At 43.9% G+C, this 109,176-nt stretch overlaps 3 protein-coding genes and 1 long non-coding RNA gene across 8 annotated transcripts in view; 2 read left to right on the top strand and 2 right to left on the bottom strand.

Moving 5' to 3' along the window:
- Window positions 1-10,713: 10,713 nt before the first annotated feature.
- On the top strand, window positions 10,714-57,113 carry VPS54 (VPS54 subunit of GARP complex). Of its 4 annotated transcripts, XM_058836884.1 has the most exons (24): window positions 10,714-10,832; window positions 11,167-11,250; window positions 19,507-19,668; window positions 20,510-20,751; window positions 22,176-22,254; window positions 24,916-24,950; window positions 26,250-26,381; window positions 28,811-29,196; window positions 33,089-33,215; window positions 34,274-34,381; window positions 36,677-36,732; window positions 38,231-38,327; window positions 38,800-39,137; window positions 40,991-41,120; window positions 41,557-41,738; window positions 42,452-42,564; window positions 43,877-43,940; window positions 45,881-45,986; window positions 49,324-49,411; window positions 50,306-50,427; window positions 50,532-50,612; window positions 53,841-53,948; window positions 54,789-54,883; window positions 56,654-57,113. In XM_058836884.1, the coding sequence occupies exons 3-24, from the start codon at window positions 19,533-19,535 to the stop codon at window positions 56,757-56,759; spliced, it is 2,931 nt and encodes a 976-aa protein (XP_058692867.1). In that variant the 5' UTR covers window positions 10,714-10,832; window positions 11,167-11,250; window positions 19,507-19,532; the 3' UTR covers window positions 56,760-57,113. The 4 variants fall into 4 exon arrangements, with proteins under 4 accessions (XP_058692867.1, XP_058692868.1, XP_058692870.1 ...); XM_058836885.1 differs by lacking the exon at window positions 50,532-50,612; XM_058836887.1 differs by lacking the exons at window positions 10,714-10,832; window positions 11,167-11,250 and having other exon boundaries at window positions 19,648-19,668; window positions 20,510-20,615; window positions 20,707-20,751.
- Window positions 57,114-57,847: 734 nt separating this feature from the next.
- UGP2 (UDP-glucose pyrophosphorylase 2) lies at window positions 57,848-78,147 on the bottom strand. Of its 2 annotated transcripts, none has more exons than XM_058836889.1 (10): window positions 78,127-78,147; window positions 71,914-72,041; window positions 71,280-71,387; window positions 64,296-64,481; window positions 62,672-62,805; window positions 61,743-62,040; window positions 60,567-60,764; window positions 60,136-60,378; window positions 59,647-59,751; window positions 57,848-58,929 (listed from the first exon to the last, which is right to left on the bottom strand). In XM_058836889.1, exons 2-10 carry the CDS (start codon window positions 72,025-72,027, stop codon window positions 58,822-58,824), a joined length of 1,494 nt encoding a protein of 497 aa, XP_058692872.1. In that variant the 5' UTR covers window positions 72,028-72,041; window positions 78,127-78,147; the 3' UTR covers window positions 57,848-58,821. The 2 variants fall into 2 exon arrangements, with proteins under 2 accessions (XP_058692872.1, XP_058692871.1); XM_058836888.1 differs by lacking the exon at window positions 78,127-78,147 and adding an exon at window positions 77,549-77,824.
- A 193-nt stretch (window positions 78,148-78,340) lies between these two features.
- Window positions 78,341-81,021, top strand: LOC131578287 (uncharacterized). The gene is made up of 3 exons (XR_009277427.1): window positions 78,341-78,541; window positions 79,183-79,348; window positions 79,726-81,021. It is a non-coding gene; the product is annotated as an uncharacterized LOC131578287 (long non-coding RNA).
- Window positions 81,022-106,526: 25,505 nt separating this feature from the next.
- The window catches only part of MDH1 (malate dehydrogenase 1), an 11,316-nt gene continuing 8,666 nt past the window's right edge, over window positions 106,527-109,176 (bottom strand). Inside the window, exons 6-9 of the mRNA XM_058834209.1 lie at window positions 108,990-109,166; window positions 107,828-107,941; window positions 107,528-107,617; window positions 106,527-107,168 (exon numbers count right to left, since the gene is read on the bottom strand). Coding sequence (XP_058690192.1) covers window positions 107,043-107,168; window positions 107,528-107,617; window positions 107,828-107,941; window positions 108,990-109,166 — 507 coding nt within the window. The 3' untranslated portion in view covers window positions 106,527-107,042. The remainder of the gene's footprint in view (window positions 107,169-107,527; window positions 107,618-107,827; window positions 107,942-108,989; window positions 109,167-109,176) is intronic.

Raw genomic sequence — 109,176 nt, 5'->3', positions numbered from 1 at the left:
CAGCTCTGGCAGTCATGAGCTCCCTGCCCACTCCCTGCCACTCTTGGGTTTGCTGCTATTGTGCCCAGCTCTCAGTCCTTGTCCTACAGCCCCTCTTGCAGGGCTGGCAGGAGGGGATGGGAACCAGCACCAACATCACTCTGCTGGGTGTGGTGTTTGCCTGGCTCTGCTGGTGAGGATGTGTTTGAGGCAGCAGCAAAGCATCATCAAATCCTGGGTTCTGCCAGCCCTGCTGAGAGCCCATTGCTCCAGTGCAGGGATATTTCATTGGAGTAAGAATCACCTCAGGATCAATTCAAAGAAGGACTTTCCTGTTACAAATGCAACTTCTCTGCAATTTGGCAATGCCTGCAATATTGTAATGTTTTTATTTTGAATACTTTTGCTGATTTAGTGTCGCTAAACAGCTCTGAGGCAGGAGTAAATTATTAATCTGTTCTGACTTCCTTCCTTTACCTCATCTACATCTGTAGTACCAATTCTATGCTGAGATCGCTACTGGAGATCTGCTGCCTTCCAGAAAAACAATGAACTTGGAGTTCTTTGGATTTAGAACTCATGCCAGAATGGTCTATTTTTCCTTTTTGTAGTGGAAAGGTCTCCTGAAAAGATTTCCCCTCTTCCAGCCCTGGCATGACACACGCCAGACTCCTGAGGATTCTCTGTGAACACTGCACGGAGTGTGAGCAGCACAGAGAGAGGAGGGAGGACATGGTAGCTCACATTGTCAGTCAGATTTAAGTGTGGTTAAATACAGTTAAACCAATGGGAAAAGCTTTTTTATCTGTGTTTTCTTTGCTACTCACTCCCAAGATTCTGTCTGCTTATTTATACAATTGTCTTGACCATGATATTTGTTTCTGCTTCAAAAACATCCCCCAAAGAAAAAAAAAATTAAATTCAGTTCTCTGTGCAAATGTTTTATATGAAAGTTTTTCAATAGTGTTTGCTGTGATTATGCCTTTCCTTAAGTGATGCTATTAAAATATGTGACTTTTAATGCATTTACCGATGTTGGCTGGACCCAGGCTCTGCAGAATGTATTTTGAGGTTTTTTTGGTCACCTAGTTTGCAGCCTAGGTAGCGTTTCCCTTCAGTCTGTCCTGGAAAATGCTGGAAAAGAAGCTGGTTAGGGGTGAGGGAAGAACAGTGGCTTTCCTGGGCTCTTGGGAAACAGCTCATGAAAGTTGAGTCTTGTGTAAAGCCTGTCTCTGGGCTGAAGGGATCCACTTCTTCCCCTGGATCATGCTCAGATTCCAAGCACCTCCCACTTCTCAGCTCTCTGTAAAATAACTTTTTAATACAACCACCTTACACTTGGGATCTACCACTGTCATTCCCTTTGGTTGGCTGCAATTTAGGAGCTGGATGAACACGAAGCCTTCAGTGCTTCCATATCTACATTTCTCCAAAACAATATTTTTAGCTGATCCCAGAAGATTTGAAACAAAACAAATGCATGCAGTGATATTCTAAACTTGCCTGGATGCAAAGCTAAAAACTGCAGCTTGCTGTCATGTGCTTGATGAAAGGAATTGAGTCAACTCATCCTTTCCAAAAATCCCATGCTTTTTTTTTTTTTTTTTTTTGTGCTGTTGTGTGGGAGGAGGAGAGAATTAGTTATTCAGTGGAATGAGGACAATTAAAAGCAAATGCAGCTTCCAGCGATGCCATCATCTGTTCAGTTTGCCCTGAGCAACACAGAGGCAGCCTGGCTTTTTAATTGGCCCTTTTCCCTCCTGTCCTGTGCTTCCCATTGGCACAGGGGCTGGCAGTTTCCATAGGACTGTGATGCAGGTGTACCCATTCTAGTTTTGCCAGGACAATCCCCTGAGTTGTGACCTCAGAGGGGCTGAAAGGCTCTGAAGTGCGGTGGATTGAGAGGTCACGGTCTCTCCTGCCCAGCTGGCCTTTCCCTGGAGTGCTGCTCTGTAATGGGGACATGTCCATGGGTGCCACCCCAGGATGAAGCCGTGCTGTCACCTGTGTCACCACCATTGCTGGAGGATAAATGTTGCCTGAGATGGGTCACAGGGATATGGCCTTCCCACAGTTCTGTGGTCACAGTGGCCCCCTGGACACAGCTGGGCCCAGGCTCTGCACAGCAAAGCTGTTGAAGCAGCTTGCTTTGCTTTTGAAGGGGAGCTAAAGCAAGCAACAGGCCTTTAAATGCCACATAACCACCTAGGCCTGGGATGTTTAATGCTTTTTTGCTTTTTCACAATAAAAGTGGATCCAGAGCAGCTTTCCTGAGGAGCCAGGATCAGCAGTGCCAACGATGTCGGCTCCACCATGGCTCCAGGGGCTTTCAGTGTTACTCAGCGTTTTTTGCCAGCGTCACTCGTTATCGCTTGGAAATCTCACTCCACCTGTTCTGGAGCAGGAGCAGCAGAAGGTGTGTTGAAGCACCTTTGGGCAATGATGAATCATGCTCATGACAAAGTCCTTGGCAGCTCCTGGCCGCTGCCTGCCAGGGAAAGCCGTCACCGGAGCAGGCTAAGTGCCTCTGCGGAATGGGGGTTTGCCTGGAGCCCGTGCCAGCCCTAAAGCAAAAGAACCCAAACAACAACCCATCCCCTCTGGCCCTACACCAATATTGCTAAATAAACATTATTTAAACAGTGTAGTGTTTTCCATATCATAGAGGCCGAGGAGTAGTGTTCTTCACAGCAGCATAAATATATTTATAGCCCGTGTGTGTCTGCATTTTGTTACACTTTTAACTTCATAGGCTAATGGTTAAAGCCAGGCTCTATTTATGCTTCTGCAGCAAAAAATATGTTGAATAGTATCATGCAAGAGGCTTAGGCTCTGCTGGCCCCAAACAATCTTTCAGACTGTAATTTAGTGGCTCATTCACAGAATAGAAGGATAAAAGTGGTATGTCTGAGGTTGGCTTCCCCAGCGTACAGCAAAGGAAGAGAAAAGCAACTCTGGGAGTCCCCAGGATGGGGCATATTTAACCCATCTTTGCTCTTGATACTCAAAAAAATCAGTGTGTCTGGAGTTCCTGTACTATTTTAAAAAAAAAACCAACAACCAAAAACCAACCAAACAACAACCACAAATAAAAGCTCACAGGTTGCATCAAACAAGTTTTTTGCAAGTTTGAGATGCAAGTTTCTTTGCACCAGCTGATTTAAAAATACGTTGTTCATTATGTAACCACAGATGCATGCAAGGTCCTCTCCTTCATTCATCTGCCCTGTGGTAGGGTCAGTTCTACCCAAATACTTCTTCCAAGTGTTTAACATGCTTAGTCTTTGAAAATCTGCAATAATGGACACCCCACCACATCTCCAGGCAGCCTGGTCCATGGTTCAGTTACAGAACTCATAAACTCAGATCTCGTATAAAATTGTAGAACTCATAAAGTTGTGTCTACTAAAGTAAACTGAGGAGCAAGTTTGGACCAAATATCTACCTGCTGTTTGGGGTTTGCTTTCTTAAGGAAAAAGAAGCAACTCAAAGCAGAAGCTTTTGTATTCCAGGCACTTCTGCAGAGTTTGGAAATAAAGAAAAGAAGCAACTTCCTGTAAAATGTCTCAATCGACACCTTCCCCTGTGTGATTCTGAATGAACTTTTCCAACAAATAGACCTGGAACAAAAAAAAATGGGAGGAAAGGTGCCTACAAAGCCCTACACCTCTGATATTCATTTTATTAAAATTTAACGAGGACCTATTAATAATGAATGCAGCCAGGAAGATGAGAGAACAGCAGTGGAATGGCCTGGAGATTCCTCGTTAGCCAGATTTCTCTACAGAGCTGGGAAAGAGGGCAGCTTTCAAAGGATGAGAGGGCTCCTGTGAGGGACAGCTGGAAGCAGCAGTCTGCAGCAGGGTCTGTGGGCTATGTACATTGGTGGGAGAGTATTTTAAGTGGTATTTTCATTAAAAGCTGAACTGGGGGTGAATTGTATGCATGTCCTGTAAGGAAAAGATGCTCCTGGATTCCAATGCCTTGAGTATAGCGTGGGGAATTGGGGTCATTTCCTCACTGATGGTGATTTCCTGTGTGAAGTTAACTCTGTCTCCCTGTGTCTCCTATCCCACACGGTATTATCTACCCAGAAATCCAGTCTCCTAGCTCTTCAGCCAGACTTTGGGAGCTGATGTTCCCATGGCAGTGGCTGATGAGACACACAGAGCTGGGGACATGATGGATGTTACACCTTGAGCATAAACAATTCCACTGCCTGTTCACTTCACAGCGATCCCGTCTGGACTGTTTCCTTTGGTGGCTGCCTTACCCAGCGTGATTCAAGGGGAGATGCAGCACATCCGTGACTTCCCTTTCCCAGTTGCCAGGCCAGCTGCCTTATCAAAGAGAGGAATGGAGCTGATTAGACACGGCCTGTTGGGTTTTTTTAAGTCCCTAGCAGTTGCTTTAAGGCTTATGTGGATCTTTAAGATTAATTAATGCTGTACTTGGACATCCTCCTAAATATTGCTAATAGGTTCTCTGGTCCTGTGGGACCTCTTCTGTTCCCTGGAGTTTATCGTGTCATTCATTTGACAACAGTTTGATTTGTTTCTTGAAGGTTCCAGAGTAAATTTTACTTGGCCTTGCTGAGTCTGGATTCCTCTCATCTCTCTTAGCTGTTGTTTAAGCTTTTCTCTTCCTCATCTGGCCTGTATTTCCTGTCTCTGGTTCTTACTAGGAAGCGTGTTAATAAGCATCTGGATGCCATTAACATGTTTTGTGAGAACAGAAGCAGGATAAAAAGTAGAAATTGAAAGCAGAACCTATGTAGAAGTAAATCTGTCTTCTTTAGTGTTTCCATCAGGAGCAGCCTCCCATAAGAAGATATCTTTGCATCTTTCTCATGCTTGTGAAACAGACCCCTAGGCCTGACTAATCCCAGTCATGTAGGTATAAAAACACAGTTTGTACAAGGGAGCTGCTATGTGGCAATGAGAAATGCTTCCAAAGATCCAGAAGGTGCTAGAAAGAGCTTGGCTGTGGTCATCTCAAAAAAAACCCTGTCCCAGTAAGCATTCCTCTTCTGGAACAAAAAGGGGCAGGACAGAAGAGTGCTGATCACTTTTCTCCTTACTTTTCAGGGCTGGGTGAATCCACAGAGCATATCTGAGTCTCTTTTGAAAAGTCACCAGCAGATGAAGTAATTTGAGGCCTCACCCACACCACAGTTTATTCAGCCAGCTGCGTAGGTCTCTTAACAGAGGTGCTTTTCAATACAGCATGTCAAGCACTGAGAAATGTCACTTTGATTTTGACATACTCCCCACCAAGAATGATGTGTTTTCTGTTGTGCGTTGTTGTCAAGGTGAAGAAATTAATTAGCATGGATTTTTAATTGCTTCATTGTTGAACTCTGATATAAGCTGGAAGGGAAACATCATCCTAGATGAATAAAGACGTGGTGCAAGAGCTGATCACCCTCTGGTGAGAAGCCAAGCTCTCCAAATGAAAGATGCAAGGAGGAGATTTCAATGTTGTTTCTGTCTCTAGCTGCATTGAATCAGTTGCTGGGCTCATACAGAGGCTTCTGCTGGATCCTAGCAGACGCCAGGGGACAAGAAAAGACACGATTGTCTGAAATCCAGGTACTCCTCATTTCTGGAAGTCTGGGGAAAGGCTGCCATCTGCTGTAATGCAAAGCGGTTGCTGGAAATACATTTGACTTAAATCCCAGCAGTCCCGTTGAAGCTGAGATGAGCTCAGGGTAGGAGCAAAGTAAAACAAATGAAGACAAACTGTGCACTTAAAGACCTGGTGATGCTTTTCACACAGATCCCTCTCCTAATAATGGCTGTTACCTAGCATGCCCTTAGAGGAAAAAGATTTCCCCTATGTTCTGCACCTGCTTTAATCCCTGGGATTTTCAGTCAAGGTCAAAGAGAGGACTGAGGCACCACTCAGAAAGCTGCTGGCTGGGCCAGCCTGCAGTGAGGGTGCTGCTTCCTCAGTTTAATCTAGGCACCCACGTCATTCCACAGCCTCTCAGCTGCAGAGTTCTAAAATGCAGAAAGGCGTGTGGTTTTCCTCTCAGCAGTGTGTGTGATACACTAGCTGCAAGTGAACTTGGCTGTACCCTCTACCTACAGGTCTTGCAGCCTAGAGCAGAACAAAGTCTAAAAACATCTACAATTCAGGGCTTTCATCTCTGATCTTTAAAATAAAACCTGTAGTGAACTCTGTGGTATCTAGGATCAAATTCTTCCCTTTCAAAGTCACTAAGATGCCAGCCCTGCTCCCTTGGTACCAACTTGGTTCACTTTTTCTGCACTTTTTTCATTTTTTTTCCAACCATCACTTGCTTTGAAACTGTTTTGACTCACATGTAACCTCAGAAACAGGGGCTTTTCGCTTGCCTGAGGTGCTGCTTGGACCAGACTGTTTCCCATTACACTTTCCTGAAAGCATCCCACTAGAATCCCTCCTTTTGTAATGTTGGAGTGGCTGTGGCCGGACTCAAAGGGAGCAGTGCACATAACAAAGCTAGCCTGGAAAGCTGACATAAAGAAAGCCAGAGCCCCTGATGACTCAGGTATTAATGTACTCCATCAGAATTAAGTGTTGTCTGATCAAATGGGCTCGCTCCAGATACAGAAGAAAGAGCTTTTAATTTTACACAGCCTCTTTACTGGAGACTGAGAGAACCAAGAACTGTGTGAAATGCAGCCACATCTGCAGCATGTCTAAGGTGCTGAGGAACGACTTGGAGCCAGGAGGACCTCTGCTACCCTTGCAGACATGGAAGAATGCATGCCAGGGCATTCAGGAGCAACAAGAGAGACTTGGCATCCCAGTTTTATGTGTTGTCCTTATGTTCTGACAGTGTCTTGATGGAATCTATTAAGAAACTGTCCTAGAAAGAGCCATGTGAGGTGGTGGCCCTTTAGATGGGCCAGTCATGACTTCTCTACAAAGGTCTGATTGTCATCTGTTTGAATTTTGAGAGACAGTAACATTGCCCTATAAAACTGCCATCCCATTCTATGTGTTCCTAAGCTCCTGTCTTGAAAGGTTTCTCGTGGCACTGAGCACCACGCTCCACTTAAACAAGGCCTGGAAATACGTTCCCTGCTACTGGCATGAAATATTCAGTTTTAATATCCCTTCACATCACTTGAGATAAGAAGAGCAGAAACTCTCCATCTGTCTTCTCTGCACTGTTCATTATTTTACATATTTCTTTTATATCCCTTGCTTCCTCCAAGGAGAGCTTTTCCTCGAAGTTTGGTTGTTCCTATCATTGTTTAATGCTGCTCTTTTAGAGACAAGATTACCCACTACACTCAGGGTTCCTGGGGGACCTGCCCCTCTAATTACATTTAATCACTCTTTTCCCTCACATTCCCTATGGATTGCAGTACCTTCTTCATTTTTTTACAAGCTGAGCAAAGGTTTTCTGTGGAAAACTGAAAGCTAGTGGTACCAGGATCCTGTAAGCAAGGACCTTCTAGAACACTATGACATCTCAAGAAAGGAGGCCAGGTGTTCCTAGAGATGACCCAGCTTTTACAATAGTTGGCTGCCACTGAAGAGTAATAAGCATTTCCTTATTTTTTTAATGTCTCTTGTATCTGAGAAAACATTGAGCTACTTTGTTCCTTTTACTGTTTATTTTCTACAGCACAAAACTCACTCTTTCCCATTTCTTTTCCAGGAAGACTCCACCGAAGACTCCTGAGCTGGCGTGAGTGTAGGAAAAAACCCTGTCATATTTCTGTTGTTTTGTAAGAATGCCAGTTTAACTCACACAGATGAAAAAGCAGCAGTAGAAAGATTTTCCTGGCTAAAGCTACTTGGGGTTGGAGTTTTTCCCTGGGAGAGTCTTTGTGGGACTATGTCCTGTGTGCCCAGGGTAAGGGTGTTTGTTGGGCTGAGTCACGCTGCCCTGCAGAGCTGACGTGGCCCTTGGCAATCAGAAGGAAGCACAGATATCTGAAATGCTCCCATAAAAGCAGACTTTGTGGACATAAGCTGTACGTGAGGAGGTAGACTGACAACAGCTCAAGTGAACTATGGTTGGCTGACTCAGAATTTCCTCACCTCACCAGCTCTGCTGGTGAAGCGATGGCTGTAAACACCACAGTTCACAAGCCCAGCCACGCCACGTGCCTTCAGGAGCTTTGCTATGCTTTAAACCAGCCTTTCTTCTCAAAGTTTCCACAAGTTACCCACTGAGTCTCCTACAATTTGGAGGAGAGGAGGCTTCTCAGGCTGGACTGGTGTTGTCACTGCCACCACAGGGTTTAGCAGAAAGGTGACAGTCAGAAAAGAAAGCAGCAGGAGGCAACCCCATGGCTGTCATCCTTTCCTTCTGATCCACAAAGATGATGCAGCTCTAGTTTATTTTTCCCAAGGGGAACAGAGGGCTTTGCTGTTAATACAAAATGAAGCAGAACAGTAACAACATTTAGCTCAGAGATAATGCCAATGAAGCATAAGGTAGAAAATCAAACAGTTTGTAACTTTCCCTGCATGAGCAGGTAACAAGACTCTTTTAATTGCAACTGGAAAACATTAAAGGTCATGGGAGGGTGCTTAAATGTCATTTTGAGGGTATGGCTTTCCCCTGCATCTCTGACACAATGAATCACTGACTTTGACAGTACCTCTCTGGTGCAAGAGAAACACAGGCCTGAGCTTTTCAGCTAGATCAGGGCTCCCTGGACAAGTGTCAACTGAGGGGTAAGCCAGCTCTATGTAAAGGTCACTTCATGCTAAGCAACTGATTCAAAATTCCTTCTTAAGGCTGCTCTGACAATTCACTGAGATGAACCCGGCAGGACAGCTCCCTGACTCAGTGAAGATGCTGCAAGAACGTTGTGAACCTCAGCAGCTGAGCACTGAGGTCAGTCCTGCACAGCCGGACTTGGCTCTGGCTCAGTTTGCTGACCAGGACTGGACACATTTCAACAGTGAGTGGATCAACCCATCATTCATACAAGGGAGGCATGGAAAATTGTATCCATGCTGCAGGACTCACCTTCAGCCTCAGGCTGACCCACAGGGCTAGAGAGGGAAAAATTGGTTTACCACTAAGTCTGTAGGAAGGGCTTTCCCCTCAAAACCAGCATCTGTAGTTAATAATCACATACAGCTGCTTCTCTTCTGGGGATTCCCTTTACTTTTGCCTTCCACTCTCTTTCCATTCCCTCCTATCTGTCTCTTTGCTAGTTGAAAGTGGCTATGTAGACACTCTCAGGTCCAATTCCAGAAGGTCAGACTACTGAAAGCAAACTGTGAAGTCCATTTGGGCAAATCCAAACTTTCCAACTCACTTGTGAGTAGCTGCAGGAGTCACGGAGACACCCCCAGCCAGCTGGCAGCAATGCTGAGGCAGGAATGCCATCCTCGACCCACACAGCCGAGGACTTTTGTCCGGGTCAACAGCAAGTAACATAAAGCAGAATTCCTGGGGAGGACAGGGCAAACACCACCTCCCTCCTACAGTCTCTCCTATTTCCCTACCTTTATCCACATGACTTAGTTCTGCAAACTCAGTCCTTCTGCAGTCTGGATCAATACACAGCAATCAGTTTTACACTATGTTTGTGATCTCCTTGCTCACTTTATTGCTGCTGTGTCATGTTTTAGGGATTAGGAGACAGACAGACTCCAACTAATGAGATCCCCAAGGGGAAAAAAAACCCGGAAAAACCCCAAGCCACCAGGTTTTGCCCATGTGGAGTGTCTGAGAACAGCGGAGGCTGTAAGGCACAAAGATATTTCTGCCAGGTAGGGGAAAATATGCTATGAAAATATTGTGAATGACATTTGCAGGTTGCTGGAGGGAAATCCCCACTGGCTTCCTAACAAGCATTTAATATTGAACATAGTTGTGGTTTTTGACTGCTTTTGCTGTTCTAGCTTCCAATGAAGTATGCTTGAGCTGTTCTGATATTATCGCCAGAAAGCCAAGGATGGAATTCTGAAGCATAAGAAGGTACATCTTTATTTTTTAAAGCACGTCTATGAAAGGTGTAATGGATGGCCACTGACACTGAAGCCCACAGTTATGAAGTAACAGTAATATTAAACTAGTCTTTCTTTCTGGTAGTGTCACGTTTTCTGCTCTTTAAACTGGTCAGGTCAGACACATCTCTCAAGGAAGTCACCAAGGAGTGATATCCCGGTGATACCTCATTTGGGATTTATTGTCTGAGTTTGCAAAACAAATTGTACCGAACAAACCTCTGCCAACCTTGACCACCAAGGAGCAGAACAACATCTTCAGCCCAGTCTGTCTGGGGCCAGCAGCAGACACAAACAGGAGTCAGTGAGCTGCAAGCCCAGGCATGAACCCATGCAACCCATGGATTTCCACACCCGTGCGTTCACGCAGCCCATAGCCACATGCTTATTAAACAGAGCCAGAATCTGCTGTTAATCAATCACAGCTTCCCTGTGTTTTGATCACTGGCACCGGGCTACGGCCGAGAATTAAAGCGTGTTTAAGGCCCGATCAGGCAGGAGGCTGCTACTACTTCAGTAGGACCTAACGCGTGCCTCTATTTCAGCAGCTTCTGTGGCCTGACGGAGAATTACAGCCTAAAATATAAATCCGAGTCAAACCGGCTGCGCAGCATCCGCGGGGGGGGGTTCGGTGTCGAGGGCTCCCACACGCCGGCCGCGGGCACTGCGGGCCCAGCCCCGGGACCGCACCGCGGGCGGGCGGCGGCAGCGCGGCCCCTTCCGCCGGCCTCGGCCGCGGCTCCTCCCCCGGGCGGTGGCGGAGGCGGGGCCTGGTTCCTCCCGCCGCCGCCCGGGCCCTTCCTGCGCCGCCCTGCGCGGGGGCACCGACGTGTCGCGGCGGAGGAGCCGCGCTAGGCCGCGCATCCCGCCCGGCGCCGCAGGTACAGCGCGGGGGGCCCGGCCCCGCCGCCTCCCGCCCCCGCCCGCCGCCGGGGCTGCCCCGGGGAGCGGCCGCCAAAGTTTAATTTCCCCGGGCGCCCTTTGTGTGGGCGGCCCGGGCGGCCTGGGCCGGGCGGCGGAGCGGAGGGACGCGAGGGGAGGTGGGCGGGGGGGGCCTGCCCGCGGCCCGGTTTCCCTCCTTCCCTGCAAATCCCCGGTGTGAATTTCCATGGTAACCCCGCGGTGGGCAGCGGGCGGTGCCCGCCGGGGGCGCGGGGAGGGCGCGGAGGTGTCGGCGTGAGGCCGGGCCTCCCTCATGCGGTCACTGTCCCGCAGGACCCCGGCAGCATTCCCGACGATGCCACGGGGAGAGATATGACGACGGCCTCCGGGAGATACTCCTGGCGTGTTCTCCATAAGGTATGGGCGGCTCGGGAGCTAACGTTTAGAGCAAGTATTTAGTGGTTTTCTCTGCCGCATGGCAGCCAGGATGGACTGGGATGTGGAGCGCTAAAGGGCTTGTTGGTTCCATAAGCCATGTAGGAATGCGATGGTTCCTGCGTTTGTAGAGGACCCTAAAATTGTGTGATGGGCAGATTAATTTCTTGCATTTCTTTTTTCAAATACCGTATGTGGGGTTGAGAGACGTACACTTGTGGGATTGTAACATACCAAGCTTCTGTAATCCCAACATGAACTTTTATCATCTGACTGCCCAGTTTGGGCCTTAGTATGTTTCTGAGTCCCTTTTTCTTCTCTGTTTTTCTTATATTCTCTAAATATTTAGGATTTCTGCTGCAGGACATAGAGTTATCACAATCCAGTATAAATAAGTATAAAACGTCTATTTTAAAGTCTGTCAAAGTAATTACTGGGCTACAGATTTGCATGTATTTGTTTTTTTTAGTTACTAGCATAGGCGGTATATTGACTTTACTGTCTTACCTGTACTGGTGAAATCCTGAATGAGAAGTCCTATGGACTCGTGCAGCTGTTGCTGTGCAACCCAGCGAGAAATTGCTCTCTTACTGAAAAACCCAACTGCAGTATGTTAATTGTTGTAGTGACTGCAGTAATTGCTGTTGTGACCTGAGAGTCAGTGTGACTCTTTGGAAAACTGTAGTGCAGACAAAAGGTCTTGAGATCCTTTGGGTATTAGGTTGGTGTAGGAGAACAGTGCATAAAATGGACTGACAGGAGATCCACCGCTGTTCATGCAAAAGTTACTGGGCAGACTCCCCAGTGAGGCCAGAAGGTTGCACAAGAGGCATCTCTACCTCTTCCATCGCATTTGCCAGTAACAGGATCTGTCCCAAGTGTCCCTCTGTCTTCAGCACCATCTTTCTCTGTAGTGGGAGTCTGGCATGTGTGCAGGAATCTTGCCTTATTGGCAAGCACAAACTTCATGGGTGGAGAAGGAGATGCGCATTTCCAATGTTGAAGGAAGATATTGTTTGCCTGGAAAATGTCAGGAATTGCTAGAAATGAGTGGAGAAAGCAGACTGCAGGCTTCTCTTTGGCAGTTCGAGCAGGAAGAGGTTGGGAAATGGAATCATGGTCATGTAGGTATTGTTTCTTCTTTTGGGGCAGCAACTCTGTGAAGAGGCCGCTTCTGCTTTCCTTCTACAGAGTTTGGGGAAAATGAGGAGCTGTGAGTCTGAAGAAGAGAGAAGGCCCATGAACATCATATCATCATTCCTGTTGAGAGGCTCACAGTTTTCTTTTGGTTTCCTTTCTCCTTTTTTTTCTATGCACTTTGTTTATTCCTTGTCTTGTTTTATGAATGGAACAGAAAGAGTGAGCAGGTGAGCATGAGTGTGGATATTGGACATAGATATTTCTGCGGCTTCATATGAGTAAGTCCAAGACATATTTACCAGCAAATCTAGGATTTGTCTTCCTATTTTTAGCTCTCTGCACCCACCTCACCTAGGTGCTAGATTTAAGAAAAGACACCTGAATATTCTCTGCAGAAGATAAAGAATTGTTAATGTGTTTCCCTCGTACTCAAAACTGACAGGTCCATGTACTGATCAGATGTTCCAAAGTACTCATGCCTAGTAGCTTAAATATCTCTTTCTCTATCAATCTGGTTCTTAAATTTAAAAAAAAAAGGTGCATTTTGGATGTGTGTGGGTGTGTGTTAGGGCTAGAATATTAGAATTGGAGTAGCATATCTGACACCTTGCAACATGTTAGAGAGTTTCCATCACTTTTATAGAGTCGCTGTAAGCAGCAGTATAAGACCTTCCTTTTGGTTTTTGGCATTCTAGGTGTAGCATGACCATTCTGGGTTTTATGCCATGGAATTATTCATTCTTTTTGTCAACAGAAGCTGTTTGAGGGATGAAAAGGAAGTGATGTGAATAGAGGTGATCAGTTTTGTTTATCTTCTATTGGGCAGGTATTAATTTTAATACAAGGACTATCAACAGACATGGGTGGCACACTGTTGGTCACCAAGTTAAAGTTTGGGTGGTCTTGTTTGCAGAGTACCTGGCCTGTAGAGAGACAGTGGACTGGCATCCTCTGTCAGGACTTGATGTGAAGTGCACTGGGCCTGCTTTTTGATAGTCTCTGGTTGCAGCTTTATGCATGATATCAAACTGTGAAATATTTCTATTTGGCTCCCTCATAGCCACTTGCAGTTCAGGACTTGGGTAAGGCTTCAGAAAGACACAATTCCCATGAAAATTCATATTTTTAGGAGGTTATTTTCTGAAGATAAGTGGAGCCTAGCCCTGCTGAAGATGGCAAGTGGAGGGGCTGTACATGGAATTGCGCTGTTGACGCAAATTGCCGTGAGCATCTGTCAGACTCCTTTTGTCACGTCAGGACCTCAGTGTTGCGATTTTTGCTGGGGCTGGTGCAGTTCTTCTGCCTTTTCTCCACATGTCACTGCTCTGCAGTCTGCCTTTGACAGACTCATAGCAGGAATGCCTACTGGGGCTCCTTGGTCTTTGTTCAGCTGTGTGGACCTCTCTGGAGCTCTGTAAGATGCTCATATTTCACTGTTTTCCAAGGGGTAATGCACACTCTAATGCTGATGCCTGGAAAAAAGAGTACAAAGAGACTTCACTCTCATCTTGTGTGTGATAGTGTGGGAAACTAACCACAAGGCCTTTTCTGATACATATTTTTACTGCTTTGATGATTGTTTCTGAATGATTCTGACACCTCTGGTGCAGAAGAACTGGGTTCGTAATGATCTAAATAGCTGTAGGTCATTATACTGTTTCTCCAGCACAGAATCTGCCTTTTGATTTCAAATTAGAGCTCAGCACTGGGAGGTTGGGTTTCCAGATGAGAGGAAGTACATTTGCTACAGTGGGTACATCACAAGTGTTTCATATAATTGTTTATTTGGTACCTGAACGAAAGTGAAATACTACTTTCCAGATAGTTTGGCTAAAAGGAGATAAATTTCTTTCCAGTTCTTGACAAAATGTTTACACTTGTGGATTATTTTAAGTAATAACACATTATTCAGTGATGGGACTTTTTGGAGTAATTATTTTCAGAGGATCTTATTCTTCTGTTTAAAGAAGTGAAGCTCAGCTACAGCTTTTTTTCTTATTTCTTTTTTTTTTTTCTCTTTAATCTGCTGTTCATGTGGCTACAGCTGGGAAGGGCAAACGAAACCAGTACAAAATGTAATAATATGAAAGTCACATGTTGTTTTATCCTGGCCTTGTAGGCTACCAATGGTGCTTTGCAGTTGGGATGCAAGTGTTCTGTTCTTTCTTTGGAGTCACTACCACTTTTTCTTGCCTGTTTCCCTGTTTGAGGAGAGTGTTTTGAGATGGCCTTGTGAAAGAGACAATTTAAGGGGAGGGTGGTGGCATTACTCTTTGGGCTATTCAAGTGCTCTTGCTTTTCCACAGTCCCCATTTTGCAGTTTGCTGGGAACGTAGCACAGTCTGAGGAGTTACAGAATCTGCTGGAGCATAACAGCATGTGTGGCTAAGCAGGGCTGATGGGAAATGCAGGTAACTCATACACTGCTTCCTTGTTGGGTTGATTTCATCCCAACAAGGCTAACCTGGGTGGTTGTCAGTCATGCTAACTTTGCAGAGAAGGTTCACCCTTCTTGTGTGAGAGCCCAAGATTTGGGATGCTGCTGGGGTGTGCAAAATGCACTCAAATACGTGCATGTTTGTGAATACAAATGTGTTTATTAGGCTCTCAGAAAGGCCAGGCTCATGTGGTCTCCTCTCTTAAGTTGTGTGAAGAGGTTTCATGTTGGAGTGTGCTTCAAATGTAGATGGCTTGCCATGGGGACAAGTCACAGCTCTCCTTGTCATTCCCCTGACAGTCATCATCTTTGTCCTCTGAAACTCCAGGGGGGAAGCAGGTGTTCAGAAAGGGCTTGGGTTAGCAGAACAGCTCCCGCAGCTTTAACCTCAGTCTCTGAAACTGCTTAAATGTTTCTGCTCCAAGCTAACCTTGGCTCCCCTGCTGCAGCAGAGATGTCTGTCTCAGGGCACCAGGATCAAGCATGGAAATTTCAGCCTGAGGAATTAGCTGGGTAAAAAAAAAGTGGAAGCTTGTGCTAGTGCAGTCTGGCTCACATTGCCTTACAAGGGTACAGTGGTGTACTTTACTCGTACCATGGTTGCCCTGTTACAGGGTGAAATCCTGCTGATTTAGCAAAAAGACCTGTGTAATAATACATAGGGAAAGTTCAACTTTTGAGGACTGAGTAAATATATAAGGCCAATAACAACATGCCATTTATTAGCTGTTGAGGTCCTGGAAGGAGGAGTCACTTGTGCATTTTTATTTTAGTTATGTTTCAGGTATGCTTTTCTTTAATAAGTGTCTTTGGTATTTATCATATATTCTAGAAATGGTGCAATATCTTGCTTTAGCTTGACTTGTGGGTGGCTTCTGATAGTTTTCTATTCCAAAGCATGTTGGGTATCCAGAAGAGTGCTTGAAATATTTTCATTTCATGTTGTTGCCAAAGCCATGACAAGCATCAGGGACTTTAGCATGCCATTTGTGTTCACAGAGAAACTTCTCCTGCTTTACCTTTGGGATGCAGAGCACACCCCTTGAAAAGTGCCTGCTGGTGTCCAAGTGTGGTTCCTTGTGGACAATGGGGAATACTTGAAGGAAAGCTTGCTCAGTGCTGCATGTTCACTTGGAACCCTGGGGGCTCTTTCCCCTGAGCACTGAGTGTCTTGTCTTAGGTGTCACTATTTTTGAAGCTAAAATAAAATTTAGAGAGCAGATTCTATGGATGATACTGAAGAAGCAAAGCATGTGAATAATTACACTCAGAATATGGGAAGACAGTTTCTGAAGAACTTTTTGTACAAGTCCTGACACTTAGAAAAATAAACATGTTCTCCAGAGTTACAACCACCCTGTGCAATTACTTCTGAGTAATACACTTGGTTGTTGTGCTCTCTTCCAACAGCTGAAACCTTGGGTGTGAAACTCAAGAGTCACAGCGTAGTCATCTCAGAAATAACCTCATGTGATTAATGCGTTGCTAGCTCACAGATCTGCTGTTTCGCTGACTGTGCAGTATCCAAATGTGTGGCTCTTACTCTTGTCACCACAGTATTTTGTTCCATGCTGTGTTGTACAGCTGTGTCATATTGTACTTGCTGAGCACGTTGCTGAACAAGAATGTTTTTAAAGAGGAGGCTGTAAGTTGAAATGCAACTCTGTATGCTTAAACTATAGGAATACTGTGAATTCAGATCATCAAAGCTATTTTCATTGTTGCCATGGCTGATTTGGTTTAACTTCAGCTGTATTAAGTCATTACAGTGACAGTGTAATTTAATATAATCTTTTTAAATGAGGAAATTAATACAGTGTGTACAAAATAGATGTAATATATTGAAGGCATATTGCAAATAGAGCCATAATCCTGGGTTCCAGGTTCCATAACTACTCTTATGTCTTACCTCAAAACGTTTTTTTTTAATTGCATTAGTTTAATACACATTTCTAGACAAAATGTGAGTAAATTATGGTGATTACTGGAGAGAACACAGTTGATCTAACCCATTTTAATTGTATATAATTTAAACAGTGATGTGAAGAAGTTACACGGTTGCATATTCTTACTACAGCCATATGTTGTTTTAAGTAAGAGACTCAGGGGACTCACCATTTCATAATTCACTCTGCACAGTTAATGCAGTTAACTGCATTCGCCTGCCTGTCATTCTGCACAGTTAGTGCAGTTAACTGCATTTACCTGCCTTTCACTTTCATGGAAAATTGAATGAGTTAAAATACTCTGCAGAAATTTTGTTCTGTGTTAACACTGAGTTTCATTTTTTTGGTATGTTTAAATCAGGAAATTTGTATATCGTGTATTTTGAAATGTTAATTTGGGGGCTAGTTATAGATTCATTTGTCTATAAAATGTTTAGTAATGGAGCGCAAGGAGCTGCTGTTCTGTTGGTGAATAAATTAAATTTTTTAGTTTTGGGTAAGGTTAGTGCACAGAGATGAGTGTAGGGCTTTTTGCCTTTATATGGGCTTGGCACATATTCCTTTGTAGCGTGGATTTAATTCAGGTACTATTGTCCAGTTTTCTCTGTCTTTCTGAAGTTATACTTTTTTGGGTAATTTAAGGACTGCATTTTGAGGAATGCCTGGTTTTGGGCAGTGCAGAGAATAGTTTTTTCCTGTGCAAATGTTGTTATCCATTGGGGTTAATTGTCCACAAGGTCTTGACTTATGAGGGTACTAGAATAGCTGCTAGCATGAATAATTTAGTACAGCATCAGATTGCATGCCAGTTAAGAAGGCCTCTGCCTATGAAGCCTTATATCTTGTTGAAATCCACTCAACAGTATGAAGGTTACTGCTTGCACTGGTATTTTATTGTACTCCTTTCATTTTATTTTGAGATTTGTCAGTGAATATTTCATGGTGATAAGTAATGAAAATATCTGTGCAAGAGTAGGTAGAGCTTGTTTGTGAAATGCTGAGGTGTTGAGCTACTCTCGAGTCTTAAATTTTCTTTTAAATTTTTGATTAACATCACACAGATAGCATTTTCTCCATTCAGATTTATGTAGTTGAGACAATTCATATCCTAGACAATTCTTTTAGACAGTACTTCATTGTGGGAACAGAGAAAGGCTTAATGAAAGGCTTGCAAAAGTTACAGGATTTCAGTGCTTTCTACAAATTGCCCTAGTTGCTTGTACATCTGACTAGAGCAGACTGTGACTCATATTACAGAGGCTTTTTCAGGAGAAAAACTGCAAATACAACACTTTGAAGCACTTCCAAGTGCAAAAAACTTTACTGTATGCCTTGAGGAGCAATACCAAGGAGACTTGGTCATGGCAACGTAGCACTGGATGTGTTTTTTAAGAATGCTAAAATAATAACGGTTTTGTCATCATATACTAGATTTTTCACAAAACCACCCTAAAACATTCATGAAGAACTTAATGAAGAAGTTATTTTGGAAATGTCAAGGGAATACATAAAAATATGAAAATGCAATAAAAGTATTGAAAAAGGATTTTGTGGGGCTTTTGTGGGAGAGAGATTAGTGCTTTATGGTATTTAAGGAAGACCTATCAGATATCTGGGAATGTTTTTTGTCTGACTGTTCCCATTCTCTGTCTGCTAGTAAGTTTTTCTTATGATGGGCCTCTTCATTGGGATGCTCTGTTATAGTTGAACATCTCTTTTAGAATTGTTTTGTAGGCCACTTTCAACCTCAGTTAGAAAGTAGAACCTTTTCTTTTTCTTTTCCAAATGAGATTTTTAATATGTGTGATGCTGCTGGAAGCTGACACGGTGAGATACAGCATCCCTTGGTGCCCACTTTAGCACTTGAAGATAAAATTGGCCTTTAATCTTCTTGTGCTCCTTCACAGGGTAGTGAGCAATTTGAGTGCCCATTATGGGTTATTAGTTAAGTGCTAAGATCTTGCTAGATGTGTTTAATTTCTCCTTAAAGGGGAGGATCCAGATGTGTCCCTTTGAACAGGCACTCCTTGAGCTGTACAGCTTTAATAAACTCTCAAACCTCTAATAGTTGTACTACTGTCTGATATTTTGATGGAGTTTTTGGAAAAACTGGAAAATTGCAGTTTTCTTTACAGGTGGAAAGAACTCATTAAGATCATCTCTGGTGTAAAATTTTTAAGGCTATTTATTTTCAAATTGGGATCTTGAAATTGAACTGAAAATTAGTGGGACTTTGCTTACTCTGAAGCTTTTTGATCTATGATTTAATTGTCTTCCTGTGCAAATACATTATGCTGGAATAAACTGCACTTTGCTAAGCAGCCATAGAAGTTGAATTGTCAGTTTTCCTGATTCAAATACAAGATTTCCTGATATTTGAGAGGAAATTCTATTGTGAATGTATGCAGTATGGCTGCAATAGTTATGGCAACAAAGGAGGAAGTGCCTGAAAGACTTGCTTTTTTTCCCTAATGTAACATTTTATTAGTGCTGTGCACAAGGACGGGCTGTCCTCCAAACCCACAGGTGTGTGAGGAACAGACTATGAAGTTACATTCTGCCATTTATTTTTATGCTTAAAATAAACTTTCTCCTGTTGTTGAAATGTGTCAGTTGAAGTATTGCAGTTAAAGACAATAGTGGAGTGTCATTGTTTTGATACAGCATGTCCCCAGAGCTTTATTAAAGCCTTGTTATCTCTTGTTTCCTATTTAGCTTTTATCAAGTGGTGATTTTATGCAATGGCATCAAGCCACAGTTCTTCACCAGTGCCTCAGTCAAACAGCAGTGATGCTTTCTTTAAAAAAGAAGTGGACGCCACAAAACGCTTTCACCCTGTGCAGTCCCTGCCGGATGTGTGTCCCAAGGAACCCACAGGTAATGCTGGTGTGCAGGGGGAGGGAGGAAGCAGCTCAATTTGCTGAACCATTGCCAGCTATCCAGTCAATATTTCTTGCATACTGGGTGTAGTGTACTAAGGCATAGTCTTATTTCCAAGCATGCTGTGATTCTTTTTTATACTACCCAGTGTCCCTTTGGAGCAATAGGAGAGACTATTTGCAGCTTGTTTAAGATGCCCCCATTTTAGGTGGGACTTTGCTTGCATGATTCCACATTACAGCTGTGAACCATATTCCATGTAAGAAGAGGGTGCAGTCTGACAGAGCTGGTAGCAGACGTGTCCTGTGTGCTTGGAGCCTGGCTGCATTCCTTCTGGGAGATATCCCAGCCCTTCTGCAGGAGGAAGCAAGTGACCTGTCTGTAGTACTAAGTCTCTGGTGCTGTTAAACCAGATTTTAGGTCACAATTCAGCTGTTGTGTTGCACTAAAGCTCGGTTTACACAAAGGAGTAGGTGGGATGGGATCTTAAGAATTATGACACATACTAAAGAATTACAGCTGTCATTCTGATCAAGATCAGATTATTAGAAATATGTTTGTGGTCGGAATCTTTTTCTCATCAGTAGAAGCTAATGTTGAACTGAATCTATTTAATGAGTGTCAATACACCACTTCTGTGTTCAAATTTGAATTGGTTAATCTCATAGAAGAAATGCAAGGTGAAATGTTGTAGAAGGAGAGTATCATCTGTCATTTGCATAGATAATTCTAATCTATATGTAATTGGTAAAATATGGTTTGCTTAAGAACCACGTTTTAGCAAAAGCTACATCTTTGTTTCTCACCCTAACAAACTGTCTTGTCTTTTGTGCTGCAGGCAATCCCAATAACTTACATGACAGCCCATCTCTAGTTGTGGATCAGCAAAGATGGACTATTTATCATTCCAAAGTCAATCTCCCAGCAGCACTAAATGATCCTAGGTTAGCAAAAAGGGAATCTGATTTCTTTACAAAAACATGGGGAGTGGACTTTGTGGACACTGAAGTCACGCCTTCATTCTACCTCCCACAGATCACCAAGGAACATTTTACATCATACCAACAGGAAATCACTCCGGTAAGAACCCCCAATTAGGTACACATAGTCCTAAGGACCAGAAAGAGATCCTTCTTCTAATCTGGTTGTCTCTGCTAGTAGCCTGTTGTATGGTTTGCTGATAATTAATTTGATTTTTCAGTGTTGGTTGGGTCTGTGTTATACATTTCTGGTTTTATAATCTCAGAACCCATCGTATGGAAAATACTCTCTGAATTGTCCTCAGGCAATTTCATGTTATTTTTAACTTCTCTTTCTGAGTACTGAGCTCTGCACCAGGACTTGCCATTCATATTTATTCTTTCTGGTCGTTAATCCTTTTTTTCTGTAAGGACTGTTTAAGGATTGGGCTCTACAGTGCAACATAATGTTCTCCATAGACCTGTGGATCAAATGACTAGATGCTGCGAGGGTTGGAGATATTTTTTAGGACTCTTCAGTCTAAACTTTGCAACATTTATACATGAACTTCTTAAACTATAAAGAGGCCTATTATCTTGATGATTTCTTTTGTAACAGGGAAGTGTAAGCTACATCTAAGGACACCAGGACCAGTAGGAGACTTCTACAATCTCTTAAAAATACAATTGTCAGTAAGTATGTAGTATTCTTTTTTTTTTTTTTTTGACTGAAAGAACATGTAGAAGTCTCCTGCTGTTTTCTGCTTCCTTGGTTTGTAACTTCCTTATTTTTATTTTTTTTTGCTGGTTCAGAATTAGCTGCAGGAAGTGTTACTTGTGTAATTATAGTTAAAGATTGTGGGAGGGAATTGTCTATAACTGAACTTATTGCCTTTAACATATTGAGCATTTAAAATGTTTTAAGATTTTATTCTTTAAAATTAGTACTTCACACAGTGACTTCTAAATGAAAAAAGATTTTGGAGCTGAGCTGTGATGTAGCTTCTAGCACAAATCTGTTGGTGTTCTTTAGAAACAATTTCTCACCGCTGTAATCCCTAGTGGTGTTGAAAATTCGAAGTTCAGCATGATGAAACAAGATATGTGGTTTCAGCAAGGTATTCATTAGTAATATGTGCAAGTAATTTCTACTTTCATCCAATTTGATTTAGCAATGAGAAAGGATTCTTTGTGTGTTAGTGTGATTTCTGGATTAGTCAGCAAATGAGTGTGTATGTAATTACAATTGATCTATGATAGTATATCATTATGTTATTACACCTCTTCAATAACTTCTGTGCTCATTTTCTCTTGAGATGTAAAGATACAGGAAAAAAACAACACATCCACTATAGGCTGAAGTTTTTGGTACCTTTCACCTGGACAAACTTTGTCTGAGCTTACAAGGGGAAGAAAATACTGAGAACTTGCAAAATTATTTTGCATAATTTTGTTGCGTTTCACTAAATGTTTTGCTTCAAATAAAAAAAAAAATCTGTGTTTTAAGCATCAGAATAACTCTTTAATATATTTTCTCTTCTACAGAGAGAGAAAGTTCATGAAAGGTGCAAGAATATTTGTACTCCTAAAGATACCTTTGACAGGACACTATTACATACTCACGGTACAGTCAAAGCCTTCTTTAGTCATGAAAAAGTGATGCCTTTTTGTATCAGTATGTTATAACATCAGTAGCAAGTGTTATGAATGTTACTCATCATTGATTCTATAATGTACTAATTGTCTCTGTTACTTGCTTGAGATCTTCATGTACAATAATAGCTGATGATTTCTTTGAAACAATAATTGAAAACTCAGACATGGTGGGCTTAGAAGTATTCATGCCCACTGCTGACATTTTATAGGTCAAAACATTAGTGATGCTTTTAAACTTTTTCTTGGTATGTTTGGATTCATGGCAGGTCATTGTGGCCCTGGCAGTGCTTTGTTTAACTGCTTTTTGTTTTACGATCCATTGAAACTGTTGCATCAAATTTGTATCACCTGTTGGCTTCTCAGTGAAGAGCTGCAGTGCCATTCCTGTATCCTGTATTCTCTGTATCTCTGCCGTGAGAGTCACATCATGGCTGAGGTGGGAAATTGTATCTCTACAAAAAGATGATCTAGTCTAGACCATCTGCTCAAACCAGGGCCACCTATGGAAGGACAATGGCCAGTTGGGTTGTGAATCTCACAGATGGAAATTACGTAATCTGTCTGGGCAACCTGTTTCAGTGTTTTACCACCCTCCCAGTAGAAATACTTCCTTGTGTTCAAAGGAAATCTTCCACATATCAGTTCCTGCCCGTTGCCTCCTGTCCTGGCACTGGGCACCACTGAGAAAAATCAGCTTTGTGTTCTTTGTGCACCCCCTCATCAGGTCTTTAAGCACACAGATCTCCCCTGGGCTTTTCCACCCTAAACAGTTTCTCCTCCTTGTTTCTTGATCATCTTTGTGGCTCTCGACACAATTCACTCCAGTATGTCTAGGTCTGCCTTGTGCTGGGGAGCTCAGACCTGCACATGAAGGCTGAATTTCAAGACTTCATGGAAGTAGTTCAACTAATTGAAAACTAGACAGGAGGGAAGGCAAGAGGCAAAATAAATTAAAAAAAAAAAAAAAAAAAAGACATGTAAAAGGAAAAGAAACACTCATAACTTGGAGACACGTTTTTATTATTTATTGTAATTTACTTTCTCAAAAAAGTTGGCATAAAAGGGTTCGTTTATCAATCCTTATTTGATAAGTCTTATCTATATCAATGTCTACAGGTTATACAGCAAAAAGGATTTGGTTGTTTACTCCTTCTGATCAAGTTATTTCAGTTGACTTTCTTCCTCCTCTTCTGTGCAAAAGGAAACCCTTCTGAGGGTTTTCTCTGTATTGGTGTTACTTTGGCATAACTGTTCCAGAATGAGTGTGTGCTGCATGCTGCAACATCAAAGTGCCTTCTTCAGTCATAGTTTAATCCATTTTAAATGAGTCTGGGTGTCTTTAAAAAGAGAAAATTACTGTCAGCAAAGTAACTGGGAGTTCCATGTGTAACTGGACAGTTCCTAGCAGAAGAATCATTTGGTAAACTGAAGCTTGTGATTTTCTATAAATTCTGCTGTTACTGTTTCCTGTCTTCCTCCAACTCCAACTCACAAGACTTGGCCTTTCACTTCTTTAAGAGTTGGTTTGTCCAAAGGCTCCAAAGGAGGACAACAGGATGATTCCAAGGTTGCCTTTTGTACTTCGATACAAATATATGAGAAACAAATTAAGTAAAAACCAAAGTGAGCAGTGTGGGAGCTGATGCTGAGGTAGCACTTGCCATGTTGGTCGGGGTTGAGCAGACTGCCCAGCAGAGATATGGACTTGTTGCTTTTAAATTCCTCAACTATTTTGTCCCCCAGTGTGCCCCCTGTTCATAGTGCCCTCTAAAGTAATTAATAAGGGTGGGACAGGGGATTTTGGCTGAAGCTCAAAAATCTGAATTTACCTTTTCTTCAAGTTCTGCTGGGATATAGTGAATTAACTCTTTTCCCAGCTCAACGCTCTCACCCTCTGCCACTGTCAGGTCAGCATACTCCATGGGAATTAGTGCTGCTGTGCTGCTTGCTCATTGCTTGGGACTGTGGCCCGAGCCCTTGTTCATCCTTCTAGACAGTCTTTGTGCACTCAGTCTCCAAGTGCTGTGCAAAAGTGATTATATGGGCAGCTTCAGTCCAAAGCATTAAAACTGGGGTGATGTTAGAAGGATCTTTTACTGGCCTTTGCCAGTGCACTAATGAATGTGAAGTGCTGAGTGGATTGCTTTGTATGACTAACACTGACATTGCCAAAGCAGCCAAGTGCAAGCTCCTTTGAGTAGTCTAAGCGTGAGACCTGAACTGCAAAGGACAAAAGAGCACTTCAAGGAATCAGAATATGTCAGGTTGGCAGGGACTTCAGAAGACCCTTACTGCAATTGCCATCTCAAAGCCAGTTCAGATATCAGGTCAGGCCAAGCCACGCAAAACTTTACCAAGAAAAATAGAAATAGCCAGAAAATATCTACAAATATATATCCAGAAAATCCCCAAAGTACCCAGCCCTTCTGGTCAGCCTGCTCCAATGCTTGATTGTCCTCATGTCATCAAGGTTCTCCTCGTGTTCAGTCAGAAAGTTTCATTTCAGTTTGTAAGCCTGTTCCCCCTCTGTGAATTGTCTTGAAAACTTCCTCATGGGATTCACTTGTTCAAGGGAATAGTTTCCCATTGTTTGCTCATGAATGACTACCTGTGTTTTGTTTAATTTTAGATAAATCCAGGACAGATCTGGAGCAAGTACCTAAGGTATGGCTTCTGTGCACTCTGAGCTGTTGTAAGGCTTTCTCACACAAAGTGTTGGATATATGCATGTTCTCTGTTCTTTGTAGAAATTTTGTCCTCGCTGATGACTTGGGTCGATTCTCAAGAAGATCTGTAGTGCTCAGAATTTAAAGACTGAGGATGATTTGCTTTGTCTTTTTGTTTTTTTCTTCTTGTTTCCATGGTGTCAGTTTTTCTCTTAAAATACAACACAAATACCATGATTTTTTAATCTTTAAATAAATTAAGTTTAGACCTTAGAGCTGAGCAGAGTCAGCCAGTCTAGGAGGAAAGGAAAACTGAAGAGTTTGAGAAAAGCTTAAATAATGCCTGGTGTACAACTCAGCATTAGGTTTGACTGCTTGAATCTTTGATCAAGGATATAAGCATGGAGCATACATGATGTGGGTTTTTGTGTCAGGTTGACAAAAGACACAGCTCCAGATTCCCTTTTAGTCTGAATAATTTTTTTATAGGTACAGTAAGAAGTCAGAGTATTAATATGGGTCAGCATCTCTGTGCCAGTTGTATAGGCTGCGACTTGAGTAGCTGTCACTGCAGTGTTTAAGGTGCAGGAAACAAGAATGCTTGAGTGTTGTGTGATGCTGCAGTCTGTGTTGAACCTTTTAAAATTACACTTCATAAATAAAAGGAAGAGGCTTCTACTGCCTCCTGTAAGCTCAAGGTATTCTCAAGTATAAATAATGTTATCAGAGAGAATTTTAGATTAATAGTTCTCCAGGAGGTGTGATTAATGTTACATGCTACTTACTGACTCTTCCTGTGCTAAGCATGCTTGCTACATCCTGGCTAAAGGGTGTCAGCTTGAGGCTCTGCTCCCTCCCAGGGAACACTTGTTGCACCCTGACAGCTGGCTGGATCATCAGCCTCGTAGGAGCCGTGGCCCCAGGAATGAGCAGATCTGCAGCAGGATGCCCTTGTTAGTGAAGAAGCTTTGCTCAGATCCTTGAGCGGTCCCACCTGCACTTCAAAGCTGCCTACATTTGCACACTCAAGGTGTTTAGATCATCTCCGGTGGTTGAATAAATACGTAATTTTGGAGTTTTGACTTTCAGGAAGACTTTGTGAGATCACACTAACTTTTAAAGTACATTGGTTGTAAGGTCTGAAATGAATCTGTTTGCCTGGATAAATTAAAGTCTGAATTCTGAAATCAACAAATGAGGTCTCTGTTAGCTTAAAGAGACAGGAGATATGTTTAACTGGGGCAAAAAATATAGGGGTGAGTGAGGCACATTTATTTCTTTTGTTTTTCTGTTTCAGATTTTTATGAAACCAGATTTTGCCTTGGAAGATTCCTTAACATTTAATGCCGTTTTACCATGGTCTCATTTTAGTACCGCTGGTGGAAAAGGAAATCGTGATGCAGCTTCCTCCAAGTTACTTCAAGAAAAGGTACAACTTTGACAAAAGTTGTGGTTATCCATCAGTGCTGGTGGATACTGCAAAGGACCTCCATGGCTCCTGCTGTGTAGTGTTTCTTGAGACATCATTGTGGGCTTTGCTGTCTCATTTTACATCAGGCTGCAGATTGTTAGTCAATCATGCAGGAAGCATCCTACTGAAAAAGAACTTTTATCCCTTCTCAGTAAATCTATCAAATCTGTAAAAAAAGAATTTGTATATGATGTGACAGCTGGCTCTTCACAGCAGCTGTATCTTACTGAAACAGCTATATATTGAGAACTTCAGGGGTGTGGAGTAGTTTTCTTAGGGAGGAAGAGCAGTTCTGTGAGAAGGGAAAGCTGGATTGCACAGGTTGTACACTGTGTAAGGCTGTTATATTCAAACATCTCAGGAAAATTTCAGATTCAATGCGCTGTGATTTCTGTACTAAAAGCAATACTAAATCTTATGCTGGCTGTGCTTTAGGAGATCCCTCCTACTTTTGTTGCTGTCTGCAGTGACCTGTTTTTGCATTTCACAAAGGAGAACATGAAAGCAGAGCTGTTTCTTTCATATTGGAAACAGAAGGCTCTTCTTAGTAATTTTTATCTTTTTTTGCTTGTTATGTAGTCATACTATAGAAAATCTCGTAAGTCATCTCTACAGTACAAATACCCATGAAATGCTTTTAGAAAATCTGAGTAATTTCGAAGTCTGTGAGGCACATTAGGAAAAAAATAACATGAGATTGTCTGGAAGGTGTTTCCAAATTTCTGGGAATTAGTCTTCCTGCTCTCCTGCCAGCTCAGGAAGAGACAGGCTCTGCTGGAGGGAACTCAAAGGTTCATTAGGTTGTCCTCAACACCTAAAGTTGGAGGAAGGCTTCTTTGGAGTTTTCTGGGGCAGTTGCTGTCTGAAGATGAAAAGCAATGTCTGGCATATGCTGTGAACTTCCCAAAATGTGCCTGGCAGCAGCAGGATGGACACTCAGAAGGTGCCACTGATGCAGAGGAGTGAAAACACTGCTTCATATGACTGAAATTAGCCCGAACGTTTTTTTCTTTTTTACTTTTTAAAGTCTCTGAACTGCACGAGGTTTACACTTATCATATGTAAATACACACCCTGCTGCCATAATTGTCCCTAGCTCCAGGCACCATTTTCCAACAGGATTTTGAAAACCTTGCCCTAAGCAGATCTGCTTACAGCCTTTTGGACTGCTGTTGATCTACTTCAAAAATTTCCTCATGATGTTTTCTTCTTCATCTCCTCCCACGTGTTGCCCTACATTGGGACTGTAAGCTCTCTGAGGCAGGTGCTGTTTTCTCTGTTTATTCTACCTTGTTTAGCATAGTGAAGGGACCTGGGGCATCTGGTTGGTACAATCACATAAATAATTATTTGTAATAGCCCTTTCTCTGATCCCTGTGTCAGAGTCTGTCTTGGCTTTCCCTGTGGCTAGGTGTGTCACAGCTGGTTGGTGGAGGAGGCTTCTGATTAAATTAGATGGGGAAAAAAAAAAAAAGGTGAGTTTGCATATTGTATAAATCCCTAGTGTATCCATAGGAAGCAGTATAAAAATAACTCCAAGAAGGAAACATTCTCAGCTGATTTCCTTTCCCTCTCTGGTTGGCCTTTTGGAATTCAGCAGGAGGTTTGAATTCTCGGCACCTCTGAGAAACCAGGTCATCTGAGTATTAACATTCAGATGAGCATCCTAAAGTCTCAGTCCTTTGAGTTTGCATATTCAGCATAAGCCAGAACACAGAGCTTTTACAATCAAAAAATCAGGCCAACACAGTGGTCTGGTAACTGTTGGACACAGAGAATTTGAATTTCAGGTTCTGAACATATAGGTGTACTTTGTCTCTGGGAATCCAACAGTGCCAGCACACAGGAAATAGGCTTAGTACTAATTCCAGCTGGCTGGCAAAAGTACAACTGCAGCCAGAGATACCCTGGAGATTTTTCTACAAAGAAGGTACTACAGCTTTTTAAATAAGCAGAGCCATCCATACCAGTGGTGTGTCCTCAGATATAGTGGCTGCATCTTTAGCAGTTTCAGTGACCCAAATTTCATAGCATATCTGCGTGTATATACTGTTGCTTCCAAGCCAGTATCCAGAGCTGTCTCCTGGTTATTGTCCATATTCTATGGCCAGTGTGCAACCATGTGGTACAAAACTTTGGATATTTTAAATCTATTTGCTTTTCTTTCTTTTTATTTTCAAGCAGGAAAGGCATCAAATCAGCCTTTCCACAGTGATTTTAAGTTAATTTAAAAAGAAGTTATTACAACGACAAAGGGATTTGACTTCTATTAGCAAAATTTCCTCATGATACAATGAGACAAGTACTCTGAAAATGTATTTATATGGTGATAAAGCTTCCAGGCCATAACAATAATGTTGGTTTTTCCTCTTCCTTCCTCTTCCCAGCTGAGCCATTATCTGGACATTGTGGAAGTCAATATTGCTCATCAGATTTCTCTCCGCTCAGAAGCATTTTTTCATGCAATGACCTCTCAGCATGAGTTGCAGGACTACCTCAGGAAAACCTCCCAGGCTGTAAAATTGCTTAGAGAGAAAATCTCTAAAATTGATAAAGTAATGTGTGAAGGATCGCTTCGAGTTTTAAGACTGTCACTCACCAGAAATAACTGTATAAAAGCATATAATAAACTGAAGTTAATGGCTACTGTACACCAAACACAGCCCACAGTACAGTTGCTGCTCTCCACTTCCGAGTATGTTGGAGCTTTGGACTTAATAGCAACAACACAAGAGGTGTTACAGCAAGAACTTCAAGGTATTCACAGTTTCCGGTAGGTAACCATGTAGGAAATACATGAAATGCAAGCAGAGCTGGAATGTGTTGAGCACATTATGTTGGCTGAAGGGATTTGTTCTACCTTTGTTCATTCATTCATTCTTAGAGGACTTAATACAGAAGGTATAAAATATAAGTGTGGCATAAGCAGTGTGACTAATGCCTTTGCCAGAGATGGTTTGGGGTTTTTTTGGAGCAGGATGAACTTTTGACGTATAAATGCTCTGTTCTGGTTTACAGATGTTTTAGGGGTGCAGAGATGAGAGCAAAGCTGTGGCTGGACTTTCATCTTGCATGGCTTCTAGCTGAGAGGTGTTTTCCACTTGGGGGTCTGCAATCCTCTGCAGGCAGCACCCAGGCATGGGTTCTTGGGCCCATGTGACTGACCTGGGCTGGAGTTGTTAAAGGAACATGCAGGAGTATTAATACAATAGAATCCTTATAGCTGATGTAGAAGAAGCTATCATAAGATACAGACAGTTTAAAAGTGGTGCATGCAAAGCTGCCAGTGTGGCATGATGCAGAAGCAGTGTGTGGTTAAATCAGATGCAAGGCTTGCATCAGCCAGCTGAGGAGCTGTGTGCTAAGTTTTCTAAGTCGGTGCTGGGTGAGGGCTGGTTTGTTTAGAAGTTATATGGTTCCTGCAGCCCAGTGGCCCACAGCTTGCATAATGGAAGCATGGTTGCTGCTCAGTAACTGCAGCATGAATGTTCAGAACTTTATGTAGCTATTGTTGTTGTCCATCTCTTCTGTTGAGTTCCTAACACCCTTTCTAGCTAGTCTGGAAACACACTCAAATTTTATGTAGAAAAGATCTCAGGAAAAAAGTACTAGAAAAAGTATTAAAAATGGAAAAAAAATTAAAAGAGCCAATAAATTATTGGGATAAAGTTGTTGTGTTTTTGTTAAAAAACCTAGAAACAGATCATCTAAAAAGTGTAACGTGTTTCTCTTCAGAGACTTCAGTGCAGTTTGTCCTCTTTAGTGTTCCTGCTGTCAACCACTTGATTCTGGTGCACCACCCTTGACTGAGTCACCTGTGTATTGACCTTGGTGACAAGTCAGTGCTGTTCTGCAGCCCTGTGACAGCATCACTCAGAATCAGCTGTGTTTTGGAGCTGGGTAACATATGTGCTCTGTCACCAGAGAGTGCTATTCTCCTGTCCTTATGTTTGATTGACGTGATGTCCCAAGAATGTGCCATTGTTTCAAAGTTACCCTCAGGTGTGGAACATATTTGCAGGTAGATAATCATCTTGTCTGTAAAGAGTAATTTCTATGAGTAAAGCTTAGCTGGTTGATTTGGTAGTTACAGACAGTGATGTGAGTGGGAACTGTCCTCTCTGCTTTGGACAGTAAAGGCTTGAGTTAAGGGCTGCCTAAGTCATGTACCCCACCAGAAATGCAAGTGCAGTTGAGAAGCCCAGCACAGTTTCCAAATCTCACAGTGGCCTGTGTATATAGCTTGTGTGAAGAAATAATGTGCAGTGGGAGGATGGAAGTCTTGATAAAACTTCTCAGTTGAATGTTGTGTTTCTAAAAATAATGAAAATTTTTAACCAATCTAAATAGCTGGTAAGCACATATTCTTCAACTTTTCCCAAGAAATACCAAAGGGATCTTCTTGCTTTATTCTGAGCGAGAATGATGCAGTTGTCAAGTAGTTGAATACCTGGTTTATTTTAACAAGAAACTTCTAAAGCAGTTACACATTTTTTAAATAATTACTATTTGTTTACTAAATATCTGATGGAAAAAACCTCCCCAACATCTTGTTTTAGTGTTGCCCTGGCAGCTTGTAGAATTTGGTGTTTTCAACTGAGTCATGTCAGAATCATTCAGTACCAAGCAGTAAGAAGACTACTCAAATCATAAATTAATTTTCCCTTGTCATACTGTATGCAGAGAAAAATGTAGTTTGTTTCTAGTTTTAGCAAAAAATTTAAAAACCATAAAGATTGTGTGAAATAACACATTGGTGTCTTTAGTCTGGGTTAATGTCACTAATGATGTATATCAGTTGTAACTGCTTGCTACTACTCTAGGATAGAATTAAAGGTTTAGAGTTCTAACCTTTTCAAGTTCACCCTTTTAATTGTACAGAAGAAAGCTAATGTGTTAACTAACTTAAAAATCTGTGAAAACACTTTCTGCATCGTTTTCACAATCCTTGTTGGGGTGATGGAGAGACAGTCATTTTATTTGTTTGTGTGGAGGAGTTCAGGTTTTTGTTTTGTTGTTTTTCTTTTTTCACAGGTATGCTGGCAAGCCACATTTGTATAGTATTTTATACAGTGAAACACAGACACATGGAAAAATAGTTCTCACTTGTGTGTTGTTACCCTGCAGTCATCATTTTACATGATAGAGTTGTCATATTCAGTATTCATTGAAGGGATCAGATGCATGAGTGGTACCTGTTAAGAGATAATTACCAAGGTGTTTTGCAGGAGTGTGAATTAAGGTTTGACTTGTTCCTGAATGTTTCAGGTTGGAGGCGTTTTTGTGGCTGCTGGGGACTAGAACCTCTTAGACAAAGTGGTGAGGGCAGGTGCTGAGTGGGAGCTGTTGTTGGATGTTTCCATAGCTGGGGTTTGAGAGGACAGGTTTTTGTGTTTCAGTGCAGTTCAGCGCAGGTACAGAAATAATGTACCAAGGAGCATCTTCACGCTTACCTCAGAAAGAGCCTTTGTGTTGTGTCTCATAGTCCTGCAGTCAATTTTGCAACTCCAGTTATAACAGTCTTTGGGATTGTTTTCCTGTTGTGTTTGTTCTGAAATGCCCATGATGCAACTGGCTTGGATTTTCTACAGGCTATTTTTGCTTAAATTAGATATTTGAAATATGTCTGCTTTGTCCATTCCAATGCCTTATTGAGCAGCAGTTTCAAAAGCAGGTACATCCCTGGTCATCTTGAAATTAAAGTAAATAAATTAATCTGCTTAACTCAGATCCAGTAAATTTCATGGACTTCAGCTCAGTGCTGGCCATGTGGATTTCTGCAAGGAGGAGGAGCCAAGAGTCATAAGCTATGACAGCAAAGGATCCAGCTACACCAGCACTGAATGAAGGCCATGTTCATCACCCCCCATTTTGTATCTAGACTTATCTAGAATATCACAGCTCCTCTTAATTCTCATTTGCAGAGTGTCTGTGTTTGTTTGTTTTTGTTCAAAGGCAGTCTGATTTTTACAGATACTTGTTCCCAGCTGTTAGTGGAAGTTGGAAAGCCTGGAGCGTTTGACATCTCTGAAGTTCTCACTTTTAAAGGGTGGTTGACATTTCTGATGTGAGAAATTCCCTTGTGGTTCTGTATGACAACAGTCTGCAAAATATGGTTTAAAATCTCCCATTCGTGGGAAAAACATTTTTCATTTAGAGTAGCATAAAAATTGGCAAGTTTAAAAACTCCTGTGTGTTCTCTGAAAGCCATCCTGTCATGTGAATTTAATCTGTGACCACATCAAAAGCTCAAATGTTTGAATTAGAAGAACTTGTGGACTGATTATCTGAGGAACTTGACAAGCAAAAGAAGTATTCCTTCTTTTTGCCACCTTTATACTGACAAGTACTGAGTATTCTTAGTTCTGGTTTACCTCATTGGGCAGAGAGGTACTTGGCACCTTCCAAAAAAAAAAAAAAAGCCCTACTTCCAAATTTTATCCTCCATCAATATTCAAGTCCATATGTTTTGGTGTAAGGTGACAGTGCCTCTGAAAAATGCATGATTTCAGCTGCTTTGAGGAGTGAAAGATTGGAGCCTCCCATTAAGCCAGCGTTGATTGCATGGAAATTTCCTGCTGGGTGGTTATTTTCTTCATCTGTGAACTAATGATTCATTTTCAGGTTGATTATTTAGCTCATATCTCAATGGCTGTTTTTCTTAGGCATCTTGGCTCACAGCTTTGTGAACTGGAAAAGCTGATAGATAAAATGATGATTGCAGAGTTTTCAACTTATGCTCGCAATGATTTAAATAGACCCCTAGAAGATGATTGCCAAATTCTAGAAGAGGTATGTCTGTTATTGAAATAAACTGTCTCATGAATATGTTTGCATCTTTAACATACTTAATTAGCACCAACTAATTCACTCAGGTCCCTAGTAGCAACACTGTAATTTTAGACTATTTATCTTCTTATCCACACTGCTCCCTGCCCATTTATTTTTGTGCTTGGTAAGATTGAATAATTCTAATTAAACTCTGAACTGAAATCCAGGCCCACTTTATTTTTTCAAAACAATCAGTTTTTTCTCTGATTAAATGTATACTGAGTTCACTTCATGAACCTAAGCCATGTAAGGCTGTGTGATGTCTTTTCCATGTAAGTGGAAAAAGAACATGGACTCTCAACAACTTGGCTGTAAAATTTCAGTTTTGCAATGAAAGCTGATATTTTCATGTTGGTCTCATTCTGTCTCCCCATGCTTTTTTGGTTTCTTATACCAAGCATATGCTTGCCCTGAATGCAAGCTCCATTCACAATATAGATATAGTTATATATTCTTCATTCCTCTGAAGATTATAAACATACAAATATTAAGCTATTGTGGTTGCTTTCTAGCCCAGAAAATGTTTTTCTGGGTTTTGCCTGTAGGGCTCTTCAGTAATTGCTAGAGCCTATGACCTGTTCAGCCTTGCTTAATCCATTTCATGAGATGTAGTGGTTGGCAGTAGCACTGCAGTGCTCCCATTTCTGCCCTGTGGTTTCTTGCCCTCTGTGCTGCAGCGTGCCAGCCTCTCACTCTTAGTGTCAGTCTTGCTCAGGATCAGGAAACTCACTCATGGTTAGAAATATCCACAGGTTTAAGAACTTGTGAATGAGCCCAGTTGAGGAATTGGCAGGAAAGGGGGTGGAAGAAAGAGGCTCAGCTGGTATTGCCACAGGGAACTTTTTTTGTATAGGCAAAGCTTGGCATTAGTCTGGAGGAATTGGATTGACTTAAATGCTGTTCACTGTGTGCTTGATATATGAACTTCCTTACTGCTGTGCAATTGCTTAAAATTGTTTCTTGTCTTCACCTTGATATTTTTCATGTGTGTTTTTTTTAATTTTCTTTTTTCTTGATAGGAGAGACTTGTATCTCTAGTGTTTGGACTTCTAAAACAAAGGAAGCTGAATTTTTATGAAATATATGGAGATGAAATGATTAATACTGCAAAGAATATAATTAAACAGGTAAGACAAACATTTCTAATGTATCTGATGAACTTTCCTCTACCCCTTGCATATATTATTTTAGTCATTAAGAACAGCTCTGATGAAATTTTTTGGTGTCTGATGGTCTCTCAGAGCAGCTGAGCTTGCAGATACTTAAGGGCTCCCTGAAGCACAGAGGTGTTTGCAGAATAACTTTTGGAAGGTGTAGGTAACATAAGCTCCCTGTTTTCTTTGTAAAATTAACATTATTGTGAACTTTCCTTTCTCTTAACATGTGACTCTCCAAAATAGTAGAGTTGTGTCATAACACTACATTTCATTAAAAACCCACAACAAAACATACACTTCAAAACCACACCAAAAACCTCTCCCTCCCAACACATTGTAAAGCGAAGCCCTCAAGTTCTTGGTGTAAACACCTAAAGGAGAATCAAAGAACTTGCCAGTTTAAACAAATGAATTCTCTGCAAATGGCACAGAAAATATTTCTTGCCTTAATGTTTAAGACAGACCTAGCACAGGCACATGATAAAATGTTGGAAAATATCCTTGGCTTTCTCTGAGATCGCAAGGTGAAGTAATGGAGAAGGTAGAAGTGCTTACCTTTAAAAAAAGATGAAATTAAGCCCCAAATCCTTTTTTACATTGGTGTGGTGGTTTGCCATTTAGGGCAGGGTATCTTTCAAGCCAAAAAACCTTATTGATAAAACCAGCTGAAACCAGTAATTGAATAAAATTCAGATTACTTCTTTGGGGGAAATACATTGGCTAATTTTGATAGTGACATGATGACTTTTGTTTGCAAAAAGATCTTAGGCTGAACTTAGGGTTTGTGCTTGGTACTTTCAGTTTTACTCACCTTGTTTGTCCCCATATTGTGTAAGTTTTTTTTTTCCTCTAGAGATAGGTGATTATTTAAGGAGTTATGCTCTGATATGCTATGAGCTCCCTCTGATTTGTTTCTCAAAGGCTGGGAAATAGGTGCTGAGTTGGGCATTTCCTGTCCTCATAGAATAGTCTACAGTTCACAGCTGGATTGTGAACTGGGTTGGGAACCCAGTTTTTAAAAGTTTGGATTTTTTTTTTAATACTGTTTGGAGGTTTTTGTTTTAAGCCCAGACTTGGCTGTTGCAGTCCCTTTCACATTTCAGCCCCATGGTTCTGTTGATCTGGTTGTACAAGGTGGAAAGGTCCGCATTGCTAGTAAATAATAATAAAAAAAAAAAGGAATTAATAACAGCAGGATAAAGCTGTTCACCTGCCTGGCAGTCTCCACTGGCTTTTCACTTGCCTGTATCAGCAGTCATAAGGAGACTTTTATTCCCTTCAGATTCTTTATTTGATCATAGAATAGACAGGTAGTGCTTCTATTTTTCTGCTCATTCTCAGTCTCAAAATGCTTTTCCCATTCTGCTGGGAAAATGTAGGTTGGATTTTTCAGCTTTCCCCTTTGCTTAATAATAGGCAATGTTTAATCAAATTTGAGTGTAAATTTCTTTCCACTAAAGAAAATAGGCAGGATTTGAGTATTCTTGTGTGGTTTGTGCAGTGCTTTTGTATGGTGGCCCATTGTCTCAACTCTTAGGGGTACTTTTCCTTAATAAAGGAAACTGTTTTCTTGCCACACCTCAAATGTGCTTCCTCTTCAAATGCGTTGCTGGGCTGTTTTGGTCTGTGAATTTTAGTAGGTTTTTGTTGCCAGGCAAGTGTAAGAGCAGAAGTTTGTAAGTACTGAGCACACTGCATAGTTTAAGAACAAGGTTCTGTTCTTCAGAAGCTTCTGTACTGACCACCATTATTCAGAACACAAGTAAAACCCATGTAGCTTGAGATGGAAGCCCTCAGTCACCACTGGGATTGTACAGACTTGCTTAAAGGCAGGATGAGTTCACACTCTACTACTCATTTGTTCAGTTTATTGACTGGCATTTGGGAGAAAAGCCCTTTTTCAGTCTGAGTGGAGTTGATTGGTACCTTGGGCTTACAAGTAATGGGAAAAGAGATCAGTGAAATGGCTGTAAAACTGTAGATGTGTTTGGAATGAAAATTGATTGTACTGGAGACCTGAAGAAGCTGGCCAGTTTTGTATGCACCAGCTACTTTGGGGGGTTTCTTTTTTTTGTTTTGTTTTGGTTTTTGTTTGTTTTTTTTTTAGAGAAACAAGTTGTTAAGTGATACAAGTATGTCTTTTCTTATTTTACTTTTCCTTATTTAACTTGAGGGTTAATGTATTTGTTATGAAACTCAGCAGTGGTTAGAAAGAAGCTAAGATCTTCTTTTGTTTTGTTTTTTTTTTCCCCTAAAATTTGACAGTGTGTGGTTAATACGGTATCGCAGATAGAAGAAATAGATACAGAAGTGGTTGTTAAGTAAGTATGCAGCCAGATTTTTTTTGTTTGGTTTTTTTTTTTTTGTGGTGGTGGGTGGGGATAGTATGTTTTTTAGCATAGATAAATTTACTGTTCTAATTTTTGCTTAAATTTCCCTATAATTAGGATTGTGCTTCTCTTGCATCTTAAGACTGCTTTTGTCCCCCTCTGGGAGTGTTTGACTTCTCATTCAGATTCTAATGTTACCTTAAATTTGCCTTTGAAATAAACACTAAAATTCTGTGAATCTCACTACATGAAGCATATATCTCTTGAATATATCTCCACTTGAAAGCATTCCCTGTTGCCATAATCTAGGACTTAGTATTAAAACATGTCGTTTAGTTTAAGTTCCTCCCCCATAATCAAGAACAGGAGCTATCCAGAGAGGAGACCAGACAACTTTAACTCTGGGAAGGGTCCATCAGGAACCTCACCAAGCCCAGCAAAGGCAAATGCCAGAGCAGAGATGAAGATGGAGCCAGGCTCCTCTCAGAGTTTGCACAAAGGGAAGTGGGCACAATGTGGAAGATGAAAAATGCCAGTTGAATTGTAGGGAGATTCTGTTCCCCATGAGGCTGGTCAAACACTGGAACACAAACCCAGAGAAGCTGTGGAATCTCTGTTCTGGGATATGGTCAGTCTTTGACTGACCCAGAGCTCAGGGTCCAGAGCAACCCAGCGTAGTTGGACCTGCCTTGAGCGGGGCTTGGCCAAGGCAGATCCAGAGGCACCAGCTCCAGGGGCCCCTGCCAGCTTCTGGTTTTTCTATGGCTTTATGATTCACTTGATTCAGCAAAGTGTTACCCCAAGATAATAAAAATAGTCCAGCTGATAAAGCAGAGTTGCAAAACCTGCATGGATTTCATACCCAGATTGGGAAATGACTGGGCACAGGGTCATATTTACACACTGGATATTTGGTCACTTTTCTCCAGTGTTTAGTCTTCTGTTCTTGGGTCCTAACTATGTATTACAAGGTTTAATTTTTGTTCTGTCAGTGATTTTTCTGCCCTTTTGCCACAAACAGCTGACTGGTGGAGTGGTCTCATTGCAATGCCTTGCAAATTGAGCCTTTGAATGGGCTTAATAACACAGCTTTTTAACACTTGAAAAGTATTTTCATGTCATTTTTTTTGTAATTTTTTTTTCCTCTCACCTGGTTTGTGAAAGTGTTATTAACCCCCTCCCTTGTTGGTAACACATACCTATACCAGGGAAGAGAACATTATGCCCAGGAAAGAACTGAAGGGTAAATGTGAACCTTTTATTTTCTTATAGTATGATCTAATTCTATACCCCTCCTTCCCCACTTCACTTACATTATGTTGATCATGACTGTTGTTTAGGTGGTGCCTGTTGCTTGCCAGGTAAAAGTATACACAGTTTTCCTTATATTTGCAATTCCATTTAAAGCATGTTTTCTTTCCCTTTATGTGCCAGTAGGCATCATGGCCAGCAAACAACTGCTGTTTGCTGAATACTGCTCTTTTTTTAGGCTTGCAGACCAGATGAGGATGATGAATTTTCCTCAGTGGTTTGATTTACTGAAGAATATTTTTTCTAAATTCACCATCTTCCTCAAGAGAGTAAAGGTAAGACATTCATTTACAAAGAACTTCATATAGTTCAGGCATGAAAGGGAATGAAGTTGCTTTTCCATTTGAAGTCTTAAGATGTTGGTTTTGCTTGTAGAGTTCAAACTTCTGATTGAAAGGAGATGTGAATATCGGCATCCAGAGCAAAAAGATTAGTGCTAACAAAGAGAGCAGTGACAAAGAGATAATACTTCTTTTGCTCGATTACTTCTAAGTTGCTAGGGATTAGGACAGGACTTCTGTACGTGTTAGATTGCTTCAAATGAGATTTCTTTCACCTATCTCAGAAACATCAGATATCAGTTGCCATCAGACAAATGGGTCTGCCTCTAAATACTAATTGCACAACTGAAAGAAAAGCCAGGATTTAGTTTAATTTTGTGGGCAAAAGAAAATCTCTTTCTAGCACAAGCTTGTGGTACTGGGTTTTGGGGTGTTTTTTGGTAATAAAAGTTATATTTCATTCTAGGCAACGTTAAATACTATCCGTAGCGTGGTTTTCTTGGTTCTAGACAAGAACCAAAAAACCAGAGACCTGGAGGACACGTTACAGAAGAACTCTGCTAAGGAGAGCATGGTGGACAGCGAGGTGGCCTACCTGACCCACGAGGGGATGTTCATCAGCGATGCCTTTGGCGATGGGGAGCTCCCGGCCGGAGCAGCCGACTCGGCCTCCCAAAGGAACACGTCCCCCAACAGCGAGCCCTGCAGCAGCGACTCCGTCTCGGAGCCCGAGTGCACCACCGACTCCTCGTCCAGCAAGGAGCACACGTCCTCTTCTGTTACTCCAGGAGGAGTAGAGATGATGTGAGTGAACACCCTGCCTGTCTCCACCTGGCAGCGTGGCCGGAACAAGGGGTGAGGTATAGGCGGTTGTTTCTGGTCACACAGTACAAAAATGACTTTGGAGGAGTGTGCTTTTTAGGTAGGTGAAGTGTAGTAGCTCTCCCCCTAGAGACTGCCATCAGAGTGCACTGTTATATTTGCCCTTTTTTTCACCTACATGTGAATTGGTACAGGGACTGATTTATATCACTTCTTCCAGAAAAGAGCCCCTTCTCTATTAGTTTTTCTGGGGAGACCGCTTGTGTAGAGAGCAGGAGAGATGTGAGTTCCTTGAAAACAGATTGTTTGTCATACCTTTAGCAGGCAGAAGCGTTTCTGTTCCCTGTCCAATTCCCTATGGTTAAAACCCTATGGGGTTTTTGTTTGTTTGTTTATTTTTTTAAGATGGCTTCATGGAATACACCTTGATAAATTCTAGGAAAATAATCTTCTGTTAGTCATCAACTGATTTCACTTGCATAAATAAATCCCTCTCAGTGCTTTGGTTACATAGGCAGTGCTGCCCTGTGGTGCTCCAGTCTCCTGAATTCCAATCTTCTGGCATCCTTTTATGTACCCCTTACTTGTGGCTGCAAGTAAGAGATATCTTTTGGAAAGAACCAGGCATAATGTGTGTGGGACTCGGGCATGAACCACTTCAAAAGCCAGCATGTCTGGATATAGAGTTGTATGAAGCAAAACTGAAATACCACTTGTTACCCTGCTGAGAGATGGAAGACAGCAAGCGGCCTGCTCTTGCTGCTTGGTCCTTGAGTATCTGTACTTATGTGTTGAAGCAGCTGTTAGTTTTGATAGAGACCTTCCCCACCAAATGACAATGCTGGCTGAAGGAGATGGATTTAAAATAAATATGCTGTGCGTAAAACACAGGCCTTTGTATGTCTGAACATCTGTCGTGTGCTGGAGGAGAAATGAAATGTGAAGAGGAGTCCAGGGTTACATGGAAGAGCAGGGAATGGGAAGAGGGTTGGATCCAAACTAGTCAGGAGCACTTTGCCAAGCTGGCTAAAAATACACCATCCAGCTAGAGCTTCTGAGGAGTAAAGTTGGTTTCTGAGGCTGGTTGCATAACTTTGTTCTAAAATCAGCTTACTTCATCACTCTTCTGGTTTTGTTTGCACCTTTGCTCTGTGTTTGGAGCAGGCTAATAAAAATACACAGAACAATGTTGTAGTGTCACAGGTTCTCTTCTGTCGTGCTGTCAGTCCTTGGGCTGGCCCAGAAAATTGTGATCTTCACTAATGGCATGAACCATGAACGGCAAAGCTAAGTGCTGGCCTCATAACACTAGACAAGTCATACAAGGTTTTTTAAAAAGCACTACCTTAAGATCCTGAAGTCTAAAAAGATAATAGAATGACAGCCTGTAGATTAACGCTGTGGGGAGTGCAGAGTATCTCTTTCAGGCCTTAGACTTGCACTGGAAGTTTATCTGTCTTATGCTGACATTGTGGTTTATCTCTCATATTCTTGTGAGGCTCAAGTCTCACAGGAGTTGGGTAAATTTTAACTCAGTAAATTGTTAATTACATTTATTGTATCAGAAATGGCTATATCATGTTTACTCTTAGGCCATTAATAGCAATTACAATGCAGAATCAAAAAAAAATAAAAGGATGTGCTGTTACACGTTTCCCTGCTACAAGGGGCTGACAGGACCTTGACAGCAGCTTAGAAGATCCCATCTGTATAAATTGACTTTGGTGATGAACTGACTGCATTTGACAGTTGCTGCAAGGCTCTTTCCTCCTGTGTGCAAAGATATGGTTTGCTCCATAAACTGATGCTCAGCCAACTGGTTTTGTCATTTGTAGGATCAGCGACGACATGAAACTGACTGACCTGGAGCTGGTCAGGCTGGCAAACAATATCCAAGAATTACTTTATAACGCCTCTGATATCTGCCACGATCGTTCAGTCAAGTTCCTCATGGCAAGAGCAAAGGTGAGGGGCTTGGGTCAGACTGCTGGTGGTGCCTCATGCTTGGTGAGCATTTGCTTCCAGATTTCTGCTTTAGTAAGGGTTCTGAAATGGCATCTGTGATGGGAGTATAGGAACTGTTCCTGCTGCCACAGGCTCTGCATGGTAATGCTCAGAGGACACCAGTGTTAACATAAATCATTGCAAGGCAGTGTTGGTTTCTTCTATCTATTTATTTCTCTTTTTAATATTCGGACTTGCTGTCTTTGATGCTTCATGTAGAGAATGTATGTCTCTGACAAGGTAGCTGCTTGCTCTGCAGTCTACCCTGTCTGTCACATGTACACAATGTGCCTCTTCAAACTGTAGTAACCCTCAGACATGCTGACTAGTTATTTCTGAATGTCTCTGAATTTTTGTGGTAGTGTTATCTCCTTACAGTGGTTTTCTTTGCATGCAGGATGGCTTCCTAGAGAAGCTGAATTCCAACGAGTTTGTTACTCTTTCTCGCCTGATGGAAGGCTTTATCTTGGATACTGAGCAGATCTGTGGCAGGAAAAGCATGTCCTTGAGAGGAGCTCTTCAGAGTCAAGCCAATAGATTTGTGAATAGGTTTCACGAGGAGAGGAAGACAAAACTAAGGTACCTCTGGGTAGACAATCTTTGTGTTCTTCCATGAAAAATTTTATGTATCGTATGCCAGCCGAACACAATTTTTCATTGCCTGGAACATCAGTAAGATTGTTATACTTAAAAGCAAAGGGTGGAAAAACTGTATTAAGCCCAAATTATTTCCAGTTGGTTTAGACTTCTACTGTTTTCATAACTTGCTTTCTTCAAATGAGATTGTTCTACAGTTACCTAAATAAGTACAGTAATGGCTAAAAAAAAAAAGTACACAAAAGTAACATTGAAGGACAGGATTGCTCTGCTTTACGGGTTTAAGAATAATTCACTTTCAGCTGTTTCCTAAAAAAAACAAACCCAAACCGCTCAGAGGAACAGCCTGGCCAGAAACATCCATCAAGTCTGATTGCTCTCATCCATCAAAAGCTGTTAAAATTCCAGTATTTATACATTACTTAATTGGCAACGATCTCATTAAGACCTTTATTGCCTGGTGTAGTTTTTGGTCCCCTGTAGCAGATTGAATGAACAAATTGTGAGACCTCTAGACCAGCACACTGTTCTGTTTTGCTGCTGACAATTGTTGGGCACTTCCTTCTCATGAAGATCACTGACATAACATTTTGGGCCAGCGTTTTTTTGTAAAAATGTTTTTCAGCCTTACAGGCAAGAGAAGTGTCAAGACAAGTTATTTCTTTCTCAGCTTCCTCTTTTGTGTTTATAACCAGCCTGCTTTTGGACAATGAGCGCTGGAAACAAGCTGAAGTTCCTGCTGAGTTCCAAGACCTCGTTGATTCAGTGTCAGATGGCAGAATTTCTCTCCCTGAAAAAAAAACAACAGGTGTGTGTCTTGCAGTCTTGCTGTGAAATGAATTTATTATCTGCAAATTCTGCTGTTGAATGTTGATGGACATATTCTGATGACATGCTGGATCTGTGTTTGTGTTTGCTCGCTGTCCTTTGAGGGGATGAGAAGAAAGTTGATAGCTGTTCTCTTTTCTTTTTCTTTGCTTTTTTTCTGTTACTGGTGTTGAGATGTCTTGTGCTGAAAGATTATCTGTTTATTTTTTGAAAACGCCCAGAAGTGTTACCACAGGGAGGGAGCTGCCTTTTTATACAAATATTCCCATTGCAGAGGCTTGCAGTCTCTGCACAAATTCAGTCTTTTTCCACAAGGTACTGCTAAGGAATTGCAAGGACTGAGTAGCATGTGCATGTGCTCAGCCCTCCTTGTATGACACAAAGCCTGCTCCTTCCCCCTTCTTCATCTGCCAGTTCAAATGAAAGGCAGCATGCCATGTGGCTGCTCATGGAAGGGAAACTTCACGTTCCTTCAATTATTTACCTTGCCACAGAAACCTCTTTTGACCTCAGAGAAGTCACTTTTTACTTCTCCTGTCCCACTTCCCCGTGTGCACAGTGGGAATGCTTAATGTCTTCTTACCTCATGGGGATATTCATCCAATATTGCAGTGATGGGGGTGGGGAAGTGACTATCCAGAAGAGGAAGAAAACAAGCAGAGAGGGGGAGAAAAATGGTAAGAGATTAGAAGGAAGAAAATACAGTGATGTCATGGTGGAGAAACCCTGACCTCCCAGAAGGAACACAGCAGATAACAGAGTGTATTAAAGCAATAATCACTCCAGTTATGGAACGTGACACCAAAATACGTTTGTCAACCATTGCTCATAAAAGAACCTCCCGCAGCCTTCTTCAAGCAGATAATTTAATGTGAAAAACTGCATCAGTAAGAGCTGTTATGAAGCCTGAGGAAAAAGTGACTTGAAGCTAAAATACTAATATACACAGCAAATCACTTGAGAATGTATAGTAGAAAACCTAGTGGCTTTTTCTGCCTTTCTTCTGTGTGTAATCTGTTGTATTTGGAGTTTTTAAGTCCATAATGACTGTGGGGCTATGAGATATTTTTGATCTAAAATTATAGCAGATAATGAAGTAACTTTGTGGGTCATCCAAAATTTTGGATCGGTGATCAGCTATTTAATAAATACTGTAAAAGAGAGAAGTGCCTGCTACAAAGGTTGTGGGTTTTTTCAAACCTTAGGAAGTGAACGCTGTATTTTTATAAGCAGAATTTTTTGCGCTTGTTTTTGTTCAACTCATCCTTTTCCTGTCTTACTAAAATATCTAGCTACTGAAGAAAGAAAGCCAGCTGAATTCCTTATTGTTGAAGGACAAAAATATGCAACAGTTGGGTAAGATGCACTCTTTTCTCTTAGTGGGTTAGTTGGCAAGAACTTTTGAGTAGAACTGTGATGAATTTAAACTTATTTAAATTATAAATCCCTCTCCTTTGACAGACTAGTTTCTCTTTGGTTCCCAGCAGTTATAAAACACTACAAGCTCTTTGCTACATTAAAATGCTATTTTTTCTCTGAGTGGCTAGGTTTTAATATATAATTTTATTTGAATATTTTTTCCAATTATTTAATGAAAACATGTGTCTGAAAATACAGGTTTGTCTTCTGAGCACACTGTTATTTCTTGCAATCTGGGTTATCTCTGGCAAAAATTGCAGACTCGAAATAGTTTGGGATGAGAGACTTCTAGAGATCATCTTGTCTACCCTGCCTGCAGTGAGCAGGGACACCTTGCACAAGGCCAGGTTGCTCAGAGCCCTGACCAACTTGACCTTGAATGTTTCCAGGGCTGGGGCATCCACTACCTCTGGGCAGTGTTCCACCATTCTCACTGTAAAAAATTGCTTCCTTTTGTTTTGTGTGAATCTACCCTCCTTTACTTTAAAACTGCTTGTGCTCCTTGTCCAGTCACCAGGAAACTAGAAAGATTGTCCCTATCTTTCCTATAAGCCCCTTTAAGTACTGGAAAGCTGCAATAAGGTCTCCCCAGAGCCCTCTTCTCTCCAGGCTGGACAGCACCAAAATACCTAAGTCCACTACTGAATGATTGCTTATTTTATTCAGAATAAGATATGGGCCATCTCTCAGAAGCTGAATATGCTATTTCTTATATTCTGGCTGATTTGAATTGGAAAGTGGTTTCTTAAAGCTGGTTATATCAGAGACATTTTAAAATGTATGATACTCATTTCTTTCATTTAAAAGCATGCTGTGTTTCCAGAGACTGAGGCTTTAACATTAATTATACATGAGAGTGTTTTTGGAGAGGGAGTAAAGCCTGGAAGATCTCACTCCCCAGAGTTCTAACATCAATTTGCACCAAAATTAAAAGGTGTGATGTACAGGATATCTTGGACCAGCTGTCATTTTATGAGTTGCTTCATGATGATGTGTCATTGTTCAGTTGGAAACAGAATCTGGTGGCTGAGAACTTCTGTGCCAGGCAGATGATATCACTGCTGAAGAGCATTTCAGGTCGAGTAGAAGCATTGCTCTAAAGGATGAAATTTGCTTAATATATGATGTGTTTGATAACATACCTCTGCTCACTTGAAACTTGTTATATTTAGCTCTGTGAAGCAGTTGAGAGCTTCGCGGTGCAAATACTTGTTTCATTTCTACACACTTCTACATCCAGTTTCGCTGCATCTAATCAAATAAAATGCATTCATCACAAATGCCTCATGTTCACAAAACATTCTCCAGGTGTTTATTTTCAGTTGACTTGTTATCATCTTTCTGCACTCTACTGCCTAAAGGAGGAAAAAGATTTAACTTTTTGAAATGTTAAAATATCTTCTCTGAATGTTTGATCTTGTGTCAATTTTCCTGACTTCTGTGTGTTTGAATTCAAAGGAGCAGGCTTTTGCTCTATGGAGAGCCTTAGTTCCATCCAGTAGCTCCCAAATTCTCCAATGCCTGCTGACTTCAGGAGAAATTACAGGTGTTGAGCATCTTGGAATATTTGGTGCTGTGTCTTCACAGCTGCCTTCTCTGTTTGTGACTCCTTAGCATTTATTTCATATTTTTCTGAGATTTTCTTTAATATAAAATACTTTCTACACACACCACCCTGTGGAATGGGTATTGGTTGTAACTATCTCTGTGTAAATCTCTTCTTATGTTTCACTTCTGCTCCGTATCAGTTAGTGGATTTATTCAATGCTATAATCTCAGCATTGGGTAGCTGTCTGTCAACATGATTGGCCTGTGTTTGATTTTTCAGCATCTTTTGTGCACTGGGATGACATATTTGGCTGTTTCCTCTCTTTCAGGACAGTATTGCTGCTAATTAGAATAATCTTGGAGTACTGCCAGTGTGTGGATAACATTCCTTCCATCACCACTGACATGCTGACCCGCCTGTCAGATTTACTGAAGGTATGGCTCCAAATGTGCCCCTGTGCCCAGCAGGGGCAGGCAGGGTGCAGAGAACATGTCTTACTCTCAGTAATGCTCATAAGTTTTTCTGATTTCATATAAATTATAAAAATTATCTAGAATCATTGTGTTTGCTACTGTGCCATAAGGAAACCTTTCAAGCCAAAGGCATTAAAGATGGCTGTTCACCTGAAATATGGGAAATCTCATCTAGTAGTATTTGACATAGCTGCCTGTCCTTCAGGCTGTGTGTAGGATTAATGCTGCTGAAGAAAAAGCAGTTTGATCCCAGATGCCACAGAAATACATACCTATACTGAGGAAGGAAACAAGTCCCTTGGTTTTTACAAATCAGTAGAGGTATAGTCAGTAGAAGCATGAAAAATAGTATGGGATGAAGGTTCTGTTGTAAAATGTGAAGATGATGAAACATCAGGACCTCTTTGTCATTTATTTCTCAGTAGAGAAAAGGAAAGCTGGTAAAGCCCAGACACTGCAAGGTAATACAAGTAATCAGTAATAAAAGGAGAACATTAATGCACCTTAAAACCGTTGTATTTACATATAGATACACACACACACACACATACACACATGTATCTGTATAGGCTCCAAAGCCTAGCAGTTAATTTATGTCAAGGTTTTCACTTGTATCTTTGCCCACAAAGGTCATTATCAGGTATTTGAGTTCTGAACATGAGCCTAATCAATGAAAAACAAACAGATTCAATCTCCAGAAGGATATTTTACATAAGGTAGGGGGTAGGGGAGGGGAAACAAACTCCAGGAGATGGACCTTTAAATAGTTGTCCTATTGGTAGTTCGTATTTGAATAACCAGATGCAGGAGGACTGCTCTCTGCAGTTGTCATTCAGATTCATACACAAATTTTCCCTTTTAAAAGCACTATCCAAGGCAAATCAGTCTATCTGAGCTAGCCCCTATTCAAGTCTCCTTCTCCAGCTGCTGCTTCCCTCAGGAATTGCAGCACCTTTTCACAGGTAGGATAGCAGTGAATGTGTCAAACTTGGCCAGATTTGCATAACTGTGTTACTTGCTTCTCCTTACCTTACGTCATTCTAGCTCTACCATTTGTGATTTACTTCTTGGTATTCAAACATCATGTGCAGTTTAATTACTGTATTTTTTATCTGTGAGCAAGGTGCTATCAATTGGACAGATGTCAAGAAGAGCTAGAAAAAACAAAAACTCATTTATTACACTTGGAACAAAATAGAGCCACTCCAGGTGTCCTGGCACTGTACTTTTTGTTTGACAGCTGTCAGAGCCAGCAAACTTTGAGAGTAGCAAGTGCTAGATTTGATTGTGATGGGAAATGGAAAGCATTTCCTGGTAATGAAATTCCTGGCAGTTATGGGCTGTGGCTGCGCCCTGAAGGAAAAGTGCAAATAGACCTGTGTATGAGAGGAATCATGGAATCCTTTAGATTGATCTTAGAGGTTTTTCCAATCAAGTCCAATCATTTATCCAACACTGCCAACACTAAACCATGTCCCCAGGGCTCCATCTACACATCTTTTAAATACTTTCCAGGGATGGTGACTCCAGCACTCTCCTGGGCAGCCTGTTCCAATGTTTGACAGCCTTTTCAGTGATTATCCCTAATATCCAAACCCTGGCGCAATTTGAGGCCATTTCCTCTTCTCCTGTTGCTTGTGGAAGAAGAGGCTGACCCTTACCTGGCTACACCCTGCTGTCAGGGAGTTGTAGAGAGCAGAAAGATCCCCCTGAGCCTCCTTTTTTCCAGGCTGAGCTCCCCTGGCTCCTTGAGCTGTTCCTCATCAGACGTGCTCCAGACCCTTCTCCAGCACCTCAGTGGTGTGAGGGGCTCATACTGAGCACACATGGCTGTAATTACTGGGGTTGTTCAGGTGGTGCAGACAAGGGAAGGCTCCTGGCCTTCCTGCTGGGTGCAGGAATGCTTTCCTCCCAGCAGGCACAAGGAGGAGGTGTTGCTCTGTTCCAGGCATTCTGCTCCTCACTGCTCTGCCTGACCAGGCCATCTGGGAGCAGTCATTCCCACAAAAGGCAGGGACAGTACATGTGTCCAGCACCCTTTACACAGACCAAGTGTTTGATGGTTTGCCTCACAGTTAATACTAACCTGAGCTAAATACCTCAGAGGAGCTTAGGCTGTGTGAGATACAGCTGCCTTTGGCTCAGTGATTCTACTTTAAGGTCCACATAGAGGTGTAAGAAAAGTTCTTGTTTTTCTGGAGAAGATGAAGTGAATGTGAGGCAGTTTCAGCCCCTGCCCTTTCTCTTGAGAGCAGTGTAAGTTATGCCTCTCTCTGATCAGGAGCCACAAGTAGCTCTGGTTCTTTTGTGGCATGAGGTCTGGGTTGCTTTTCTGGCTCTGATGCACCATTCTGACAGCCCAGAGTTGGCAGGGGCGGTTCATGGTGGCTCTGTGGACCTTCATTTTGTGACTGATACCAGGCAATAGCCAGGAAATTATTTCCCCTTTTTATATAAGAACAGTTGGAATTTTGGGTTTGTTCTTGCACTATCATGAAGAAAGACCTGAGGAGCAAAATAATGCCCCCTGCCCTCAAAAAGGAGGTCTTTGTGAGGACAGTCCTCTGTGTTGCAGACAAAAACTGCTGGGCAGTCTTGTCACAATTTCTTCTCCATCTTCAGGTGTATGAGAAAGGGCCAGGTTTCTCTAAGTTTTGCCTCTCAATGTCTAGAGGCAGTTCTGTTCAAATATGAGTCATGGGACTTCTGCTCTACATTTAGGGCAGGAGCTGGGGACAGCAGCAGTGGCTTTTCTGCTGCATCACCCAGTGAGTCTCAAGCTGGGTGAGGAAGCAGAACTCCAGTGTAAGACAGAACATGCTGACAGCAAATGTCTTACTGTCCAGAGGCTTTGTTGGCCTATGTGCTTTTAATGATAACTTTTTTTCTCCTGGGGGGTAAGTTGGGAAAGTCTAAACGTGAGTTGTCAGCTATACCTGGAATTCTTACAGGATTGGCTTTTCATCTCCTGTGCATCATTTCTTGAATCCACTATTTCATAATGTTACAAACATAGATTCAGCCACCTCAGCAGGAGGGAGTTTCAGCACTTTCAAGTTTCCTTTAACATCAGCAGTGGAGAAGGTCAAGAGCCTGAGCAGAAACCTTTTGTCTTGATGTTTTCCACTCTGATATTACATGGCTCCTCTACAGAGGAAAAGTAGTAAAACTCTGGAACTGGCCTTCATAATAACTTATTTAATCTTGCAAAATTCTATTGATGGTGTTTCTAAACTGAGGGGTTTTGTAGTTGATAAAGAGTTAACATGCATTTCCACTGTCCTTCTTTTCCTTACAGTATTTCAACTCTAGAAGTTGCCAATTAGTTCTTGGAGCCGGTGCATTACAAGTTGTTGGCTTGAAAACAATCACTACAAAAAACCTAGGTATGGATTTCTATATTTAAAATGTCAAAGCTTGTTCCTCTGCCTGTTAAAAGTGCAAGTGTAGAAAAGTTCTTAATATCTATGATAAGCTGTGTTTGAGCTGTGTACACACAGAGGGTGATAAGACCTTGCCAGTTACCTGCCTGGAGTATAGTTTTAAACTTTCTTCTGAAATTAAGAGCCTTTGATTGGTGGTTTGGAGCAGCTTTTTAAATTTAGAGTTCCCATGTTTCAGGGTGAGAAACTGGTGAGATTGCCAGTCTGCATTTTACTTCTGGAAAGGGAACAGCCTGATGAGAATGGGTTGAGAAGCTGTGGGCCACAGCTGGGTCAGGTTTTTGCTGCAGCAGGTTTGGCCAGTGTGGGGACCACACTGGCACCAGCGTGTGTCCTGCTGCTGGCTCAGGCCCTGTTGGAGTTGGGAGAAGCCTGGTGTTTTGGGATCCTGTTGGCACTGCAGCAGGAGCAGGTTCAGGGCAGGTCAGTGCTGGCAGGGCAGGGTGTTTTGTACAGCACTGCAGCAGAAACACTGCTGCCTTGAGAATGTGGTTGCTGAGGTTAAGTGGCTGATGAGTCAGGTCTTCAGAGATCTCTCCAATGTCTGTGTGTGCTCAGGGCCCAAAATGTTGAGTAAACACTCAAAGCCTGTTGTAAGATCTGTCCCTTATCCCATCTTAGCAAAGCTGGGTGTGGGCAGCTGGGTACCAGTCTAGCATCTTCACTGGGCAGGGGTTCCCAGGGAAAGAAACACATGCCTCTGTGCTTTTAGAACAGACAAAAGCCCACTGAATTAAATTGTGTCAGGTCTGTTACTTATGTCAAAGGAGACACAGTCCATACAGAAATGACTCTTCCTGTGTAATAACAATGTTATTTCTCTCCCTGGATTCACAGCCCTTTCTTCACGTTGCCTCCAGCTCATCGTACACTACATTCCCATTATCAGGGCTCATTTTGAGGCTCGGCTGCAGCCGAAGCAGTTCAGCATGCTCAGGCATTTTGACCACATCACAAAGGTAATTCTTCTGGCATTTCCTGGAGCAAAAAGTTCTGCTTTTCAACTGTACTCTGAAGAACATGAATGCCAGTAGAAAATGAAACCTGCTTTCTTCCCTTACAGGATTATCATGACCACATAGCTGAAATTTCAGCAAAGCTCGTTGCCATAATGGATAGCTTATTTGACAAACTATTATCCAAGGTAATGATTTATGGAAATACTTATACACTCTCTAAATTGCAACTGGAGGTCTCATTGTATACAGTCTAGATGTTTCAAATGGAGTCTTAAACTTTCCTAACCAGGACTTGTTGGAACTTCTTTTAACTATATACATGGAAAGGTCTGTGCTGTTCTCATGAATGTGTCTTGTGTTCACATTTGCCACCTGGGTGTCAGTCACCTGCACTCCCAGAAAAATGTTTCGTTGGCTGCTTCAGCAGGAAAAGCAGTGCTGTGCCTGGCACAGATGCTCGGGTGTTCAGGAGCTAAAGTGCTCTCTTACCACTGACAGCTCTTGTCTGCAGCCAGGCTCAGCAGGTCCTGTTTCCTGCTCTTTCCAGCAGTGAGGGCAGCATTTCCAGCAGCTGAGGAAACAGCAGGAAAGTGCTGAGGAGGAAGAGTTTTGGAGGGGAAGGACCAGCCCATCTGTTAGGCTGCAGTTCTGGGGACTGGAGGTCTGTGCTCAGCAGTTCCTGCTCCGGAGCAGCATTAGTGCTCCTGGTATGTTTTGGTGTTTGAGCAGTGCTGCAGTGTGGTCCTGGGCTGGATCTACTCTGACTCACCTCAGGGTAGAACACACTGAGAAACCTCTTTGGCCCACAGATACACAAAGTACATGACCTTTTAAAGCTCTTAGTTTTGTGCTTTGGATCTAAGGGTTTTGGGGGAAGAAAATGAGCTGTTTCATGACAGGAATAAATTAATTTTTTAGTGACAGATTTGACTGATTGGCCTGGGCCAATGTCTTCCTACAAGGAGCTCATGAGAAGCACGGGAACAGAGGCTGGTGACAGGCTGATGAGAGCTGTAGTGGGACAGTTGCAAGAAGCAGCATTTCTGTCTTCCTTGCTGTTTCTCTTATTTTTATTGTTGCTTTATGTTGTGCGTTTTCATTTCATCTGTTTCTTTGGTCTGTCAAGTAGTGCTGCCTAAACTTAGGGTGGAAAAAAAAAAAATAGCCAAAAGCATTTAAATTGGGATTTCCCTATCCTCCTATTGTGTTTACATTTTTTAAAAAAATGTTTTGGGGGGTTTTGTCCTTCATAAAAGTAGCTGTTATGTAAAGTAACATGGCTGTTTGGCTACTGTATCTCTTGAGAATAAAAGACAGATGCAAGAATTTATATTATTGATGCTAAACAAGTGTAGCCCACAACTGAGCAGGAGCAGAGTTTATGTTCTTGATGGCAGTTAGGGAGGACTGATCCTTTATTGTCCCTCCATCTTCACAGCCCAGTGTCCCTTTGGGAACTGGCACAGGATGTAAACTGGGACTGTTCCTGTCCTTTAGACTTCTTGAAGGCTGAATGACAGTGCTTGGCCCACATGAATGCAGCCCACGGAGTCCAGGACCAAAGGATGGTTGATTTTCTTCCATTCCTAGCACATACCATCCTTTGGCTCTTCTTGTTCCTAAAAAATGAAATCTTGGCACCGAAGGCTTTGAAGAGAATAAACCCAGGACATTTGCAAATAGGCATGTTAGTGTGTTCCTGAATTCAGGTGTTTTTCTGAGTTCAGCTATTTCAGTGTCCTGTGGATGAAGTGGTCACCTACTCTGAGCTGTGTGAATCCTCACGAGTGAGTTCCATTGCAGTGGGTGCCTGGCACACTTCAAACCCAGAAATTCCTGCTTTGTAGGAAATGAACAGTTGGTGCAGTGGACAGGATGCTGACCTGGCACTGGGTAATACAAGCAAGTTACTGCTGCATTTCCAGCCTCTGCTTCCCCTGGGAGCTCCATGGCATGGGAGCTGTCCTCACCCAGTGCCACTGAGACAAGGCAGTTCACAGCAGCACGGACACCTCCCCACAGCTGTCTTTGGCAGGGAAATACAACAGGAATGGGGTTTTTACAGGAACAGTGGAAATAATAAAATCAACAAATGGGAAGGGCTCATCTGTTACCATGAATGGAAAAAATCCAGTGCAAGTTCTGAGCTTCTCTTGGAACTTGCTGTCTTGTGACTGTTTGGACAGAAGAGCAGTGAGGTTCTTTCTGATCCCTTGTGGTATTAAAGGTGTTGACCTCAGCTGCAGATAAAAATGGCCGGGAGATCTGGGGCTTCTTCATGGGGCTGTTGCTTTTCCCCCTGACAGTGAAGAGTTGGGTGTGGCTGTAATCATGCGGGAGCCACTGCTGCAGCTTCCCAGTTCCCTCTGGCTTAACATTGTGCTGGGAAATTGGAAACAATTTCTTGTTTAACTTCCTTGTCTTGAGGCACGCTCGATCTCTCACTCTGGGTGGTTGTTCCCTGGAACAGAAAGTGTTATTTTTCTGCTGCTTCTGTCAGAATTAGGTCATTGGTTTGGATTTTCTGTAAAGACTTCCTCAAAATTCCCCATTTCTTTTTTCTCTTGTGCTCTGACAAGCTTTGTTCCCTTTCACAATTCAGGCCCACGTAAAAGCAGGCATCTCCTCCAATCTGTTTGTAAATGATGTAGTTACAACGATTCAGTTCTTTCCTGATTTGTGCAAGGCTCCATGGGGAAGTGTCACCCTCCCAAAGGTGACCTGCCAGTGTGTCACCCAGGCCTGTGATGGCACAGCCTCTCCAGCTGGAACTGCAGAGCTGTCTTTACTGGTCCTGGGACAGGTTTTCAGTGTTTCTGAAATCCTGTTCAGATCTTCCCTATCCAGAGTGGGGATGTAAGAATTTTGTTCCCTTTGTAGCAAATCCCTTGCCATTTGGTGATTTCCAGTGCCTTATTTCTTAGATTTCAGGCACTGGGAGAAGGGATGGGTTTTTTTACTTTGCTTTCCAAGAGATTTCTGCAATGTTCTTGTGAGGTTTTTTTTTGTACTGTGATATGGTTGGGGTTTTTGTTATGGCAGATAGATGAGATTTCAGGAGTCTCCATTTTTTTATGGTTTCCTTTCCTTGATTCTTCAGAAATTGGTATGTGCATGATCCTAGACAAGCAGAATTCTCTCAGGAAGTACTCAAGGGGCACATTTCTCAGAGGCACAAGTGCTTGTCTGTTATTGGCTCGTACCAGTCTGAAGGAGAGAGCCAGCTCGCAGCCACTGCATCTGCTGTTCCTGGCTGGATCAGATCATGCCCAGCCACCCTTTTAATTTGTGGTGTGCTAAGTGGATCTTGATTCCTGATGTTATTAGCAAAGCAGGTGGCTGTTGGGAGCTCTCCTACATAAACCATTTTAAAGTGGCAGAAAGGAGTTAACTGGTTGTGTGTTTATTTCCAGTATGAAGTGAAAGCCCCTGTTCCTTCAGCATGCTTCAGGAATATCTGCAAGCAAATGGCAAAGATGCATGAAGCTATATATGATCTCCTTCCTGAGGAGCAAACTCAGGTGAATGTTATTTTTGAGCTTCATCTCACAGCTCACTTGGAAATGCACATGGACTTGGGAACAAGAGAGACTTTATCTGGGGAGAGGGGAATTCTTTTTTGAGTCCTGGTGAAACCCACACGTTAAAGGCCTTGGCAGCAGTCACACGGACAGCTTGGGCTGAGCTGAAGGAAGCATTCCAGTGTGTAGGGAGAATGATGAGGCACACAAAAAGAATGGATTTCAGGATTTTGAGCTGCCTTTTTAATGTCTAGAGATGGCAATCCAGGAATTAGTGCTGAAATGCTATGCAAATGGCAACACTTCATGGCTTGAGTGCAGCCCTCTGAGAGGATTATTCTGTAACACTGCTAAGAATCAGTGGCTTCCAAAAGTCCCTAAATGTATTCTGCTCCTGAATTGTACCAGATGTGCTTTTGCAGGATTTTGCTGCAGTCATTGCTACTGTGGAGTTGCAAATCTTAAGGACGGGAAGGACCGATCCAGTCATTGAACACAAGTTGTCATTTCTCTTTCATATTAGGTTAAATGGTCCCTTCTAGCACAGGAACGAGATATGTTATCTTCTAGGCTTAGTACAAGTTGCTAGATACTTTAGACAGCAGAGGAGAAAAGTTCATGTTCCAAAGAAGGTGTCCTCTAAGTGCCACACATAACAAGTAGGTGATGCTGTCCTGTAAGTTACAGACTGTACGTGGCCAGAAAGGCAAGGCCGACGCACTGGCAGAAGGAAGAATCACATGAGTTGCAAAAACAAAACTGAAAGTCACTTTTTGAGGGTGTTGGCAGTGATGTGAGCATGGGCACAGTTCCTTACTCTGCTGCTGTGGTTTCTTCCAGATGTTGTTTTTACGAATTAACGCAAGCTACAAACTCCACCTGAAGAGGCAGCTGGCCCACCTCAATGTGGTCAATGATGGAGGACCTCTGAACGGGTGAGCTGGGGCTCTTCTCTTCTTTCAGTGTTTAAATAAGCAGGCATTGTCTTCTGCAAGGAAATCATGATTGCAGAATCACAGCTTCATGTTTTAGTATGTCCCATTTGGAGCTTTCTTACAGTAAAGGACATGACTTGTGCCACTCCACAGTAACTAAGAGTGCAGTCCACTTGATAGCAGACTGGGAACTGGACATTATCCAACTGGAAACCTGCTTGTAGGTGTCCTCAGCTCATGGAGTACTTTCTCTCCCTTTGTGTGACAGCAGCAGCCACAGTTTAATTAGCAGGAATTGTGTGATTCCTGAAACAGTTTTGAAACGCAGATGGTGACTCATGGTGCTGGCAAAGTAAAAATAGGAGAAGGCAGCATTTCATCTGTGTAGTGGGCAGCTCTGCAGGAATGGTTTTTAGAGCAGAACTAGATTTGAAACAGATTATGCTCAGAGAGCTTTTCCCCTTCCCTGCCACAGCCCACTCCATCCCCAAACAGGTCAGTGGTACCTGTTGTGAGAGAGGGTGGTGCCTGGCTGTGCCTGCTGTCCCCACCTCTCAGGAAAAGCTTCTTACAGGCTGAATTCTGTTGTCAGTTGGATTGTCCCCTGAAACAGTGGAGTTTTTAATTGTTCCTTATGACCTGGGGGCAGTGATGTGTTTGCAATGTAGCAAGGGTGAATAAAACTCATGGGCCTACCCACACACAAGAAAAGATTGTCTTAGGTTGCAGAAGTCAGAGAAGAAAGTTGAAAATGGAATTCAAATGGAATGAAAGCAGCCCCAGCTGAAGTGAGAGCCCTTAGATGTCCTTAGGCTGTCTCTCACTGAGATTTCCAGTCCCAAACACGGTGCTGTGTTGTCTTCATCCTGTTGGTTTTGTTCTGTCCTTGTGGCTGCGTGGCCTGCATCTCTCTTGGATAGGAGGATTAGGGCAGGTGTTCCTGGTGATGTGCTGGGAGCTCTCAGCTGGCCCAGGACTGTCTGATGGCAGCAGTTTTGGACTTCAGACACATCTCTTAGGGAGCTGGGGCTGTTTGAGAAGGGGAACATCAAACCCTGGATGGCACTTGCTGCTATTTCTACAGCCAGCCTTCACTGAGCAGGTTTTTAACATGGTTTTCTGATTGTGTTTAAGCTGCTTGTTTATGTAATAATAGTAAAAATCAAGGTCTGCGAATCCTGGTTAAAATTTTTACTATGTAAATGCAGCTTCTGTTCCTGCATCTTGCTAACAAGAAGTGTCATGATCCCTGACATGTTTCAACAGTATCTGAGAGATTCTAATTCTGTATAAACTGTTAGAAACAATACAGCTGTTGTGCTGTTCAGTTGCTTTTTACCTTAATCTTAGAATCATACAATCATTACGTTCCAGAATACAGAAATTAATGCTGCAATAATTAATATTCTTAGTTGGAATGGAATTGGGGGTTTAAGTCTAGATAAGCCTGGGATTGCAGCAAGAGAATAGAAGTTTTAAATGCCTAATTCCTGTTGAGTTTTCTGAACTCATGGTTTGATCCCCCTTCCCTAGAACTAGTTTTATACCCAGCAGTAATCCTGTTATGGATGATCACTGCTGTAAAATAAATCACATCCATAGCATTCAGTTTTGAACTGATACTTAAAATGTCTAATCCAGGCATAGAATTTGAACATGTATTGTAACAATTGTGTGCCAAAGTCCTCAACAAACCCTGTCTGCTTGCCCAGGCACTCCAGGTGGATGTGATGGGGTCACATTCTAATCTTGTTGTGTGTTTCACTGCAGGCTGGTTACTTCAGATGTGGCTTTTTACACTGGAAACCTTCAAGCTCTGAAAGGCCTTAACAACTTAGATCTAAACATGGCTGAAATCTGGGAGCAGAAGAGGTGATAATCCATTGGGAGCAGTCACTTGGCTCTGACAACAGACTGACTTTCTTCTAAGCAGCGTGGTGACAGTGAGGTGAATACTTGAGCCCAGAGCCCCAGAAGGGGCAGGACTGAGAGTCGGGGGAAGCTTAGACTCAGAGGGAGCTGCAGGGAGCGATCCTGCCAGTCTCCTTCAGCGAGAAACAAGTGATCAGCTGTCTGTGCAATGTTTTTTCATTCTCTCTGGAAACAGACTCAGGTTTCTTTGGACCAAATCCAAAAGAACACATAGCTGTAACACAGCTGTAGTTGTCTAGAATGCTCTGTATATCTTTATATTAAAAAGATGCTTTGCATTTCTTCTAGTGCAATGAAATTCACATGGTGTCCCACCTTATTTAATGATGGTACAATATAAAAATCTTGCAGTTGGAACTCTGTAGAAAATGTTTTTCTCTATGAAACTATACTGTTCTAAAATTTATTTTTTTACAGAACTTTATATAAATAAATGTCTTTTGATTGCTCGCATCTAGGATTCAGCTTTGTTAGGGAGCAGTCCTGTTCCAGGGGATTTCTCAGGACCTAAAATCCGGAGACAAGATTTTCTAAGCAAGGGCCAGTTCCTCAAAGTCATTCCCTGTGGGAGAGGAGTGACCTGACCCTCGTTAGCAGTGACAGGCTAGCAGTGGGGCTCCTGGGGGAACTGGAAGGTGGGAAAAAGGCTGGTGTAAGGATGGCCACCTCCAGCTGCCCATGGGCCCTGCCAGCAGGGAGAGACAGGGACACAAAGAACAGGGCAGGAAGAATTTAAGTTTCTAGGCTGCTTATAAAAGGCTGCACCATGCAGCTGCAATCAATGTATTTTGGAGTTTGTAATACTACCTTTAACAGACTGGAGGCTGCCAGTACTCAGTACAAGTGCCTGTGTTTCTCACCTCACCCCTCTGTACCTGACCCCAGTCGAGTGCCTAACCCTGAGATGATCATGTCTGATGGAATGGTCTCTGCTGCAGTGTGTGTGCCTGTGGTGCCCTCAGCCAGGCTTGCTGACCTGTAGCATAACACGTGTCATTCATTGTCAGTCAAAATAAAGCTCTAAAATCACGGTTGTTTTTAAAGACCAACTTCTTTAATGATACATACCAGTGTTATACTAAGCTTATAAAATAAAGTTGTCTGCATGTAAATACAAGAGAAACATTAAGAAATCAATAGTGATCAGGACAGGGATTTCGATTCCTGTACAAATTTAGAAACTCAAGAGAAGATAAATTAACATACATGGCTGTGACAATATGAACATAGGTGTAGTCAACGTGATCCATTTATTGAAAAAAGAGGGCAGATCAAAGATTAAGATATTAACAGGAGATCCAGTCTTAAATGGGATGTGAAAAAGCAAACACCACACGTGGCTACTGAGGCATTTTTCTCAAGTATTGGATTCTTTGGGCAAGTCTGGAACACGGATGATTCCCACTCTCACGATACGGAAATGGAGGTATTGACAGCCTTACCCCAGTACCTCGACATACAACTGGGATAGGACATCCCACTTGTAGTTTGGGGGGGTTGAAGAGGGCTACAGGTTGTGAGCACATGAAATACAGGGTTTTAAGAGCCTGTTTAGCAGTAGTGAAACTTTTGGTTTTCAACTGTGCCTTCCTAAAACGTCACAGGAGTTGCCAACCATGTTGTCCCACATGTATTGCTTCACAGCTTTATTTCTGCAGTTACAAGCAATTCAAAACTACTGAATGGTCGAGGCGAGCCTCTGAACTTCTTATCAAAGAAGATCTGTCCATCTTCCCGCAAGACAAACAGTATTGCACTTCAAGGTTATATTAACTGAGTTACAGAATCTCTTTAAGGACTGAAGCATTACTTACGCACATCCATGGCGCTTATGTGGCTGCTTAAAGATAAGCAAGAGAAAATTTTAAATTAATACTGCAGGGTACTGTGAAGATGACAAAGCATAGGCCCTCTGTGTACTTAGATTTCTAATGCTTAAAAGGTTCTTCCACGGCGAGGCTGGTTTGGCGCTGCAGCCCCAGCCCTGACCGTGCCCTCTCCTGGACTCAGTGGTCCAGGATCCGCAGGTTGCCAGATACGATTTTGTTCTCTAGTAGAGCTCCAGCTGGGATGTCAATCCTGTCACCGTGGTTTGCAATGATGATGACTGTTCCCTGGGGTTACAGAAAAGAAAACAAGGTTCAGAAACCTGTTACCTGTTGATGTGGAAGGAGGGAAGAGGTGGTCTGGAGGAGCAGTCAGGTGTCAGCTGTACCACAGCCAGCGCCTGAGTGCATTCAGTTGTATTTGGGGGTCTTTTGCCCCCAGAACAAGGTTTTACACAAGCATTACTGGGAACCTCTGGAATTACCATACTAGAGCCTGTCTGCCCACAAGCAGGAATGGTAACTTACTGAAGACATGGTTGCTCTAAGGGCTCTTATCATGTCTGCTTGCTTTGAAGTGGAAAAACGTTACTCCCACCCCTGGGTGTGTCCCAGGAAGGCTCCTGTTCCAACTGAACAGCAAAAGCATGGACAGAGGGACAGCTCAGAGCCCACAGCCTGTGCCAGGTGATGCAGCACCACCTTCCAGCCCTGTCACCTGCCAGACTGCCATAGAGAACTGCAGGTGCTGCCAGGACTGGCAAGATCTTAAGGAAGAATTTGAGAAACTAATTTGCTCAGCTCCTAATTTACCAATAAATTGAGAATCCCAAAGCGATGCAAAAAGGCCTGAAAAGGTGTGGGAAGGCCAGCCTGGGAAGGGAGGTGGGACTGAGTCCCAGGAATGCTCCTATGGACTCTATACAGGCACTGCCTCAGGATCAATTGCCAAGGAGCAGAGATCAGTCATGTTTATTGCAGCGGCATCCCCAACTGCACACTCACCTTTAATGAAACATTCTTCCCAAATGTAACATCACCTGAAACCGTGAGATGATCCAGCTCCAGCATATCTGGAATACTTTCAAACCTTCGCAGGTAATCTTGAACCTTTTGGAAAGCGGAAATAACAGAGACAGTTTTAAAGCCATCTGTGGATTAAGACGAGCGTGGGAGGAACCTCTTGAATACTCTTCAGGAACCTCCCTATAACCTACATCTGACTCAGTATAAAAGTTGCTACTTTGTAACTGTGATTTCCTCCAGAAATAAGCGTGAGGAAGGGTAGAGGGGCTGCCAGCTCACCTCCCATTGCTCAGCTGAGGGGTGCAGGAGCACCCAACATGCACAGGAAATATCTGTACTCTCACAGCCTTTACAAAGAGCAAAAGGGAAGGGCCAGGTGGGCAGAGGTAGGTAAGGCAAACCTCACTTTTCACTCTTTATTGCTATGAACTGTATCTTTATTCAAAGAGGCGAACACCAGGTGTTTACCTTTGTGAAGGAGCTTCCCAGTTTGACAAGAGGCACTGTTGGGAATTCGCGCTTCTCGCTCATCGTTAGAGACCCCGCGTTAAGGCTGTACAAATTGGACATCACGAGCAAGAGATCCGAGGTGGTCTTCACAGGCAGGAAACGACTACGAGGTACGTTTATCCCCAGAGAGTTCTCAAAACTCTTGATAGCAGCACCAACTGCGGTCTCCAGCTGGATAACATTCAAGCCTCCATCCAGAGTCTGGAAGAGAAAACTCACATGAACACATGGAGCAGGTCCTGGTGCTCAGAACTGGAGCCCAGCGTCAGCCAGAGCTCCACCCTCACCCCCAGTCTGGCTCTGAGACACAGCAGTGCCTGTTACCCACCCAGAAACTAAAGGTTTGTTTGAGTCAACATCCTGTAAACCCTTGCCAGCTGATTGATTACCTTTGGGTTAACAATGATCTCCATGTCAATGGCGTTTTTCTCTTGCAGCCTTTTAATTGCAGACAGAGCAATCCACAAATTGTTGGTATTGAATATTTTGAATTTCGACACAGACTTGAATTCATCCACATGTGCTTTAGGGACCTGAGCTATCTCCACCAGCCTCAGCTTATTCTCGTACTGTGTCAGCGTGCCACCCTGCAAGGGGCAAATGAGAAGGTTTAAGTCCTGTTCATGAGAATCCAGAGAAATCCTGCCCTCAACACAGGCAGATGCACTGGTCTGCTGGCATTTGAAGTTGAACCCCAGAGAAAACACGTTTCTTGTTTTTAGTAACCAGCTACCAGGTTACTAATTATAGAGCATGTTTAAAGTACAGTCAAGACTGTCCAACGATCATATTTCAGCACTCCAAGACAGTTAATTCCTTTAATGAAGGTTGTTGAGAATATTTTGCAAATGTTGCTGTTGTCAAAAATCACCCTCAGCAGTACTTTGTTAGATGATGGAGCAAAAGCTAAATTAAATCTAAGTACTCTTACAGTGCACTGCTGTGCTTTTATAGGGCTAAGTCAGAGCTTTCCCAGTGAGTACAGAGAAAATCCAAATCCTCATTCTCACATATGAAAGAAGAGAGGAAGAGCACAGTTGCAGGACAAATTACTGCAGGCTACAAGTATTTGATATACATCATAAACCTCTGAGAAATGTAACTCCTGGACTTTGTACAAAGCTGGGGTTAGGGCAGGAGCAGATGGGCAGCTGTGCCACACAGAGCTGTGCAATGCAGGGTTGGGAAGTGGCTCGGGCAGTTTTGTGAGACACAACTGCTGCATCCCAGCCCTCAGTGCTGTTTAAGCTTCTGCCCCTGTGTATGTGACAGGTCAGAGAAGGTGCAGAGGTTGTGACCTGCACCCTGCACAAATCACTTGTGCTTCCAGTCCAGCCCAGACTTGTCCTTGTCTGCTGCTGCCCAGAACACAGATGAAATCTGTTCCATGAATTAGAACTTCCTAAACTTGCTGATTTTGTGCATCTCAAATTAGATCCAAGTTGATGTGTTAAATGGTGCCTAAAATAGCTGTGAGGAGACTGGGTGTATGTCTGAATCCATGGATTCAGAGAAGGCTGGAGATGGCCACCAACACACTCAGACTCTCACCCATCTCCCTTTACCTTCACATCCGCCCGGGTTTTGTTTGTGACTTCCATGACAAATTCGCAGCGTTTTCCATTGGGTGGGTTCATGAGGTGGTTAAGAATGTAAAGGTCCACAGTGGCACCCAAATTATCTATATTGGACACAAAAATATATTCCTTCCCCTCTGCAATGAGGTTGTCCAGCAGCCCAGAGTTGTAGAAGCTGGCGTAGATGTCTCCATGGCCTGGAGGGTACCAGCACTCTGTGTTCTCTCCTGAGTAAGAGACATCCTTGGCTATTGGCAGCAGAGTTTCCTTGTTGATTCTGGGATACCTGTGAGGACAATGGCTCTTGTTACATTCTCACCAGTGTCAGACTAGCATAAAATAAAAATACTACTGTTAAGGTGCAGCTCCAAGGACTTCTGGAGGTGTGCTTTTCCTGGGTATTCTGAACTGGAAGATTCACCCAAATTCTGAGCTGTCACTGAGAAGCTACAGAATGCAATCTATCTACTCAAGGATTTACAGCTGCAGTTCTCAGGCCACACTGCAAACCAACTTTCCTCTGACAGGCAGGTTCAGAGCATATCAAACACACCTTTGACCCCAGCTGCCACCTGGATTAGAGTTTGTTCTTCGTAAGGAACCATGGTCTGTCTCCCTCCAGAGCCCAAGGCTACTAACAGCAAATTCAGGAATCAAGTGGCCAGCATCCAGTACACCACTATTTGTACATTTCTTGGAAACTGGGGCCCACACACCCCCCTCTCCCCAATTTTAGCACATTGCCCTTGACCCTGCCCAACCCCCTGATGTCTCCATGAGGCCCAAAAGAGACTGAACATGGGTACAGAAGACACCACTGCTGCCCCAGTACCTCTAACTCAAATCCCACCCCATTTGGAATATGGAGAAACAAGCTAGTTTTTCCTTCTACCCCAAGTGGAGAAGTCTTTTGATACCTGCTTTGATTAAAAGTGTATATCTTCACACGGCTGTGACTGTATTTCTGCAGGATTTTCTTTGTGTCGTCATCCGTGTTGAAGGAATTCATGAGAACCAGAGGAACATCGGTGTTGTAGGATTTGTTTAAATGCTGAGATGGGAAATAAATGGTAAATTCAGCATGTATTATTAGCTTTAACTCCTGACACCTGAGATTTTGGGAGAAAGAAATTAGGTGAAACAGACTGGAAATAATGAATGCATGGGAAAAAGAAAAGATGCACTTATGCTACAGAAAGGATAATAAATCAGGTAAAGGAAAATATATCCTTCTTAGTTGTAAAGATAAGACCCACACTAATTAATGCATCTTTAGTGAATCTTTGTTTTTAAACCTGCATTGAGTTTTAAAATTTGAAACCACAATGTCACAAAATTATCATTTTAAGTTTTAGCTACTGTTGATTACAAAAGGCATGTTTTCCATCAAATTGTTGCAGTTTGTCAAGGTGACATTTCCACACTGTCTCTGCACAGGAAGCACTTCCAAGGTTTCTTGGCAGACTGAGAGATAGACAATTGTATCAAGAGCACATAATAAATGAAACGTCACCATATTCATTATTTGGGAATCTATGGCATGGAGCTGAAATACATAAGAGCATTTCCACGTGCACAACAAAGGCAAAAAAATCAGAGATCATAGCAGTTCCACCAAAAATAGAAGGTGCAGGGTGGAAAAGAAAAAGACATTTGAGTGAGTTTTAAGCTTTCTGTATCAGCTCACCCTCCTCTGCTGAAGCATTTGGGATCATTACACTTTGGTGGAGTCAGAGACTTCCACAGTGATGCTTTGGAAGAAGGACTGCATCAGTGGGATGTAAATTTGAGTTTGCCATAGAACCATCTAACACACATGGGAGAGCCACTCCAAACATCACACTGAGGCAAAAACTGTTGTCACTCCAGAAACCATGGAGCAGGCACACCCCACCTCCTACTCTAGTAACTGTCTTTATTATCTGCTGGAAGAGGAATATTCAGCATTAAAAACATAAGCCAAAATGTCCTCTCCCAACACCAGCAGCTGTTATTTTCTTTTGCTCTTCTTAAATTATGGCCTGACTGGAGGGGGAGAGGGGCCATCCTATGGGACAGTGAGTTAGATGGAGAGGAAAATGCCAGCAACTTCTTCCAGCACAAGAGTTTAAATGCATCAAGGAACTTGGAGCTGGTGTGGAAAGCTTTGTTCTAATGCACATAAAAAACCCCATTTTTGAAAAGATAAACTTGCAGCTGGAGGAGTCGGAAACAAGCCCAGAGTTACCCAGGCCAGACAAGCTCTACAGTGTGACTGCCTGTGTTCCTGGACATGATCCCCCTGTCCAGGCTGGTGTGCACAGGCTGGATCACAGCTTGTGCTAACACAGGGGGGGCACTGAGTTCAATCCCTGACTGCACCGTCCCTTCCATATCTGCTCTTCCCAAAGGAATTCTCCCTTCACCCCAGCACCGTGACCAGGCCTCGTCTCCCTCTCCTCTTTCTTTTGGCAAACCTGATCCCTCTGAACAAGCCATGCAGGAGCAGCTCAGTGTGTGCTGCCTCCTCCAATGCAGCAAGCAAAGCTCATCCCACATTACCTCGATCTGCTGCACCGTCAGATCCAGGAAGGTGTTCTCGTTCCGCACCCCAATGAGGCTCTTGGGGCCTTTGCAGCCCATGCTTGTGCCCAAGCCACCATTGAGCTTCACCACCACCAGCTTGTTCAAGACAGAAGCAATGTTATCAGGCAGGCCTCTGGCCTTGATCTTCTCATAGGGCTGGATCTGGGAAAACAAATGAACAACAAAAAAAAAAAAAACAAAAAAACAGTAGTCAGACATTCAGAAAGAAACTGCTTTCTCCTAAAAACTTTCATAACTTACAATCTGGTGATAAAACCCACATTTATTCACATGCCTTATGACACTAAAGAACATCTGCAAAGTGAGTCTACAATAACTGATTTGTTATGATACAAATAACCTGGGTTTGTTACTACAATAACCTCTTTTCTCAAGAGGTTCTATAGACTTTGTGACACCAGGCACCACCAACTTCATTCAGATGAGAAGAAGTCAGGCCAGTTATGCCACTTGTCACAACCCTGTTCCTGCCCTGTAGAAGGGGAGGGGGTTTCCTTGGAACCATCTAACACTGCCCCTCTGCCCTTTCAGTCAGGCCACAATTTAAGAACCAGGCTCAACATGCAAGGCATATAACCTTCCTTCCCTGAGCAGCTTAGACTCATAGATTTTTTTTTTTTGGCACTCTGAGGTTGTCAAAGGCAAGATTCTTGGGAAAATGTTGGTTCTTTAACTCAGTCTAAACTGATTCTTATTCCAGACACTACTCTGATACAATTAATTTCTCCCGACAGCATGATACAAAGTGAAAGAGTTTCCAGTTCTTATTCTGCTGTTTTCAGAATGTGTTCATCCAGCCCACAATACACCTTACAGGAGTCCTCTACCTCACTGACAGCTGTTTCCTACAGGTTTAAGAACAGTCTGGGCTACATTTGGGGCTCATGAGGAAAGCAAAATCAGGCTCATGATGACAGTATGCCTCACATTAAGTACTGCTGGCCCCTAATTCAAAGCACCTAAGTCAAAGAAATAATGGTAACAATGCCACAGTAAGAATCATGCCAAAACTGTTAGAGCAGAATAAATACAATTATCCTTTAGCCTACCCTTCTAGAGATTTTCTTTTGATGAAAAGCCCTGGTGTTCCAGTGCTGTAGCATTCTAGCTGCTAGAAAATTACTTTAATTCTGATAAGGGGTGTGTAAGATCCACAACTGGTTTCCAAAAACAAATACCTACAGAGTAGTTTTCAGAGCTGTGTTTGCTTTGGGCAAGGGCTGGGGTTCAAATGGAAATTCACGCTGCCCTGGAACAAGAGCCGTATTTCTTACTGGGATATGCGGGGGTAGAGAGGAGGCTTGCACAATTCCTGCATTCCGGGACACCACCGGCAGCAGATCAGGGCAGATCCCTCACATTAGGGAAATTCTGCCTGATGGGATCTGGAAAGCCTCTAGGATTGTACTGCAAGATAAGAGAACTCCACGTGGAGGCCAGAAAGCAGCACCACAATCACTGCCCTCTCATGGGGACACAGGCAGGAGCTTCCTTCCAAACTGCCAAGAACTTTTCAGGAACAGAAGTGCACAAAATACAGACTCTTGCTGTGCTTTGTCAACAACAGAGATTATGTTCAGACTGAAACACCCTGAAAAACAACTGCTCATTAACAACAGGATGATAAATCCTGGGTTTAATGGCTTGGAGGTACATCAGGAAGCTCGATGAATATTCTGCCACCAGCAGGACCTAGACAGATTTACTGCTTCCCATCCACTCCAAGGGCAGTAACACCCTGCATTAGACTTGTACATGGATTAAAAACATTTCATCTTGAACTTTAGCTGGGTGGGATGTGAGTCACATCCATGATGTTTTGACACTGTCTGAACATCCAAAAAATTATCTCAACTTTCAAGTCTCACTATGTTCTTCTTGCATCACTCACAAAAAGCAGAAAGTCTGACACCCAGTTCAGGGCCAGACTGCCTCAAAAATCATTTGCTTTTGCTAAAGCGCCAACTACCTTTTGATGCTTTTGCTATCATGCCTGAAACCAACTTGTGCATTCAGAGTAAAAGTCGTGAAGAAGGTAGCAGCTCCATCAAGGACTCAGTTCACTGGATGCTGCACCAGTTACAACACAAAATTTATGACTCAGCCTCACTAAATGTTTCAGTTTCCTCTGGCACAGGCATTGGAAACGTCAACTTGGCAACAAAGCCCTGGATCTTGAAGGGTCTTTAATTCAGAGAATAACAAGAAGTCAAGTTCCAGCAGGAATGTTGCAGCACCAGGACTGCTGGATGGGAGCGCTATCAATCCAACAGTTCCAGCCATGTGCAGGCACCAATATGCACAACCACCTCATCACCCACAAGCTTATACACAACTGGAGAAGCACTCCACAGCAATAAAAATCAATTCTTGCTCTAAGGGCTCAGAACAGTGTGCTTGACAAGTGTGTGCTGCTGGGGAAATTCTTCAGGAAAAGCCAGGGGCAGGAGTGACATGTCTTACAGTGCACGGCTGCAGTGTTACTCGCTTGGGACACGTCTGGCAGCCCAGCTTTGGGACTGCTCTAAGATGACATATGCAGCTTCTTTTGTTTTGCAGCCAATGTCACAGAAGTGATTTCTTGGAACAGCCTGGATGAGGCAACGTTGGGAGTTTGACTAACAGATTCCAGCAGCCCACTCCTACTGCAAGGAGGCTTGCAAGAGTTTGTCAGAGACAGACAAAATGAGCATCGGGGCTGTCATCGTGGGCAGAGCGGAAAGGAGGACGCCCCTGTGAGTGAATATGTACTTACAGTTCGAGGAAACATTTACTCAGCACCGAGGGACAGTTCTAGAAATAGCACCAAATGAAGAGGTCTCTGCCCTCATGAGACCCCACCTGCAGGGCTGCACCCAGGTCTGGAGTCCTCAGCACAGGAAATCTGTGGGCCTGTTAGAGCAGTGCAGAGGGGAGCCACAAAGGTGATCAGAGAGAGAACAGCCCTCCTGCAAAGTCAGGGTGAGAGAGCTGGGGTGGTCAGCCTGGAGAAGAAGAGGCTGTGGGAGACCCTACAGCAGCCTTCCAGCACCTGGAGGGGGCTTACAGAGGAAGAGAGATTTCTTACACAGGCTGATATGGATAGAAGGCGAATGGTTTCCAACTACAAGAGGAGAGATTTATATCAGATCTTAAGAAGAAGTTCCAGAGGAACAGGTCAGCCAGAGAAGCTGTGGCTGCCCCATACCTGGACGTGTTCCAGGCCAGGTTGGATAAGGCTTGGAGCAATCTGGTCTAGTGGAAAGTGTTCCTGCCCATGGCAGGGGGGGTGGGACAAGACGACTTTTAAGCTCCCTTCCAAACTATTACATGATTCTATGAACCCTCAAAACCTGTTTCCAAACTGGAAGATTAAGAAGATATTTAGCTTTTGAGTAAGGGCATAACATTCATTCTTTTCCTTCATGATATAGCTCACTGAGGTGACAACCTGAGCTGCAGACAAGAATCCAACCACTGGGGAAGAAAAAAAACAAAGGCTCTAATAGACAAGCTCCTTTCACACTCACATTGCTTCAGATGCTCTCTTTACATCCCAGATGAGGTTTTGCATTGCTGTTCTGAGGTTAACTTGATCACTGCAGTTCTCTCAGAGGCCTCCCAGCAGGACTTTGCTATTGCTTCCAATTCAAACAAACAGATCGCTGTAATCTACATGGAGGGGATTAAGTTACACTTGCCATGTCCACATTCTTTACCTCCTCTCCCTGTTAACTGGCACTCTCAGTGTACTTTCTTCTCTGGAGACTGTAACAGTTATGGGTCCTAACTATGCGAGCTAGCACTGCAAGCCTTTGGACATATTGAAAGCAAAGCATCTGGAAGGAAAAAACAAGTCAGAGGTTTACCAATATAGTGTGAAATGGGTTCAATCTTCTCTTACTGTCATCAGTATAAGTTGTTACACTGTGAAAATGTGGAGGTCAGGGATGAAATCCCCCACTGCAGAGAAAAACAGGAATACTACAAAGCAATAATTTCTGTTCTGTTTTACTGACAGGAGCCTTTACTTGTCTTCAGGAAGAAGCAGAAGCTTCATTCAGAGAACAAATACAACACATAATACACTAGATCAGGAATTCTGCACAACAGGATCCCTTGGCACTGGGCAAAAGCCTGAAACACCCTTCCCCACCTAAAAGACAAAGCCCATAAATCCAATAAACTATTCATGAACTTTTTTTAAGCTGCTAAATAAATAAAAAAAAATCAACAAACCCACACTGGCAGATTTTTGGTGTGCCTCTGTTTACAGATACACACGTATGTCTGTGTGTTTATACACACAGAGGCACATCGATGCATCAACATATGCTTTTTGCTCTACTAGGGATTAGCTGAAGATTATACTTGCCAGAATTCCCAGCAGCAAAGCAATTCTCCAAAACAATCACAGGCAAATAAATTCACACTGCAGAGAATTTGGTGCTTTCTAGGCCATGATCCTTGCAGTGTGAGATTCTCCAAGCAGCCAAGCATCCCACCACCTCATGAAACAAGGTCATCCCTTCAGGCAATTATAAATCACTTGCAATTATAAATCACTTGCAAGATTAGCAGCAAACACTTCTATACACCAAGCCCTGTGCTGTTCTAACAGGAGCGGAGGATATGCTCTGAGGTTTTATAGCTAGGAAAAGAAAACTCAACTGGAACTGAACAGAAGCACTCAGACAAAATATACTGAGTGAAATATCCATTCACAGATGGATACCTGTCCCAAAGAGCTCTGTACTGCAGCCCTTCAAAAGTTATCCCTCTTTACCCCTTTCAAAAGCTCATACTGTTCTTACCCATACCAACTAGACTAGTAATTCTGAAATTCTGGTCTTCAGGAAATCAACTTTTATTTAGTAATTCCACAAGTCATATTCCTCAGCAAAGAAAGATCTGGGAGCAGGTCCCTTGGAATGTGTCTTATGAGGAACCCTTTTCACTTTCCACAGAATGTCCCTGACAAAAGGAGGGAGTGGATACAGCAGGGAGAGAGATATAAATCTTATGGGCAGTAAAAAGGAGAAAAACAAAATAAATAAATTTCACTTTGCTCTCAGTTTTCCTAAGCACTCAAACCCACCTCCTGTCAGATCAGGAAATCCAAGTATCCCTAAAGAAAGGGGTATTTACTATGAAGTGAAGAAGGCATGGGAGGAAGTCTGTTTGCAGGTATTTTGCCCTAACTCTCTTCTGTGGCACTTATCAAGCATGATCACTTGACTTAAAGAGTTCATGCCAGGAAGCAAAATTTCATTTACCATCATGCAAGCATCTCATCAGACCAGAAGTGATCTGATTTTGCAGAATTCTTACCTTTCTCTCTCATCAAAAGTTGCTACAGGGACACATTTGAGAACGAGCAGCACAGGCCATAAGGAAAAAGAGAGATACTCTTTCTAATCCTGCCCTTCTCCACTCAGCCCTCTGACCTTAAGCTAGACCTTTCTCTCAGTTCTTTTTTAGCAGTTTGCCATGCCTGGGAATATGGCCTCAGTCTACTTCAGAGCCTTACCACAACCTCCAGTTTGACATCTGCTCCAGATGTCCTACCTGGGTACTTCCAGACCTTTACAGAACTTCTAAGTTTTTCCACTGAAGGTGTGCAAAACTTGAAAAATAGACAACGGCTCTTCCTCTCCACAAAGCTGCCATTCACCTGCATCAAATTTCTGTAATTTAATCCCAGGCCTTCTCTTGGCACAGGGAACAGTTTATCCCTTTGATTGTCCTAACTACCTTCTTACATATTTAAAAGACCTATCTCCCCTCCCCAGAGTCTCAGCCCCCCTACACTGAAAGAAATCCCCTTTTCTTCAGCCTTCCTTGTAAGTCATCTTATCTAGAACTCCAATTTCCCACCCTGGCCTCTTCATTGAGGGCAGACTTCTCTCCCCAGAGCAACACTCCATTCAGTGTTACAGTACAGAAAAGAGAGACATCACATGTTTTTGAAGTTAAAAGAAAACACTCAACCTTGGAAAAACCCTAGACTTGCTCTAAAACAGCATCATTCTTCAACGCTTTATAGAGCGGCCCTGCATCTGTTCTGGAAGTAACTGGACAGCCTGCCTTTCATGGGAAACAGAGCCTTGATTGAGGCACACAGAGAGCCTCAGAGAAACCACAGGCCTGGGAGCACACAGAACTCCTGCAATATGCCAAGATAGCTACGCTGGGAAAAGCAAGGATTTGTAGCACAGCTACACCATTCGTTACACAAGAGTCAAAGGACAGCCTAAGGCCACTGATTAATCAATAAAATGAGGTTAGGTTTAATAGGAAGTATTTATTTCAATACTAAACAGTGCTGAAAAAATACATAGTGCTTTTTCACAGCAGTGGCTCAAATTGCATGTTATAAGTTACAATAACATGACAACATTAGAAAATCAGGCTCCAAACCCCTCCACAGTCAACTCCTTGTTTCAGATCCCTCACTTCTGCTGAACGGCTGCAGGTTACAGAAGTTGCTAAATGAGCTCTATTACCCAGCCCACTTGCCATATGTCCCTTTCAAATTATTAAACATAAAGGATTGCTGGAAACAGTCTCATCTGAGACGTGCAACCTTCTCCTACAGGCAGGAGGGAAATGGGAACAACAACAGTCCTCCCTGCTTCCCCTCTAACACAAGTTTACTCCAGAGGAGGTACCAAATGGTGAGGTGGCATCTGTCCCATTTTGTTCCCCTGCTCCCAGAGCAGCTAACAAAATAATACCAAAGAACTTGACACATATGTTAAGCAGAACCTGATGTTCAGGAAGACATACAACATATGTCAACAAATAATTATTTCTCAGTTAGAACCCCAAGTGTTGTCCTCCGTGGTTTTATAGAACCATGGCAGAGGGACCCCATTTGATGGGTGAATACATCATTTATCTTAACTAGCAATGATCAGTTTTATTTTCGTTACAAACTGTCACTTAATCACAACTTACAGAATCTTCTGGAGGTCTCTGAATCTTCCCCCAGTCTACAGATGGTCCCTTTTCTTGTAGGAATCTATGAAATAGCTTCTTAAATCCTTCCAGGTCCTTTTTAGTATGCTACAAAGAAGACATGCATTACTTAATGCTGGTATTCAGTGCACACCTACTCAATCACAGAAGCATTTCTACAAATTGTTGTACAGTCTGTTCACGAGAGTAATTTCATTAGCACTGAAGTACACATGCTGAACTTTAGGTACAATTCCAGAAGTTACCAAAATCTCATTTTCAGTAAAACTCAGAATACAAAATCAACTTGGATACCTACACAAGTCTTTTGTCAAAATCATAACCATTACAATTTGGCCCAACATTTAAGATGACAGCTTTACCCTCCCTTTCTGTAATCCACTGAAGATTACACACAACCTTTAATAACTAAAGATGATTAAACACTTAATAACTCTGTCACCCAGTCTAGAGGGAACTGAAAGTCTCCTACTGACATTGTATCCTGGCTACTCTTCCACACAGGATCAGAGCACGTCCTAAAAATAAGGATTTATCTCCTTTCTGAGATTTGCCTCAATGTCCTGCATCCCATTCCTCATGCTCTGAGCAGCATCCACCCCGTGCTCCTTACCTCTATCTCATTTGAGTGTGCAGTTGCAAGTATCTTATCGAGTTCCACTTTCATTGAATACTCCAGCTCCTGCCGAATGACTTCCTGAAACTGTGAGGAGCCAGCTTGAGACATTGCTTTGCTGAAATCTTGAATAAAAATAAAATAAAATTAATTCTTAAAAAAAATAGCTTATTTAGATTACAAATAGCCTCCTATTTTATTTTAAAAGACGGATAAACTCATAAAATCTAGTCTTGTTTTGTCACTGTGCTAGCATTCCAGGAATCTAAAGCTTCTGTTCCTAGTTACTTGGGGAACAGATCTTAAACTGGGCCCGAAGAACAATGACCCTTCTTGCAAAACTCAAAAGTACACCAAAGAGCCAATGGTCCATCTCAAGAAGTATCCAAAAATCTGCAACAGCGCACTTTTTTGCTAGAGAAGTCACATCCTACCACATCAATACACTTTAGCAAGTAGAAATGTGAAAAAGAATAGTTTTCTTAGTGAAAAGTTACGTAGAACATTGTGATTGAAGGTATGCCTCTGTTCCATGAGCAAATAAAAACATATGCTTTAATTATTTATACAGTGCACTTTCACAGGATCTTCTGTTTGTTCCAGTAAACATTCCCTTACTTTGTCATGAGTATTTTCACACGACAGCATGCACTTCAGTTACTAAGCAACCTAGAAAATTGGGCTGTCTATCACTTCAGCATTTGTTTTGTTTTTGAAAGTGATAAACTCCACAAACGTGAAAAAGAGTAAATACACAAATATTTTATCATGTCCACCCTGCAGAAAGAACTGGGAGAGAACACGACTTTATTTTCCAACAGAAAGCATTGGAAGCGAGTGTATTCTCAAAAGACATTCTGAGTATGTTCTCTAAAGACCTCAGTTAATTTAATTACTGCCAAATCCCTTGAGTGATCACTTCCCTGTAACAGAGGGAGTGATGTATTGCCAAATATAGCTGGATTTTAGAAACACCCTGAATACTAGTGCAGAAAAGGGACAGAAGAGAACTTTACAAGTGAACAGAGCGACACTGACAGAAAACATTGTTAGAAGAGGAACCTGCATTTAAAGTCTACTTATTGAGAACATGCATTAAAAGGCTCTTCTATTGAGAATGTCTAAGAAAGCCAAAGATGGCTCATTTTAATGCAATTTTGATTTTATTTTCTTTTTCTAAGCAAAGTATTCCACAGCCTCAGCCTCAGTGACAGTATCTAATCCTTGCTTTGAAGCCCACAGAAGCCATTTTCCTGACTGCACTGTTTTGCAGGTAGGGGAGGGAGAAAAAAAAAGACAGACAAGTGCTGCAGTGCACATAGTATGTGTGGTGCAACACGGGAAAACGCCAGCTCAAGATGAACAGTACACTGAACAATAGGTCCTTTTTTTAATCAAATGCTTTATTTAGTAGTAAAAGCAGGTAAGAGTTGAAAGCCTGTTAGGCATATCCTTCCAGGTCAAATGTGTAAAAACACAGGCAGCTCTCCACCAGGAAACACTTTTTCCTACAGAAAAACAAGGAGGTCTGTACCAGCTTCATGCTTAACAACAAACTGCGACAACTACTCCCTTCACTCCTGCCCTTTGGGGTGATGCCCACCGAAACAACCACCAGGAGATGCTTTCATATGTTTCTAACCCTCCCTGCAACATGTTATAATACAGCACTTCTGCTACAGCAACAACAGTGGCCATTTCTCACCGGCCTGGAGAACATCTGAAGCTCCCAGTGTGATGTAACTCATCTCCTAAGGAGCTCTGCACATCCCGAGTCTCAGCAGAGACCTTCGGTGGTGCCGTGGGACGCACTGAGGCTGAGGGAGGCACAGCCAGCCTCCCCAGGCTTCCATGTAAGTAGGAAAAGCTTGTTCTGCTCCTATTAGCCAAAAGATTTGTGTCTCCAGGAAAAAGCAGTTAAGAGACTAAGCAACATCACAAACAAATCGAGATTAAAAGGCATCATAAAAGTAAATATTTAACAATGTCCTAGTTTAGGGGTCTCTTCTTTTTTCTGTCATATTCTAAGCTCTTCACAAACTGAATGAGCAAACGCTAAACACATTTGATCACCAACATCCTCGCAGGAAAGCAAAGCAGACCTGTTGCTTTTTCCAACACCAGGCATCAGGCACACAGAGCAGCAGCTGGATGGGACAGCTCTTACAGAACCCCAGGCTGCCAGTGCCGTACCCTTCAGCAGCACTGGGGGACATTCAGGCTTTACATTTAACATTTATCAACTGCTGGGACCCCACGGCCTCGTCCAGACCCAATGTGTCAGGACACAGTGGCTAGGGCAGAGCATTGCTAGTGCTGTTAGTCCAATTATTATTATTGCAGGGAAAGAGAGAGGAAGGATATGGCTGGAGTCCATAAAAACATGTGCTTGCCTGGTGCAAGAAAAGTATCTATTCTGCATAGGTAAGAATGTGAATACTGTAACTAAGAGCCAGGAGAAACAGCAAGCGACAGCTCTTCTGCTCTTAACATGCCACTGTCAGGCAGAGGATTTGAGCATTTATCTTGGAATGACCACCAGGACTTGGGCTGCACGCTCTAAAGGCTCCCCAAAGCAGTACTGGTGCACGATATCAGCAAACTTGGCTCTAGTTGTTCCTCAGAGTTTTTGGGAAGGAGCTGGTACTCACACATCTCAGCCTACAGCCAGCAGAAAGACAACGGCAGTCCTTTAACACAAACTACAGCTGAATTTAACAGCCTAGGTGAAGATTGATTTCCCTTTTCACCCAGCAGCAACAAGGAAGTTGAAAGGCCAGTGCAACTGCATATCTGAAAGCAGTTCTTTCCCGCAGGCAGCTAAAATTTCCTAAGGCCATAATAAAAAGTAGTTACTGTGCCTCTAAAAATCAGATAGGAGGCTGGGGTGACGGATAATTGCAGAAAGGGATTTCCAAGGATACATGTGGCCATAAAATCCCAAATTATGTTAAAAAAGAAATGTCTCTTCCAAGCTATTTCGCAACCAATGCCTCATATTTCAGCCTAAGCCCACTTTTATGAAACCAGTGCTCTTGAACACTCATCAGACGTAAGAAAAGGGTGGGATAAGGTAGTGGAAGACTCCTGGGGGACCTGCCCACACAGGAAATAAGCACAGACCAGAAGAGCATGACTAAATAGTTGAGACTTCAGAGAACACTGGGCTTTGCAAAGACAACCACACAGGCTATCTCATTTTAATGCTTTTGGTAGAAAGTGTTCCCCTGAGCAGCAGAGACAGGAGGGCACCTCAGTCAAGTTCATGGTGGTGTTTGACGCATGGAGAACTTCACTCCAACCCTCCTGCCCCCACCCACTGTTATTTCTAGCAGGCTTTTGTGCTCTGCTCTGACTCCTAACCTGGCCCCTGCCCTCACAGCACGAGCTACAGCACACAGAAGAGCACTGGCAGGTTTATGATGCCTTATTTTATAACTGACGTATGAGAAAACAAATCATGGCGTATCAGAGCAAGCTAATAGAAAGGAGGACTTTGTACACTGCCAGAAAGAATATAAGGGGCAGATCTCTTCAGGAAAACTGCACAAGAACAGAACAGCAGTCACCTCTTACTGAGGGGCTTACACATACTTCCTTTCTGCTGTCCTTCCTCTTATACTGCATTAAAAACAGAGAAAATGTTAAGATTGATTAATTTCGTTCATCAATCCACTCAGAAGAGAACTTCACTGCCTTGGTACAACATGTACAAGGAGGTGGCACAGGAGGGGCTTGTGGGACAAGTCAAGCAAGAACTTCTCTCACGAAAAAGCAGGGAATCTCTTGGGCTGAGGGTTATAAATTGTGATTACTTTTACAATCCAAGTAAGTATACAGAAAGTATACCTACATCAGAAAATTACTGAGGTCTCCCTGAAGCCAAACTAATGCATAAAAACCAAGAAGGGTGGCCAGTAAGTTACAACACTCAGCTAAACTTTAAAGGTTCTATCCTTGAACTCTGTGCTCAGGGTACAGAGTGAATGCCTTAACTTCCAACAATTCCGCTTAAAGTTCAAGGCAATTTTTATCTCTGGCAGGGATAAAAGTCTCTTTAAATACCCACACTCTAGCGTGCCATGCTAACGAATACTACTAGGAATTTTAGAACTGAACATACCCACTCAGCCTCTACAAACATTTTCCTACTACTAGAGGCAAAATTTGCCAACACACTCTGGACTGAAGCATACGTGAAGTGAAACCTTTATGCTCTGACTCTTCTTGACGGATGAGCACATTAGCCTGAGCTAACTCAGAAATCTGCAACCCAGGAAGCTGTTCTTGCCAGCTGCACACACCAAGAGTTTAGGTGTTACAGTCAGACACTGCTAAATTTCCCAGTTTAGCAGATGATCCTCATGCTAAAAATATCACTTGACATGACAATATGTTTTAGTACTATTGACGTGACAAAAGAGTACCTAAACAGTGGATGGTTTTGGGGTTTTTTTAGAAGGCTTTCAGGATCGTCAAATCTCTGGTAATATTTTAAAAACCAGTTATGTAGAAACCTTTACATAGGTTTCTACAGCATTCCGTTTCAGAAATATCAGCACTTCCCTGCAAGATGGCTACCTTCAGCAGTAGTCTGAGATAAGCCAATTCCATTTAAAAAGAACAATTAGCAATATATTTTCCTCATCAACTTCACAAGGTCTTATCAAGATAACTTTCAGAGTGGCCAGTTGAGCAACATGCTGGAAACACTTTCCTCCTCCAGCTGCCAGCTTTCTGCCCAGGTGTCACAGGATACTTGTAGACAGGTGATGCCTTCACACAACCAGCATTGTCCAGCCCCGGACATCCACCGTGTGAGGGACAGTGATTTCCCAGAGCCTCAGTTGCCTGCAACACCCAAGTCTGTACAGCAAACGATCTACTCGTGCTCCTTCTGCAGGCAGCATTACATCTGTGGACAGGCCTGTGAGGATTTATATTAAGGAACCCTACAGGCACGTATTTCATTACAAAAAAGCACACCCGCACCATGAGGAATACAGGAAAACAGGGAAAGAAAACTGCAACGGCAATGCACCAAAGTAATTTTTCTTCCCAAAATGACCTCTTGTGGGCTGGTTCCCTGCTTCACAGGGAATCCGAAACTCAGACCACGTACACACAAACGCTCACACATGCCGAGAGGAGTAAAGGAGAGCGCCTGAGCCTACCGGCATCAAAAAACACCAAAACACACTCAAGCCTCAAAAAAAAAAAAAAAAACCCAAGCAAAAAAACAAGCAAAAAACTAGGAAAATAAAGAAAAAAAGAGAAATAGCAAAGACGTTCAACCTCGGCATCCATCCTCCCGCAACTTTACCAGACGGCTTAGCGGAGAGGGGTGATCTGCGCTGGCGAGGTCCCGCAGGATGCCCCAGCCCCTGGCCGTGCACAGCCCCGCCACCCGGTCCCGCCGTGCGCCCGCAGAGCCGAACCGAGCCGGGCCGGGCCGGGCAGAGCCCAGCCGGGCCGGCCCCGCCGCCAGATCACGGACAGGGCTCCGGGGCAGCCCGGGCACATCGCAGCCCGGCTGCTGCCCCCGAGCCACCGGGAGCGCGGACCCGAAACACGGCGCAGCCCCGCGTACGCACGGCGGAGGAGCCGAGAAAAACAAAGCGCGTCAGCTTACCTTTCACGAGAGCCGACATTTTCGCGCTTTGACCAACACACAAACACTTGGGCAAACACGGAGCGCCTCGCTCGGGGGGTTCCGCCCCGCGGCGGGCAGCGAAGGGCCGGAGCGCGGCTGCCGCCCCTGCGGAGGCTGCGGCGGGAGAGGCGGCGACCCCGGCCTCGCTGGGAGCTCCCGCCCGCCCGCCGCGCTGCCCCTCGGCCGAGCAGTCCCTCCCGGGCCGGCGGGCGGGCGGCGAACCCCGAGCAATTTAAATTTCATCAATGGAAGAGGCGGACCCGCCGCGCCCCGGGTTTCGCCACCCCCGACCCTCCCCTCCCCTCCCCGCCGGGCCGGGCCGCCCGCCTCCCCGGGGAGCTCCCGGCGCGGCTCCTCCCCGCTCCGGGACGCGATGGGACGGGACAGGCCGGGCCGGGCCGGGCCGGCGCGGCCGCCCCGCGCTCCGCCCGCCCCGCGCGGCCGCCAGGCCGGGGGCGGCCCCGCCCCGCCCCGCCCCACCGCCGCCCCGGGCCGGGCCGCGCCGCGGGGCCCCCGCCCGGGCCGGGCGGTGCCGGCGGCGGCCGCGCCGAACCCACCTCGTCCTGCGGCACCGCGGGCGGGGGGCGGGGACCCGCGTGCCGCGCGCGCCCCCGCCCACCCCCTCCCCCCGCGGCGGGGGCGGGGCCCGCGCCCATCCCGGCGGGCCCCTCGCGCGCCGCCGCCGGAAGTGGGCGGGGCCCGGGAGCCGCTCCCCGGCCCCGAGCGGCGGCGGCCGCGGGAAGCGGGGAGGGAGCGGCGGGACCGGGGAGCGGCGGGCCCGGGAGCGCTGCACCCGCTGGAAAGGGGCCGCGGGGGAGCCTCCTCGGCCCGCAGCTCCCTGGCAGGAGGCTGCAACCGGGGGGGCCCGGGCTCTGCTCCCGGGCAGGCGGCGGCAGGAGGAGAGGACACGGCCTCGAGCTGCGCCAGAGGAGGTTTAGGGTGGGCAGTGAGAAGAATTCCTTCACAGAAAGGGTGATCAGACATTGGAACGGGCTGCCCAGGGAGGTGGTGGTGGAGTCACCGTCCCTGGAGGTGTTTTAGGGAAGGCTGGACGTGGCACTCGGTGTCTGAATGACACCGTGGTGTTCGGTCATGGGTTGGACCCGATGACCCCAGAGGTCTTTCCCAACCCGGTTGATTCGGTGATTCTGTTAAGTATTTCTGATTTATTGAAGTATTTCTGATTTATGGAGTGTACCGTGAGCTAGAGCATCTCCACCCATGGCTTTCCATCCCGGGTTCATGGCCACATTCAGGGCCGGGGAGCTGCCGTGCTGGTGCAGCAGCCCTGGGAAGCACACAGGTGCCAGAGGCCAAGCCTTGCTCCTGAGCTGGGCTGTGGTTTCCCTCTTTGTCAGATATTTCCCCTATTTTTGCCTGAAGACGCTTCCCAGTAGTGCTTGGGCTTCCCTGTGCCCTGTGGTGACACCCAGTTGTGGTAGAAACCCCTGTGACCCTGCCTGCCATAAATCCCCCCCAGCACCCTGCAGGTAGATCACCACCCTGGTTTTTACTTTCTCTTTTTTTTTTTAATCAACTCTATATGGCCTTGCGATATATTCTTTTATATCAAATCATATGTAATACATCACTGAATCCTTGCATCCACACAGAGTCAAACTGCAGACCAGTGCCCTGTTAGCATGAGGAGAGGGTGTGGGAATTGTCAGGGTGCTGCTGAATTCCGGTTTGAAGAGGTGGATCCCTTTCCTGGGATGGGCAGGGTGGTTTTCATCCCTTCTGGCTGAAGCTCCCTGTAAGTTCTCTGGGATAAACCGGGTAACCACCAGGATGAGCCAGTCCATTTGGGGGTGGGATGGCTCACCTCTGCATCTGCCTGTTTCTTTGCTTTTCAGAAAACAAAAAAGGAAAAACCCTGCGAATTTTACATCCCAATCTGCTGAACCTGGGAGCATCCCTTTTCATTTTGTACTGTACAGGGCTCACTGCATGCTGCCTTCTTGACATCAGGGAAGATGCTCCTGGATCCACCAGGAAAAAAGTCCTGGGTTCTCTCCAGTACTTCAGCAAAATCCTGATCCTTTTCTCTAGGCATTGATGGGAGCTTGCTGCTATCTTAAATGCAAGATCAGCCCCAGTCCTGTCCTCTGTTAATTAAAATGCATTGATTTAAACCCGTTGCTCTCTTTCTACAGCTCAGCTCTGCTATGATCCCACATCCAACACCTGCAAGCCAAACACAGCCTAGATCATCTCTGGATAGGACTGGGGCAACTTTTGTACAGCTGTCATTTTAAAGGATAATTACAAGCATGAATTACAGGATAATAAGCAGAGATACCTTTTTATCTGCCAGCAATAAAACTAATTCCAGTAACCCATCTCACTGTGGTGGAACCAGGGAAAAGAACTCCTTTGCTGCGCTTTATGGGAGGAAGGGAACAGTGGAGACTGAGCACTGGTGCTGTCAGTCGGTGTCACTGAGGAGGCAACTAGAACCAGTCTGTCCAAAACCAGCAAAGTTTGGTAAAGCTTTTGAGCTAGGTTAAACTCAGGGAGAGGTTTATCTGCTTGTGCAGCCTCCCAAATCACCAGCTGGGGATGCGCAGGGAGCGGCGGCATCCTGGCAGCCCATCTGCCTGCACCAACATTTCGGGTTGAGTAGACAGAGGAACGTCAAAGAGAGGTCTAAATGCCCCAAATGACAAAGAACCTTTTGCTCCCCCAGTGCCTGATGTCACCATCTCAGCCAGGGCATTCAGCATCTTCCAGGAACCCAGGGCTGCATCACAAAGGAACAACGGGATAGAGGCACCGAACCCAAACCCCTGCCTGGTTTTATGCCTCATAAACAAACTGCCTCGTAAATATGCCTTGTAAATAAAATAAATAAATACAGTAGTAGTGATTTCCTTTTGTTTCATCAGCTGAGAAGCTTACACCAATGTGAGATGCTGCCAAAAGTACTGGTCCTGTCCCTGCCCTTACTCCAGCCTTTCTCCCCATCCTGGTTTTGGCTCAGCACTGTCAGTTTTTGGCTGGGCTTATTCCAGCTTGCAGGTCAGTGGTGACAAGGGGAGGTGGAAAAGCTCTTCTGGAGCCCCAGCATCACCCTTTCATCCCACTCATTTATTTCTTCCTTAGCCCTCCTTACGAAATTTCCCACTGAGGACATTTATTTTCCCTCTCACCTTATTTTTATCAGCCACTTCATTTATTGCCAATGAACTGATTTGTTCAAGCTGAGAAGGGTCAGCAGATAATGGAAATATGTGTTTATGGGGAAAAGACAGTGCAAATGCCAAGGAAATATGGCTGGGAGGCAGCTGGAAAGCCAAGGTGTAAACATTTTAATTTACTGACTAGGGAAGAATAGAAAAATCTTTGTTGCTGTTATTGTCCAAATAATAAAAATGGTAACAGAGCTGCTTTATAGCCATTTCTTTGTTAGTTATATATATTTAATAGTAATATAGATTTAGAGATGTATGTATAATATATATATGATATCAATACATAATACAAATACATAATATATAATATTGTAACATGTATATATGTAATGATATGCATATATGTAGTAATGCATATATTATTTCTATATCTTATGCATATTATACACATATATTTTTCTATATTATAGAAATATATATTTACAACTTCACCTACAATATAAATCCAGGAATTTATATTATATACATATAATTCCAGGTGCATCCAGGCATCCAGCAACGTAGACATGATACACACAGGGATTCCCAAATATGTGTGTGTGTGTGTATGTAATATAAACATTTGTTACTTAAATGTTTCTATATATTTAATCTTTATACACTTATATTATGGATGTGCTAGAAATTATACAATATTATACAACATAGATATAGTATATATATTATATACAATGTTATACAATACAATATATTATACAGATCTAGAAAACCTGTATAATACGTATAGTTATATATTGAATTTTTTCTTTTTATTTTTTTTTTTTTTTATTTTTTAAATCTGAATCTTGGCCCAAAAGGACAGTGAGTGACTGGCAGCAGTACAGGGCCACCTCTGGGCCCCCTTGGGTGGGGCACACGGGGCACGGTTGCACCTGAGCTCTGCCGGCTCCTGTTTATCCAGCAGCCGCCCGACACATTCCCGGTTGCTCCGGAGCTTTGTTTCCTGACCAACACCCATTTGCAGTATTTCCCAAACAAGCGGAGCCTCATCAGCGAGCACCATCGCTCCCACTCCCTCTTCCAATTGTCCCTGCGGGCTGGGGAGCAGCCGAGTTCAAGCAGTCCGCGCTCGGGCATCAGCCGGGGAGGACGTAAAGCATTAACGAGTTTAATAGCACCCAACAGATCAAAGGTTTCAAAGTGCAGCATTGAAAAATGTCCCTGTGGCACCGGTCTGTGATACCCCAGGGCTTCAACATGAGGTGCAGAAACCTGTCATTGCCTTCTTCTGAAATCCTTGCTATTTAAAAAGGGATAAAAATTCATATTTCATTTCATTTTAGTTTACGAAACGGGGTTCTCCCTACCCATGCCGTGCTCACATAGCCATTGTTCAACTCCACCTGGTTCAATGCTGGAACAAAATAAAATATTAAATTAAATTAAGATAATCTTTTTAATCCTATGCCTTTCTCTCTATCTCTTTTCCATGTTTAAAGCAAGGACACACAGCACACCTTTGCAGCAACAGCTGAAAGCCACTGAATCAGAAATAAGCCTGGTTGCACCTAAAAATCTCCTGTTAACAGCCTCAGCAGGGACCATCTACAGGTTTTAGGTGCTCCCCCTTGGAGCAGCAGCATTCTTGAAAAGTAATTTATCCAAAGAGGAATGGAACAGAGGCTTTGAGGGCAGGCTCTCCGGGTTTGGTGGGGGTTCGGTGGTGCTGGGAATGGCCGGAGCTGCTCAGGCCTCACAAGAGAATGGGGGTTATTTCACCCACAGATAGGCTGGACAAAGGTCTGGAATAATTCAGGGTCTATTTTTACCTCTCTTCTTGCAGGAATTTTGTGGTGGCTGGCGCCTGGTGGCATGCCGGCACGCAAAATGCGCTCCCGGCGCGGGGCTGGGAGGGGGTGTTGGGAACAACTCAGCCCTCTCTGGTCTGGAGGTGCTGGGAGAAGACAGACAGAGGGGAAAGCAGGGTTCCTATAGGTCCTGTCCTGCCAGCTGCTTCTCTGCGTGCTGCTGGAAGCCTTTTTACTGGTTTTTCACAGAAAACAAAACCCTCCCGACAAGCCCTTATGACAAATGACAGATGAGTCTTGTCCTTATCGCCACCCGGTTGTCACCCCTTCACATTTGCCCCTGGACCTATTCCCACCGCTATAATTAACAGCAAATCAGGTGTCAGCTTGCTCTGTTGGACACAGCCGTGGAAATTCTTGGCACGGTTCTCTTCCTTTCAGGGCTGGAAGCCAAGTGCTGGAGACATGGGAGAAAAAAGGCTCATTACGCCTGCAGCGGGGTGAGAGCCTTCCCCTTCCTCCCCTGCGTGCCCAGGACTGGATCCAGGACCTAGTTCAGACCCATCTGTGTGCCCACCCAGCAATCCCAGGGGGGGAGAGCCTTGCAGGGCCACGCCAGGCTCATCCACCTCCCAAGGCTTGCAGGGTGGTCAGGCAGGCTCCCTGCAGCCTGGGGCACGGTGGTGGACCTTGGAATGCTGGTGCTGAGGGCCTGCCCTGGAGGTCTGCAAGGAATGGGGCTCAGCCACTGGGTGATGAGCCTCCCTTGCTGCCCCACTGAGGGTGACCGGTGACATCAACACTTCCTAGCCCAGAGGATTAGGGACTAACACTGCTGGTGACTCCTCCTGTGGGTTCAGTGAAACATCTCAGCAGGATTTTGGTGCCTGCCTGGCAGCTGGAGGCAAGGGGAGAGAGATGGTTTCCAGGTCACTCCCTTTGGCCAAGTGGAGCATGAGGAGGTGTTTGACCAGCCAGTAATTTGGTCTGAAGTGTTGGACATGCAGGAAGAAAGGACATGCACTGGGGCATGGTGAACCTGGCTATGAAAAGCACCAAACAGGTGAGTTAAGAATAAGACTGAAGGAGTTACTCTAATTTTTCAGGTTTCTCTACCAATAGACCATGGGGTTTTTCTAATGAGTCATAGATCTGCAGAAAAACAGAGGCCAGGAAGGAGTTCTAGATCTGGGACCTCTGGAGCTCTGGACCTTCAACTCCTGCTGGATCAGGTTGCTCAGGGCCAAGGTTATCATATCCCAAGACAGATATTCCACCTCCTCGTTGGGCTCCATTGTTGGATCACTCTCATGGAAAACACATTTGTTCCTGATATCCTACTAAAATTTAACTTCTTCCACCTTGTGCCCACTGCCCCTTGCATAAATCTGAGAAGAGCCTGGCTCCAACTCTGTCTCTGCTCTGGCATTCACCTTTGCTGGGCTTGCTGAGGTTCCTGATGGACCCTTTCTATGGCTGAAGTTGTCTGGTTATCATCTCTGGGTTGCTTCTGTTCTCGATCACATGGGAGAAACTTAAACTACTGACACGTCTTAATACAAAAATCTCAGCTTAAGAAAACAGGAAATATCTTCAAGCAGTTAAGAGACACATGCCTAAACACACTAGTTTATGCTTCATCCAACAAGATGCAGAGAACTCTAATTTTTATTTTGAAGTTTAATAGTAATTTTTAAAGCAAGGTTAATTTAAGGTAACATTAGAATCTGGATGAGAAGGGAAATATGTAATATTCTCACAGAGCTGAGCAGCAGCAGAGGCTTAAGGTGGAAGAGAAGGCCAACCCTTAGTTATGGGGTGATTTAACCACAAATTAGAACAGCAGGTTTATCTGTACTAAAAATGCCCATCTCCTATCCCCAACTATCCCAAAAAATAATTTGGCTGCATACTTACTCAACAACTACCTCCATATCTATTTCTTCCATGTGCAGTTCTGTATTAACCATGTGCTATCAAATACGAAGAGGCACAAACAAGAGCAAAACAAAATCTAAGCTTCCTTCTAACTGCTACTGAGTTTATTAACCTGCACACACACATTAATCCCTGAGGCAAACAGGGAGCAGAAATGCACAGGAAAGACCTACTGGCACTGCTCAATGCTCTGTTTGTCCAGCAGCCCTTCCCTCCCATGTGCTGGGATTGTGCCCAGGCTTCTGCAGCAAGCCCAAGCTTTGCAAAACTCTCTTTCCACCAATGTTCCCTCCAGAGAGATTACTTTTTTTTTCCCAATTCACCACATTTCTGAATATTTTCTCTTGTGAAACAATACAACAGAGTTTGTCCCAGAGAAGGAATGGTGCTCTTCAGCCAACTCCTAGTCCTGCAACACGGCAAAACCAAGCAGAAGACCAGCCCCAGTGTGTCCACGTGATCCTTTTTTCTCCTTGAAATGCATAAAATATATTAATTTTGGTTTTATTTCTTGCAATGGTTGTGCCTTTTATTGGTAGATCACCAGCCTCCTTCCCTGGCACGTGCAGGATTATAGGAGCCACTGCCAGAGTAAGGAACAAAATGTCACCTGTTTTCAAGCATATAAAAACCTCTCAAGGCCACCAGATCTTTTCTGGGCCCATGGTTCAAGTGGCAGAAGCCTATCCCTTGATGGTGGTGCTGCCAAGCACCCTGAGGGTGGAGCAGCCCAAAGGGCCAGTGGCGACCTCCCGCTTTCCACCTGTGCCACATCCTCGGCGCCGCTGCTGAGGGAGCAGGAGGAACAATCAGGACTCGCTGCTTTGCTTTGTGTTAGCTGCAGGCTGGGGTGGCAGGATTAGGAAAATCCGATGGAAAGCCACAACCAGAGCTGCTGCATCCCAAAATTCCACCAGTGACCTGGGGCTTCCCAACAGCCGAATGCCTCTCCACAGCTGCCCCTCACGGACACACCACGTGGTGTGAGTGTCACCTTCTCGAGGTCACGCTGCAGCAATTCCACAGAGCAGGGATGAAGTGTCCTTGTGGGATTTGGCAGGCTCGTGCTGGACCAAATTCAGGATGGCCTCAAGCCTGGAGCCATGGCTCCATGGGGCTGTCCTGCTCCCGGGGGAAAACTGCAAAGAACACGTGGTCTTGTCGAGCCCCTGCATGTCCCTTCAGGTGCTCATATTTAGGGAGATTTAGGAGGAAGGCAGGGAGTCCCAGCTGCTAACCCATTTCAGATCAGAGAGTTGTTATTAATGACTTGTTGCCTTAATTTTGGTTTGATTTTAGACTTGCTCATTTTGGGAGCATTCTCCAAAAACACAGTTTACAATAGAAAGGAAAAGATGATGGATTTATTGCTACAAATAGACATGTTTTTAACCTCTTCCATGTTCTGCCCAAGTCATCCACTGCCAGGCAAGCTCCCTGGAGCCCCTTGGAAATGATCTCAAGGACTTTTGTGGTAGGACAGTGACTCTTCACAAAGCCTGCCCTGCTTTTTTACCCCTTCTTCAATGGAAATGGGTGGATTTCATCCCTTTAGTTCTGCCTGTTCCACACTGGACTTCCCAGCCCCATCTCAGAAACAACCTTTTTCACAGTTTCTCCCACATAGTAAATCCTTTTATTTAAGGCCACATTTCCTTCCCTTCCTTAGTTAGAGACAAAAGGCTTCAGCTGGAACCTCTGCTAAAATGTTTTCTTAATGCTACTAAATAGTCATGGGGAAGCCAGATGAAACATCAGGAAACAATTTATTTACAGTGTCCACACCAGTGCACATCAGTGTCCCTGCCCAGTGAGGGGGGCTTTTGGAACTTTAAGGTCACTTCCCATGCCAACCATTCTGGGATTCTATGATATTACCACCATAAACCCTCTATGATGGTGAAGTCAGAATCTCAGATGCTTTTGGATGACTTGACAGCTGTTCAGGCTTTGCTGGTGGCAGCACAAATCCTCTCAGAGCACTATCAGCTGCCATCCTTTCCAACCAAGCTCGGGGTGGAGGGGGTTGAAGTTTGCCCTCATCACTGTTCTTTGAATGTTGGATGATAAATCTACCTGTTAATTGTGAAACATGTTTAATGTTTTATCCATTTCCAAGGACATGCTTACCAAAGTGCAACCCATGTAGTGAAATTGTGCTTCAAGTGCTGCCATGAGGGATGAAACATCACAAATATGAAGCCAGACCCTTCCACCCTGTGTACATTTTCACAGAGGTGTCCTAAAATTTTCACTCCTGATTAAGTTTCCACTGGGGTTGGGATGCAATGAGCCCCGAAGATTCCTGCCCAAAAAATCCTTGTCAAGGGAAACACAGTGAGTGATTCCTAAGGATCATTGCTCAGCACCTCAGAAATAGAGGTCAGGATAGGAAACCAGGTGTCTGAATGACAGGATGAGGCCAGTGAGGAGCCTGAGCAAACAGCCTCATTCCAGACAGACAGACAGACAGACAGACAGAGCCACAGCTACTGAGGGACAGGAGACCTGGGGTGCCTCCACTGCCTTGGGCTATGCTCACTGCCAGGAGCATGTAATGCCAGGTGCTCCAGGAGCTGCAGTTTGCCCCATCAACAGCTCCTGAAAGCCAACAGCGCTTCCCATTCTGCAAATGGATCCTGATCAAATTCCTTCAAAAAATATTTAATGTTTGGACATAATGACCTTAGGGACTCAATGATCTTTTCCAATTTGTGGTTCTGTGATTCTGTATGAGGGTGACTGCTTCAAAGTCAGGCTTTTCTCCACAGCTAAACCACACCTGACCTGTTCAAGAGCACTTTCCCCTTTTTTTCCCCTAGTTTTGTTAAGCTCTGAGGTAAAACACAAGCGAGTTTAATCTTCTGCTACTTGTCTTTGCTGGAGAAATCCAGAAACAGCCAGAATTGTTTTACAAGCTTATCAAAGGCAATAAATGTTCTCTGCTTGAGTGAGGAGGCTTTCACAGGAGTTTGGCCCTACTGATGGGGAACCAGCTCCACAGTAGAGGCAGGGTCCCCAAGCTTTATCCATAGCTGTGGGAAGCGCTCTCCAGCGCTGCCAAGTTCAGGCTGTGCAGAGACGGCGACGGCACCAGGGTGCGAGGAGCCGGCGGGAGCGGGGGGCTCTCACTCGATACAAATGCTACTGAGAAGCCAAACCCTGCAGCTTTCAGCAGAAAACTTCGGGAAACGATTTGTTAGGAAGGGCACGCCACGGGAGCTGCAGTGCTGCCAGCTGGAAGCCTCAAATAAGGCAAGCAACAAGTTGATTTACTGTGGTGGCCCGTGTGCTGGGCCACATTCCGGTGTGTGGCAGTGAGGGGATGATGCTGTTGGCTTTGTCAGCCACACAGATTTGACCCAGGGCTGGGCCAGGCAGCAGCTGAAAATGCCCTGCATGTGAATGTATATACAGCTGTATGTATAATATGACCAAGCCAGCCCGAGCTTTGGCATCTCTCATCCACGTTCCACCACATCGGGCTTAGAGACAGGGATTGTCTTTCTGCCCCTTTGGGAAGGTGGGGACTAAGAAGGAAGCTTAAAAAAAATTTAAAATAAAATTTAAAAAAAAGGCTTTTTTTTTTTTTTTTTTTTTTTTTTTTCACGCAAAGAGAAATAGGCTGAAAGAAATGAAGACCAGAAAGTCAAATGGCCATGCAAAAGGTTAAGCTGAGCTGGCAGGTGCTACACCTCCAGGAGACGTGGCATTTTTGCTTGGTGCTGTTCCTGCTCAGCCTGGAGCTCAAGGGGCTGGTCCTCAGCTCTGCCCAGCCCAGCACAGGTGCCAGCTGTCCTCCTTGCCCTCTGTCCCCGTGTCGGTGCTGAGGTGGCCGTGCTCCAGCAGCTGCTCGGCCAAACCCTGCCTCCAGCTGCAGGGCCACCACCCTCCCTCCTCACAGCCACCTCTCCCTGCCCCCAGGTGGCTCCAACCTCCCGGGAATGCCGTGGGGTGCTGGGGGGAATCCACCCGCCAGACCCTTTGGAGAGCTCATCCCTGAGGGAGAGACGTCCCCAAAGCAGCCATGGCAAAGCAAGAGCTGTGTGAGGCAGCCTGCAGGGCTGTGGGAGCATCACCCCGCGCTCCCGCCTGCCCAGGATCCCTCTTTTAGGGGCCTCCCATGAGGAATGCAGTTACCACATCCAGTATTTATGGGCAGAAGGGGGCTGCAGCCCCCGCCGCCCCCCAGCAGCCCCTCACAGCCCTACATGCTCCAAAGCTGCAGTGTCTGCACTGCAGGGCTGGGCACAGCAGCACCCTTGCTGCTACAGACCATTTTTTACCTGCCCAGCAGCACAGAACCTTGCAACAGGCATTAAAATCCTGAATTCTCAAGTGAATGACGCCTCCGGGATTGGGCTGAACCTTCTTGGGTCTCCCCTACCCCGTGCTGGCTGCAGCCCCATGGGACAGGAGATTTCATCTGACTGTCTGGGAAGTGGGAACACAAAGCCACCGAGCTGGAAACACAACAGCTTGTCAGGAAATAAGCACAGGGCTTTTTTTTCCAGAGATGGAAGTTTGATGAGATCAGCTCACGAATTCATGTGAAGGCACAGAGCAACTTCTGCATTTTTTAGAGTCCTGGAAGATTAGAAGCTCCCATAAACTTTAATGAGGTACTTCTGCAAAACCATTAGAAGAAGCTGTTGAAAAGCAAATTATAGCCATTTATGGGGACCCAAGAAACTCCAGCAGCTATTCACTCCACGAGAGCCAGCAAAGCAGCTTTCCTTTCAAATTTCATAGTCCCTTTTGTCAAGAACTTCCTCCATTCTCTTGTCAGGCTTTAATTAAATTTGTGCAGAATGGACACATTTCTCCTCCCAAGCCACTTCTCTGTGGACCAGCCTGGAGCTGGATCCAGCCAGGCAGATCACCCACTGCACTCCAGGTGCCACAATTCGCTGGGGAAAACCATGGTCCTGAATAAACCCGGGCCTTACCTGATGGATCTGAAAAAATGATGCAACAGGTGGCCTCCAGGAAGCCCAAATAATAATGGACAATTGTATCTTTTAAAGCTAATTTGGAGAGACTCCCGATCTGAGCAGAAGAGAGGTGGATATGGCTTTTGAACATATCAAATGGCTTTTAATGCCTTTAGTGAAACCTGGGGAGAGGGTAAATGTCTTCGCTGCTCAATTCTCCTTTTAAAAAAGGCACAGCCTTTCCCAGATAAGAGAGCAACTCCAGCATGTCACCCTTCACCTTCAAGATTTGTCTGCAGGGCTGAGTCATTAATGCAGCTAATTAGAGATTTCAAGCTGATTATAAGAATTGCAGTAAGTGGAGTTACAAAATCCCTGGGCCTGATACTCCCTAATACAAAAGCCACTTTACACTGACCCAGCCTTAAAATACCCTGGGATGATGTAAAATGCTCTTTAAGCAAATGGGATCTCCATATGCATTTGGAGGGACTGGCACACATCACAGACCACCAGCAGATGTGCTCTCAAAGGCCCCATCTGCCCCCAGGTGAAATGAAAGCATCTTTCTGGTCCAAGAGAGTCAGGTTGTTCACCAAGAATAAAAACAAAACAAAATATATTCAGGCAACTACCTGCAGAGCTGACTGATATTGATTCAATAAAAGCAGAATAAAAATGTTGCTCAGTCCATTTGCAGGTGCCTCCAGGGGTGTCTTGACCTTAACAAGCCAGTAAAACTCCCCTCAGCATTGACTCTGACAAACTTCCATCACTGAACGCTCCCTGAACTTCAGACCTATTTTGAACTGGATACAAACCTGAAAAGAAGAGCTCAGCTTTTCCATTTTAGTAGTACTGAGAAAGGAAATAATCTTCCTATATTGTTTCCAAATAACTCATAGCAATAGATTGTCCACAGAGCTAACCTTTTGAAACCAAAGTGCCAGGGATGCACTTGTGGCCTGGAAGTGACCATTTGGGTACAAGGTGACAATGCTTGACCTTTTAAGAGGGAAGAGGCACCCTCTCCACAACAGAGAGGATCCTACCAGCCCCAGCAGCCCAAGAGCTGCCCCATCCTCACACCTTGGGAGCCTCCCAGAAGCTGCCAGTGGTGTGTCCCAGTGGCCATGATCTTTGCAGATAAAGGAAGTTGCAAGGGAAGCCTTATCTCAGGGCCAAGCACAGCTCAAAAATATGACAGCAGTCATGAGACCCACGACTCCAACACCTGATGTAAGGTTACAGCTCTGGTGACATTTGGATTACAGCTATCACAGCTTTGAGTCAGCAAATAAGTGCAGCCAGTGGTTTACATTTCCATCCCTGCCAATTAAATGTCGGAAAAGCGTTTTGCTGGCAAGTGTGCACCATCCCACCCCAGCCTCCCTGAGCCTGAGGTGAGGGAGGGAGCTGGGGTCCCTGAACACATGGGAATGACAGCTCTACTCACCCCAGGCACCTCGAGGTCCTGGGCAGCAGCCTTGGGGTGGCACAGGAGCTCAGACAGAGGAGCCAAAACACTGCATTCCCTCCCACTCACTTCCCAGGGCAGATCAGCCCTGTCCTGTGCAGAGGCAGCGCTGCTGCTCGGAAATAACCTGTGACACGTAAAGGAATGTGAAAATCCAGCTAAACCAGTATGCCCAGCTGGCAGTATCGGGGACCTCAACCCTGGAGGAATAGCTGGTGGAAACTGGGACTCCATCTCCTCCACAGCAGTGCTTCGGGCAAAGGGAAAACTCTGTGGTCACCTTTGCTCAACAGCAGGTTAGAGACCTTGGGAAGGACTTTTCTCCTGAGGAGGGAGGTTTTGCTGGGGAACAGGTACGAGCTGTGGGATAACACAGTGCCAGCCCCACACCCAATGGGTTAGTGGAGGGATGGGATCAGCCTCATTCCCCCCATGGGCAGAGGGAGAGCTCCATAGAGCTTTGTTGCTGCCAGAGCTTTCAAAGGAAAAATTATGGTTAAGTGGGACAAAGAGCTGAGAAACAACCTGTTTCTGCATGGAGGGAAGAGATGCTTGTACATAAACACATTTAGGTATGTGTATGAGCATTTTCCAGTTTAAATAAATATACATGTTTACATGGTTTAACAATCTCAAATTAAAACAAATAAAAAGAAGCAAAGATTTCTTCAAGTCCTGAAACCCTCCTGTTACCCTCACCTGCCCAAATATTTGATCCAGAAGAAGGGCTGTTCCAGGACAGAGAGGCAGAGTAGGCCAAAGGACAGGCACAGCTGGATCTTGGAACATTTTTGGTTCATCTCCTGATCACAGCCAATACAAAAGAAGCACATTTACAGACCTTCCTGCAATCACTTTGGTGACCTGTGGTTTCCTGTATTTCACATTCATCCCTCACTTTTCTTCCTAGGACTTCTATCTGCAGATGTTTCCCACTCTAAACCTAATTTTTCCCTAACCACTCTCTTCTGCCATGATGCTTTCCCCTCACTTTCCTTCTGTTTCCCCCAGGTACCTTAAACTTTCTCCATCTTTTCCAGCTGCTGTGCCTCTTCTCTCTCTGCTCTGGACCAGCTAGAAGGACAAGAGTCCTGAACCCCTTCCTTGTCCCAGATGCAAGAGGATCATTTTGGACCATGAGCAGCTCAGGGAACACTTCCAGGTGTGCTGTACCTTTGCAGGAAGGCTGTCCCTTCCTGCAAGCTGGACCTCAGCTCACCTGTCCGCCTCTCTCCTTTATGACAAGCAGCGTGTCTAAATTCAGATTCATGTTTCTCCCATATATGAAGTGCTCAGAGCCTGATCTGGGGCTTCTTCTAAAATAAGGACCCAGCTGCTTCTTTCTGATCCAGCTCCTCTGAAGCTCAGGAGGGCTTAGGCGGAGACTCCAACCAAAACAAACCCAGAGAGATCCAGCAAGCAGAGAATGTGGAAACAGAATTTAAGTTATCAGGGCTGTATTTCCCACTGTTGTGAATGCTGCAGTTCTGCTGTGATTACATCAGCAGCACAGGGTGTGGGTCACTCATGACTTCAGCACAGCCTTTCAAGGCATCCCAGCCCACAGCTTGCCTGGTGACCTTCCTCCAAAGCAGCTGGGATGTGGCTGGGGGGTAAGGAGTGAATGTGTTTTACAACTTTGCTCTTTGCCACTTGGCCCCCTGTACCAAAAAACATCTCAAATGCATGTTCCCAGCTTGGACAGGATAATTGTGGAGCTGTGTCTAACAAAAGCATGTATCAAAGGAGCTGCAGAAGTATTCTGCAGCTTCAGGTTTCCCAAGGCGAGGAGGTGCAAGCTGCCAGCTCCCCTTGACAAGAAAATGTCTTTGCAGGAGGAACCGCTCCATCAACCCAGACTGGACCCAAAATCCTGAGAGGAAAAAGTCCAGAACCTCTACCCTGGACCCATAGGCTGTTTTCACACCAGCATATACTAACTCACACTGCAGAGGTGGCCAGGGATATTCTCAAACTACCATCTCTGTGGTAATATTGTACTACAACAGTTTCGGCCAAGCCAACCTACCCTGTCCCAAACCATTCCTAGACCCTCTTCTAGCTCTGTGTGGGAAAAGGGGTGTGTGAGTAGAGAGGGCATCAAGACATCCCTGGTGCCTTGGGTGGGGGCACCTGAAGAGAAAGGCAGATGTGACTGGAACTGCCACAGAGAGAAATGTGCTTTGAAAATAGTCATCTGCAAGTGTCAAGGTGGAGCAGAAGCAAAGTGAAAACAGGCATTTTTCTCTCTGGCTCTATTGTACCTACGCATTTGCTCCCACAAGTGCACCAGCACCCAGCTGAGCTGCCATGGAGGAGCCAGCATGGAGGAAAACCCAGCAAATCTCTTCCCCAATAAACCTTGTACATAGCAGAGCTGCCAGTGTGAATGCACATAAATAATAGTAAACCAGCATGGGAAAAATATCCATGGTTGCCAGGCAAATTAATGTCCCAGCATAAACAGCAAATATAAATTAGGCTCATAACAGCCTCTGTGGGGGCACTGGATGCTTCAGAGCTAAACACTAGACAGGGCAGCAATGCTTGTTGTTAGGAAAACCAGGCTGGGAAGGAGGGGTGCTGGCATGGGAGGAGTTTGGCAGTGCATGGCTCCCGTTAAATCTTTCCCACATGTGTTTTGGGTGGAGCTGTAGCTAGTTGGGTTTCTCTGTACCTTTTTTTCAAGCACGTAATAAAGTAATGGCTTGTAATTCTTCACGCACAGCTTTCCACGTCTTCCAGGTTAATCCAGCACTCCCATTTTGCTCTCCTGGAGCAGGGTCTGGCTGTGGCCCCTGTGGTGTTTTGAAGCCAGGCTGGTCCCACGAGGAGATTGTTAAAAAATCAGGAATAGCAGGGGCTGTTGAAAAGGCAGCTCTGTGCCGGGAAGGCTGCAGAGGGACCTCGGGAAGGGAGGGAAAGCTGCATTACAATCCTGGCATTGATGGCCCCTCCTGCTGAGAGCGCCTTTCATCGCTGGCTGCTGCGAGGGGAGACAGGGAAGGCTCTCGGAGCCATTCCACATCCCAGTCCCACCGGCTCCTGTGGCGTTGGTCTTCTTGTACCCCTTTCAGATGGGGAGGAGAAGACAATTCTGCTTTTTTTCCCCCTTAAAAATACACACTTGTTGGACTCAGCAGCACACTAGGACTTCAGTGGAATATTTTCAGTGGCTGTGAGTTGTCCTGTGGTTAAATAACAAACACAGCAGTAAAACACCAGTACATTTTCCTAGTGCAGGAGACAGAGCATCTATTGTCATCAGTCCTTAAGAAGTGCTATTCCTATTTGCAGTCCCTGACTTCCTTTTTTATCCAATTGTCTGTTCCTCAAATGCTTTATTGGGAGCAGATGCCAAATATGTGTCATTAATTCTTACCATATATTGTTCCTTTGATATTCTGCAGTTGCTGTCAATGAAATGAGAAGTGGAAATTAGATACCCAGTGCTATTCAGTTAAAGAGATTTCGTTTCCTAATCCTCTGAAGAAGGGTATAAGCAAGCAAGTGTACTCATATGAGCAACACTTGGACTGAACCTGTAAAAGTCCATCCTTCATAGTTAATTCTGTGCCTAAGCATTAACTGGCAAAACACAAGGAAAAAACTTGAACATCAAGAGGAATTTAAGCTTTAAAATGGTGCAATGATTAAAACTCTACATTGCCTCTGAATTGAGCAGTCATAGAAGACCCTGTGTTGGAAGGAACACACAAGGGTCATAGTCCAATGCTTCCTTCCAATCATTCTAACAGGATTTTTTCCTCTCAAATACAATTTTTTTTTCGAGGCTGACTTGTAAATTCAAACTATAATGAGACCCACTAAGAGATCCACCATTTTAATGGGAAATAGTGGGGCTAAGCATGTCTGGACTTGAAAGTACCCAGAGAAAACTGCGAGGGACACTAACCAAAATCTGCTCCACAGGGGCTCACATGCAGCTGGTATTAAACAACTGTGTGCTACTACCTAGGGGCAGCAATTTCTGATGAAGTAAATCCATCTGCAGTGTCCTGGGTCCCAGTTCAATGACAGCACGTGTTTGACTACGCAGAGACAGAATTTGGCCTTTCACTACCATCATACGCAAAACGACTTCAGTATGATAAACGTGTTGATGCCAAATCCAGACAGAGGGTGACTTGTGTTTAATTTTCCCAGTATAACTCAGCAAACTTCTATCCACGAGGCTCCACATGACTTTTTTCATTAAGCTGTACAGCATGTACCAAGCCCCCTGTCTTTAAGGTGACATTTCAAACCCCCGTGGAGGAGGGACAGTTGTCAGGGCTGTGATTAAAATAGATCCTTGTTTATTGGCGTGACTTCTCCCCAGCTCCCGGGAGATGTGGCAGTGAGCCCTGCCACCTCTCCCAAAATGAGAGATGACCCAGATGGAGGCACATACAACACCCTGCTGGATGCTCTCTTCCAACCTGCCCTTGTTTGAACTCCCTGTTTGGGCTGGCAATCCCCTGCAGCCACCTTTCCACCTTCTCATTCCACAGGCTACAGACGGGTTGGCACGGCCCTTCCACCCGCCAGGGGCAAACATAAAGACCTGCTGGCACCCAAGGCCAAGTGCAGTGGTTTTGTGGGAGAGCCAAGAGCAATAATTTGAGGTCCTAAGGGTGCATTTGTTTGTGCTTACGCACTTCAACACCTTTTGAGGGACTGCAAGGATTTGTGAGGACCCTCAGAGGATGACGTCCCACAGCGTGTCCATTACTTGGCACAGCCCTGGTGGTGAACTCGGATATAAATAGAGCTGAGCCTCTGAGGCTGAGCCCACTTAAGCAGCTCTAATGCAACAGCTGCTAATCACTGGCCCTGGGGTGAGACAGGCATGTGGAGCTGCCCTGCCACAGTGGCTTCCCAGAGCTGAGGCTGGAAGACAAACCATTTTCCAACGTCACTTTTTCAAATGGAATGAAGGGGATGAGGCAGAGCAGCTGTGGCATTTGTCACGCTGGACACTGAGACCTTGGAGATGCTCACATGCTGGCAGAGGCCAGGCAGGGAAGACAGGAGTTTTGCAGGGGAAAATGAGACAAAATGATTTAGTGACTCTTATAATCTTCTTGAAAAAGCTCTCTAAGAAACTCCAGCTATTTTCATACTGAATTAGAGATGGAAAAACAACATAAATTCTCTAAAAGCAACAATCCAGGATGTGTTCCACACTGTAGGGGGTTTTGTTCCTGGCTGTAAACTCAAAAGACAGACTTCATTGCCACTCTTCTCCATAGATGCCTTTCCACCAAATCTCACTCTGACCTGGGCAGGCTTCTGACAGGGATGTGACATCTACAATTGTCCAATCTCATCAGCCTGAAGTTGTCCAAGTATCTCAAATCTCCTCTTTTTTATCTTGTCATGTAGTCCCATTGGGTCAACAGCTTCCTTGGAGAACAAGTTATAAAAATATCATCTCCTTTCTAACGCTATGTCCTCCACCTGTCATCCACTCCTTCTCTAAATCCTCAGAAGTCAGGACCAGTATTTTTGGCTGACGTGGCAGCAGAGAAGATCCGTGACTCTGTCCCAAGTCTCTTCTGAAGGTGAGAGCTGACGAGGGCTGGGCAAATGCCAAAGCTGGAAAGCAAGGTTGGCTTGACCCCAGCTGATCCTCCCCTCCCAGATGGCCATGGATGACCACATTTGCCCATCACCTGGCAGCCCTGAAGAGCGGAAGACTAGGTGAAATATTGCTTTAGAAATTCATTAGGTAGTTAGGAAGAGTGAGTTTTTGCTCTTTGTAACCAGGGAAATCCCTGTTTTTTCTTCAAATCCAGCTCATTATCAAGTGGGACAACTGCAAAGAAAGCAGAACCAACTTATATTAAGGTGTTTTGTTGTTTTTTTTTTAACCTGGGAACAACAGCTCCTCAGTTGGCTGAGTTTATCTTATCAAAGGGACTTTGAGAAGTCTGAGGTTCCATCCTCAGCGCCACCAGGGCAATGCGTGTTCACTGTGAACAGAGGATGTGCTCCCAAGCTCCTGCTTGTGCCAGAGGGCTGGAAAGCTCTTGGTGATTAAATATTAACAGTTATTGCAGTGCCTCCACTTTGTTCTAGATCTAACACAAGCTCTTTCTCGCAGGAACGTGGTGGTTTTGGTGAGCTGAGTGATGTGGGAGCTCAGTTATTATGCACAGTACTGAGAGCGAATAAAGCCTTCAGCAGAGCTGAATCCATGCTGCCATTTTGGGTAGGGTGAATAGCTACATAAATAACAGCAACATCTAATCTACCCTTCCAGCTCTGATTTAACCTTGAGATTGATTTGTAAGCTCTTTTTAATTACAGTTCTTTTCTGTCTGCTCCACGACTGCTTGGGAAAAGTTGTTTGAATGAAACTCTCCAGAGAGAGAGACCCAAACTGATCCTTTCTCCCAAGCTGGCATGATTTCCCTTACAACTCTTACAAAGTGCTTCATTGCAGTGTCACATCCAGTTTTATGTACAGCAAATAAATCTGGATTCACCTGTGAAATGGTCACCTCTTAAATGATGCAAATATGGAATAAAATCATAAAAAACAAGAGAAAAACATATAAAAGGAAGGGCTGGTAATAGTGGATGCAATCATAGTTAAGGCCTTTCTATCTTATGATCTTCTTCTCATTCCTCTGCTTGGATGACAATTGATGGCGACTTGAAGTGCTCCGAAGTAGTGGCAATTATACAGCTATAAAGAGAGAGGATGTTAAAATAGTTATTGTAGGAGAACAATCAGAGCAGGATTGTGGAAATTCCTCTCACAACCCCATCATATCCTCCATCAACTGATAAGTGAGAGGTGGGAATGGTTTGGATTAATAATTTGCTTTTTCCTTCTCCCCCTCATATAAATGTAATAAAACTTTGAAAAACCTGTCCCCGTGTCTAAAATCTAACACAAACGTGCTCACCCCAGGGAGTCTGGAAGGGAAACAGTGGTTTGGCAAAATAGTTTGTCTTTAAAATATTGATTCTGTCAAAGAAACATAAATGGAAGAGAAGCCTTTAAGTCTGAGTAGCAAAGTGCAGCCTCCATTTGGTATAATGAGCACTTGTTTTCTGGAACTGTGGTACCCTGGGAGCCGCCTCCTTCCCAGTCTTCTGGCAGGTGAGCTCATGGGCTCAGACGAGCCTGACTCAAGGATGGTGGCCTGAAAGGCATCACAGCCTTCTGCTTCTGTGTACCCAGTGTACCACAGCAGGATATGAGTCAGGAGAAAAGGTGAGGCATGTCCTGGTTGCTCCATGTTAGTTGGGTGCTCAAAGCATGGTCTGCCTTAGAAAAGCAAGGGTTGAGAATCACATGGGAACAGTTTGAATGGCTCGATGCCACTTTCTCCATCTCAGACTCTTGCCTCTTCTTACAATGTCTTTTTGCTGCAGACGGGGGTTTGGCTGATTTCCAAGCAAGCCACAGCCCCAGGGTTGCTGCAGGACACACCAGGCATTCACATCTTGGAGATGGAGCCAGCTGGCATCCGCTCAGCTCCAGCACCTCTGTACACCTGGGTGGAACTGGCCATTAGATACGGCCGGCTGCCTGCTGGAACTGTGGCCAAAAATGGAAGAAATGCCTGTCCTCTTCCCCTCCAGACTCTCACCTTGAGCTGTGCTGGACCCCTGCTGGGTCCAGAGGAGGATCCCGCTGCAGAAAGGGATGGGTGGGAATAAGGACAAGAGCCTTCTTCATCACAGAGGGTCCTTACAGACCCCACGTGCTCCTTACTGAACCAAAAGAGCTGGCTTAGTGGGGATGACAAGAACATTCTCTTTCATGGAATTTCGGGAAAATTTCATAAGCCCTGCCCCAACTCTGTACCTAGGGACATTTCCAAGTGCAGGCTCTCCTGCTGTCACTGCCTCGGTCCTGCTTTTTAACCTGCACCATTTCCTCCTCAGCCTTCCCTGAAGCTTCTGTTGCTGGCTTTTGCCCAGGCTTCTCCCTGGGAGTGTCGATTGGAGTTGTCCAAGCAGCACTTTTCCCTCTGTCTCTGCTCTCATGCTGTGACTCCAGTGAGGCAAGACACCACCACCCACCCCCCAGCCATGCTGGCTGCCATCTGCCCTCTGCTTCTTTCCTGGCTGATCTCGTTTGTCTTGCCAACGCCAAAGCAAACACAGCAGAGGCACCGCATGGCAGGGACGCTTCCCCTGCCACGAGCTCCCACTGCTGTGTCCTTGTGGCCTTTGCTGGGGCTTGGTGGCTGCCAGCCTCCCTCAGAGACATGCTGGGTGTGACACTGCTGCTGCTCAGTGTGACACTCACACCTGCCCAGGCAGTGGGCCAGGTCATGAGAGGGACATCATCCACCTGACATCTCCACATTCTGACCTCTTGTCTGTCCTACTTCCACCTCCCACCAGCACCTTCTGTCCTGTCTCATTGTCTGCTTTCTCCTTACCACAGGGATGATTCGTCCTCCTCCTCATTTCCAGATAATTCTCTATTTCTGTCCATGTTCCCCTTCTCCTAGATTCAGTAGCTTTTAGGATTATCCCTCAAGACCAGCCTGGCTCTCTTCCCACTCCTCTCATTTCCACTTAATCGGCTCCTCCTAAGTTGAAGTGATGTCCTTATCTTCCTGGACAGGCTTCTAACAGCATCACACATCTCTTTTTTTGTGTCACCTCTTTTTGGGACTCAGCCAGTGTTTCTGTGTACTTCAGTCACAGTTTCTTTGTATACATCTACTTGTTTTCTCCCATCTCTTGAAATCCACACTTAATTGCTGTTTCTGACTAGCTTCCTTCATTTTGCTTTCAAAAGGCTTTTTAACCTGTGCTAGAACCAAAAACATACCTTCTGTGGGACAAAAACAAGGGAATTCATAAATTCACACACACAAGGGCATTCTCAACACGTTCTAAAATGGGGAACAGAAGAACAGACCTCTTATCTGGAGTAAATGGAAGATGATGGTTGCAAAAAGACATGATGAAAAAAGAAAAGGGGGGATGTTACAACTGAAAATGAGGGATGTCATTACAGATAAGTTGTTTGGAGAGTACTGTGTTTCCCTCTGGAAAGGCAAAAAGTATCTTAAGACAAAGCTCATGAACTAACCAGGGGAAGATAAAAACTTGTCATAATGAAAAATACCAGGTGCTATCAATAGCATATAATGGACTGAAAAACACATGTGAAAAGCAGCATTGATTTTGTGTCTGGCCCCGCTTTTACCAAGGTCCATAACCAAACCCAGTCAAAATCAATAGCAAAAGTGGCTGGGAAACCACAGGGCAGCTTTGATCAGGCTGCATCTCTGTGGCTTTGATTTTCAGGTTGAAGTCACTCAAACTGCATTTCTTGACCTTTTTCAGTCTGACATTCTTAAAAATATATATCAAGGAGTTCATTTGTGGCATGACACCCCAGTGTTTGCCTTGCCAGTGAAATAAAACAAAAGCAAGAAAAAAAAAAAAGCCAAGATAAACATTGAGTAATCTTTTACTATTTTTTTACCACTCTTTTTTCCTTTAGTTGTTTGCCTAAGGATATACGTGATTTGGATCTTTGTCCTCACTTCCCTGACCTTTCCCTCCTGCTTCCAAGCAGCGCTGCCAGAATCCCAGGTGGAGGAGCACCACGTAGCAGCCACGTGAATCAGGTGACAGATTATTTGCTCAGGTATCACTCCCTTTGCCAAGAGACATTTTACCCCTGGGTAGGTGTGGGGTTCATCACCTGCTCTGTGAGCACACCAGGAACCAGGTGACGCATGACATGAAGGAAGTGTTTGCAGTAAGAGTCGGGAACGTGGCAGCCCTTCTCTCCTGGACAAAGTGTTTGGGGATTTTATGAGCGGTACTTTTCATAGCAAGGAAAATTTTGCAGGCAGTATTTCTGACAAGCTTTTTCCCCTGTAGAATTCAAGTAGTTTTTCCATGATTATCTGTGTTGATGAATGTGTCAAGGAAGGACATCACTGGGATGCTTCAGGAGGGACAAGTGTCAACTCCCAGAGGTTTGACAGTGTCACTTGTAGCCTGGGATTTGGAAGAGGAGCTGCAGTTACCCCTCAGCTGTGGGATACCTTCCCACAGCTGATACAGGACAGCAGTAAACTTGTGTGCCCCCTTCAGCTGCCTGTATTCCCTGTCAGCAATTTCCATGCCAGGAGCCAAGATAAACCCACTTATCCTGTGGCCAAGGTTATTACCTGGGTTACAAGACCAGACTGATGGACCATGGACTTTGAACAGAGGTTACTCTGAGCCTTATCTCAATGCAGGCAGCTTGTAAGTTTGGAGAGACCCTCCAATAGGTATTTTTTTTTGTCTGCTTGACAGACTTTCTTTCTGTTGATTTCTCTAGTTTGGAAGGGAAAACAACCAGAGCTGAGGAGCACCACCATCAGCCAAACCCTGTGTTATGTTTTAGCATAAGAGCCTCGTTCAGTTAATAGCAGGAAGGGTTGGAGGCCTGATAGTCAAGTGCAAATGTAGAAACTCTGAGACTCCTTTTCCCCACCACTCACCAAACAGAAATGAAGTCTCTGGGATTTTATTCCATCATCAAAGATTTCTCTGTGAACCAAAATGAAACATATGATTTCTGTGTTTGGGTGAAAAGCAAAAGAAAGGAAAGGCTGATTTCACGTCAAGGTGGTGTTTTTGGTTTTGTCTACCAAACAGAGCTTCATGAAGGGCTCATGCTTCTGCTGTCCTCTCTGACCAAGAGGATTTGAGCTGCTCAGAAAAAGATACAAATTCTGCATATTTTGGGACACAAAAGGAACTCTTCCCAATCTCACCTTGCAGAAATAACCATACAGCAGCAAGAACTGGTACCCTCAAGACTCATTTGCTGTCGTCTCTGTAAGGAGCTAATTAGCCTTAATTAGCCCTAATTAGCCCTTTTGCTCTCTGGATGAAAAGACCAGGAACTAGGATTAACATTTTCTCTGCCAAAATGATTCCTTTTGGGGAAGTTACTGTTTGGCCAAGGAGCATCACTTCTCTAGATCACTTCTGTACCTGTCTGGCAGGCACACTGAGAACAGCAGAGCAGTGGGACCAGAGAAGAACAAGAAAAATGGAACATCTGCTTTCCTCTATACCTACATTGCACCTGCTGCAGCTAGTGGTCCTAGGAAGACTGGGAAAGATTGGATCTTTTTCTCTCCAAACAGAAGAGGAGCACTGTTTCTAGCATAAGACAAAAATAAACACCCACCACTTAAAAAAAAAAAAAAAAAGGAAAAATAGAAAAAAGGAAAAAGAGTAAGAACTTAAGAATTTCATGCCCAGAATTTTATCTTCCCGTGGCTCTCCTCCAGTCCTTCCAAGGCCCTGCAGCTGCCCTGTGGGGACACCTCGTGGCTCAAGTAGCACCTTTGATTTGCCTTAAGGGATCACCTCTTCATAGCACCATGACCTGTGTAAAGTATTTTAGCTGTCGGTTTGACAGCCAGGAGGGGAGACATGAAGTCAAATTTGGAGGTAGGAAGTACAGGGGACAAGTCTAGACCAACTCTTCTAACGATTTCTTTAGCATCTAGTGAAATTATAAGTGGCTGAGTTTGAACCTCCCACCCTTTCTGATGCCCTTGACCAGCAGTGTTTGGCTGCTGTCTTCTCCTGCTGGCTGATGAAGGTGAGTCTACGGACAGCAGCCCAGCCCCACAGAGGGCAGGGAATGGAGGCACTGGGCAGGTGCTGCCAGGAGCTCACTCATGGGGATCTGGTTTGTGATGGCTGAGATCAAACACTTCACCAGATTTCACTGTTACCAGACTGGGCACTAAGAAGAAACTGAATTTATCCCATGTCTAGTTTCACAGTGATGCAGCCAGACAAGAGTATGGCATACAAGGAGTTTGTATTAATTATTTCTGTGTTTGTGCAACATGCAGAGAAATGCCTAGCACCTGCCAAGAAAAGCCAACCTCATCTCCTGTGGCTTTGCAGAGAGAAATGGGAATGCCTGGTAAGCCTGTCTGGCTCCTCCCTGCTGCAGGTATTTCCATTCAGTGGTATCAACAAGCCCTTAACACACAGAGGTGGCCTCTGGCTCATGTCCTTCACCTCTCCTCAGGAAGGCAGAGCTCTTGGTTCTCAGAAGAGGCAGATGTTTATCATGCTCTGCTCTGCCCCAGCACCAGACCACACCAAAGAGAAGTTATCAAACAGCGTTTGGTTTTCCCATGATGGTATTTCGTAATGAGGAGGATTTATGCTTTTCTCTTGAAAGCCCACAAAAGTAGCACAGCCATCTTCACCTGGATTTAGCTTCTCCAGTTAGGAGAAGTTAATGGGTCAGGGTTACTTGTCTTGTGGCCTGCTTGCTGATGAAGAGATGGCTGCACTTGCCTCCCAGGCTAGTGCCACCTGGTGCCTGGCCATCCCACCCTCTCCAAAGCACCTGCAAAGGAAACTCTGACCGTGTCCTGAACAGCATCCTCCAGCCAGGGCTTTCAACTCCTTTTGCAAATATCTGCTACAAGAAGCTGAGGGGCAAAAACAGGTCATCTGGCTGCTGTGGGCTCCTGTAGAGCCAACAGTGGAACTTGTTTCTTGAATTTATAACTTCTTCTCAAGTGCTTTTACTGGGGAATGGAAGAGAGGGACACCTCCTAAGCAAGGGTAGTGACAAGTGCATCCAAAGGTTATTCTGCTTGTCTTGGAGAAGCCACCCTTCATGTAGACATCACAAAGGCATGGAGACAGGTGTCCACAGTGGTGGGAATGTGGGTATTTTGTCAAAATCTTCCTTCTCCTGTCCAAGGGTTTCCTGGGCCCCCAGCCTCTTGCAGAATGGGATTTGTTTGCTTACTCATGAACAGGTATTTATTCTCCAGGCTTACAGGTTGAGGGGAAAAGAGTTTTCCCAGTCTGACTCCCTCTCTACTAGCTCCATCTGGAGGCTCCAAGAAAACATGCACTGTAAAATTACTTCTATTTGTATTTTTTTATTTTACAATTTATTTAGGATTTAAGGTGGTCTTGGCATTGATGATTATGGTAAGCAGACTTGAAAATAGAAAGCATCTGTGCAATTAAGTTTTTAGTTATAAATTAATTAAAGATTCTGTAAAAACAAAACAATGAGTTTATTTGTGGTTAAGCTGAAGACTGCATCTCTATCTGTTTAATTCTCTCTTTACCTGCAGTTACAGTTTTATTTTAGCAGCTGACTGCTCAGCCTCTGTTCTAATTCAGTAGCATTTTATCATGCTACTATGCAAAGCTGACACTTAAAGAGCTGCTGGAATGTTTTGATTTTTTAAAAAAGTGGTACTTAAAATATCTTCTGTTCAAGCTGCAAATAGTTCCTATTTTATTACTTTTATTCCTATTTTATTACTACTGAGGTGTAGCTATCCTCTAGGATTTTCTGCTTGGAATTCAAAATGTGTCTATAGATGTAAAAAAGACCCCAAACTGCAGGAAATGGGGGTTGGGAGGTGGGAGGGAGGGGAGGAAGAAGAAAAGGAAATAATTCTAATAAGCTCATTTAGGACTTCTTTCCTCTGTTTTGTAAATCCAGTGCTCTGAAAGCACTTGCCAGAGAAGTTCTCCTGCCTTCCCTTGAGGAAAGTGAGATTCAAACCTATTAATTGGATACAATGTGGTGCCTTTAAACTCCATCCAGTGGTGAAGCTCTGTGGTGAGCATAGTGTTGATTTAGATTCGTTTGAGATCTGGAGTTTCCAACTTCACCTGAGCTACTGTAAGAAATGGCAGGAACAGCTGTACTGGGAGAAGAATGATGATGCGAGAGAAACTTGGAATCAGTGTTTTGGTCATTTGGAAAAGCTTTATTTCTTCTCCCTCTCAAGAGAATTCTTGCTGGGAATGGAAAGCTGTCAAGAAAGCACAAAGAGACCAGATTAGAAGCCTGCCTTGTGCAGCTTTCAGGAGCAGGAAGGGAGGATTTGGGATACAGGGATTTGGTGCTCCATGACAAGGCATGCCAGCTGGGCTGAACAATTTCCAGCCTTCCCTGGGAGCCCTTCTGCTGACAGACTCAGTCAGGAACCCTAATGCTCTCAGCTCCTCCATCTAGAAACCTTCCAGAAGTGGATCTGACAATTCCAGCCCTGATTTCCCCTCATGATTTGTTTCTCAAAGAATGCTTGTATGTACTCACTCAGGAGTTGCTGCTTGAGCTTGTAACTATTGTTCTCTTGGTGAAGTAATCAGCAAATGAAGAATGGATGTGAAATCCTTTCCTGCACAGAAAGTCTTTATGTCCTGGAAATACCTCATCAGTAAAGGGGAGTCACCTCCAATACAAATATCCACCACCTGGTAGTTTGTGAAGTAGCAGGATAGCAAAGTGTCTGGACAATGAGCAGGTGACAGATTTCCTGTAGAACTGGTTCATGGACGTGTGGAGGGAACAGAAACGGTGCTTAACACTCAGCACCAAGAGTTAAATGTCAGTGCAACTGTTAACTTGAGTTCAGTGTATCAGGAGACAGCTACTCTATCAAGTAATGCAAGTGTCTATTAAGTATGCAAGTGTTCTGATACATTGTTAGAAGCATTACTTCACAAGAAGTGAGTTGTCTCCTGCAAAAGGCTGCTTTAAAACAGACATCAAAAAAACCCTGAAGAGCCAGATCTTCCAGATTTTCCTTCTTAAAGCTGATTCCCTACGTGGTGATGCTACAGGAGGTATGGCACAAAGCACACTAGCAGCATTTATCATCCCTTATATTTATCAGGCATAGATGTGCACTTTTTCCTTTACTTAGCCTTTTTATACCAAGTAACAGCGTGCACTGGAGACATCTCCTGTAATATTCACTACAAAAACACCTTAAATTAAAATAAATTGTAGCATGGCAATTACTGCAATGAATTCCTTTGATGCCTGAGCTCATGTTGAAATGAAATTTTACTGACTTTGCATGGAACTGCCAGAAGGCAGTCAACACATTGGCAGCTTTTCTTCCCTCCCTAATTTCTGCGGAAGTGCCCAAACTGTCATAAAAAGACAGGTGTATGAAATTTTCTTGTGGAAACTAAACTAACTCTAAGGGGCTCAGAGGAATAAGAAAAACAGTGAGAAAAATACTTCCTGTCTATTTTTAAGACTGCAGAAATGAATAAATGCTTGCAACAGCTGCTTCATAAGCATTCATAGTGTTCACTCACTGTGCCCTGTGCTGCAGCACATTCCCATTTTCTGAAATGCTTCTCCCCCCTTTCACCTCTGTGTGTAAGTCTCTGCTGCATCACTGTCACTGTACATAATAGGTACAGTAATATACTGAGAGCAGACTTATTTTTATGGATAAGCTTACTGATGTTTGCTGATTTATTTTATATTCTGGCTGGTAAGTCCTCGAAGAAACTGTTCAATTTGCTTCTAATTCAGTTTAACCTCTCCTTTTCTGGTCAAAGAAGTTCTGTTTTTCAAATCCTCATTAAATGAAAACAAACCGAAAAAGAAAAATGAGATGACTCCAGATAGGACAGACCAAGGTTTACTTTAGTACAAGGCAGAAACTTCTATTAGAACAGGACAGACACCAACTCAGACAAAGGGAAATGTTAGTGATTACGAAAGCTAGTAATGTTTAAAGCTTTGTTTCCCTCAGTTTCCTAAAATAGGCTTTCAGGGCTTTTTATCTCGTACTATCACACTGTGTTAGTTACATAACTAAAACATGCAAATAAAGTGCAACAGACTACTCTTAGCCAACATCTGATTGAACAACTTTTAATATTTCTATTGACAAACATTGTAAGCATAACCAGAGTGAACTGTATTTACTTGAAGTCTGTCCAGTGATAGACTTGGGTCACTGAACTACCGGTTCAAGGAGAGTTACTGGCATTCTAGTTTCATTTTCAGTTGAGACAGAGGATGCTGAAGTGATCACGGACTAGGACGTGTTCCAGTAGTGCCGCATTCTAATCAAAACTCAGATTGTGCGTTAGTAAGCCAAGGCCAAGGCAAACTATTATCCTGTACCATACACAGAAAGCAACTAGTATTGAACAGACAAAAAGTTTGGTCAACAAACTAGTTTTACTTCTTTAATAATATTTTGCTAATAACTCAAGAGGCACGACAGTACCAGTAAGCATATGAACTTTAAAATGCACAATGGCCACAGACAGTTGACTTGGATACAGTAGTGGTGCTTGGTAGTAGACCTACAGACGGCTTTTCGATTCTTCCACTCTTAAATGATTTTGTATTTCCTCCCGATCTAGTCATGCACTGGAGAGGAATTCCACAGCAGTCTCCTTCTCTTCAGCTAACTCCTTAGCAGTAAGATCCATCTTCTCACGAGAGAAATCATTAATAGGAAGACCCTCAACAAACTTCCAGCTCTTGTCCTGATTGAAAACAAACAAATAAAAAACCCTCCATGTAAGAACAGGCTTCATTCAGTCTGCATGAAAGAAACTTTGTGGCATAAGAACAAAGCTTATGGCCCTAAAAATCACATCAGGAAGCAGTTAATTTCATTTCAGATAAAGAATGCAACCAGCACCAGCTGGTCATATCATACTGTACTCATCTACCAGCACTTAGCTGACGATCAAGTTAACTTGGTCAATAAGAGTCTTCTCTGTGAAAGACTGCTAAACCGCCACATCCCAACAACTGCAGTCCCACACTGCAGTTAATGAGCTCACGTGACAGTTTAATAGGTCTTGCAAAAGATATATGGATTTAAATACAGCCTAGTTACCTTGATCACAACAGGGAATGAATATAGCAAGTCTTCAGGAACACCATAAGAATTGCCATCAGAAATGACTCCCATCGAAACAAATTCCCCCTGAAACCAGAAAAGTCAGAGATAAATATACTTTTTACTGCTGGAAACAAGCAAAATTTTCATAACTTTCCATATCCTTTATCTCCTGTGACACAACCTACTCCAGAAAAAGACAAATTCTTTCCTCTGAACACACATACACTTGCGGTCAGTGAGGTGGGCAAGGAATCAAAGCATTAGTCAAACAAGCAATCAATAGCTACATCTTACCGCTGGAGTGCCAAACCAGATGTCCCTCACATGATCACAGATAGCTTTGGCAGCTGACATAGCGCTGGACAGCTTCCTGGCCTTAATAACAGCTGCTCCACGTTGCTGAACAGTCTGCAATTAAGGAAAAAACCCAACCATAACTAAACTGTAAAGCTGCAAAATCATGGCTTGGTCCACAGGCTGAAAAAACACATAGCATACAATCCAGAAATACAATGTAGAAGAGTTTTGCCAACACAAATGTAACAGAATGTTTCAGAGGCTCATTCCTTAGCTTAACAGTTAGCTGACTTCTCTCATAACAAGCAGATGTCTCAAGCTTTTCCCACCAGGAGACTTTGTGCATGTCAACAGTAACAGATGTCTCAAGCAACACACTGTCAATTAAGGTCTTCTGCTAAACAGCAATGTGAAACACTTGCTGGTTTCAATCGTACAATACTTAATACATACAATTAACTTCATTCTTGAAGATAGCCGAATCTAACTCACGTACTCAAGCTAATAGTTTTTAAATTTAATAGTTTTATTAAAGCTTTATTCATCTAGGGCTTTAGTAATCCATTTCCCTTCATATTCCACTAAGGTAGCCTGTGCTCTTGATCAATTAATACCATTATTTTGTTTTACTCGCTACATTATTATTTATTATTACCCTACATTAAGACATTTTCTAGATTTTTCAGATTCCTTTTCAAAATTATGCTGATGATGCCATGTGTTTAGAATTGAAACTCTGTGTGTGTCTGTGCACATGCACGAGCAAGGAATGAGTAGTTGGCCTTTGGCCTTTTCTGGTGGGTGGAGAGCAGGAAACGGAGCACCCCACTTCATCTACAAAAAGTCACTGTAGTGAAATGGCAGTGGTGCTTCTGTGTCACACAAGTTTCACCTGAGCTGTGATCTTTGCTCTTTACAGAATCTTTTTTAGCATTCCAGTTGGATTTTTCTAGCAGAAATTACATAGACTTTCCTGCCTTGAATTTTCAAAGAGCAAATAACTGATAGCAACAAGGTATCTGAAGATGGCTTATTCTAGTGAGAGAAAAGAGCTGCTTCACTACATCAGTTATATTGTTTACAATTTCAGATGAGCAGAAAGCACAAGCACAGAATGACCATTAAAAAAAAAATAAAGAGGTAAAATCTAAATCCTTACCAGGATAAAGTCTCCCTTCAGCCAGCTGTCATCTTTTATAGCTTCATAGACTCCAACTTCCTTTCCTTTCACATTTACCTTTGCATGGTTAACATCAGGATATTGAGTGGAGGAGTGGTTGCCCCAGATGATGACATTCTTCACATCATTAGCAGTCACACCAAGTTTCAGAGCAATCTAATTGGAA

This window comes from Poecile atricapillus, chromosome 3 (assembly GCF_030490865.1).
Source record: "Poecile atricapillus isolate bPoeAtr1 chromosome 3, bPoeAtr1.hap1, whole genome shotgun sequence".
Classification (NCBI taxonomy): Eukaryota; Metazoa; Chordata; class Aves; order Passeriformes; family Paridae; genus Poecile; species Poecile atricapillus.
This window is presented reverse-complemented; position numbering and strand designations above follow the sequence as displayed.

Bases quoted from the DNA above. Each gene is read 5' to 3' on its own strand.
- UGP2 (XM_058836888.1), bottom strand. The intron at 71,388-71,913 runs GTAAGGAGCACG...TCTTCTTTGTAG, and splicing joins CACACTCAAATGAGATAGAG to CATACTAAAAAGGACCTGGA. The intron at 60,379-60,566 runs GTAATCAATCAG...TTTCTCTTCCAG, and splicing joins AGATCATTGTTAACCCAAAG to ACTCTGGATGGAGGCTTGAA.
- VPS54 (XM_058836884.1), top strand. From the start codon at position 19,533: ATGGCATCAAGCCACAGTTCTTCACCAGTGCCTCAGTCAAACAGCAGT. The intron at 19,669-20,509 runs GTAATGCTGGTG...TTTGTGCTGCAG, and splicing joins GTGTCCCAAGGAACCCACAG to GCAATCCCAATAACTTACAT. The intron at 53,949-54,788 runs GTGAATGTTATT...GGTTTCTTCCAG, and splicing joins TTCCTGAGGAGCAAACTCAG to ATGTTGTTTTTACGAATTAA.